The sequence below is a fragment of the Notolepis coatsorum genome (assembly GCF_963971535.1).
Source record: "Notolepis coatsorum genome assembly, chromosome: 3".
Taxonomy (NCBI): Eukaryota; Metazoa; Chordata; class Actinopteri; order Aulopiformes; family Paralepididae; genus Notolepis; species Notolepis coatsorum.
The window spans coordinates 77,618,806-77,743,107 of record NC_140167.1 but is presented as its reverse complement, the minus strand read 5'-3'; the positions used below and the strand labels follow the sequence as shown (position 1 = coordinate 77,743,107).

The window sequence follows — 124,302 nt, the reverse complement described above, 5'->3', positions numbered from 1 at the left end:
GGGCGGGGGGCACACTGTATAAACAAGTAACACTGTACATTGAGGGGGGGGGGGAGGAGACACTGTACAAACAAACACAATTGTACATTGAACTATTGACAAAACCATACTAGGTAAATGACTGTACATTGGAGGGGGTTGGGTTAGGATATTTACAGGGGCCAGTGTTGAATTGCAGTCTCCCGTAGGTGTCCCTTGAGAGAGGTTTTGAAAGTGGGTAGTGATCCACATTCCTTTACAGCTTTGGGTAGGGCGTTCCACATTGATGTGGCATAATTGCGAAACGTGTTTAGTCCCTTATTTGAGCCGAATCTGGGTTTAACATGATTTGTGGAGCTCCCTCTGGTGTTGTGATCGTGGTATTCACTGACCTTTGGGAAGTATTTTGACATGTACATGGGTACCTTGGTCGTGTAGTGTATCTTGTAGACCAGGCCCATTGCAAGTTGTTGTACTCTGTCGTCTACTCTAAGCCATCCTAGGTTGTCGAAGTGGGCAGGAGTGAGGTGGGTTCTAGGAGTAAGGTCAAGCAGTAGTCTGACCAGTTTGTTTTGAGATGTTTGTAATTTTGTTTTTAGCGCCTTTGAGGTGCTTTGGTACCATGAGGTGCAAGCATAGTCGTAGTACCCCTGAATGAGTGCTCCTGCCAGAGTCTTCAGGGTGTTCTTGTTTACCAGAGAGGAGATCCGGTACAAGAATCGAGTTCGTTGGTTGACTTTTTTTATTACATTGGATGCCATTTTGTCACAGGAGAGATTAGCCTCTAGGATGGAACCCAGGTAGGTAATTTCATCTTTCCTTGTGACAATATTGTCACCCACTGTAACTGAGAAGCCGTCGGTCTTGCTGAGTTTGTTATTTGAACCGAAGAGAATGGACTCTGTTTTGCCCATGTGTAATGATAGTTTGTTATCAGCGAGCCATATGCAGATTCTGCCTAGTTCCGAGCTGAGGGTTTTTTCAACCTGTAACTTGTTCTTGTCAGAGACCAGCAGGGCTGAGTCGTCCGCAAACAGGAACAAGTTGCAGTCACAAGCTGACGACATGTCATTTGCATAAATTAGGAACAGTAGCGGTCCTAGTATGCTTCCTTGTGGAACACCACAGCTCACTGTGAGGGGGGGGGATAGGGTACCGTTTACCTCCACCATCTGTTCCCTCCCCTCAAGGTAGGATTGCATCCAGCTCACTGATAGACTATCAAAACCAATTGCTTTTAGCTTGTCAATCAGAATGGAGTGATTGGCCGTGTCAAAGGCCTTTTGTAGGTCCAGCATGACCATGCCGCAGTATTTGCCTGCGTCCACCTCTTGTTTGATGTGGTCATTCAAATAGAGAAGGCATGTGTCAGTGGAGTGGGATGTTCTGAAGCCAGATTGGAATTCGTAGATTAGATTTTTTTCCGCTAGGTACTTTTCGACCTGTTCGTAGACTATTTTTTCCATGACTTTCGAGATGGAGGTGAGAATAGAAACAGGGCGGTAGTTGCCTGGGTCTAATTTGCTGCCCTTTTTGTGCAGAGGGGTCACCCTCGCAATTTTGAAGTCCTTGGGGACGTGTCCCTGTTTTATGGAGAGGTTTATTATGTGTGTGATGATTGGTGTGATGGCGGCTGCTGAGTCTCTGAGGAATTTGGAGGGGATGTTGTCATGGCCAGTGGCCTTGTTAGGTTGGAGGGCGCTCAGTTTATTGAGTACCTCATCAGTACGACTCATGCAAGCATAGTCGTAGTAATGCCCGGGCCAATGCCTAAATACGCCACTGCACGCACGCACGAACACACACGCACATTCTGCGGGCCTCTGACAGCTGTTCCCAGGCTTTATTTCAACATCCATTGATTAGTGAGACTTATATGCAGATATATATTTTCACCAGCAGATGGAGGCAAACAATATGACACAACGTGAGACTGTTGTGCTCATAGATATGGTTGTGCTCACGTTGACGCAGTGTGTCTAACTGTCCGCCAGGGGCGCAGTACCCTGCTGTCACGCCATAATATAGTGCGGTAACGATTTAAATTCCGGTTTAGCGACACTGCCCCAATGCCTTCACAATGAAGGTGCGGATAGTTACGCAATTGTTTTATCTTCACATGTGTACCCAACCCCCCCCACCCAACCTCCAATGTACAGTTTCTACGTCAAATGTATATACTCCCTTTTCTTGACTCCTTCTGTATCACAAACAGTACTGTATTTGCAAATCTGGTATGTCATAAATGTATAGATGTAGCAGTACTGACTATCTGTATGTCATGTATGTCATATATGTCTATATGAATTGAAAATGGGGGACCCTGATGGAAACAAGACAAACGTCTTTCTCAGGTCTGCATCCCCTTAACAATTGTATGTATTGAGCCGTACTGTATTGTACCCATTCTGCAATCTGTTAAATAAAGTTTTCATTCATTCATTCATTCATCAACATAATCAATAATATAAATTTTTGGGTTTTGTAAGTATACCAAACCCTTCCCTCCATCCCACCTACCCAACCTCCTCCAATGTACAGTTTCTTCGTCATATATGTACTCTCTTTTTTAGACTCTTTGTATCACAAAGAGTACTGTCTGTATTTGTAAATCTGGTATGTCATAAATGTATAGATGTAGCAGTACTGTCTATCTGTATGTCATATCATATATGTTATGATGAATTGAAAATGGGGGACCCTGATGTAAACAAGACGAAAGTCTTTCTCTGGTCTGCATCCCCTTAATTATTGTGTGTATTGAGCTGTACTGTACTGTATTGTACCCCATTCTGCAATCTGTTAATTAACCTGCCTGTTTTCATTACCGTCGGGTTGATTGATTGATTGATTGACAATTTTATTAATACTACAATATTCAATTAATTAATTATTAATACAATTTTCAATCAATCAATCAAACCGACGGTGATGAAAACAGGCATAAACGTTGTGCCTTTATTTTGAAGGCGCTTGACAGGAAGTGGTTGACAGGAAGTGGTTGAGTTATTGTTTTTCTCGTGACTTGACTGATCCTACAGCTTGTCATCACAACACCATGGTGGGGGAGTAACAGTCAGCAGGAACATCTCCCCCAGACATTCTACACCCTGCATGGATTTCGTGATGATGAAGAAGAAGAAGTTCAAGTTCAAGGTGGACTTCGAGCTGGACGAGTTGTCTTCTGTCCCCTTCGTCAACGGAGTCCTGTTCTGTAAAGTCCGCCTGCTGGACGGAGGCTTTTCAGAGGAGTCCTCTCGGTAAGAGACCATCCTCCTCATCATCCTCCTCACCACTCTGCTGCTTCATGATCATCTAACAACAAAGACTGCTTCTGATATATTAGTTATATACAGCTACAGACTGACTATACAGCTACAGATTGGCTCTAATCAGCTCATCAGAATACAGCGAATTATTGATGAATTGAAAAGTCTTTTTCTTGTCTGCATCCCCTTAACAATTGTTGTATTGAGCCGTACTGTACCCATTCTGCAATCTGTTAATAAAGTTTTCAATCAATCAATCAATCAATCAATCAATCAATCAATCAATCAATCAATCAATACACACTGGCTCTATACAGCTACAGACCTATTCTATACAGCTACACACTGGATACAGCTATACACTGGTTCTATACATCTACATACTGGTTATATACAGCTACACACTGGTTCTACACAGCTACACACTGGTTCTATACAGCTACACACTGGTTCTACACAGCTACATACTGGTTCTACACAGCTATATACTGGTTCTATACAGCTACAGACTGACCATACACAGCTACAGACCTATTCTATACAGCTACACACTGGATACAGCTACACACTGGTTCTATACAGCTACACACTGGTTCTACACAGCTACACACTGGTTCTATACAGCTACAGACCTATTCTAAACAGCTACACACTGGTTCTATACAGCTACACACTGGTTCTACACAGCTACACACTGGTTCTACACAGCTACACACTGGTTCTACACAGCTACATACTGGTTCTATACAGCTACAGACTGGTTAACAGCTACAGACTGGTTAACAGCTACAGACTGGTTCTATACAGCTACAGACTGGTTAACAGCTACAGACTGGTTAAAAGCTACAGACTGGTTCTATACAGCTACAGACTGGTTCTATACAGCTACAGACTGGTTAACAGCTACAGACCTATTCTATACAGCTACAGACTGGTTCTACACAGCTACACACTGGTTCTACACAGCTACAGACTGGTTCTATACAGCTACAGACTGGTTAACAGCTACAGACTGGTTAACAGCTACAGACTGGTTCTATACAGCTACAGACTGGTTAACAGCTACAGACTGGTTAACAGCTACAGACTGGTCCTATACAGCTACAGACTGGTTAACAGACTGGTTCTATACAGCTACAGACTGGTTAACACAGTGGTTCCCAAAGTCGGGGTCGCGACCCAAAGGTGGGCCGCGAGCAGCCACGGGAGGGCTGCGAGATGATTTAAAAAAAAAAAAAATCCATTTTTTGTCAGGCCACTGAACTTAGAAGCAGGCCAGGACAGTGTTTCTAGTTGTATTCTAAAATGCTATTCTATTGTATTCTAAAATGTGACTATATGGTTTTATATTAACTTAATAAATAAACAAAAACGAAAAATCTACTTATTTCAACGAACATTTCAAACTAAATAACAGATTATGCACATAAAACGCTGAAAACAACCGAAACAACAATAGTATTTTAATGAGGCTATTATTATTATCATTATTATTTTGCAACAAGTTAGCCCTCTCATAAATAGCACATATAAATGAATAACTAACTTGAACTAACTTAATAGGATTGAAGTGATATTTGGCTTAAAGAATCGGTCGCCTGGCAAAAAAGAAAAGAAAAAAAAAGCCTGACGATGTGCATTGGGCCGCGGCTCTCTGACGCCTTATTTTCTGGGTCCCGGCCTGAAAAGTTTGGGAACCCCTGGGTTAACAGACTGGTTCTATACAGCTACAGACTGTTTCTATACAGCTACAGACTGGTTCTATACAGCTACAGACTGGTTCGCTACAGACTGGTTCTATACAGCTACAGACTGGTTCTATACAGCTACAGACTGGTTCTATACAGCTACAGACTGTTTCTATACAGCTACAGACTGGTTCTATACAGCTACAGACTGGTTCTATACAGCTACAGACTGGTTAACAGCTACAGACTGGTTCTATACAGCTACAGACTGGTTCTATACAGCTACAGACCGGCTCTATACAGCTACAGACTGACTATAAACAGCAAAACCCGCCTCAAGACCCATCTCTTCTCCATCTCTTCTCCACCGTCTTCTCTTTAAAAAAAAATTTAATATGTTTTTGTAGATTTTTATTGGTTTTTACTACCGGGCAGTCCGGTAGAGAGAGAGAGGAAGAATGGGAGATAGACGGGGGAAGACATTCGGCAAAGGTCGCCGGGTCCGGGAGTCGAACCCGGGACAGCCGTGTTGCACTGCAGCGCAGTTACATGGTGCGCCACTCGGACGCCCTCCACCGTCTTCTCTAACCCTAACCCCCTCCATTCTCGAAGTCAACTTCCTGCCTGTTGTTGCTACGCAACTGCAGCGTGGGGGGAAACTGCCCCGCCTGGTACATTGTGTACGGTTCATTTAGTGCAGAAACGGATTGTTAAAGCGGCAAATTAAAGACAATCAAGCGGAAATTTCTTCAGTCCTTCACAATGCCAACGAGCTGCTGTGTTACACGTTGTACTAATGACAAAAACAGAAATCCAAATCGCAAGTTTTATACCATCACGGAGGGAAAAGTGGCTGTGGCTAACTTTCGGCTAACTCGCTCTGCTGTTGTGGTTGTGGTAGCTACATGCTAAGCTAACGTTAATCACATCATATCGAACCGATAGGAGCTTATCTTATCTAATCTTACGTGGATGTTTGATCGGGTAGTGGCACACGTGGTACCACCACGTAAGATTAGATAAGATAAACTCCTATCGGTTCGATATGATGTGATTAACGTTAGCTTAGCATGTAGCTACCACGACCACAACACCAGAGCTAGTTAGCCGAACGTTAGCCGCCAGCCACTTTTAACTCTGTGATGGTATAAAACTTGCGATTTGGATTTCTGTGTTTGTTTTGTTATTAGTACAAAACGTAACATAGCAGCTTCAATTTGGGTATTCGAGAGTTGGCCATGTCTGTATGTGTTTTGTATGGACATTATGTCAAGTCAATCAGGGGGAGCTTCTTTTAATCATATCTCGCCTTAGAATCACCAGAAAGGCTTTCGAAATAGTGAAATGCCATGTTGGCCTCAATATTTTCAAAACAAATCGTATGAAAATGTTATGAAATGAACAAGAATGTGATAAAACATGTAATAAAAACGTACCTCAATACATGCATTTGATACTAGAAATCCGTATGGTCCCCCTATACCAAGATGGCGGCGGTCTCGTGACATCAGAGTGTCTTCGAGAATGTGTTTGTGTCTGTCTGTCTGAGCTGAACAGAAAGGCCTGTCTGTCTGTCTGTCTGTCTGTCTGTCTGTCTGTCTATCTGTCTGAGCTGAACAGAAAGGCCTGTCTGTCTGTCTGAGCTGAACAGAAAGGCCTGTCTGTCTGTCTGTCTGTCTGTCTGTCTGTCTGTCTGTCTGAGCTGAACAGAAAGACAGACAGACAGGCCAGACAGACTGTCTGTCTGAGCTGAACAGAAAGGCCTGTCTGTCTGTCTGAGCTGAACAGAAAGGCCTGTCTGTCTGTCTGAGCTGAACAGAAAGGTCTGTCTGTCTGAGCTGAACAGCTGTCTGTCATTCTGTCTGAGCTGAACAGAAAGGTCTGTCTGTCTGAGCTGAACAGCTGTCTGTCATTCTGTCTGAGCTGAACAGAAAGGTCTGTCTGTCTGAGCTGAACAGCTGTCTGTCATTCTGTCTGAGCTGAACAGAAACGAAAGGCCTGTCTGTCTAGATGTATTTCTGTCTCAGCTCAACCTCTACTGTCTTTAACTATGAATGAACACAACACACTAACTTACCATCTTTAGATAATAAAGTACTCAACCTCTACTGTCTTTAACTATGAATGAACACAACACTCTAACTTAACTTACCATCTTTAGATAATAACGTTTGACTAAACAGAGATATATGGTTCTTGCTTTGAGGTACTTGTGTTGTTTTTCATGGTAATATCAGACTATGAACTGTCATTTTCAAATATAACATGTAATTTGTGAGAAATGTGACCTAATATTTGCTTTTTATTGTTAATGTTATGTGTCTGATAGTATTACTATGTCAGTAATAATTGATAAGTATAATAATGTTATGTGTGTGTGATAGTATTACTATTAGGGGTGTAAAGGTACACATATCCGTACCAAACCGTTTCAGTGTGTACCGTACCGTACCGAACGGCTGTGTACCGAACGAATACAACGGTATGTTAACCACTAACGAGTAACGAGGTCCCGGGGCTGTTTTTTTCACAATTATTATTTTATTTAAAACATTTTTACAAGTCGATTAATAATTTCAATATAGAATATTCGTTGACAGCCCTACAAGTACAATTAGTTACTGCACACTACATCACCCCTCAGTGGAACATGGAAAGCCAAACTTCCCCCACTGTACCGTAAACCCGTACCGAACCTTGACTTAAAAACCGAGGTACGTACCGTACCGTGGTTTTTGTGTACCGTTACACCCCTAATTACTATGTTAGTAATACTTGTAGATGAGTAGTATAATGTGTGTTTGTGATAGTATTACTATGTTAGTAATACGTGTAGATGAGTAGTATAGTAATGTAGTACTATATTAAAGGTGTTTATGTTTGGTTTCCAGGGAGACGGTCCGGGCTAACCGTGTCCGGTGGAGGAAGCGCTTCTCATTCCCCTGCAAGATGAGCGCCAGCGCCGGGACGGGTGTTCTGGACCCCTGCGTTTGTCGGGTCTCAGTCAGAAAGGTACAGTGTGGGTCTGGTCTCAGTCAGAAAGGTACAGTGTGGGCAGTCTGATGGCGTAGCGGAGATTGCGCTCATCACCAATGCAAGAGGCTGCGGTCTCGACTCCCGGAGTCAGCATTGCCCTGCGGCTTGGCCCGGTCGTCATACTAACTCGTTTGGCTGAATTAGGGGGAGGGAAGTCGTGGGTGGTAATCTGGCGTTGTGGACAGCGACGCCTACAGGTCAGGTCTGGGTGCCTGCTCAGCGAAAGGCAGGAAATGGTGAAGGCAGCGTGACCTCCCACGCGTTACGCTTCACCAATGAGAGTCCTCGCTGCCAGGTGAGAAGAGAGCCACTGGCTGTCTCCACATGTGTCGGAGGAAGCATGTGGTGGACTTCAGGGTTCCCTTGTACCGACCAGTAGGAGGAACATGCACACAACAACCAGGTAGGGGAGGGGGGGAAATTGGCATAACGACAAAATTGGGATGGGGAGAAAAAATTTGAAAATCATGCGGAGAAAAAGAGGATAAAAAAAAAAAAAGGTACAGTGTGGGTCTGGTCTCAGTCAGAAAGGTACAGTGTGGGTCTGGTCTCAGTCAGAAAGGTACAGTGTGGGTCTGGTCTCAGTCAGAAAGGTACAGTGTGTCGGGTCTCAGTCAGAAAGGTACAGTGTGGGTCTGGTCTCAGTCAGAAAGGTACAGTGTGGGTCTGGTCTCAGTCTGAAAGGTACAGTGTGGGTCTGGTCTCAGTCAGAAAGGTACAGTGTGGGTCTGGTCTCAGTCAGAAAGGTACAGTGTGGGTCTGGTCTCAGTCAGAAAGGTACAGTGTGGGTCTGGTCTCAGTCTGAAAGGTACAGTGTGGGTCTGGTCTCAGTCAGAAAGGTACAGTGTGGGTCTGGTCTCAGTTAGAAAGGTACAGTGTGGGTCTGGTCTCAGTCAGAAAGGTACAGTGTGGGCAGTCTGATGGCGTAGCGGAGATTGCGCTCATCACCAATGCAAGAGGCTGCGGTCTCGACTCCCGGAGTCAGCATTGCCCTGCGGCTTGGCCCGGTCGTCATACTAACTCGTTTGGCTGAATTAGGGGGAGGGAAGTCGTGGGTGGTAATCTGGCGTTGTGGACAGCGACGCCTACAGGTCAGGTCTGGGTGCCTGCTCAGCGAAAGGCAGGAAATGGTGAAGGCAGCGTGACCTCCCACGCGTTACGCTTCACCAATGAGAGTCCTCGCTGCCAGGTGAGAAGAGAGCCACTGGCTGTCTCCACATGTGTCGGAGGAAGCATGTGGTGGACTTCAGGGTTCCCTTGTACCGACCAGTAGGAGGAACATGCACACAACAACCAGGTAGGGGAGGGGGGGAAATTGGCATAACGACAAAATTGGGATGGGGAGAAAAAATTTGAAATCATGCGGAGAAAAAGAGGATAAAAAAAAAAAGGTACAGTGTGGGTCTGGTCTCAGTCAGAAAGGTACAGTGTGGGTCTGGTCTCAGTCAGAAAGGTACAGTGTGGGTCTGGTCTCAGTCAGAAAGGTACAGTGTGTCGGGTCTCAGTCAGAAAGGTACAGTGTGGGTCTGGTCTCAGTCAGAAAGGTACAGTGTGGGTCTGGTCTCAGTCTGAAAGGTACAGTGTGGGTCTGGTCTCAGTCAGAAAGGTACAGTGTGGGTCTGGTCTCAGTCAGAAAGGTACAGTGTGGGTCTGGTCTCAGTCAGAAAGGTACAGTGTGGGTCTGGTCTCAGTCTGAAAGGTACAGTGTGGGTCTGGTCTCAGTCAGAAAGGTACAGTGTGGGTCTGGTCTCAGTTAGAAAGGTACAGTGTGGGTCTGGTCTCAGTCAGAAAGGTACAGTGTGGGTCTGGTCTCAGTCTGAAAGGTACAGTGTGTGGGTCTGGTCTCAGTCTGAAAGGTACAGTGTGGGTCTGGTCTCAGTCTGAAAGGTACAGTGTGGGTCTGGTCTCAGTCTGAAAGGTACAGTGTGGGTCTGGTCTCAGTCTGAAAGGTACAGTGTGGGTCTGGTCTCAGTCTGAAAGGTACAGTGTGGGTTTTTCAGTGACTGATAGTGATACTTAGAGAGTAGGGCGGTTGATATAATATAATGATATAATACTGATCATCTTTTTTATTTACAATTTAAAGATGCTATAGATAGAGGCTTCTGCCCGGGGACCAGAATGAGGTTACCCCTTAGATCCGCTACCTCCAGGTCACTCCCTAGCCAAGAGTGTAGCACCTGAAAGGCTCCCCACCTGGGGTTACAGGTAGGTCAACGGCGGATCAGGAATGGGAAGGCGGAGGAACCAAGAACCTGCTGCCTTGCAGTGCCATTGGTTTGGCAAAGGCTAGAGATGGTGTCTCGACAGAAAATACTGGATTGGTAGTTCTGGGGGCCTGCCGACTCCTATCAGCCCCCTTTTGGAAATCATGAGTACAACCCAAACAAAAACCGCTACTGGTAAACGGAGAAATGTCTGCCCTAATCAAGACATTTGTTCTACCCGGTGGATTGAGTGTGAGAGAGCAGGCACCTTTGTACCATCAACAAGTGACTGCTCTACCTTCTGGAAAGTGGGAACCTGGAATGTGAGGAGCCTGCGAACACCTGGAAAATTGGCGAATGTCCTACAAGAGATGGATACCATGGGGATAGATATATTGGAGAAGAATACTTTAGATACACCCTACCAACTACATCCTACCAACTGGACAATCATTTAGAATCATATCTTCGGGTGGAAAACAACATAGAAAAGGTGTAGCTTTTGCTTTGACTGAGAAAGCAGCAAAAAGCGTGGAAAGTTATCAAACGATATCGGAACGTATTATCACCTTGAGAATGAAAGCAACACCAGCAAGTGTATGCATCACACAAGCATATGCACCAACTGGAGAAGCTGAGGATGATGAAATAGACAACTTTTATGAAAATATTGAGAGAGCGATGAAAGACCAAAAGAAATGGGGACATGTGGAAATAGTCATGGGCGATTTCAACGCCAAATTAGGTGAAGAAAAAGTTTATTGTGTTGTCGGACCTTTTGGTCTGGGTATAAGAAACGATAGAGGAGATAGACTAGTGGATTTCTGCAGGAAGAACCAATTGTGGGTCACCAACACTTGGTTTGAACAACGTAAATCTGCAAGACACACATGGAGATCTCCTGATGGAAACACTAGAAACCAAATTGATTACATTATGATAAACCACAGATACAAGAATGGAATAACAAACTCTAAGGCACGCCCATCTGCAGACTGTGATTCAGATCATATTCCAGTAGTGATGAAAATGAAGATCAAACTGAAAACCATCAAGAAAAAGAAAACGACACACAAAAGATGGGATGTAAAGAGTCTGAAAGGAGAAACCATGAAGAGACGATACAGAAACGAAGTGAACAAAACATTAGAAAATAGAGAGTTAGCAGATATTGAAGATCTAGACAAGAAGCACAACCCTCTCATGTACAACTAGATCCAACAACTAACAAGGAAGAGGAAAAAAACAACCCAAGGTGTCAGAGACAAAGAAGGAGAACTGCTCCTTGACGAGAAGGAAAGAATCAATAGATGGGCAGAGTATGTGGAAACACTATACAAAGACCAGAACAGAACATCAGACACAGGAATTAGTCTAGAAGAGATAGAAAAAGTCCAGATCACGAAAAAAGAAGTTGAAGAGGCTGTAAAGTCACTGGCCACGGACAGATCGCCCGGCGAGGATGAGATCCCTGCTGAACTGATTAAGAACTCTGGTGACAGATGCATCGAGCTCCTTGTGAAACTGGTAAACAACATCTATAACTCAGGAAATATTCCAAATGATTTCCTAAAATCAATGTTCATTCCGATCCCAAAGACCGGAAGAGCCACAGAATGCAACAATTACAGGACTATCAGTTTGATATCTCATGCATCAAAAGTACTCCTGAAAATCATCAAGAACAGAATAGAACACATAATTGAACATCAGCTCTCGGATAGCCAAATGGGTTTTCGCAAAGGAAAAGGAACAAGAGATGCAATCTGCCAACTCAGAATCATTGGTGAAAAATCGATAGACCAACAGAAGAAGCTTTATATTTGCTTCATCGATTTCACGAAGGCCTTCGACAGAGTTGAATATACAACATTGATGAGAACAATGGAAGAATTCAAAATACCAGTTTCTGACCGAAGAATAATTGCCAACTTATACTGGAGGCAGAAGGCTAATGTTATAATAGGAAAGGAGAAATCAAGAGACTTCCCGGTGGAGAAGGGTGTAAGACAAGGATGCATCTTGTCCCCTGTACTCTTTAATATGTACAGTGAATCACTGATGAAAAAAGGTCTGAGAGGAGGGAAAGGAGTAAAACTTGGCGAAGAGAACATCACTAGAGTTGTTCCGATACCGATACCAGTATCGGAAATGCTGCCTAAAATGCTGGTATCGGCGAGTACCCTCTAATTCTGTGCTCCGATACCATATGACGTAATTTATCAATAACACTGCGGTCTGCTGAGTAAGCATTATAAAACAAGCGTGTTTTAACCGACCATGAATTAAAGTGTCAATGCCATTTGTCATTTTAACAGCAGATACTTTCCAGATACTTTGCCATCGTCGCGACAGAGCGCTGTTGACGGGGAGCTCTGATGCGTTCGCTTGGTGGTGTTATTAGCATTGAACAGCTAACCGAAAGCTAGCGTTAACTAACGTTAAAGTTTTTGCTTTAACGTTACCTTGGCTAAAGTTGGGGCTATTCATAATCCAGCAATAATGGCTGCAGACATGCAAGCAAAGTACAGCAAGTTAGCAAAGGAGTATTCCAAGTTAAATCACATTTTAACCAGTAACGTTACAGTCTTTCCATCTGCCGGTAGCTCATGCTAGCTAACCTAGCTCACGTTAGCGTCGTCACTGATCGACCACCTCGCGCACACAATTAATGACATGTTCCGGACAGCCATATCGGTGACAATGTTTAGCTTTTAGTGCCAAATGATAAGAGTCTGAGGCAGAGTCTCAAAAGAGAATGTTGAATATTTATTGTGCAAAAATCACAACAGCCTCTGCTACTAGCTAACCTAAACGGAGCAGCCTGGAAGCAAGTGCAGCAATGAATAATGTCCGTGTGGAACTAATGTGCCAACAACCTTTCCGTGGGTGAACTCATTGAGATAGTTTTCAATTACTGATACTAATACTAATCTATACAATCAACTGTTGTTGAATAAATACCATTACTTTATAGTTATTACTAAAAAAAACAGTATATATAAAACAGTAGCTGTATACATTTAATTTTTTTTTTAATAATTTATATAATGAATAATTTTTTTTTAATGTATGCACTGGTATCGGATCAGTATCAGTACCCAAAGCTTAGGTATCGGAATCGGATCGGGAAGGAAAAAATGGTATTGGAACATCTCTGAAGGAGTACATGTACCTTGGAAGCTGGATCAGTGAAGGTGGAAGAGCTAACATGGACATTAAGAGAAGAACCGGAATTGCAAAGGGCGCATTCTGGAACCATAAAGAATTATTGAGAAGAAACATGAGTTGGAAAACGAAGACCAGGATTTTGGAAACTTATGTTATGTCAGTCTTTTCATACGGAGCAGAAGCATGGACGCTGAATGAAGAGGCAAAGAGGATGATAGACTCTTTTGAAATGTGAACGCTGAGGAAGATGCTGAAGATAACATGGAAGGATAAGATCAAGAATGAGGAGGTCCTGAGAAGAGCGGATATGCAAGGAGGACAGCTGCTGGAGAGGTTGAAAAAGAGAAAGATGGAGTTGTGCGGGCATGTTCTGAGAGGATCCAGCGGGGAGATGTTCAAGAAGGTGGTGATGGGGAAGGTGGATGGAAAGAGAGGAAGTGGAAGACCAAGAAGAGGCTGGGTAGACGACATCTGTGATTGGAGCGGAGTGAGAGGCAGAGTCACGGAGTTGGATAGAAGAAGTGGGGACAGAATGGGTTGGAGAGTGATAGGCAACCTTCGGAACGAAGAAGCCACCTAATGATGATGATAGATAACATTTTTACGTAGAGTAATCTTTTCTTCTTCTTTATTTTTTTTTAAATACATTGACAGCTTTTAAAACGGAATAAAAGTATTGCTTCCCCCCCCCCCCCAAAAATATTGATTAATGAATTTATCATAAAAGAAATGTTGGCGGGGGGCGGCTGGGTGGCGCAGCAGAGATTGCGCTCGTCACCAATGCAATAGACTCCGGTCTCGAATCCGGGTGTCAGCATTGCCTCTGGCTTGGGCCGGCCATCATACTGGCTCAATTGGCAGAGTCAGCGGGTGGAAGTCGATGGGTGGTAATCTGGACGTTGTGGACAGCGACTCCTACAGGTCGGTTGGGGGACGCCTGCACAGCAGAGACAGGAAATGGCGGGGGTAGTGTGAGCCTCCCACGCGTTACACCTCGCCAATGAGAGTCCGTGCTGGCAGGTGAAAAGATGTGACAGGCTGCCTCCTCGTGTACCGGAGGGGACACGTGATGCAAGGCTTCTATCCTCCCTACAACCGACCAGTGGGGGGCATATGCGAGCAACGTTCAAGACAGGGGAGGGGAGAAAAGGTGGATACAAAAAAATTATAATAAAAAAATATATATGTTGGCGGGTCCAAAATGAAGGTTGTTGTTTACATGTTGTGTGCATGCATCCCCTCCATACTTCTGGAAAGCCTGCAGGAATGCTTTCACGTTCTATTCATTTTCTATTTCATTTTCTATTTAAGCCTGTTTAGTTTATGAAGAACAAATGTAGGCTTCATACTGCGTCGGTTGAACTGACACTGGATTTATAGATATATTGCTAGAATTAGGTTGTTGATGTAACTGGTTGCCATTTGTTTGAACAACGATGTTCCCTACGACAAATTCATTCAATAGAATTTCGCTGGTGAAATTGATCTTGGCTTTCACTGACTACGCTGTTGTTGTTTATTCATGAATGATTACTTCATTCACCAGTCTCTACCTGAACCCAACTTCATTCACCAGTCTCTACCTGAACCTAACTTCATTCACCAGTCTCTACCTGAACCCAACTTCATTCACCAGTCTCTACCTGAACCCAACTTCATTCACCAGTTTCTACCTGAACCCAACTTCATTCACCAGTCTCTACCTGAACCTAACTTCATTCTCCAGTCTCTACCTGAAAAGATTGTGTTCATTGATGATTCAGGAATAATCATATTGTTGTGTCCAAGACCAGTCCTATTTAAGAAGGCGAATCATATGTAGCTTGAGCTTCATATTAAAACAAGTGGTTTGTTAAGCTACATGTTCATATCAAGTGGTTTGTTAAGCTACATGTTCATATCAAGTGGTTTGTTAAGCTACATGTTCATATCAAGTGGTTTGTTAAGATACATGTTCATATCAAGTGGTTTGTTAAGCTACATGTTCATATGAAGTGGCTTGTTAAGCTACATGTTCATATCAAGTGGTTTGTTAAAGGAACACTCCCCACCGCTGCTCCCCACCGCATGTATATATTCCCTCCCCGCCGTATGTATATTTCTCTCCCACCCACCCACCCCCTCCTAATGTACAGTCCCCTCCCCATCATATGTATATACTCTGTCAGGATCTAGGGGTAACAGTACTGTATATTTGAATACCGTTTATGTCACAAATGTATCAGTACTAAATACCTATATGTCCCTATGCCATAAATGTCATGTATGTTGTGTATGTCATAAATGTCTATATGAATTGAAAATGGGGGAACCTGATGGAAACAAGACAAACGTCTTTCTCAGGTCTGCATCCCCTTAACAATTGTATGTATTGAGCCGTACTGTATTGTACCCATTCTGCAATCTGTTAAATAAAGTTTTCATTCATTCATTCACTCCAACATTTTGGGAAATTAGCTTATTTGCCATCTACCCTGGAGTTAGACAAGAAGATACATAGGCCTACCCTTTTATTCTCTGTGCATGCAGTAGGAGTAGGAAGACGTTGGGAACTAGCCTAATGGAGGAACCTACTTATAGTGACTGACGCTAAGCTAGGCTAACTGGTGTGTGTCTTCCTACTCCTACTGCATGCACAGATAAGAAAAAGGTATGTATCTTCTTGTCTAACTCCAGGGTAGATGGCAAATAAGCTAATTTCCCAAAATGTTGGAGTGTTCCTTTAAGCTACATGTTCATATCAAGTGGTTTGTTAAGCTACATGTTCATATCAAGTGGTTTGTTAAGCTACATGTTCATATCAAGTGGTTTGTTAAGCTACATGTTCATATCAAGTGGTTTGTTAAGCTACATGTTCATATCAAGTGGTTTGTTAAGCTACATGTTCATATCAAGTGGTTTGTTAAGCTACATGTTCATATGAAGTGGCTTGTTGTTAAGCTACTAGGGGTGTAACGATTCGACCTCACAACGATTAGATTCGATTACGATTCTTCAGGCAACGATTCAATGCATCATGAAATCTCTTCATTTGACCACGATTTGATTAGATTAGATACATTTTCATCAGTTAATTCCCCAACAAATCTTGAATAGACAAATGTGGCTGGGGGAACTGATTCACTCAGCATGAATGGACTATAGGTCAATAAAAACAATACAACACATTTTTTCTTTTTTTAAATATCTTTATTTTTATTTTTTATTTCGATTCTAATCGATTCTAACATTTTCAAATCGATGCAGTAGAATCGTCACATTAGAATCGATGCATCGTTACACCCCTGTAAGCTACATGTTCATATCAAGTGGTTTGTTAAGCTACATGTTCATATCAAGTGGTTTGTTAAGATACATGTTCATATCAAGTGGTTTGTTAAGCTACATGTTCATATCAAGTGGTTTGTTAAGCTACATGTTCATATCAAGGTAACAATAGATAAAGGCAGCAATGGTAGGCAGTTACAGAATAACTATTAAATCTTTTTTCCCCATAATATTATATACCTTAATGTAGATAAAAGATCAAACCTAAAATCATTATATTCTGAAATGGTAATAGATCAATTAGAAATAATCAACATGCATCAAAGTATATTCACTAGAAATAACCATGTTGCACAGCAGTTATTTGGAACCTGATGCTCAGCGGATAAACACTTTTTCCAAAAACATACAGTGGCAGACAATGGTGGGGCTCAAAGTAGTATACAATTAGAGAATACATTAATTACATGTAAATGTACAAGTACACGTAAATACATATATGCAGGCAAAATTATAAATAAAAAAAATACAATAATTATTGTAAAGTTGACCGCTGCCCACAGCGCCCACGAGGGGTTCTGGAAGTTGAAAAGTAGTTAACTAGTTGGTCAAACCCCTATTTTTCTTTGGTCTAAATCTAGGATTTAAATGAAGGATAATTCGAAGCCATATTCTCTCTTCCAGGACTCTTAAGGACTGTCTTTAACTGTCTTTATCGGTCTTTAACTGTCTTTAACTGTCTTTTCCAGGAGCTGAAAGGAGGGAAAGCTTATGCAAAGGTAATGTGTTTCCTGCTCTGTCTCTAGTCTGTTATACTGTAGTTATTATCTCCTCTAGTCTCTAGTCTGTTATCCTGTATAGTCAGTATCTCCTCTAGTCTCTAGTCCAAGGGTGGCCAACCCGCGGCTCGCGAGCCGCATGTGGCTCTTTGCCCGTCCGTCCGTCCGTCCGTTGGCTATTCCATCCATAAAAAAAAAAATAATTTCATAATTTTTTTCTTTTTATGTCACTCATTCCATAAGGACGTAGAATAAACATTTACAGATTTCTTTTTTAAATGGTCCATTTGCATGTTCTTGGTATCTGAATCTAGGGACATCTATGGATCTCAGGGAATGTATTCCCAGTGTCAGAAATAGTGTGTCTGTTACTAGGCTTGAGTAAATTGTAATGAACCAAAGGAGAATATCAATTATATTAAATTTTTTTTTTATCTTTGACTGTGAATAATAACACCATGCTAAAATTTACCAGACCTGAAAAATCTAAGCAAATGAATAAAGGGAAGATGATTAAACAGGTTTTGTAGATGCAGTACTGAATTCTGCCATCTTTTTTATAATGTAAATTTCTCCACCATTTTTCATCATATTGCAACACTGTTTTTTGCTAGACGTTCACAGAAAGGTAGAGAAACTAACTGCGTTCTGTTTTATGGCTAACGTTCAGGGTTGTGGGAGATAATCCCAAAAAATAAGAGAAATAAAAAAGTAAATCCAGAAGTCAGATGATTTGCAGGGGTTGGCGTGAGCTGGGTAGGGTAGTTATTCGAAAGCCCAGTCTCTTCCTTCAAAAGCCTACACTCACTTTTGGCTGCTCCACTTCCTCCTGTCAATATGCGCCGGTTTCCGACTCAATGCCCTGAGATTTCTATAATCTTATATTTCACTAATAATAGTTAAAATCATTGGTAAACAAATGTAATGCTGAAAAGATACACTTTTACTGTATATTTCGGGCATAAGAGGTTAACCCTGTGAGGCCCAAATTAAAAAGACATTAGCAACTTCAGAGGCCAGAGGGTGGGACATATAAACACATTTACTATCCAATAGCATTGTGAGGCTGAACAACAGGACCAATTGACTATACAGTACATGTGCTTAAAAAAATGTAAATAAACATTTACAGACTTTTTTTGGCTAAACATGATTTTGTAATTTTGCAACCGTGGGTCTCACAGGGCACTTTTAACCCTGTGAGGCCCAAATAAAAAAGACATTAGCAACTTCAGAGGGTGAGACCTATAAACACATGAAGGGTGCCGTGACTGATTTTTTTTTGGAGAAACGCTGGTATATGGTGTGGCTCTTTGTGGTACCACAGTCATTTTTGTGGCTCTTAATCTCTGACTGGTTGGCCACCCTCTGGTCTGTTATACTGTAGTTAGTAACTCCTCTAGTCCAGGGCCCTCATTCACCAACGTGACTTACGCACAGATATGTGCTTAAGCTGTGCGTACGACCATTTCTAAGCAAAGAGTGGGATTCATCAATTTCAACTTGAACTTGACTTCGTGCTTATATTTACGCACAGCTCGGAGCATGCGTAGCTGACGCCCAGTGGTAGAACATCGTTACTACGGCATAAGCGCTCCTCAGTTCTGCATTAGTTTCAAGGCGGAAATAAGCTTCCGTGCATTAGTGTTCAACTTCTGTATGACCCGTAATTCATTATAGTTCATTGTAAAATAGCGACAGTAGTGTAATTATAACGGGCTCACACGCGAACAAGAGGTTGGCCTGCTTGTTTGGCATGGGGGGGCAGACGCAAAACACCAACCTCCAAACGCGATTAAATATTGTTTCAAATAAAAAGCGAATTATTTTGTGTGTCATGTTTCCAAATAAGATTGGTCACGAAATGCTTTCTACTTCAATTTGTTGGTTAGAATAGATGACCTCCGTTGAAACTTCACTGAGACTAACAGTCTATTTGTGAGCTCCCGCACAGATGTGATGATAATAATAATAACAATAATAATAATAGCTTCATTTTATATAGCGCCTTTCAAGAGACCCAAGGTCGCTTTACATAGATAGGGGGGGGGGGGGAATAACAAAGTAACAAACATAGTGGACAGACACACAACATATAAATATGATGATGGAATTCATTCAAGATCCTCTCCACCCTCGGGTCTTTGCCACCGGCACGGTCCATCGTGATATTGGAGATGGATCGAGCAATAGACTGTTACTGTAGCTGTCAAAGCTCCATCACAAATGCAGTTATGTGAATAGAAAGGGATTCCACTCAGTCAATGTTGCGATGCGCATTTGCCTGATACATGTTGTTGCTGCATGCCGGGAGGAAGGCGATGCTGAATGTTTTCAATTCATTAAATAAAACGGATACTTTTTGCAAGGGTTTACTGACTGTCATACAAATAATCAACCAACTACATACTGTAACATTTCAGTGCACGTTCTTATTTACATTGTGACAACAGCCTTGTGAGTTCCCGCAGTGACCCGCACACAGACATGATGGAATTCAAGTTCAAGTTTGTATTGATCACATATAGGCAGGCTACACATGGCGTATAGGCTACATCATTGGCAGTGAGATTCATTGTTCTTGTATATGCTCTCGTATTATTGTTTATATAGGCTACCCAATACTGACATCAAAATAGATTGTATGCTTCTAGAAATCATATGCAGCAGGTAGAAAATTGACGGAAAATCCGTCGCGATTTGGAATAAAATTGAGGAGAACTTTAATCCCTGGGTATTAATCAAACAAAACGGAAAAAGGCAGTCATATTCCAGCACGGTCTTTATTAGTGTTTGCGCTGCCCAGGCAGCAATGGTTAATAGATATCATATCCGACATCACCGTACGTGTACACGTCTGTCAGCCTGTCTCATAACACGCTTCCCTCGGTTTAGTCCATTCTTCCACATTTCATGGGGGTGTCCATTACCGTATTTGGTTAATCGGGCGGTTTTGGTATGCAAATACGTGAAAGTGTGCACGAGCCTCGGCGCAGGGCCAAGGTGATATTTATCATGACAGGTGTGCGTAGAACCTGCGTACGCACGTGTGGTAAATCCCGTTTATTTTGTGCGTGCACTCATTCTAAATTCTGTGCTTACGTGTGGAAATAGAACATTTTCTACGTCAAGTTGATGAATGAGGGCCCAGGGGCGTAACTAAGGGGAGGGGACACATGGGATATGTACCCTGCATGTTTTCACAATGCAGTTATTGTCCCCTGCACGATAATAAATGGTGACGCGACGTGATTGGACCACACGGAAAACGGCTGCTTGTCCATCTCTGAGCCATTGTCATGCAAAGTCAAGTAGCCAGGTGAGCACCCGGCGCTAAGTACTACCGACCACAGCTGTCTTTGCATAACAACAACAGCCCAGTCTTCAGGTGTGCTCAAATAGGCTACATAACACTCCTCCCCTCAGAGTTTGGTGTGAAACTGTGAACGAGTGACTGAGATTGCCATGAAATGCAACAGCATTGCTTGGTGTCTGTGAAATATCTGTCTGTCTGTCTGTCTGTATTTAAAAGCCTCTATGCTGTTGTTTTATACATTGTAGATAATAAATAGCGCGATATCTCTCTCTCTCTCTCTCTCTCTCTCTCTCTCTCTCTCTTTCTCTCTCTCTCTCTCTCTCTCTCTCTCTCTCTCTCTCTCTCTCTCACTACGCAGTATGCACGTTCCGAGACTCGCGTGGCATTATGACTTGTCATAAGTGAATTGTATATAGAAACAACTCACCAAAATTGACTTGCACAACTGATTAAAAAAAATCTACGAAAGGGGGGGACCCACCCCCGCGACCATACAACTATACGTAGCACCCCTCCGCCACTGACCACGCCCCCAAATGTGTCCCCTCCACCACTGACAACTAAATTACGCCCTTGCTCTAGTCTTTTATACTGTAGTTAGTAACTCCTCTAGTCTCTAGTCTGTTTGTTATACTGTAGTTAGTAACGTTAGGTTATGACTATAACCAAGTTCTGTTAGTATAGCGACGCTCGGCGTCACTCTCTGCACTGTCCTCGCACACGTGCACACGCACTGAATAAAGACCACAATGTACCTTTAATCCCAATATTTGTCTGACCACACCCCTATCAGCTTACCCATATAAGCAGGGGTGGGGCCACCCACTCGCCTCCTTCCCAAGCTTTCACCACAAGGCGAGATCAAGGGCTGCAGCGGCGTCGGACGCCGAGCGTCGCTATATTAACAGAACTTGGTTATAGTCATAACCTAACGTTCTGTATCGTATAGCTCTCGCTCGGCGTCACTCTCTGCACAAGGGAGGCCGAGCGAGAGCCATCGGCCGACAAATACACCCCGCTGAAAGCCCCCCACAACCATCAGAACAGGGAGGGCCGAGCCCCCCTGACCCACCCTAATGGAGGGCACCCCCCCTATTGGGGGCTTCACGGGAGGGCGACGGACCCGACCGTGCGAAGAGGCACTCAAGCAACTCAACGCACAGGGTGAGCAGCCGTGGCTTGACCCCACGACTACACACACGCACAACCCGCATGCCACCCGGGAACGAACGGAGGAAACAACCTCGTTACTGCCCCCAGAATCACGGGGTCAAGGGCAAACCCAACCCTGTGGCAAGGCCGTAGCAGCGGAGCGCGAAGGAAGACCCAGACCCACCAAAGGGACTGGACCCCCTGGAACGGGGGCTCGGAGAAGTCCATGATGCCAGCATCAAGACCCCACCAGGTGGGCACTTAGTGACCCCGCCCCCCACATCGCCAGCGTATTCGGACAAAGGCCCCTCAGCCGAGCGGGCCCTGTCCCCCCAATAGTACACCGCCTGGCACACTGACCCTGCAGAACAGGCAGTAAGCATGGCCGTAAGCACACAAAAAAGGTTAACCAACGGAAGCAGGCAGCGCACCGGGGAAAAAAACAGGCAACAGGCTATTAACCCTAGCCTGGAGACTGCGGACGAGACAGGCGCCAGAGGGGACAGCTGAACACAGCCGCCCCGGCGGAAGGAGCGTAAGCTGGCGGTGTTGCATGACCAAGCCTCCATTTTAAAAAACCCCACCCAGAGGGGTTGAGGCAGAGAAGGCTGACACGATTGGCAGACGTCATGAACGTGCAGGGGCACCCTCAAACGGTGAACCCGGGAGTTGACACTGCTCCAACACACCAGGGAATCAACCACCTTGGTGTTACCCAATGCGGTGGTTGTTCCTATAACCCCTCAAGAAAAAACTCCAAAACACACCTGCGGGTATACACCGGCTATACCGCAGTACAAGTGTTTCAGTTTTTCAAAAAAGGGTTAACCCAGGCCTACGGGTCGACGAAACATTACTTCGGACCGGGCCCGGCGATACGGGAAGCACAGGGTCACCAGAGGAGGTCAAAGACCACCCCAACAGGCCCCTCTTCGCCATGCGTGAGAGAGGAGCGAAAAAGAATGGAGAACCAGCCCCTAAGCACACCGTACTTGGTATTCCCAGGCGGTCTCCCAACCAAGTACTAACCAGGACCAACCTGTGTAGCGGCCGAGATCTGACGAGATCGAGCGTGTACAGGTTGGCATGGCCGTAAGCCATTACGACAGTGCTGAGTAAAAAACGTACCCAACCAGGGTCTCCATAGTGCTTAACCCTGTGACACCCGGACCAACCTGGCATTTTCCCCCCTGAAAAAAGCCCAAGTCCCTCAGGCTACCAGAACAGCAGATCTGCATCCCCGGTGGACAACGGGTTCAACTGATCCGGACCAGCGTGACCAGAACCAGTCCCGTGCCCTAACCACGCCGACATGCCTACTCCAGGAGAAGGGGCAGATATGCGTGTTGATCTTAAACATGAAAAGAAGGCGCCACCCAGACGTTCGGGCGAACCGCGCCCGGTGGCCCACCCCCAGGGCGTGAGACCCCTCTACATATGTTCAGATCCATTCCGTCATCATCCCCCAGACATGAACGAGAATCCGTCGATGACAAAAAACCAGGTCGTTGGATTTGGTCGTCGGAAGAGGAAAAACCTCCATCCCAGTTGCTTTATAAAAACGCCGTTTTAACCTCAAGCAACCAAGGCGTGCCAGTCAGTCGCCTGTTTACAGAACACCCCGAGCTAGCACTATACGTGCGTCGGGACACACCCACATCAATGAACAGGCTATTTAGACATTGAATCCCCAAGGCGCCATGGGGAACGACAAGAGGGGTGTGACACTTCCTAACTCCAACTCTTTTTAGTAGAAAAGAAGGAAGCACCAACAGTATGTATCCCAGTCTACACAGCCGGGGGTAAAATTTTTTCACATTTTTACATCCCACCACCCTCCCATAGGAAGGAGACGGGAATCCCCAGAGAGACTTCCCACGCGAGCTGTACAGATTGAAAAGAATATATTGCACCTTGAGCCATGTAAAAAATTGGATTTAGGGCTCTCCGGGGAGGAGGCACTGAACCCATACACACTCAATAATCGAATTGAATCGAATACATACACAATAGAGTAGGACTCCTTCTAGAGGGTCCACTCACCTTGACAATCTGAGGAGGAGGCTCTGTACTCTGAAGGAGGCTCCCTCACATGGAAGGAGGAGTCCCGACTCACAGAAGGCCTGAATAGGAGCTTGGTGAGGAGGAGCCCTGACCACCCCCCGAAACAGATCCATCACATGGACCTGAACAGCACACGGAAGTCCTACCAACAGAGACGCGCACGGTGACGTACTCTATGGCGGGGGAATTTCTGCGGTGCACACGCCCAATATTCCAGGCCGTGGGACCATGAAACTCCCTCCCCCCCCCCCCCTCACCCCGTAACGTGCAGGACCGCAACGTGACAGGAACCTTGAAGGACAGGGGGTGTACCCCTGACCAACAGAAAAAAGGGGGAGAGGAAAGGTTACCAGTTCACCCCTTTACGACCCCACACCCATGATACGATGTAATGACAAAAAGAGAGTATGACACAGTCATAGTCAGCTCTATGAAGCGTCTGACAGCTTCACACAGCGCATGAGCTAACCTGCTATCTGATTTTTACTAAGGAAAAAACACAGAATAGAGAGGGCTCTCTAAGAGCCCCGGTCCAAACTTACACATGTGCTTCTGTGGCCAGTCCAACCCAGTTGTAGGTCACATGACACACACAACCCATCATCACCTACAAAAAATGGCAAAAACACTCTACAGAGGAACGCCGTTTTTCATAATGAGAGAATACATAATTCTCTATTAGTATCGGCCACAGGCCTTGCTAAGCACACACGAAAGCGACCAAACAATCTTTTCTTTTAGGAAAATAAAGTTTCTCCAGCAGTCTTAGCACAACCTCAGCAATCAAGCTAAGGGTTACATCGCATCCCTACCACACAAAGACACAATGTAGTGCAACAACATGTCTGATAGGAGGATGAAGAAGTCCCCAGGGAACCGGGGGGAAACACAATCCTCCTACTTTACCCTTAATACGGCCAGTTAAAACAGGAAAACCTGTTAATATGTGAACACACTGTTCATTGTCATTACAGGCTGAGAAAAGAATATTCTTTACTCATTTGTCACTAAGCATAGCTTTATAGGTTAGTTAACCCCCTTAGTTGTGAGTACACGGTACATATAAACACACATGATGTTTCTCAACACAACAAACCAGATCATTTTCACATCTGAAACAACAACCCGATTTGCACGGAGAAGCTAAATACCTAGTGACAAGACAATTCACACACAACTCGCGTCGTATCCTAAATGTAGTGCAGTAACACTCGTTTTGGAAAACATCGTTATTTACAAAACATTTAGAAGGGAAAGCCAGAAGAAGTGTACAAGGTCTGGTCAGACCTGGCCTACCCGGAGCGTAGATCAACGAAGTGCAGTCTCAAGACACTGTAGAAAACACAGCCGTCCTGTGTTGTTCGATCTGGGCAGCGTCACCGCTCCAACCCGTCGCTACGGTCCCCTTTGTTGACGCAGGCTTTGCCGTCCTGGCCCAGGGCAGGTTCGACGAACATCCTCTGTCAAAGATGACGTCGTAGTCAAGAGTGTTTAAAACATGTTGTAATCAAAGCACGTTCAACAGAGTAGCATTAAGCTAACGGGCGCTCCAACCGTCGGTCGCTACTGCCCCTGCCCGTGAGACGCCGAGCGAACGCCGCACGCGACCAGAGGGGAGCTCGCGGCGGCGCGCGAGGAGCCGGAGCTACCCCGCGCTGGGCCTTGGCCGATAGCAGCAAGCTAACATTTCCTAGTGATCACAGCAGGCTAGCGCCGCAGCTAACAGCTGACTGGCTAACAGTAGGCCCAACCTATGTAGGCCACGCAGTGATCACAGCAGGCTAACGCCGCAGCTAACAGCTGACTGGCTAACCGCAAGCTAAGCAGCTATCACCTGAACTTGTACACAATGATATAACACTCACCCAGACAGGCCGCCGTTCTGAAACCCTCCTCACTTTTTAAGAGAAAAGAGAAACAAGATGTTAACACAGTTTTACAACGGTGATTTTACCAACACCCGACGGAGCCAGCACAATACCCAACTGGCCTGTGTAGCTGACTTGAACACAGATCTTCCGCTATCGAACATCTATGCCCATATCTCCTCGTGAGGGAATACTCTCATTTGGATATGAAAGATGGGGCCTTAACACGGTGACAGAGATATCCACTCGTCCAGAAAACACAGGGATCACCAGTGTTAATGGTCGTGGCCCACTAGTTAAAACTATAATGGGCTTCAGACCAAGGTCTTCTGTCGCCTAAGAGGCTGAACAAAGGACCCTAGCCTGGGGCCGGTTTTCATAAACATTGTCAATTAGCCCCCATAGCACTAACAGACAAGTGGAGCCTGCCAGCAAAACATAACTCACCAAACCTGGAACCCACCGCTTCTCACAACAGCGGCGCGTCCTACAGCCCGGTTGTGTCTTTACCGCAACCAGCACACAGCAAGGACTGCAGTTGGAAAAGTATGTAGCGGCGCGAACTCCCAATACGAAAACCGGTGGAGGATTTTTAGAATGATCATCATCTTCCAGACACTCCAGTACGAAGACAATATCGCCGTATTTTCTCGAAAATAGTGAGAGAGAAAATAAAGATATGATGTCAACGTATCCTTGCTTTCCAACTCTTCTCCTACCATCACACCACTTCAAGTGTGGGGATCTACCGAGGCACTTCCTTGTGGTGAAAGCGAGAAGGAGGCGAGTGGGTGGCCCCACCCCTGCTTATATGGGTAAGCTGATAGGGGTGTGGTCAGACAAATATTGGGATTAAAGGTACATTGTGGTCTTTATTCAGTGCGTGTGCACGTGTGCGAGGACAGTGCAGAGAGTGACGCCGAGCGAGAGCTATACGATACAGAACTCCTCTAGTCTCTAGTCTGTCATAATGTATAGTTAGTATCTCTAGTCTCTAATAATGTAGTTAGTAATTAATCTAGTCTCTAGTCTGTTATTCTGTAGTACATATCTCCTCTAGTCTGTTATACTGTAGTTAGTAATTCCTCTAGTCTCTACTGTAGTTCATATTTAATCTAGTCTCTAGTCTGTTATACTGTAGTTAGTAACTCCTCTAGTCTATAATACTGTAGTTAGTAACTCCTCTAGTCTGGTATACTGTAGTTAGTAACTCCTCTAGTCTGTTATACTGTAGTTAGTAACTCCTCTAGTCTCTAATACTGTAGTTAGTAACTCCTCTAGTCTTATTCTGTAGTAAATATTTACTATTGTCTCTAGTCTGTTATACTGTAGATAGTAACTTCTCTAGTCTGTTATACTGTAGTTAGTAACTCCTCTAGTCTCTAATACTGTAGTTAGTAACTCCTCTAGTCTGTTATACTGTAGTTAGTAATTCCTCTAGTCTCTAGTCTGTTATACTGTAGTTCATAATTCCTCTCTAATACTGTAGTTTGTAATTCCTCTAGTCTCTAGTCTGTTATACTGTAGTTCGTAACTCCTCTAGTTTCTAGTCTGTTATACTGTAGTTAGTAATTCCGCTAGTCTCTAGTCTGTTATACTGTAGGTCGTAATTCCTCTAGTCTCGTCTGTTATACTGTAGTTCATAATTCCTCTCTAATACTGTAGTTCGTAATTCCTCTAGTCTCTAGTCTGTTATACTGTAGTTCGTAACTCCTCTAGTTTCTAGTCTGTTATACTGTAGTTAGTAATTCCGCTAGTCTCTAGTCTGTTATACTGTAGGTCGTAATTCCTCTAGTCTCGTCTGTTATACTGTAGTTAGTAACTCCTCTAGTCTGTCATACTGTAGTTAGTAACTCCTCTAGTCTCTAGTCTGTTATACTGTAGTTAGTAACTCATCTAGTAACTCATTGATCTATGCGCTCCATTTCCAGGTTGTATAATACTATATACGTCCAAATAATGTTGTTTATCGAGTTATGGCAACGGATCGATTATCCAGTGTGTCCAGATGGAGTCCCGCGAGCGATAGCGAGTGGCGGACGGAATAGGGGTGACACCAAGCGCTTCCGGCCCACTTCCGGTTTGGCAACTCGCCGATCGGCCACCAGGTGGCGGTATTGAAGCGCTGGAGAGTTGAGTGGAGATCTACAGCACCAGTCCTGACTCCGTGGGTGAAATGTGAATACCATGACGAAAATTTGAAATATTGATCTCGATGACGGCGTAATCCATCATTGGCAGATTAAGCATGGCGAGGAATGACGTCTTAATCCGTCAATGGCGGAGAATGGGTTAAAGGTAGGATAACAATAACCAACATATTGTCTTCCCACTTGGACCAATCATTTATTTAACGTCTGCCTGCCCTGTATATGCAGTCTAATGAGTCTATGGCACATTATCCATAATAGCAGACCTCGGTTCAACTAACTAGTCTACCTTAACCCTTTATCAATTTTGGGGTATAAAAAATCTGTACTGAAATGACAAGGCATCTCTGCATTTATTAGGTAGTTTATTAGGTATTAGAATTAGGTAGGGCCTAATTCGTGTGCGAGTTCTCTCTCTCTTGGATAAAATAACAAACTCAGCAAGGCCACTCTGTTACACTGGGTGACAATATTGTCACAAGGAAAGATGAAATTACCTACTTGGGTTCCATCCTGTGACAAAATGGCAACCAATGTAATAAAAAAAGTCAACCAACGAACAAGATTCTTGTACCGGATCGCCTCACTGGTAAACAAGAATACCTTGAAGACTAACAGGAGCACTCATTCAAGGGTACTACGACTATGCTTGTACCTCATGGTACCAAAGCACCTCAACGGCCCTAAAAACAAGACTACAAACATCTCAAAACAAACTGGTCAGACTACTGCTTGACCTTACCCCTGCCCATTTTGACAACCTAGGATCGCTTAGAGTAGACAACAGAGTACAGCAACTTGCAATGGGCCTGATCTACAAGATACACTACTACACCACTAAGATACCCATGTACATGTCGAAATACTTCCCAAAGGTCAGTGAATTCCAGGACCACAACACCAGAGGGAGTTCCACAAATCATGTTCAACCCAGATTCGGCTCAAACAAGGGACTAAACACGTTTCACAATTATGCCACAACAATGTGGAACGCCCTACCTACAGCCGTAAAATAATGTAAATCCCTACCCTCCTTAAAAACCGCTCTCAAATAGCACCTAGGGGTGGCTGCAATTAAAAACTGGCCGCTGTAAATATCCAACCCCCCCCCACCCAACCCCCTCCAATGTACAGTTTCTTCCCCTTCGAATGTAGTATATATTTCTGTTTCTTATGATCTATGTCTCTTATACAGTACTGTATACTTGTATGTCATAAGTGTCATGATGAATTGAAAATGGGGGACCCTGATGTAAACAAGACGAAAGCATTTCTCTGGTCTGCATCCCCTTAACAATTGTTTGTATTGAGCCGTACTGTATTGTACCACAAAAGAGCCACAAAAATTACTGTGGTACCACAAAGAGCCACACCATATACCAGCGTTTCTCAACCTTTTTTTTCAGTCACGGCACCCTTCATGTGTTTATAGGTCTCACCCTCTGGCCTCTGAAGTTGCTAATGTCTTTTTTATTTGGGCCTCACAGGGTTAAAAGTACCCTGTGAGACCCACGGTTGCAAAATTACAAAATCACTTTTAGCCATTTAAAAAAATTATGTTTATTTAATTTTTTTTAAAGGGGAACTATTTTACTATTTCTTTCACTATTTGGGCACTTTACACAATTCCTGTGAGTCTATGGAACACCTAGGTTTTTTTCAAAAAAAAAAAAATTCATTGTTTTGTATTTCTAATCAAGTACTCAAAAAACGCATTTTTCTACCTCAAGATCTTAAGCCGTTTTGAGGCTGGGCTCCAACCACTGTGTGGCCTGGTGCCAACTGCCACATCAACTGCCACGTTATTGCCATAAAACAGAACGCAGTTAGTTTCTCTACCTTTCTGTGAACGTCTTGCAAAAAACGGTGTTGCAATATGATGAAAAATGTTGGAGAAATTTACATTATAAAAAAGATGGCAGAATTCAGTACTGTATCTACAAAACCTTCTGTTTAATCATCTTCCCTTTATTCATTTGCTTAGATTTTTCAGGTCTGGTAAATTTTAGCATGGTGTTATTCACAGTATTCACATTTTTTTTTCACTATCTATCTTTGTGAAAGTGGCTTCTCAGCTCTGGTCCAGCGTTGAAGACAGCAGAGGAACAGATTGGACATTGAGCACAACCTCAGAGTTGCTTTGTATACCATTACCCCAGACTTTGAGACTCTTGTCAGGAGCAAACAACATCCTCAGTTATCCCATTAGTTCCCTGGGATGTTAAGCTAAGAAGTCTGCTAAGAAGCCTATTATGATGAATTGAAAATGGGGGACCCTGATGTAAACAAGACGAAAGTCTTTCTCTGGTCTGCATCCCCTTAACAATTGTATGTATTGAGCTGTACTGTACTGTACCCATTCTGCAATCTGTTAATAAACTTTTCAATCAATCAATCAATCAAGCATAATTATTTATTATTATTATTATTTTATTTCATTGGGTTTTTAGCCTTAGTTGCACTTTTGTTGCAACCCCAGTTATCCCATTAGTTCCCCCAAACGTAGGTCTGTTATGTTAAGCTATCAAATCTGCTAAGAAGCATATATTATTTATTATTATTTTATTTATTTTATATTGGGTTTTTAGCCCTAGTTGCACTTTTGTTGCACTTTTTTCTGTTTATTTCATGTTTTTAACAGTGCATGAAAGATTGTGTATTACTGCACATTTTTTTTTGGGAAATAAATCATAGTGGTTCAAAAATTTGGGTCGCAACTTAATGACTAAGGAAAATGTTGGGTCCCGAGGCTAGACCAGTTGAGAACCACTGCTTTAGAGCAATGGTTTCTGATTTCTTGGCGTTCTTTCCTCCCTCGGTTGGTTCTGGCAGGATGTGTTTACAGAAGCAGCTGTGCCTTATTTGGACAGAACCAGCACTCTGCACTGTTCTGATCAGCTGTTTGTATATTTTGGTTCACCGTTTTTTACAGTCTATCTAAAGAGTGATTGTTGCATTGGATAGTGGAGGCCATATCTTTAGTCTACTCTTATTCAGAGAGAGATCCTCCAGAAGGTCTTAGAACACACTCACACTAACCTCACACTAGAGGTGACTCAACACCCTGCATGGGCTCTATTGAAAGTTGTAGTCTGGACATGGTCGTCTCCTTATACCTTTGTTAAGTATTATAGTCTGGACATGGTCGTCTCCTTATACCTTTGTTAAGTATTATAGTCTGGACATGGTCATTTCCTTATACCTTTGTTAAGTATTATAGTCTGGACATGGTCATCTCCTTATACCTTTGTTAAGTATTATAGTCTGGACATGGTCATCTCCTTATACCTTTGTTAAGTATTATAGTCTGGGCGGCTATGTGGTGCAGTGGGCAAGGCGCTCACCACCAATGCAGGAGACGCTGGGCTCGAGCCCAGCTCTCCGCATTGCTATCGGCTTGGCTGGTCGTTCATACTAATACAATTGGCAGTATTAGGGGGTGGGAAGCTGATGGGTGGGGATCGGACGTTGTGGACAGCGACTCCTACAGGTCGGTTGGTGCGCCTGCGCAGCAGAATCAGGAAGCGACGGGGGCGGCGTGCCCTCCAAAAGCAGACCCCCGACCAGGGTTTCCGTTAGCCGGTAATTACCGGTATTTGACCGGCAAAATCTGTTGAAGTCCGACATATTTAATCTCTCCGGTCATAATGTCCGGTGAAAATAATTCCCTCTAAGCACAATTTGATTATTTGAATTGTATTAAAATAGGCTAAAATTAAATAGCCTATGCGATGAACGAAACAATCATTACATTTGTTTCATCGTTGCTTCACCAAGCAGGTCTAAAAATAATGACAACGACGTTGTCAGCGAGAGCTTAGTGCTGGGTTTGTGAGTGCATGTGCAGCTGCAGAGCCACAGAACCCACCAGCAGTGCCGGCACAGTGCAGTACTCCAATTCAGCCATTGGCAATTCAGCTGTTGGGTGGGGGGCGCTGCTGAGCGGTCCCCAGATAGGGCCTGAAAACAGCTGCATCTCTGGCTCTGCAGCGGCATACTCTCGCAAATAAGTCGTTGGGAGGTGGAGATTCATCACGCAAACCCACGATAATGTTGCCGTCTCTCTCTGCCAAATTTCTCAGTTCTTCGCTTGATATAATTAATACAAATGTCCAATATAACGGAATTCGTTAGCTCATAAAAATGTGATTATAACAGACTGTTGTTTATTAATGTCGGGCCGACTGCCCACAGACCCCTATTGATTTAAAGTCAGCAGCAGCACGGAGTCTCGGGACTTATTTTATTTGGAATATAATGACATGTAATGAAAGTAGCCTAGTTTTAAGTTAAAATATTATAAATCTACATGCCTTGAGGATGTCATTCTTTATATAGCCTGCATATCAATTGCTCAATAAACTCTGACCGGAATTTCTCTCATTTGACCGGTAGATTGAAATCTACCGGACACTGAGGCCGGCAAAAATCTTTTCTAACGGAAACCCTGCCCCCGACGCTGAGAGATCGCGCTGTGCAGGTGAAAAGATGCGACTGCTGCTTCCTCGAGTACCGGAGGGGACACGTGATGTAAGGCTTAGTCCACATTGCAGCCGGCCTGTGGGAGGCATGGCCTAACAGCGTTCGAGACAGGGGAGGGTAGAATTGGACGATACGAAATTGGGATGGGAGAAAAATAGAAAATGGGAGAAAAAGTAGATACAAAAAAAGTATTATAGTCTGGACATGGTCGTCTCCTTATACCTTTGTTAAATATTATAATCAGTTAGAACTCTTGGTGGTCATCAGTTAGAACTCTGGGTGGTCATCAGTTAGAGGGTTAGGGTTAGGTTAACTCTGGGTTGTAGTTCAACCCCAACATGTTCCTTCTCTCCAGCTGGGCTTTGCTGACCTAAATCTAGCCGAGTTTGCCGGCTCGGGGAACACCACCCGCAGATGTCTTCTTGAGGGCTACGACACCAAGAACACCAGGCAGGACAACTCTATACTGAAGGTACTGTAACTAAGTTTCAAGTTCAAGTTTCAAGTTTTGTTTTATTTGTCACATATAAGGTACATGGACATTATAGTAAAGTGCTTGGTTCTGTATGAGCCTCCTGGGATTGTGCTTCATACTGTAAAGGAGTAAAATACCAAACACTGCAAAATATACAATATACAAAAATATTCTAAATTCTAAATGCAAAAATTAGGTAGAAGAGGTAGTGCAAATGTGTAAGACTAAGTAGATAGTAGACATACCCTGCACATTTGGTGACGATTGGCCTAAGAGCCTATTTATGTGCTGAGCCACGTCTTTTTAAATGTATTGGTTAATATCTTTAAAATATATATATATATTAACATGCCTTTTGCAACATTTGATGAGCTTCATCCAATAATGATCCACAGCAAATTTGGTAGCAATCTGACTATCGGAGATGTCAAAATTGTGTTTTACATAAAATCCAATGTGGCAGACTTTATGGGTCCTTGGGGCAAATTTGTGAGTATAGATGGATGTCTGTACCAAGTTTTGTGTAAATCGGACTCGCGGTGTAGGAGTTCTGACCTTTCAAAGTTCATACGTTTTACCGTTGATCATAGCGCCCCTTTAGGCCAATTGGGTTCATATTTGTTGGAGAGCATTTATATTTAAATTCACGTAAATCTGCACTTCGTACTTGAAACCCCAAAAATATGATGATATGCTTAAAAGTGTTTACAGTGTTTAAAGTGAATGTTTAAAGTGAGTTTGTGCACATGTATGTTGTGTGCAATAAATGTAGAATGGATGAATTATGTTAGTGTAAGTGGAGAAATCTTCCATTCACTTAGGTATGTACTTTTAGGCAAATCTTCTGCTTAAATCATAAGCTCATTTAAGGGCATCTCCTACCACTGCTACGCGGATGACATCCAAATATATTTCTCCTTCAAGCCTGAAAATTTGGAAACATTTAATATCCTGCACGAGTGCCTGTCTGCCATCGAAAATTGGATGGGTAGAAATTTCCTGCAGCTAAATGCGGCAAAAACAGAGGTACTGATTGTAGTGTCCGAAAACATTGCCTCGAGAGTAGCCTCGCACATGGGTTCCCTTATTTAAGAAACCTCTGGGTCATTTTCAAACAGGCCATAAATCTGGACAAACATGTCAAAACTCTGACTCGCAATTGTTTCTTCCACCTAATAAACATTCCAAAACTCCGGTCCATCATATCTCACAATGAACTAGAAATGGCTGTACACGCCTTTATTTCATCCAGGCTTGATTACTGCAACTCACTCTTCATCTATCTAAACAAAAAATCCATTGACCAACTTCAATTGATCAACAGTTGGTCCAAAACGCTGCTGCTCACTAGCAGTGTTGGGCAAGTTACTTTTAAAAAGTAACTAGTTACAGTTACTAGTTAGTTCTTCCAAAAAGTAACTAAATTACTTACTCAGTTACAAATTATAAAAGTAACTAAAATCTGTGATCGGATTCATATTTCCCATCCGCTGGCCTGAGACCCACCAAAAAGCCCCACCGAACCCTCCAGCGGTTCAAGAGCGCCATCTGGTGGCCGATCGGCGCAATCACCCAACAGGAAGCCACTTGGACGATGTGCTATTCACCCACACCACTTCCGGGCACTCGGTACATGTCCCGGGACTCGAGCTCGTCACAACACACAGCGATCCGTTGCCAATAACTCGATAAACAACATGATTTGGACGTATATACCATTATACAACCTGGAAATGGACCGGGTATTCAAACATCCCATAATAGGAAAATGTATACTCCACGCTCATCGCCCAACGGCGCGAGGAAGATACGGTAAGATTCAGCGTTATTTTTCAATGTCTCCTATACTAACTGATCTGATGAACATATGTCCCACATTAGATGAATGGTATAATGTTGCCCACGGAATTATAAACGCCCCCTCACCCATCCGGTCAACATCAGATGCCGTGTAGTAACTTCTAGAACCATGTCTAGTTGGAATTTTTGCCATCAAACTGTATTTCATCATCAATATAATGCATTTGGGGCTATAGATCACGTTCTGGAGAAAGCTGCAGAAAGAGATGAAAACATACTTATACATTAGACCATACTTTAGTATGAATATGTGAATGAAAAAGTTTAACGTTGCTTCACCCTGAACAATACATATAGGACATTGAATGGGCCCTAATAATGGCAATTTAGCAATAGAATTTAAAAAGTTATAGCCCTGCAAAGAAGGGGAATTTCTCCATAGACAAATAGAGCTGGCAACCTACTGTATATCATGAATTTAGCCTTAGGCAATCAAAGTGTTAATGTTGCTGTGGGACAAAGTGAGACTAGCCTCCAATCAAATGCCATGTATGTAGATATTATAATTACTATGTTTATATGTATTGCCCCTCAACAGGCCACAACTGGGCAACATTAAATTATGCTTGTTAACACTATGGCGTCCATTCACGAGTATATACATGTTTCAATTCCATGCGTTGTGGTCCAGAGCCACGAGTATACTCGTGACGAGTTGTTATTGTTTTATTCCATATTTATAACGCTTATTAGGTCCCCGATCCACTAGCAGGATCTTTCCACATATTTGATTTTCGAAACATGCAGTACCGGCCAGATCCGCTTAGGGACGCCATCGCTCCACTGCAGTATCATTGAGGGGATTTAAAAAAAAAAAATGCTTTTACAGTCCTGTGGGCGGATCATAGAGCCTTGATTCCAAACGAAGCCCCTCCATCTTTGATCAGCTTGCCGAATGTTTTTTCCAGCGTGGAATAATGGGATTTATGATTAGCCAATGTGCATATCGATCTACCAGAATCCGATGACTGGTGAGGAAATGCTGCCGGCGATCACATGGCCTGACGGTAGGATAATATTACCCCAAATTACAGCTGGATTGGACATTGAAAACAAACGTGATAGACTACTGACATTGGCTACCGGAACGCACACTCTATTGCTAATCAATAATACTGATCGGCGTTCCCGCTGCCCCCATTTGATCCATAGATGCTCTGTAATAGTCCGGATGCTACGCAGTTTGTTTTATTTCATTCGTATATATACAGCAGAAATGGCGTTTGATATAATGGCGCCAACGTTTAGCCTTTTTTGCAGCCTCCTGCAGAAAAGCCTAGACGAAAAGCGCGATATACCTTATATTCACGACGCTATAAAATGACAACCAACCGATGGATTTTTATTTTCTTTAAGCCATTATGAAGGCACGGTTTATGCACTCAAGTGACAATGAGAATGGACAGATAGCAATACTATAAATGATATATAAAGCTCTTAGAAAGTACATCGGTTTGTTTACAATCCTCTGTCCTCTGAGGCCTAAATTGCAGCGGGGCTCCGGTCGCTATAGTGTTAAGCACTATACCAAAAATAAATAACAAATATATACTGATTGATTGAACATTTTAATGAACAGATTGCAGAATGGGTACAGTACAGTACGGCTCAATACACACAATTGTTAAGGGGATGCAGACCAGAGAAACCCTTTCGTCTTGTTTACATCAGGGTCCCCCATTTTCAATTCATGACATTTATGACATACACAACATACAGATATAAGAATCTAATCTAATCATCTAAACTAATCTAATCATGACATTTAAGACATGCATGACATACAGATATATATATATATATATATCTCTGAGCACCAGACTGTGCTATTAAACCAGGAAGTGCAGCACTATGTTGATAAGGCTGTCAGCAGTAGAGCCACTACTGCAGTGCCCTGCAACACAACAAGAGTGAACAAAAACCCTCATGGCTGTCGTTGACTGCTCGCTTGTGTTGTTCGTTTGATTAGTTTTGGATTATTTGGGCTCGCCAAACAAACTATCAAAATGTACACTACACGGACCCGCGGTCTCACGCTGACTGAGTCGCTTGTGTTGTCGCACTGTGTGTCAGACTCTGGATGCTTTAGACACCCGCCCACCTCTACCTCTGATTGGCTTACCATGACATTTTACTCAACCTCAGCCAATCGCGCACTGCCCACTAAAGAAGGAAGAACAGTATGTCTCTCGGCGCAGAGATCTGTCTGATGAAAGAAACAGGTTCAATCATAGTAACGCGCCGCATTTTTTGCCAGTAACGGTAACAGCGTTATTGTGAGGATTCGCCTGTTCCCTGAGCTTTTCCCTGTCTACTCTCTTCACCAGCCCCCACCCTTGTGAGAACTTTTGCCTGCCTCCTACTCTTCACCAGCCCCCACCCTTGGACATTCTGTTCCTCTACCCTCACGCACCTGTTGGGAGTTTGCAATCTGCTGGAGAGTACTTAGGTTGCAGACTCCCCTCCAGTCCTTGTCGGGTCGTTCTGTGTTCTGGACTCTGTGTTCGTTCTGTATCTGTATCTGTGTTCACTCTGTGTTCATGGAGTCCTGTACGTTACCATCACCTGCCGCGTCTCCGGCGTGAGACGACGTGCCAGCCATCACCACCTGTCGCCGTTTGCCTGGAGTGGGACACCGTCTTCGCTCTCTAATTCTCTACGGGAGGTTTTCCAGTGTTCCCACTCCAGACGTCAAGCCGGCGCGTCATCGCTCCCTATTTTCCACGGGAGGATGGCATCTCTTCGCCCCGGTCCCCTGGGACCCCTTTGTTCTGCGCTGCCCGTCTGCAGCACCCGAGGAGGAGGAAGAGGATCTCCGTGCCAGGCCTCCGCCGTCGGGCCCCTGTCCCCGTGCCAGGCCTCCGCCGTCGGGCCCCTGTCCCCGTGCCAGGCCTCCGCTGTCGGGCCCCTGTCCCCGTGCCAGGCCTCCGCCGTCGGGCCCCTGTTCCCGTGCCAGGCCTCCGCCGTCGGAACCCTGTCCTCATCCCTGTAAGCAGCTCTGGCCCTCGCCCTGTCCAAGGCCTTAACCCTGTTCTCTGTCCCTGTCTCCAGCCCGCCTCTCCGGGCCTCTGTCCCTGTCCCCCTCTCCAGTGCCCCTGGTCCTGGCCCTGACACTTTGCCCTGGTCCTTAGCCCTGGCCCTTAGCCTTAGTCCCTTAGCCTGTTCGCCTCTTTTTTTTTTTTATTATTAACTTTGGCCATTCCCCTGGCTCTTTTATACGTTTATCGCATTTATTCTGGTCAAGGATGACCGACAGAAACAGGCTGAAAGGGTTGAGATGGGGGGGAAGACACTCTGGGAAAGGCACGGCTGCAGTATTTGTATTTGTATTTATTGGTTTAAAATACAGAGACAGTGCATATTAAGGAACATTTGACTGTAAATATGCCAGTTTAGCCAAGTTGGCTAATTTTCAACTGTAGTCTCTGGGGCAGGTGACATGAGCACAACAATAATTAAAACATAGTACAATAATTAAAACACAGTAGGAATCAATATAGGTTACAATACATACAAATAAATACATTAAAATACAACCCCTCAGTTAAAAAAAATAGTACAATAATTAAAACACAGTAGGAATCAGTATAGGTTACAATTAGTGCTGTCAGGCGATTAAAATTTTTAATCTAATTAATTACAGGTTTTGTAATTAATTAATCTAATTAATCGCATTTTAATCGCATATTTATATTTCATATTCATATAAATATTTAAAATTCAAGGACATTACATTATTGTAGCAGGTGACTGATCAATTAAATACACCAAGAAGAATGCTTTAGAAATCAATTTTATTAAATAAATAAAATGAAAACATACCTCTCAATAAGGTAACATTTGTTGCTGATACAGCTAACAGTTTACACTAAGCTACAGTATCCTCAAATCAGGGTCTACTGCAGGGTCTACTGCAGGATCTAGTGCAGGGTCTACTACAGGGTCTACTGTATGCATGACATCTATTCCTCAGCTTGTTTACATTGTCTGAGTGTAAGGCTGCCCTCTTCTTTTGGACTATGTGACCTGCAAGTGAAGAATGCTTTAGAAATCAATTCTATTAAATTGAATAAATAAATAAATAAAATGAATGAAAACATACCTCTCAATAAGGTAACATTTGTTGCCGATACAGCCAATAACAGTTTACACTAAGCTACAGTATCCTCAAAAATCAGGGTCTAGTGCAGGGTTTACTACAGGGTCTACTGTATGCATGACATCTATTCCTTGAGCCAATTGCTAAGACAAACAAGCTTCAGCTTGTTTACATTGTCTGTGTGTAAGGCTGCCCTCTTCTTTTGGACTATGTGACCTGCAAGTGAAGAATGCTTTAGAAATCAATTTTATTAAATTGAATAAAATAAAATGAATGAAAACATACCTCTCAATAAGGTAACATTTGTTGCTGATACAGCCAATAACAGTTTACACTAAGCTACAGTATCCTCAAAAATCAAAACAGCCCACAGCAAGCTAGTGTCTGGGGGCATGACTACAGGGTCTAGTACAGTGTCTACTACAGTGTCTGGGGGCATGACTACAGGGTCTAGTACAGTGTCTACTACAGTGTCTGGGGGCATGACTACAGGGTCTAGTACAGTGTCTACTACAGTGTCTGGGGGCATGACTACAGTGTCGGGGGTCTTTATCCATGGAATAATCAAAGTATACAAAGCATAATCCGTGCCTGGGAAGGCGGGCTGTCGTCGGCAGAATAATCCGGTATACAGGTCCACTCGCTCGTCGGCTCTGGGGCTCCTCGGGTGCAGCTTCACGTGGGGTCAACCACCCTGGATAAGCAGCCAGTTCTCTGCCCGAAACGATGGGGTACTGACTACGGTAGTATTCTCACCGCACGAAGCACTATATATTAACAGACTATTATTAGCTTAATAGACTACGTCCAACTCGACGATATAGTGCCAAATATGACTATTCAAATATTAATATACTGACTACAGGGTCTAGTACAGTGTCTACTACAGTGTCTGGGGGCATGACTACAGGGTCTACTACAGTGTCTGGGGGCATGACTACAGGGTCTAGTACAGTGTCTGGGGGCATGACTACAGGGTCTAGTACAGTGTCTGGGGGCATGACTACAGGGTCTAGGGGCATGACTACAGGGTCTAGTACAGTGTCTACTACAGTGTCTGGGGGCATGACTACAGGGTCTAGTACAGTGTCTACTACAGTGTCTGGGGGCATGACTACAGGGTCTAGTACAGTGTCTACTACAGTGTCTGGGGGCATGACTACAGGGTCTAGTACAGTGTCTACTACAGTGTCTGGGGGCATGACTACAGGGTCTAGTACAGTGTCTGGGGGCATGACTACAGGGTCTACTACAGTGTCTGGGGGCATGACTACAGGGTCTAGTACAGTGTCTGGGGGCATGACTACAGGGTCTAGTACAGTGTCTGGGGGCATGACTACAGGGTCTAGTACAGTGTCTGGGGGCATGACTACAGGGTCTAGTACAGTGTCTGGGGGCATGACTACAGGGTCTAGTACAGTGTCTGGGGGCATGACTACAGGGTCTACTACAGTGTCTGGGGGCATGACTACAGTGTCTACTACAGTGTCTGGGGGCATGACTACAGTGTCTACTACAGTGTCTGGGGGCATGACTACAGTGTCTACTACAGTGTCTGGGGGCATGACTACAGGGTCTAGTACAGTGTCTGGGGGCATGGTCTACTACAGTGTCTGGGGGCATGACTACAGGGTCTGGGGGCATGACTACAGGGTCTAGTACAGTGTCTGGGGGCATGGTCTACTACAGTGTCTGGGGGCATGACTACAGGGTCTACTACAGTGTCTGGGGGCATGACTACAGGGTCTAGTACAGTGTCTGGGGGCATGGTCTACTACAGTGTCTGGGGGCATGACTACAGGGTCTGGGGGCATGACTACAGGGTCTAGTACAGTGTCTGGGGGCATGACTACAGGGTCTAGTACAGTGTCTGGGGGCATGGTCTACTACAGTGTCTGGGGGCATGACTACAGGGTCTACTACAGTGTCTGGGGGCATGACTACAGGGTCTACTACAGTGTCTGGGGGCATGACTACAGGGTCTACTACAGTTTCTGGGGGCATGACTACAGGGTCTACTACAGGGTCTGGGGCATGACTGCAGGGTCTAGTGCAGGGTCTAGTGCAGGGTCTACTGTATGCATGACAAATCTATTCCTTGAGCCAATTGCTAAGACAAACAAGCTTGTTTACATTGTCTGAGAGTAAGGCTGCCCTCTTCTTTTGGACTATGTGACCTGCAAGTGAAAATAGCCTCTCACATGGCACAGAGGTAGCAGGAGTAGCCAGATATTTGCGAGCAAGAGGAGACAGCTGTCCATAGGCTTTTGCGTGAGCTGCCCACCACTCCAGTGGACAGTCATTCATTCCGATGCTGGGCTCAGCTTTGTAGAGGTCTAATTGTCCTGACAGTACCCTGACTTCATCTGAATCAGAGTCTGAAGACAGCAGGAGGAGGGTCCTCTTCGCTGGTGGCTCGTCCTCTGTGGCTTGTGGAGCAGCTTTGTCTGCTTCTGGTCCTGGCAGCATCTCTTTAAGCCAGGTCCACACCTAATAAGAGGGACAATTAATTAGTTGCATAGGACTTTTCATGACAGCCTAAGGACTTAACACTGGTCTTCTCATTCACACACACACCTCATCCCTCTCGTCCTTTGGTACGCTCTTCAAGTCCTTGAATCGCGGGTCGAGGGCTGTAGCCAGCTTCAGCCATCTGTTGTTGAGGGTCGCTTTGCGTGCGTCCAGGTCCTTCGTGAAGCTGGCCTTGAACTTTACCATGTAGCCCGGATCCTCCTCGTTGAGGTCCATGATGCGGTTTAGGTGGCAGAGTGCGGGGAGCACCACAGAGCATGAGACGTAGGTTTCCCCTCCAAGGAGCTCAGTCACATACCTGCAGTGAAACAAGAGAGCGAGAGAGAAAGAGGTGAAGGTGTGTGTATGAGAGGGAGATAGGTGTGTGTATGGGGGAGAGAGGGGGGGTGAGGTGTGTGTATGGGAGAGAGATAGGTGTGTGTATGGGGGAGAGAGGGGGGGGGGTGAGGTGTGTGTATGGGAGAGAGAGGGGTGAGGTGTGTGTATGGGGGAGAGAGGGGGGGGTGAGGTGTGTGTATGGGAGAGAGATATGTGTGTGTATGGGGGAGAGAGGGGGGGGTGAGGTGTGTGTATGGGAGAGATAGGTGTGTGTATGGGGGAGAGAGGGGGGGGGTGAGGTGTGTGTATGGGAGAGAGATAGGTGTGTGTATGGGGGAGAGAGGGGGGGTGAGGTGTGTGTATGGGAGAGATAGGTGTGTGTATGGGGGAGAGAGGGGGGGGTGAGGTGTGTGTATGGGAGAGAGATAGGTGTGTGTATGGGGGAGATTGGGGGGTGAGGTGTGTGTATGGGAGAGAGAGAGTGGGGTGTGAGGTGTGTGTATGGGGGAGAGAGAGAGAGGAGGGGGGTGTATGGGGGGAGAGAGAGAGGGAGAGACACTTACCTGCAGGGCTCAAGTACAAGCTCCAGCTTCTTCAGTTTGTCACACTCTGTGGGGGTCAGCATGGACAGCTTGTGGTTCTGTTGGGCCAAAGTGGCAGTCACAGCCTCCTGGTTCCTCAGGTACCGTGAGATCATGGCCAGTGTCGAATTCCACCTTCCAATTCAATAAAATAACTATTAGTCCCACTGGGGGTTGTTAATGCAGCATGATGCAATTGTACAGAATACAAAGAAATAAACACACACACACACTAAATTTACCCTAAGCATACAACAGGTAGTTAAACAGTCTCACCTTGTGGATACATCTTGTATCATGGGCTCTTTTGCTTGTCCGAGGGCAGTCTGCTGCTGCTGCAGTTCTTCTGTACTGGCAGGGCTGTGCTTGAAGTGGCCTACAATCTTGCGGCACTTTGCCAGGGTGGTGTCAAGGCTTCTGTCCTCAAGGGAGACTGTGATGGTTCTTTGCAGCACGTGTGCAGCACATGGCATGTGCTGGAACGGCATATAGCGCGCTGCTGCTATCATATTACGGGCGGAATCAGTCCCAATAGATGTGACTTTATCTTTTATATTCCACTCCTCTATTACGGTGTTGAACTGTTCAGCACACGCATCGGCGAAATGGCGGCCCACAGTTTTGGTCACCGTTAATGCAAATGATTGCAGTTTCCACTCAGTATCGATCAAGTGCACTGTGACACCCAAATAATTATGATTGCCCACCGACGTCCAGTGATCACCCGTTAGGGCCATTGGGCCAGCCCGTGCCAACACTTCTTCCCTCGCCTCCCTCTCTGTGTCATACATGTTGTGGATCCTTTTCATCACTGTAGCTCTCGAGGGTAGCTTGTAATTTGGGTCAGACGACGCTATTCGAAATGACTCCGCTAAACCCTTATCTTCCACTATAGCTATTGGCCTACAATATTTTGCTATCCACTTCGCGACGCTGTTGGTTAGTTTGTCTGTGGTGGATTTACTCAACCGTTTGCCTAACGGTAATTCTCCAAGAGTGGTTTGACGAAGCGTGCGAGTTGCTCTGGAGCTAACGTTAGCTACACTGGAGCTGCTCGAACAACTTGCCTGGACATGTTTAGCGTTCATGTGATACGTTAGACTAGAGCAGCTTCGGTGATACGCAAATTCTTTTTGACATAAGCTACATATTACAATGGTCTTGTTTACTGTCCCATCTATATTCTTTTTGAAATTGAACTTGCCGTTCATAGGTCCCAGGAGTATCGCCTCGGGTGATGCTGACATCTTGTTCCAGCTGAGCTAATTCCTTTGTGTGTTTGTTTTGTTTGATAGACGACGCATGTGTGAAGTGACGATCAAGTAGGCTACGGGTCATTCAATGGGCCAAGTTTAATACGCCCAACTCAAGCGTGGATTTCAAAATAAAAGCGCACCGATTTGCCACTTGTCTAAAGTAAATATAGGTCGGCTGTAATTAATTTTGCGTCAATTTTCATAACGCGATAATTTGCTGTGTAATTAATTAATCTAATTAACGCGATAAACTGACAGCCCTAGTTACAATACACTAAAATACATACATTAAAATACAACCCCTCAGTTAAAATGGTCGCACACTTGACCATCTCTCAACCATGATTTTAAGTTAGTTTTAAATGAGATGTAACTTTGATACTCCCTGAGCCGTGTTGGCAGACAGTTCCAGGTGTGGGCTGCTCTCACGGAAAAGGCTGTCTGACTAAAAGCAGACCTCCTGTTTGGGACTACACAGTCCCCTCTGACTACAGACCTGGTATATCTATCAGCAGATGCTTTCTGTTTTATGAAAGTACAGAGGGGGGGAGGAGCCAAGCCATGTAGGATTTTATAGGTAAGGCAGGCATCTTTGAATTTGACAAGATTGTCCCAGCTCAGTAGGTTCTGGTTTGCTATGCTATAACAATGGTGGTGGCTGTTTGTTTTCCTGTCCAGAACTTTCACAGCCTGATGGTAAACTACCTGTACAGATCGTAATGTTGTACAGGAGGCTTGTGTCCAGCTAGTCAGACAGTATGTTAAGTGTGACATAATAATGGCATTAAAATACAGTGCTGCTGCTTTTGTTGACAGAGAGTTTCTGATGTGACGGAAGTTTGATAAGTGAAACTTATCCGGGATTCGAACTCGCTAAACCCCAGATCCGTGACGAGCACGGTTGTCCCCGGCGCTGAAATAGCGCTCGCGGTACGTGGTGAGCTACTGGAGCTCCCCGGCCTGTTCGCCTCTTAAAGGCACAGTGCCGCATTTTCCATATTTCCTTGACTCTAGTGTTTTTGTGTTTTCCCTTAAAGGGACTGTGCCGCTTTTTGTTCTATAATAAATATTTGCCCTGTTTTGGCTTACTCTCATACCTGTCTTGTGTTGTGCGATTGGGGTCGGTTACAAACCATAACAGTTATTAAGATTGGAAGAGTAATCCGTTAGATTACTCGTTACTGAAAAAACGAACGCTGTTAGTAACGCTGTTACTTATAATGCCGTTATTCCCATCACTGCTCACTAGGTCCAAAAAATCATGCCACATCACCCCCATCCCTGCTTCCCTGCACTGGCTCCCGGTAAACTCCAGGATAAATTTCAAGGTCCTGGGCCCTCATTTATCAATAATGCGTAGAAAGTGTTCTATTTTCATTTCTAAGCTCGACATTTAGAATGTCTCTATGCACAGAAAAATCTGGATTTATCAACCGTGCGTGCACAGGTCGTACGCACACTCTGTGTTGATAAATACCAATGTTCTTACTGTCTATGCTCATGCATGATTGTAAGCATTTGCATACAGAACCGCCCCTAATTAACCATATATGGTAATGAAACACCACCATGAAATGTGAAATAATTGACTAAGCGAACTATGAGAAGCTTCACTGAGAGCGAGATTGACCAGGGAGGTCTAACCAACAAATTGAACGTATACAGCATTTTCCGTTGGGAACAATCTTATTAGGAAACATGACACACAGAATAATAGTATTTAGCTTTTTATTTGAAACAATATTTAATCGCGTTTGGCGGTGGGTGTTCTGCGTCTGCCCCCCTGTGCCAAAGAAGCAGGCCAACTGCGCTCTAAATGGCTCTTGTGCGGCGCGTGAGCCCGTTATAATTGCGCTCCTGTTGGGTCGTTCAGAGTCATTAACTACGACTACGGCTTCAGTGGATAACCCGCTCACCTGCATTTAAGTGATATTTTAACCTGTTAAGCCTGTAGGTCCCCCAATTGGGGGACCCTGCTTTTCTTTATCATAAATCGATCAATAGAGACCGTATTAGATCCCCAATTATTATATCATGGGTATCATTGGAAACCCACACTCATTGGCTACAACCCTGTCCAATTTTTTTCGAGATCGCCAAATGATTGACGGAGCTAGAGCCCCCGGAGGTCGGGGGTGGTAATGTGTACTTTGGCGCACGCCTCACATATCGGCATGTAACCTGAAAGGGCAATTGACAGGCAACAAATAGGGCTATAATTCTATATATATATTGTATTAAAAGAAATGCACACCCGAGCCGCTAGAGGTCAGCAAAATGGCGCGTCACGAATCGTCCTCATGAGGGCCCACATGTGGGCCCTTGGATGTTAAGAGTTTTGTTTAATTTTTATATTTTTTTTAGCCAAGAGTAAAGACCATAACCCTATCAAAACAGCAGTCAAAGTGTATATTTTCATTTTTACCGATGTTTTGTAAGATTTACAGAAAATAAGAATTTATCGGAAAAATGCAAATTATATCTCTTATCGTAAAACCGTGAGGAAATTACTAAATCCGGATTTAACCCTGCCATTGGAAAGAAGAGCCTTTTCCATATCCATAGAAGTATGATTTGGCCATAATAAGGTCAAGTTCAAGGTCAAATATGAATTTATAATTAAAATCGATTATCATTTATTACTGTATCTACAAATCCTTCTGTTTAATCATCTTCCCTTTATTCATTTGCTTAGATTTTCTTTACACTTGATTTCAAGAAGGTGCTGAATGAGCTCAGTGAGCGAGCTCGGTTTGCTCACAATTGTATGGTGTTATTCACCGGCACAGATGCAAAAATAAATCGTAATTTATATTCTCCCTTTTTTCATTACAATTTACTCAAGCCTAGTAACATACACAATATTCCGGACACTGGAAATACATACCCCAGATCCCTAGATGTTCCTAGATACCAAGAACATGCAAATTGGCCTTGTAGAAGTGGAGCAATCTTCCATTTACTTAGGCATGTACCTTTAGGCGAGATTTCTGAAAATAGAGCTACAGCTTTACAGATACCCCAGTAATAACATTACAATTGAATTTAATAAAATTAGGCCTGAATGGGTAACGCTCACCAATAAGCCACCTGTCTTCAACAGCGTCTCCATGGACACGAAGGCCCACAGAACTGTTCTGTACTATCAGCAGATTATCTGTACATTGACAGAGTAGAATCTCTTTCTATTCACATAACTGAATTCGTTGATTGATGGAGCTTTGACAGCTATACATGGGTACACATTATATTGCTCCGATGGGAAATGCCAGAGCGATCTCCAATATCACGCTGAGAAGAATCCCAGGGTGGAGAGGACTTGAATGTGCACGTGATGGCATTCATGCGCGTTGTTTCATGCTCCAATTTGTGTCCCGGGTAGCAGACTCTACTCTCTCTGCAAATAGACTGCCATATCCGTGACTATTACGTTACCATTGACTGAAGGAATGCTTGTTGTCTTGTCAATGTAACATAATAAGGAGACGGTAGCCAAAGTAACCAACAAAAGATATTTAATTAATATTTACCATGGTTTTGTAATCAGAAGTAACAGAAAATAATGACAAACAAAACACAGAACGGTACAAACAGGATCAGCATCTCACACAGGGAAGAACAGGACAGTTATACACAAGGGGATGACGAGACAAGACACACCTGGGTTGATTACAAATGGATACACCTGGGAGGAAAACGATAAGGACTACGAGACCAGAACAGGGAACTACAACTAGACATAACACATCACACACTGGGAACACCTGATCAGGGTACAGACAACACCCACACGTAACACCCCCACACCCAAATTTATGTACATACCCCAAAGTACAATGGGGAATGAACATAAAAAACAATTCTTCAACTTATAAAAGAAAAACTAGGAGTTACTTTTATCCATACAACATGTAGTCCACGTAGGTGCTTGCTGGGCTCTGATGCACCATGTTGTGTGAACTTGTTCCCATGTCATATACATAGTAGGGCTGACCTTCAAAGCTTTTTTTGGCAATCGAAGCTTCGGGGCCAACATTTTTTTTTCTTTTTTTTTTATCTTATGTTGTGGGACTTGTACAGCACTTTGGTAAACTTTGTTGTTTTTAAATGTGCTCTATAAATAAAGTGGATTGGATTAATGAATTAAGTAGCCCCTTTCGTGACTGTGACGCAGCCAACAAGGTTTCACTCGGCTGTGTGATTTAATTCAAGGTGGATCGCTGTTGTCGTTTGAACAACTTCAGATTTCATGGGAACTACCAATCCCCCAAATCAAGAATGTTTAAGATGAATGAAGTAAGATTTTGATTATTTGAAATATGGCCTGTGTAGACTAAACTATGCACAGAATTATGTCAGTCTACAAGGTCCGGATTCTACATGGTCCGGCAATGTAGACCTTGTAGACTCCACTACAGACCAATATCAGTGAATGTTCATGCATTTTTAAGAAGGGCTACTTCCACAAAAAAACAAAGAACTCACAAACATCTCAGTAGCACCTTATCTAAATGTTCTATTTCATATATGGAGATTCATATTTATTTATGTATTGCATGCATTTCTACATTTTATTTCCTATTTTGTTTATTCATCCCAGTATCTTTCTTTCTTATGTGTCGAATTCTACAAGGCATGTAGGTGTATATGTGTTTGAGGATGATATCCTTCAAACAGGCAATAGTGATGATATAATTTGGGCAGTGCTGAGCTGGGTTACTTTCCTCCAGTGTATTTGTCCCCCGGCCCCACCCAATGGCCCCATGCACGCGCGCTTCGATTTTTTTTTTAATGTTCGAAGCTTGTGCCATCGAACAAAGCTTTGAAGTATTTAAGACAGCCCTAATACATAGCACCGCTACCAAAACAACATATATATTCTTTTAATAACATGTCAAGAGGCTCACTAGCCTCTGTTAGCCAACCATAGGTCAGTGAAGAGGATTCAGGATTCAGATAAAGTAAACTATAATAATAATAATAATAGAGCTAGAAATGAACTAGAACTAGAAATGGTCTAGCCGGGTCTGGTTGTGGCACACAAGCTAAACCACGATGACACCGACAACAGTCCCAGCTGGCCCGGGTCAGGCCTGGCCAGGGTGTGAAAGGTGGCCAAGACGATGATCAAGCCACTCAAGCTCCCCAGTCTCCCCTCCACCCCTGCCCCGGATGGAACAACAACATCGTCCCTCAGCTCTCCCATCTCTCCTGAAAAACACCCGCCCTACTCCCCTACTCTGCATCTGATTCGCAGACTGTGGGTGAGGGGGGAAAACGCTGACGGGATGCTGAATGTGATTGGACCAGACCCGTACACAGACACAGACAGACAGTGTGGCAGTGCAGCCGGACATGCAGAGCACTGCTTGCAGTCAGAGGAGATAGCGAGGATGCATTTGCCTTCCACTTTACTTGATATCACTCCGGAATCACGTTTCAACCAAGTCACTAACATAACGTTGCTGTCATGAGCCTGCGCTATGGTAGCCTACAAGTGATAAAATAAATAAAACTTCCAACTCTCGCGCAACGACTCGGCAAACAGTTGTGCGCGGGCCGCATTAACACAAAACTTTGATGTCAAGTAGGGGGCCGCAAAATATTATCCCTCGGGCCGTAATTGGCCCGCAGGCCGCGAGTTTGAGACCCCTGCCCTAGAGACTTCCCCTCCCCCGGCATGAAAACACCCTGTCGAACCTTCCTGTCATACCACCCTCCAGCCTTGTCCTGCGCGACCCCAAGACCTCTCCGTGCCAGGTCACCTGCTCTCTGAAGCCTCCCTCTGACATATCCCAAAAGGTTACTAGGCCTCCTCTCTTCCACCAACACAGCTCTCTCAAAAAGACACGACAGGCTGGGAACACTGCTGTGATCAGCGACAGGCTCCTCGCGAGCAAAAGAAAACTCACCAGTGCTACTGGCGGACCCATTTGACATTAGCTGAGGCGATGACAACAAGAATGTCCACCACAACAGGCTCTGCTGGAACACAAATGACATCTGGCTTTATCAACACCTTTCCTCCTGCCAGATCGTTCCCGAGGATTAACGAACGCTTTGACCCTTTGAACCTCCCTTAGGGTACACCTCTCCTCTACCAGGACGCACCCTTCCCTCTGGGGCAGGTTCCCTCTTCTAGGCCAAGGTCTCCTATTATAGGGGGAGGTCCCCTCTTCCAGGGCGCAGCTCTAGGCAAGGTCCCTTTCCACTTAGGCCTTACCATCCAGACTTCTCTGGACCGAAAAACCATAGCCCTCTGCTTCCCGGGATTTTCTTTTCAAAAACACAGATCACAGAGGCACAACTCGCCTACTAACTCACTCGGTTTCAGCTTATTGTGGCCTGACTGTACATTGAGCCAGACGCGGCGTCCATCACCATGGTCTTACTGCCATATGCGATCCGACCGACCAGTGACGCAGTCGATAGCGATCCTAGACCCCGTAGTGGTTGTTGGCCACCCAGGTAAGAACCGACGGTCTGATCCCCACCCCACTTTGTTTTGGGTATGGAAACTTTGACCGTTTTCACCAGCCTTGCCTGTAGCAGAGGTGCCTTTGCCCCCTCTGCTAGGTGTGGACTGTCGCCCATGCACCATATGTTGCCCACACTTACGTGCGACACACATACTGACTAGACGGTGCCACCCCTCCCTAACCCCATCGATAGGGAAACGGCTGTCTACTCCAATCACCACCGGTCCCGATACCAGATCAGATTCTAAATTAATAGTATGTAGCGGAACTTTCATGACATGCATACCAAAAGATCTGACCATTATCCCAGCATCTACTTTAGACCTGTTATCGAAGGGCAGCACACTCCTACGGATAACTGACTGAGACGCAGCAGTGTCCCTCAATATAGTCACAGGAATCTTCCTACCACCCTTGGAAAAGGATACCAACCCTTTACTGATGAATGGTAAATAGGTTTTCATACCTTTACCCATAGAAGTGGGTGTCACAACCAACGTAATCTGTGACATCTGCGTAGTAGGACGATTATCATTGTGAAGGATATGCCCCTTTTTCCCACAGTGAAAACACTCACGGACGTCTCTCCTTATCCCTCGCTCACCACCATCGCCTACATCAGGGGTTCCCAAACTTTTCAGGCCGGGACCCAGAAAATAAGGTGTCAGAGAGCCGCGGCCCAATGCACATCGTCAGGCTTTTTTTATTTATTTTTTTGCCAGGCGACCGATTCTTTAAGCCAAATATCACTTCAAGTTAAGTTAGTTCAAGTTAGTTATTCATTTATATGTGCTATTTATGAGAGGGCTAACTTGTTGCAAAATAATAATGATAATAATAATAGCCTCATTAAAATACTATTGTTGCTTCGGTTGTTTTCAGCGTTTTATGTGCATAATCTGTTATTTAGTTTGAAATGTTCATTGAAATAAGTAGATTTTTCGTTTTTGTTTATTTATTAAGTTAATATAAAACCATATAGTCACATTTTAGTATACAATAGAATAGAATTTTAGAATACAACTAGAAACACTGTCCTGGCCTGCTTCTAAGTTCAGTGGCCTGACAAAATGTTTTTTTTTTTTTTTTTTTTTATCATCTCGCGGCCCTCCCGTGGCTGCTCGCGGCCCACCTTTGGGTCGCGACCCCGACTTTGGGAACCACTGGCCTACATCACCGCTGTCAGAGGCTACGAGTTTGTCACCAAAACTCCATTTTGGCCCGCTCAATGTATTGCGCACGTGGTAACTAGGCTTGTCAAAAAGCACTTTGTGAGTTAATACAAACTCATCTGCGAGACCTGCAGCCACCGAGCACGTAGTCACCTTCCATAAGCATAAGCAACTTCCATAAGCAAATTTTCATAAGCAAATTCCAGGTAGGTCTGTGCATTGTTCTTCCTAAACGCACGAAACATTTGCCTATATGCTTCCGGCACCAGCTCGTACGCCCTGAGGATAGCAGCCTTCACCACGGCGTAATCCTGGGTGTTTTGACAAAGTGGCGCGTAAACGTGCTGTGCCTTCCCAGTGAGCACACTTTGGAGAAGTAACGTCCAGTGATCATTAGGCCAATGCAGAGTCGTTGCCACATTTTTAAACATAGAAAAATACTTATCAACATCCTTTTCTAAAAATTGGGGTACCAAACGCAAGTGTCTAGTAACATCGAACCTATCTTCGTGTTGCTCTGCCCGTACGCCTAACCCCCCAACTCTTCTAAGTTCAAGCTCATGCGCGCACACATGCTCTGCCTCTGCGCGTTCACGTTCACGCTCCTCAGCCTGCCGAGCGCACCCATGCTCTGCCTCGGCGCGTTCACGTTCACGCTCCTCAGCCTGCCGAGCGCACCCATGCTCTGCCTCTGCGCGTTCAGGTTCACGCTCCTCAGCCTGCCGAGCGCACCCATGCTCTGCCTCGGCACGTTCACGCTCCTCAGCCTGCCGAGCGCACTGATAGTTTTTAGTTCATTGATGTAGTAAATATTTGTTGTCAATATCCTATGTATCTGTGCACCTATTGTCTGATGCACGCTGTAGCCAGGGCGTCTCTCAGTCTGTGACCTGATGACCCCGTTGCTGCATCCATCCTGTGGCTCCCTCCTCACACACACGCATGCGCGCCTCACACACACACACATCCTCCTCTTCCGACGCGCACACGCACACACACTCACGTACACACACGTGCACACATCTCCCCCACCCAGCTGTCGCGCCCATGATTTGTTGGGATGTTGTTCGAAAGTAGCGATCTCTCCCGGCCTACATCTGGAACCCATTAAGCACACACACAGACTAGCACACACACACCACACACACACACATACATACACACACAAATACATACACACACCCCTCCCCTTCTCTCCCCATCCAAGAGGGTATATATGTCATGTAATGTGGATATTCTTTCTTCTGATGCTGGTGCGAGGAGCTGAGCCCGTGCGGGCTGCAGGAGAGTTCTCTTCTCTGTGTGACCAACAAATAAAAGCTCCGTTTGAAATACTCTGTCGTTCCGCGAATCTTTTGGTTGACTGGTCCATGACCATATCAATTCAGAACTCACAAGGGACAGGTTATCCCTTTCAGCACCCATGCTCTGCCTTGGCGCGTTCACGTTCACGCTCCTCAGCCTGCCGAGCGCACCCATGCTCTGCCTCGGCGCGTTCACGTTCACGCTCCTCAGCCTGCCTCTGCACGCACACACACTGCCTCTGCGCGCACACGCTCTGTGTCTGCATGTTTCAACTGCTCAAACTTAAACTCCAGCTCCATTTTTCTGAGCTGATTAGCAGAAACAGGGTCACCTGTGACTTCCACATCCTCCAAAGGTTCACCAACAGAACACTCGAGGACGTCCTTGATGGTTAAAGCCTCAACCAACGCAAATGTTTGCTGCTGTTTCTTCATACTCTGGATAATTTTGACACCATAGTGATCTGCTATCGCCGACAACTCCTCTTTAGTGCATACATTCAACTGGGCAACTGTTGGCTTGGCCACAAAATCATTCAATTTAAAGGCATGTTTGTTCTAGTAATGTTGCACAACTTGATCGAACGAGGAAGATGATACCTCTACTAGTGACTACGACCAAAACAAATAATATGTATACAAAAAACAATAAAGACGGCTTCACCCTAAACGTCTGTACAGCCTGTTCTTAATGACTGGCCACCACTCCACTACTGCAGTGTTTAGGATCGTCTCAACCCCAATCGCTAAACACTACAACTATACACTACCTAAATAACAAAGAGCATGGGTATGACTTTCTTAAGCATCCACACTTAAAATATTCGCAAACAATTAACAAGTGCTGTGTGTTAAACTACAAATCAAAAGCCCATCCCTTAAACGTTTCCATCCCTCACTAAGAACCCCCCTATATAACTAACGCTGACACACGCCAGCCTAGGAGGAGCCTGACAGGGTTTTCCTAACACCCCGACCAGCATAGACGGTGTGCCTACCAGGCGAAGGAAGGGACCATAGAAAATGGCCCAGCTGCCCTAGCTGGTTGGAAACGCTCCCTATTGGAGATTTATTTAACAAGATGGTATAAAACATGGGCCACACACACAACACTGTCAACCATATTCCAAAGTGTGGATTATGCTCAGCGGTAAACACCAAATTTCTGCTCAAATTTGTTTGGCATGAGCCCCCATATTACGTTACCATTGACTGAAGGAAGGCTTGTTGTCTTGTCAATGTAACATAATAAGGAGACGGTAGCCAAAGTAACCAACAAAAGATATTTAATTAATAGTTACCATGGTTTTGTAATCAGAAAGTAATATAAAATAATGACAAACAAAACACAGAACTGTACAGACAGGATCAGCATCTCACGCAGGGAAGAACAGGACAGTTATACAGGAGGGGATGACGACAAGGCACACCTGGGTTGATTACAAATGGATACACCTGGGAGGGAAACGATAGGAACTACAGACCAGGACAGGGAACTACAACTAGACATAACACATCCATACCTGTCAACCCTCCCGTTTTTCCCGGGAATCTCCCGCATTTCACTCTTCTTTCCCAAAATGGCTGCAATTCCCCTCGGTGACGACAGGTGGCAGCAGTGTAGATTATAACGTTAGCACAGGAAGTCAGACTGGAAGAAGGTTGCGACCCGAAGAAGAAGACGGACCGGATAAAGAAGTGATCAAGTCACCAAAGCTTAAAATGTCTATGCTTTGTGCAAAAGCCAACGTGGCCTTCAGTTTTTGTGACGATTTCAACCGGAGCGTAGCAGACATGTTCCCTGACTCTGCCATTGCTCAGAGGTACTCGGCGGGGAAAACGAAAGCCACCCACCTCATCAAAGGTAAGATGGCTTTGTTAATGCTAGCCACAGACTAGCTAGCAGCTAATGTTACTAATGAATAGACAACATACTGGCTGCTGTGAAAAGGATCTATAGACTGTTTTGCAAATATAAAGGACAATCAAATCTAATCACTGGACTCTTTTGCTCAACGGGTGCCATAGCTGTGGACACTGGGGTTTGATGACGACGCTACAAGCTTATGTAAAGCTCAGCCTTTTTCATTGTTGTGCGACGAATCGAACAACAGAAAAAACGACAAAGTACAACGAAAAGACGTTTGGCATCCAACCAGAATGCAAATGTAACAGTAAAGTGCAATAGTAATATACAATGTACTGGGTATAAAATATATAAATGAGTACTACTGAGTAATAGTCCTAATTAGATGTATGTACAGATCACTTTAAACAAAATGTCACTTTAAAGGAAGGATGTATTGTATAATTTAGAATGATACATTAAGAGTTAAAAGTGTATATCGTATAGTAGTGTACATAGGAACCAGTTTCTCAGGAACTTAGCATGTCTTTTTTTACCATGCATATCTTGTGTCTTACCTATTCTTTTTTTCTATGCCTATTTTTATTTTTAAGCATTACATCACGCGCAGGAGTGGGTTGTGAGAATTAGACCATGCCTAGGGGTGGTCGTTAGACCCCCCTAGGCATGGTCTAATTCTCACAACCCACGACTGCATGTGGTGTAATGGCTTTTATACAACTGGCGCAGTCATCCAACCTTATTGCTATACAATAAACACACATTAATTGAAGATTTATTGAAAAAACCATCCGCCAGAAAAAGTAGTTCCCAAAAAAAAAAGGAGAAGTTGCCTCCATGTGGAAGCAGCTCGGAAGTGCATCCAACTGTTCTCAGTAAGACATCCAACAAACTAAGACATCCAACTGTCTCTCAACTAAGACATCCAACAAACTAAGACATCCAACTGTCTTTCAACTAGGCATCCAACAAACTAAGACATCCAACTGTCTTTCACCTAGACATCCAACAAACTAAGACATCCAACTGTCTTTCAACTAGGCATCCAACAAACTAAGACATCCAACTGTCTTTCAACTAGACATCCAACAAACTAAGACATCCAACTGTCTTTCAACTAGACATCCAACAAACTAACACATCCAACTTGTCTTTTCTTTTTTAACCTACTTTCTATAGAACTTCATTCTTAGATGCTTCTATAGAAAGTAGGTAAAACAACAAAAGAATTGTTTCCTTTGCCCTATAGCGGGGGGGGGGGGGGGGGTTCTTTTCCCTATAAGAGATTTAATTTTTTTAACCTACTTTCTATAGAAGCAGCTGGGAGGTGCACTGTTTTAAGTGAGCGTGGATTATTGAATTGATTGATTGATTGATTGATTGCTAATTTTATTACTGTCCGCCTTGTTTCCAACTGGTTAAGTTTAGGCACTCTTTCGAAGTCGCTCTCTTTCGAAGTTGGTTAAGGTTAGAGTTTGGAATCAGGGCTGGTGGTCTATCGCCCTGCTCTAAAGACAAACTCTAACCTTAACCAACTTCGAAAGAGAGCGACTTCGAAAGAGTGCCTAAACTTAACCAGTTGGAAACAAGGCGGACAGTAATAAAATTAGCAATCAATCAATCAATCAATTCAATAGTCCACGCTCCCTTAAAACAGCGCACCTCCCAGCTGCTTCTATAGAAAGTAGGTAGAAAAAATATTTTATTCTTTTTTGCAATTAATCAATTAATCAATCAATTTGCACAATTTTTATTTTGTTCCACAATGACTCATGACCCATCAATTACATCATCCAACATTGTTTAAGAAACTAAGACATTCGCCGTGACAGAATCGTTTTTCATTTAGTCTTTATGACCCTATCACCATATCCTTTTGTAATGTTTACTGTCCGGCGTGTCCGCCATCTTGCTTTCATTCCTAAAACCACAAACGGCGGAGTGATAGGAATGCGGTTGTGGGCGGGTCCTGGGACCAAGAGTGTGGTATTATTACAAATACCCATGTGTAAATTGACTGTTTCAGCCAATCAGAATTGAGAAATTTGCATGCCGTTGTATAATGCACAATCAATTTCACTTGCATTTCACTGTATGCCCTGGTATGTATGTGACAAATAAACCTCTTGATTCTTCTTGAGTTGTAGTATTAATATGTACAGTGATGAAGGTATAAAGACACTATGGTAATACATTGATTGATTGAAAACTTTATTAACAGAATGGGTACAATACAGTATGGCTCAATACACACAATTGTTAAGACCAGAGAAGGACTTCTTGTTTACATCACGGTCCCCCATTTTCAATTCATCATAACATTTATGTATGTTGTAAAAGATTTCAATAAATATGAACATGTTAATGCTATACTACTACATAAAGTGAATTTATACTGAATTTGTCTTACACTTCCATTAATTTAATGCAGGGATGTTTACAGCATTTCACTTTCAACCAGGTATCTGATTAATTTAATGTAGCAACTAGTAGTTCATCCAGTCCTTGTTGATTGATTGATTGATTGAAAACTTTATTAACAGATTGTAGAATGGGGACAATACAGTACGGCTCAATACACACAATTGTTAAGGGGATGCAGACCAGAGAAATACTTTTGTCTTGTTTACATCAGGGTCCCCCATTTTCAATTTATGACAGATACAATACAGATATATATCATGATATATACCAGGGGTCAGCAACCTTTTTGACATGAAGTGCCAGTTTGAAATATAGTTGTAACTAGTGTGCCATATCAACAATATTCCATGCATCGTAAATTTTTTTCTCATCAGGTATTTTTAATTATAATTTTTACATTATTACATCATTATTGTTATTGTTATTATTAACAATATTATTATGATGGTTGTATCAACCCTAAATCTGAGTTGGGGGGGAATGCAATGCAGACAAACAGCTGCATACAGTGCGACCATTTCACTCACATTTGCCCATTCATTTTTGGACACATCCAAAATGCCACGTGGGCTGCATCCACCATCGGTGTATATATTTTCAGCATTACGTTTGTGTGTACGGTGTGTACTGTACATGTGCTGTACTGTACGTTAAACAAGACGAAAGTCTCTCTGGTCTGCATCACCTTAACAATTGTATGTATTGAGCTGTACTGTACTGTACCCATTCTGCAATCTGTTAATAAAGTTTTCAATCAATCAATCAATGCTGTGTTGTAGCTCCACCTACAGGCCTAATGGAGAACACCACAATGTGTGAATGAATGGGTGAATGTGAGGTATAACATGTAAAGAAGTTTCAATTGATCGCAAGACTACACTGTAAAAAATCCCTAATAAGTTACCAGAACTTAAAAAGATTGAGTTCAGTTACTGTGCATTAAGGTTTTCAGTTTTCAATCCATAATAAGTTAACAGAAACATAAGTACACAACCACATTATTTCAACCTAATAAAACTATGTTTATTGTCATTGTTTTAAGAACACAAGTTGACTTGGTAATACTCACATTTTGAGTAAAAAGAAATGGCGTTGCCCTCTCCCTTTTAACATGTGCAATGTTAAAATGAAATAGAAAAATAAAGAATACAATTTGTTGATTAATCCCACTGGTCACAATGGTGACCGTAATAATGTTTTTGTTATAAGGCTCTGAAAATGTTACTGAATGATGTATCAATGTATTTCCAGCTAAATTGAAATAATAATGGGTCTCAATTAAATATGTGTAGTGTCACATGACCAGAACACAGCTCAGAACACAGAACACAGCTTAGAACACAGAACACAGCTCAGAACACAGAACACAGTGCAGTTGTCGCAAGGTTTAACTGAGGCTAACGTTAACATGATGGCACACACACACACAAAGCACACCCTCCTCCAATCCCTCCACCGGAGCAAGGCCAGAGAGAGAGAGAGATGTTCAAGTTAACATGCAGCCCCATGTGTAGGAAAATAAACAGCTGCCTACCTGTAGCTATCAGTGAGATCCCTGGCCCTGTTTTGCTTTACTGAGCTCTGTTATCTGGGGGCTGTAGTTGGTCACTTTAAGCTGCACACCGGAGCATCTTTTAATCCAGCTGTTTGCTGTTCTCTGATATTTTCTGACATTTCGTTGATGCGTCGCTCGACACTTCGAGCTGACATGGGGATATTATCCTTGATTTGATTGTCTCTTTGTTTGGCAAGCCTTCAAACAAAACATCTGAGCTACAGAGAAAAGCCTCCTTGATATACTCGCCATCAGTGAATGGCTTTCCACATTTCACAATGCAATGAGCAATGCGATAGCTTGCTTCAGTTGCATGGTTTTTAACAGTCGTGAACACTTTGAGGGTGCTGGCTTGCTTTCCATACCTGGCCACGGCACGTTTAATCGATTCTGCCTTATCCGCCTGATCTTTGAAACTTTTTTGATGCTTCGTCTCAAAATGGCGTTTCACACCTGACGTTCTGCAAACTACATTTTCTAAACATAAAGTACACACAGCACGGTCCTTCTGACACACAAACCCGTAGTTGTCTGTCCATGAGGGCTGGAATGCCCGAATTTCCTTTGCTTTAACTTTCTTAGGGGGGGTTGCCATCATGAAAGACGGCACATACAGAATGCAACTGTGATTACCTGGGAACTGCGCGCGGGTGCGGGAGGCCAGCTGACTGCTGACAGCTAAGCACCATGGGAACAGCTGTATAGCTGTCATAGGGGTGTGCAAAACAGTCGACTTACAAAAAAGAACCTGTGGGAGGATTTCAACAAGATAAATGCGACAACAGTGCAAAATATTTCACTATAATATTTCAAAGCAAAGTAAAAAAAAGATTTTTTTTTTTTAAATGCTGCCCCCTGTGCCAATGAAAATGCTCCCGCGGATCGGCTTCCGGTATGAGAGCGGAAGAGTAGCATGCATGCGGTGAGGCTCCTGGTCAAAAGAGCGAAAAACTGAGAAATAAGGACCCGAAAAGTGACAAAGTGATCAAAAATCAAGATGCAAACGAGAAGGAAGGAGGAGAAAACAAATATGAAGGAAAGAGAAATGGAGAACTCACAGGAAGAGGAGAGTTCGATGGAGCAGAACCCCCGAGGCGAGACCGAGAAGGAGCAGGCGGAGGAAGGGGGAGTCTCGGCTGAGACGGACAAGGAAATGCCAGGATGGGCCGTGCTCATGCAGGCCGGGATATTGGCGACCATAAAATGGAACTCGGACACGATGCAGGCGACCATGAAACTGAACTCGGACACGATAAGAAATGATATTGGGAAGTTACGGGAGGAATTGAGGAAGGAACAGGAGGACTTCAGAGGTGAAATGAATACAGAAATCAAAAGGGTGGATGAGAAGATGGCGGAACAGGACAGAAATGTAACAGAGGTACAGACTAGAACGGCGCAAATGGAGGAATGGAACACAGAGATACACGAGGTGTTAACGTGTGCGATTCAAAAACAAGAACAGATGGAGACAAAGATATCGGACATGGAGGGGAGGTCACGGAGAAATAACATCAGAATATGGGGATTGAAAGAAGGAGTCGAAGGGGAATCGGTGATCCAATATGTGGAAGAGCTTATCAAGGAACAACTGAAGGAGACAGGACTGGAAAAAATGGAGATACAGAGGGCCCCCTGTTGGCTCCGAGACCGAAACCGGACAGACCTCCGAGGGCGGTGATTATTAACTTTCTGAGATTCGAGATTAAGGAATTGATACTCAGAACCGCGTGGACCAAGAAGATAGAAATCAAGGGGAAAGTCTTACAAGATTACTCGACAGCGGTGGCAATAACACGCAGGTCCTACACGGGACTGAAGAGAATTCTGAAAGAAAACGGAATGAAATTCCAATCACCCATGACCTCGCTAAGGATTCACTGGAAGGAAGGGACGGTGACATACGCGACGGCGGCGGAGGAGATGAGGCGACGGGGGATGCAGATGGCGGAGGACGGAGAGGGAAGGAGACAGGAGGGCCAGACGCGGAGCCTGCAGCAGAGATTGGAGGGGGCACGCAGATGGACCAGAGTGGGAGATCGAGGCCCGGGAGAGGAGGGAGGAGAGAGGAGAAGGCCGAGGTGAGAAGTGACAGACAGAAGGCGGAGACGGACAAGGAGGCCAGAGACGGAGAAGGAGAGGAGGCGGGAGGAGACGAACGGATGAGTACACGCACAAGAGATTGAAAAACTATCCAAATAGAGACAAAATATAGAAACTGAAATAACATATACATAAACACACATTCCCAGGTAGAGGCAGGATATAGGAACGAACATAACGTATACATGGACACATAATACACAGGCTGACGGAGGAAATAAATGGAAATATAATTAGGTATGATAGACGGAACACAGAACATAGTGAAACAAGTACATAGACACACGCTGAGAGTAACACAGTTGGAAGGGATTAAGGGGATAAATGGACATCACATAGAAAATAGAGAGGAGGAAAATAAAATAAAAAGGGGTACACAGAAGACACCACACACGGGTTTGGGAGGAAAGAGGGACATTGGAACATATGAGCCACATTGAGAGGGACCTAGGAAATGGAGGTCTTTGATCAGAATGAAGGACAGAGCGCTTTTGACCAGGAGCACGACAGCAATAAAAACAGTAAGAAAGCTGGACAAATATGACGAGCGGTTGGGGGTAAAGGTTTCAAACCCCCAAGCCGTCAGGAGGAGGCCTCTCACTAGGAGAGCAATTACTCCTCACCCACCAGCAGGGGACAGGGGGGGACACAGGGACCCCCCGAACGCCTTGGGAGCACTTTATGTAAAGTTTATGTTTTTTATTTATGTTAATCATTATATGTATTCGGTGAAGAGAGCGGAGGCTACAACCGGAGGGGGGAATGAATGTGACATGGGGGGGACTGACAGACGAAAGAAGAAGAAATATGACAATGGTTAAAGGTATAAAAATGATGTCGTTAAACGTTAATGGAATGAATAATGTGATAAAGAGGGGCAAAGTGATGTTGAAATGTAAAAAAAGTGAGATGGAAGTGATTTTTCTGCAGGAGACACATTTGGTAGCACAGGATCATGAGAAACTGAAGAGGTTCGGATATGAAAATGCATACTATAGTTCCTTTAAACGGAACCTGAGGAGAGGAGTAATCACGTTAATCAAAAACACAGTCAAATTTGAATTGATCAAGGAAGTAAGAGGAGGAGGGAAGGTTTGTTCTGGTGAAGGGAAAAATGGAGGGTCAAATGATTACGTTAGTGAATGTTTATGCACCCCCAGAGAGTGAGAGGGATTTATATGAGACCATTTTTGATATGATAGTGATGGAACTAGAAGGGATATTGATATGCGCGGGAGATTTTAATGTAGTACTGAATCACGACCTAGACACCACGAGTACTAGAAAAGGACGGGCACCAATCAGTAGATATATGAATATTCAGATGACGGAAATGGGAATTACAGATGTTTGGAGGGGGATGCACGCCATGGACAGGGAATACACACATTACTCACACCCGCACGTGACATATGCGAGAATAGACTACTTTTTGATGACGACGGGGGACAGTTACAGGGTACGGGAGAGCAGAATAGGAGTAGCGGACATATCGGATCACAGTGCCATATATCTGACAGTAGATCTAGAAGGGAGACGGAGGAACACGATCTGGAGACTAAATGTAGGAATATTAAATAACAAGGGGGTGGTGAGTCAGATCAAGGAGGAGATAGCCAGGTATAAGGAAGAAAATGACAACGGGGCGGTAGATCCGAACATTCTATGGGACACACTGAAGGTGGTGATAAGGGGGAAATTGATGGAGAAGACAGCAATGCTGAAGAAGGCCAGAACGGAGACATATCACAATCTGATAGGGAAGCTGAAGAAGCTAGAGGGGAGACACCAGATATCAAAAGAACAGGAAACGCTCGGAGAAATCAAAGAAGTAAAGGCCAGGATAAATAGGGAATTATTGACGGAAATAGAAAAGAAAGCGAGGTTCATGAAACAAACGTACTATGAAGGGGGACCAAAAGCGACCAGACTGTTGGCTAGGAGAATTAGGACGCAACAGAAGTTGAACACGATACACACAATAAGGGATACAAAGACTAATGAAATATTGAGAGACCCAGCTGAAATAGAGAGGACATTTAGAGAATACTATGAGAAACTATACACACAGCCAAAAGCAGCGGGAGAAGAGGAAATAGAAGCATATGTGGAGAAGCTAGAGTTACCATCGATAGGGAAAGAACAAAATGAAGAATTAAATAAAATAATTACGGAACAAGAACTGGAAGAGGCAATTAGTAGAGCTAAAAACAACAAATCTCCGGGGAGCGACGGATTCCCATCGGAATTCTACAAGACATTTAGAACGGAATTAGCACCCATGTTAGGGGCGGCGTTCAGACACACGATGGAAGAGGGAAAAATGCCCCCCTCGTGGAAGGAAGCCATAATCACCACGATACCGAAGGAAGGGAAGGATAGAGAATTATGTAGTAGTTTCAGACCTGTGTCCATATTCAACGTGGATTACAAGATGTCTACATCGATAATATCAAAGAGATTTGAGACGTTTATGCCAGACATTATAGATGAAGATCAAACTGGATTTATTAAAGGGAGACAGACACAGGACAACGTGAGAAAGACATTACACATAGTAGAGGAGATACAAAAACAAGGTGGTAGCGCGGTACTGATTAGCCTAGATGCAGAAAAAGCATTCGACAGTGTGAGCTGGACATTTTTATATAAAACATTGATGAGGTTCGGACTGAACGGGAGGGCGATGAAGATGATCAAGGCGCTATATCAAGAACCGACAGCGAGGGTTAAGGTGAATGGCAGCTTGACGGATAGAATCAGATTAGAGAGGGCTACCAGACAGGGATGTTGTCTCTCACCGACGCTCTTTGCCGTTTTCATAGAACCACTGGCACAACTGATCAGACAGACCGAGGACATTAAGGGAGTAAGGATAAAGGGAACGGAATATAAACTAGGCCTATTTGCGGACGACGTGATAGTATACATGAGGCAACCAGACAAGAGCTTCCCGGCACTGATGGATCTACTGAAGGAATATGGCCACTACTCAGGATACAAACTAAACGTGACAAAGACACAGACCTTAGCATGGAACTATACCCCAACGACGGAAATTAGGGAACAGTACGGGATAAGATGGGACATGGACAAGATTAAATACTTAGGGGTGAACATCACGAGAGGGGTGGAGAAACTGTTTGAGGCGAACTATACACAGATAAATCAGAACATCAAGAGAGACTTAGAGAGATGGACAGTAATGCCCTTGGACTTCAATTCAAGAATAGAGGTCATTAAAATGAACATACTATCAAGGTTACTGTACCTATTCCAGTCACGACTCACTACCGATACAAATACCACAGAATCAATTCAGGGAGTGGGACAGACTGATATCGAGGTTCATATGGGCGGGGAGAAGACCACGGGTCAGATATAAAACACTACAACTACCAAAGGAAGAGGGAGGGATGGCAGTACCCAGCCTACAAGATTATTACTATGCAGCACAACTGAGAGCAGTGACGTGCTGGTGTAACGACAGATATGAGGCAAGATGGAAAGACATTGAAAAAGAAGGGGAGGGATACAAGGTACAAGCTCTGGTGGGAGATAGGGAACTATTTAAAGAAAAAGAGGGACTATTAGATCCAATCACCAAATGCACCTTGACCATATGGAACAGAGTAGTAAAAACACACAAATTGGAGAAGCAGTCAGGGGTTCTGAGATGGGTAGCACATGACAAGAGATTCAAACCAGGGAGGTTAGACCATGGATTCAGAAGGTGGGAGAGGGGGGGGGGGGGGCAACAGCGATATGCAAAATGATAGAGAAGGGGGAAATGCAGACACTACAAAAATTAAAGGAGAAATTTGGACTAGAAAACAGGGACAACTTCAGATATCTACAGGTTAGAGACTACTACAACAAAGAAATAAGGGGGGCCAAAGACGAAGAACAGAATGGAATAATAAAGATGATAGTATGGGCATACGAAGGGGGGCAAGGAAGAGTAATATCAGCAATATACCGGGCTATAATGAACAGCAAGGGACACACGACCGATTACATAAGGGAGAAATGGGAGAGAGAGCTAGAGATAGAAATAACAGGGAAGGAATGGGGGAACATATGCGAGGTGCAACATTCAACAACAGGATCGCGGATATGGAAAGAGTTTGGATGGAAAAACATAATCAGATTCTTTATAACCCCAGAGCTGAAGGGAAAATATGCACCAACACAAAGAGCATGCTGGAGGATGTGTGGGAAGGAGGGGGCAAATCACACGCACATATTCTGGGGATGTCAGAAGCTAAAGGGGTATTGGGAGGAGATAGGGGAGGCAATGATCAGAATATTAGGATACTACAAACAGGACTGGTGCTTTACTTAGGAGACCTGACACACGAGGGAATACAAGGGGGGGACAAATATTTAATAAAGATAATGTTGATAGCGGCCAGAAAAGCAATAACGAGACTGTGGTACAAGGAAGACCCACCGACAATAGCACAATGGGTAGGAATAGTGGAAGAGATACAGGATATGGAGAGGATAACACACATGCTGAGGTTACAGGAAGAGAAATTTGGAGAAAGATGGGGTAAGTGGAAGGATTACAAGGGGAACGAAAACGACATCACAGAGGAAGAACCAAATACACCACAAGAGGGCGAAGGGTAAAGGAGGAAAGAGGTTCAAAGAGGGTCTCTGAACCCATGTCACACACTTAATGTTTTCTAATTTTATTTTGGTTTAAGGTATGACAACTGTTTTATGTTTTTTATTTGCTTCAGTATTTTTCGTCTTTTGGGTATTACATTTTTTCTTTACTATTTATGTCTGTTTAATAGTGTTGTTGAGGTTGTTGTATATGTCATGTTGTTTGTCTATAAATGTTTAATAAAAAAATTAAAGTTTAAAAAAAATTAAATAAAATGCTCCCGCGTGCCTAGGGTTGCCGACCCCTGATATATACAGTACTGTTACATTTGTGACATACATGATATGCAAATATACAGTACTGTTAAACAGAGATCCTAACAGAAAATATATAAGGAGGAGAGGGAGGCAGGCGGGGGGGGGGGCGAAATCTCCAGTTTTTTCAAATCCCAATGTTGACAGCTATGAACACATCACACACTGGGAACACCTGATCAGGGTACAGACACCCCCCCACACGTAACACCCCCACACACACACACATACACTAAAATACCACACACAACCACATACACCAAAAGACATAGGCGGCGGGTATATAAGGCCAGACTAGGCTATGCCTACCCAAAATATGCTGTGAATTTTTAAATGTATATATACCGTAAATCCTCAAATATAAGACTGGTCTTCTATTTACCTCAGCTGCAAAGAGCACCAGGCCTTTTTTAGAGATAGGCTTATATAAGAGGCAGGCCTTAATTTCTAAAAATGACACTCATGGACATAATCCCTTCATTTTCAGACTTTTATTGCATTATTATTATTATAATTTTTATTTTTTAATACGTACATTGTCTACATTTATTTAGACTAGCATTGGTATTTAAATATTGAGTGCAGTTGAGTAATTGTGGGATTAACGTAATTCACACACTGAAGTTGGAACTGTCTATACTAGGTTGTGGGGTCCGGGGACGGTTTAGCGTGTGGTACCTTCTCGACTTCCTCAGTTGAATCGAGTTGTTTACATGCAGTAGCTTTAGCTACTAACGTTATCATAGCATCATGGTCTGTAATGTGTCAACTGGACAACGCCAGCCTCGTCTGCCAATGCCATATAGATAGCGAACGTTAACGTTTGCAAACAAAGTCAACGTCATCCAGCTGACACCACAGATCTACCATATTATGACAACGTTAGCTAGCGGCTAGCGCTAAAGCTAACCAGAGGGAAACGTTAATGTACGGTAGTCAGTGTAGCGGGAGGCAGCACTTGATTTCCATTGGCAAGAGTTTATCTCATTCTATATCACGGCACGAACAAAATAAATCAACACCCCCCCCCCCCCATTATAAGAGGCCCCTCCTTTATCGGAGGTCCCTCCTCTATTTGAGGATTTACGGTAATATATGTGTGCAGGCTGCTGGCTATTGTGTGTGTCTTGTGCTGCAGCCCGCTGGCCGAGGTGTCAACGATGAAGGTGTCAATCGGTGGCAGCGTTTAACATTCCAGGTACAGGCAGTAACCAATCACGCATAGGCTCAGGTTAAATAATGTAGCCAATCACATCATTCACATGATCATCCTGATCCCGCAGGCAGAGTAAAGCAAACATCTGCGTTCCGAATTTCAGCCCGCCGATAGCTTTGTAGCGAACACCAGCGCACTATTTTGAGTCAAATTTCAAAAAGCAAAATGGATATACGGTATTTTTCCAAGGCATATAAACAAAGTAATTTAGAAGCTGCACCGGGCTGCCCCTGGGCATAACTACGGATCACCTGAGGCTGTATGTTGTTTTATCTTGGCAAACAAGGGCTTGCTCTAAGAGGACATGATGAGAGTCCGAGTTCATCAAATCGTGGAAACTTTTTAGAGCTACTGTATGTACATTGTTTTCAAAGCATGATGAGATCTAAATTACGAAAAACGTTCCCTTCATTGCTGTCAGCACTGCAACTTGTGATTCAAGTTGTGAACGGTCTTTCTCAGCAATGAGGCACATTACATCCAAAACTGGCTAAGAACAACAATGCGCCAGTCTGCTTCACATTGAAAGTGATCTCACAGACAAAGTTAAAGCAGAAAAGATTATTGATGCCAAGACGAAACATCGCATTTTGCTGCATTAAGGGGAGACACTACAGGTGGATAGGGTAAAATAATTAACTAATAGATATCACAATGAAACTTCCCCAGTTGATTACTTATATTAAGACAATACTGTTTTGTATTACAAGTTTTCTGAAATTGTATGTTTAAATATGCAAATGAGGCATTATCTACTTAAATATGCACTAATTTGCATATAATTCCAGGACAGAAATCTGAACATTGGATAAAGCCATTTTCAAAATTATAGTTTCATTTTGTTGACATATTAGAGCCAAAGGTTATTACAGAGGGGATTTTGGATATCTCTTTTTATCACTCCATAAATCAGAAAATACTCCATTCAGTAAATTTTTATGGTAAAATTCCATATTTCGCCATGTTTTTAGGAATGAAATGTGATATAAATCAGGGTATGAATGCGATATCAACAAACCCTTCTGTAAATACCTTTAGAACATAGATATGAATATATGATATGAATATGTGGGGCGGCGTGGCTCAGGGGTAGAGCGGGTCGTCCAATGATCGAAGGGTTGGTGGTTTGAATCCCACTCAAGCCCATGTCCATCCCACTGCCGTTGTGTCCTTGGGAAAGACACTTAACCTACTTGCCTCGTATGAATGTGTATGCATGTGAATGAATGTTGGTGGTGGTCGGAGGGGCCGTAGGCGATGATTATTCGCCACGCTTCCGTGAGTCTGCCTCAGGGCAGCTCTGGCTGCAATTGTAGCTTACCACCACCGGGATGACTGTGTATGAACAAATAATGGACTCTGTGAAGCGCTCTGGGTCAGTGAAGAGCGCTATATAAATCCAAGTCATTATTATTATTATTATTATTATGAATAGAACGTTAGGTTATGACTATAACCAAGTTCTGTTAGTATAGCGACGCTCGGCGTCACTCTCTGCACTGTCCTCGCACACGTGCACACGCACTGAATAAAGACCACAATGTACCTTTAATCCCAATATTTGTCTGACCACACCCCTATCAGCTTACCCATATAAGCAGGGGTGGGGCCACCCACTCGCCTCCTTCCCAAGCTTTCACCACAAGGCGAGATCAAGGGCTGCAGCGGCGTCGGACGCCGAGCGTCGCTATACTAACAGAACTTGGTTATAGTCATAACCTAACGTTCTGTATCGTATAGCTCTCGCTCGGCGTCACTCTCTGCACAAGGGAGGCCGAGCGAGAGCCATCGGCCGACAAATACACCCCGCTGAAAGCCCCCCACAACCATCAGAACAGGGAGGGCCGAGCCCCCCCGACCCACCCTAATGGAGGGCACCCCCCCTATTGGGGGCTTCACGGGAGGGCGACGGACCCGACCGTGCGAAGAGGCACTCAAGCAACTCAACGCACAGGGTGAGCAGCCGTGGCTTGACCCCACGACTACACACACGCACAACCCGCATGCCACCCGGAAACGAACGGAGGAAACAACCTCGTTACTGCCCCCAGAATCACGGGGTCAAGGGCAAACCCAACCCCGTGGCAAGGCCGTAGCAGCGGAGCGCGAAGGAAGACCCAGACCCACCAAAGGGACTGGACCCCCTGGAACGGGGGCCCGGAGAAGTCCATGATGCCAGCATCAAGACCCCACCAGGTGGGCACTTAGTGACCCCGCCCCCCACATCGCCAGCGTATTCGGACAAAGGCCCCTCAGCCGAGCGGGCCCTGTCCCCCCAATAGTACACTGACCCTGCAGAACAGGCAGTAAGCATGGCCGTAAGCACACAAAAAAGGTTAACCAACGGAAGCAGGCAGCGCACCGGGGAAAAAACCAGGCAACAGGCTATTAACCCTAGCCTGGAGACTGCGGACGAGACAGGCGCCAGAGGGGACAGCTGAACACAGCCGCCCCCGCGGGAGGAGCGTAAGCTGGCGGTGTTGCATGACCAAGCCTCCATTTAAAAAAAACCCACCCAGAGGGGTTGAGGCAGAGAAGGCTGACACGATTGGCAGACGTCATGAACGTGCAGGGGCACCCTCAAACGGTGAACCGGGGAGTTGACACTGCTCCAACACACCAGGGAATCAACCACCTTGGTGTTACCCAATGCGGTGGTTGTTCCTATAACCCCTCAAGAAAAAACTCCAAAACACACCTGCGGGTATACACCGGCTATACCGCAGTACAAGTGTTTCAGTTTTTCAAAAAAGGGTTAACCCAGGCCTACGGGTCGACGAAACATTACTTCGGACCGGGCCCGGTGATACGGGAAGCACAGGGTCACCAGAGGAGGTCAAAGACCACCCCAACAGGCCCCTCTTCGCCATGCGTAAGAGAGGAGCGAAAAAGAATGGAGAACCAGCCCCTAAGCACACCGTACTTGGTATTCCCAGGCGGTCTCCCAACCAAGTACTAACCAGGACCAACCTGTGTAGCGGCCGAGATCTGACGAGATCGAGCGTGTACAGGTTGGCATGGCCGGAAGCCATTACGACAGTGCTGAGTAAAAAACGTACCCAACCAGGGTCTCCATAGTGCTTAACCCTGTGACACCCGGACCAACCTGGCATTTTCCCCCCTGAAAAAAGCCCAAGTCCCTCAGGGTACCAGAACAGCAGATCTGCATCCCCGGCGGACAACGGGTTCAACTGATCCGGACCAGCGTGACCAGAACCAGTCCCGTGCCCTAACCACGCCGACATGCCTACTCCAGGAGAAGGGGCAGATATGCGTGTTGATCTTAAACACGAATAGGAGCTTGGTGAGGAGGAGCCCTGACCACCCCCCGAAACAGATCCATCACATGGACCTGAACAGCACACGGAAGTCCTACCAACAGAGACGCGCACGGTGACGTACTCTATGGCGGGGGGATTTCTGCGGTGCACACGCCCAATATTCCAGGCCATGGGACCATGAAACTCCCCCCCCTCACCCCGTAACGTGCGGGACCGCAACGTGACAGGAACCTTGAAGGACAGGGGGTGTACTCCTGACCAACAGAAAAAAGGGGGAGAGGAAATGTTACCAGTTCACCCCTTTACGACCCCACACCCATAAAAAGAGAGTATGACACAGTCATAGTCAGCTCTATGAAGCGTCTGACAGCTTCACACAGCGCATGAGCTAACCTGCTATCTGATTTTTACTAAGGAAAAAACACAGAATAGAGAGGGCTCTCTAAGAGCCCCGGTCCAAACTTACACATGTGCTTCTGTGGCCAGTCCAACCCAGTTGTAGGTCACATGACACACACAACTCATCATCACCTACAAAAAATGGCAAAAACACTCTACAGAGGAACGCCGTTTTTCATAATGAGAGAATACATAATTCTCGATTAGTATCGGCCACAGGCCTTGCTAAGCACACACGAAAGCGACCAAACAATCTTTTCTTTTAGGAAAATAAAGTTTCTCCAGCAGTCTTAGCACAACCTCAGCAATCAAGCTAAGGGTTACATCGCATCCCTACCACACAAAGACACAATGTAGTGCAACAACATGTCTGATAGGAGGATGAAGAAGTCCCCAGGGAACCGGGGGGAAACACAATCCTCCTACTTTACCCTTAATACGGCCAGTTAAAACAGGAAAACCTGTTAATATGTGAACACACTGTTCATTGTCATTACAGGCTGAGAAAAGAATATTCTTTACTCATTTGTCACTAAGCATAGCTTTATAGGTTAGTTAACCCCCTTAGTTGTGAGTACACGGTACATATAAACACACATGATGTTTCTCAACACAACAAACCAGATCATTTTCACATCTGAAACAACAACCCGATTTGCACGGAGAAGCTAAATACCTAGTGACAAGACAATTCACACACAACTCGCGTCGTATCCTAAATGTAGTGCAGTAACACTCGTTTTGGAAAACATCGTTATTTACAAAACATTTAGAAGGGAAAGCCAGAAGAAGTGTACAAGGTCTGGTCAGACCTGGCCTACCCGGAGCGTAGATCAACGAAGTGCAGTCTCAAGACACCGTAGAAAACACAGCCGTCCTGTGTTGTTCGATCTGGGCAGCGTCGCCGCTCCAACCCGTCGCTACGGTCCCCTTTGTTGACGCAGGCTTTGCCGTCCTGGCCCAGGGCAGGTTCGACGAACATCCTCTGTCAAAGATGACGTCGTAGTCAAGAGTGTTTAAAACATGTTATAATCAAAGCACGTTCAACAGAGTAGCATTAAGCTAACGGCTGCTCCAACCGTCGGTCGCTACTGCCCCTGCCCGCGAGACGCCGAGCGAACGGCGCACGCGACCAGAGGGGAGCTCGCGGCGGCGCGCGAGGAGCCGGAGCTACCCCGCGCTGGGCCTTGGCCGATAGCAGCAAGCTAACGTTTCCTAGTGATCACAGCAGGCTAGCGCCGCAGCTAACAGCTGACTGGCTAACAGTAGGCCCAACCTATGTAGGCCACGCAGTGATCACAGCAGGCTAACGCTGCAGCTAACAGCTGACTGGCTAACCGCAAGCTAAGCAGCTATCACCTGAACTTGTACACAATGATATAACACTCACCCAGACAGGCCGCCGTTCTGAAACCCTCCTCACTTTTTAAGAGAAAAGAGAAACAAGATGTTAACACAGTTTTACAACGGTGATTTTACCAACACCCGACGGAGCCAGCACAATACCCAACTGGCCTGTGTAGCTGACTTGAACACAGATCTTCCGCTATCGAACATCTATGCCCATATCTCCTCGTGAGGGAATACTCTCATTTGGATATGAAAGATGGGGCCTTAACACGGTGACGGAGAGATATCCACTCGTCCAGAAAACACAGGGATCACCAGTGTTAATGGTCGTGGCCCACTAGTTAAAACTACAATGGGCTTCAGACCAAGGTCTTCTGTCGCCTAAGAGGCTGAACAAAGGACCCTAGCCTGGGGCCGGTTTTCATAAACATTGTCAATTAGCCCCCATAGCACTAACAGACAAGTGGAGCCTGCCAGCAAAACATAACTCACCAAACCTGGAACCCACCGCTTCTCACAACAGCGGCGCGTCCTACAGCCCGGCTGTGTCTTTACCGCAACCAGCACACAGCAAGGACTGCAGTTGGAAAAGTATGTAGCGGCGCGAACTCCCAATACGAAAACCGGTGGAGGATTTTTAGAATGATCATCATCTTCCAGACACTCCAGTACGAAGACAATATCGCCGTATTTTCTCGAAAATAGTGAGAGAGAAAATAAAGATATGATGTCAACGTATCCTTGCTTTCCAACTCTTCTCCTACCATCACATCACTTCAAGTGTGGGGATCTACCGAGGCACTTCCTTGTGGTGAAAGCGAGAAGGAGGCGAGTGGGTGGCCCCACCCCTGCTTATATGGGTAAGCTGATAGGGGTGTGGTCAGACAAATATTGGGATTAAAGGTACATTGTGGTCTTTATTCAGTGTGTGTGCACGTGTGCGAGGACAGTGCAGAGAGTGACGCCGAGCGAGAGCTATACGATACAGAACTGGAAGGTTTGGTGTATGTGAGTGCTACTGCAGTGGAGATTTTTGGCTCAGAGTATGAGGAAAAACTCTTAAAACTAATTTTTGGGAAAACGCCTTCAAAGTTCTGTATTGTAAAATGCCATACTTTTTTTTTTAAATAGATATTTACAAACACAAAACCTAATCAAACCATTAGTAATAGACAACCTAAACACATGCCTGATAACTGAATAATAATAATAATGATGTTATTGAACTGAACAGAACTACACACAGGCTACAAACAGTGTAGTACAGTGTAGTACCCCCTAATAGGCAAAAAATATTTGAATAGATATCACTATGAAACTTTCCCAGTTTGTTATGTACATATAAACTAAGAAAAAATATATTGCAAGTTTTCTGAAATTTATGTTTATATATGCAAATGAGGCACTTCCCCATTAAATATGTGGACATTTATGGATGCAATAAGGCAAAATGAAGTAAAATAAACAACTAAATGTGTGTTATTGACGTTTTATTGTCACTAGTTTCATAGAAGACATGTTTAGGAAGCAAAATATAACAATCTCAAAATCAACAAAAAAAGTATATTTGCCTATTCACCTGCAGTGTCTCGCCTTAAGGTAAGACAATGGTTAATCTATTATTGGATGCCTTCATTTGAACACTTAATTTGCACTATATATTAACACTTTGATCGCCAGGCTTATGTACATCATTATACCATCCTCTGCCAGCTCTATTTGTCTATGGAGAAGTGCCCCTTCTTTGCAGGGCTATAACTTTTTAAATTGTATTGCTAAATTGACATTACTATGGCCCATTCAACATCAAGTATCTATTGTTCAGGGTGTAGCAACGTTATACTTTTTCATTCACATATTCATACTAAAATACGGTCTAAAGTATAAGTATGTTTTTATCGTTTTCTGCAGCTTTCTGCAGAACGTGATTTATAGCCCTAAATGCATTATATTGATGATTGTATACAGTTTGATAGCGATCGGCGCGAGATAAAAAATTTCAAATGGACGTGCTTCTAGAAGTTACTACTTATCATCTGATGTTGACCGGATGGGGGGGGGGGGGTCGTTTATAATTCCGTGGCCAACGTTAGATGATTCATCTAGTGTGGGTGATATGATCATTAGAGCAGTTTGTATCAAACACGTTAAAAAAAAACGCTGAAACTCACCGTAGCTTCCTCGTAGCGTTGGGCGATGAGCGTGGAGCAAAAATATTCCTATTATGGGATGTTGAAATATGCGATCCATCTCCAGGTTGTATAATAGTATATACGTCCAAATCATGTTGTTTATCGAGTTATTGGTAACGGATTGCTATCCATTGTGTCTAGCTCGAGTCCCGGGACTATTAGCGAGTGATCGGACCGAATTGGAATGAGCACCAGCTTCTGTTTCCGGTTTGGGCGATCCGCAGATCGGCCACCAGATGGAGCTCTTGAACCGTTGGAGAGTTGAGAGGGGATCAACAGTAGATCTCAAGTCTCCGGGGGAGAAATATGATTGCGATCACAGATTTTTGAAATATTGATCTCAATGACGTGTTGCGGCGTCATTGGCAGAATTAGCATGGCGGGGAATGACGAGTTTAGGCGTCCTTGGCGGGGAAAGTGTTAAATGAGTGGGGCTCGCCTCGCATAGCCTAGTGGGTGTGTGTATTGACAAAAAAGGAAAAAATGTGAGCGCTCCACGCGATATAGCCTACCCTAATGTCCAGTTCACGCGCCGCCTATGCACACACACACACACACACACACACACACACACAAACATACACCAAAAGACCACACACACCATTAACACCAAAACACCCGCCACAACCACACACACACACACACACACATCAACCCCCCCCCCCCCACACACACACACCAACCCCCCCCCCCCCACACACACACACACAAACACATACACCAAAAGACCACACACACACCAACCCCCCCCCCCCCCCCACACACACACACACCAAACCCCCCCCCCCCCCACACACACTTCTAGTTCAAACTACTGTTAATGAATGAAGACCTGAAGCTCATTCAAGCTTTTCTTTCTTTCTTTCTTTCTTTCTTTCTTTCTTTCTTTCTTTCTTTCTTTCTTTCTTTCTTTCTTTCTTTCTTTCTTTCTTTCTTTCTTTCTTTCTTTCTTTCTTTCTTTCTTTCTTTCCCCCTCCCTTCCTCTCTCCCCCCCTCTCTCTGTCTCTCTGTCTCTCTCTTTCCTTCCCCTCTCTGTCTCTCTCTTTCCTTCCCCTCTCTCTCCTCCCACTCTCTCTCCCCCTCTCTCTCTCTGTCTCTCTCTCTCTCTCTCTCTCTCTCTCTCTCTCTCTCTCTCTCTCTCTCTCTCAGGTGATCATCAGTACCCAGCTGATGTCGGGGGATCCCTGCTTTAAAACGTGAGTGTTACCATCGTCTTGGGCCCCCAACATTAAGCTAGCGTGAAGCTGGAGACGCTCTAACCCTAACGCTCTCCCAGTGAAACTCCTCGCTCTCCCAGTGAAACTCCTCGCTCTCCCAGTGAAACTCCTCGCTCTCCCAGTGAAACGCCTCGCTCTCCCAGTGAAACTCCTCACTCTCCCAGTGAAACGCCTCGCTCTCCCAGTGAAACGCCTCGCTCTCCCAATGAAACTCCTCACTCTCCCAGTGAAACGCCTCGCTCTCCCAGTGAAATGTCCAACGTTGATAACAATATCACAAGACATTAGTGTTTCAAGTTTCAAGTTCAAGTTTGTTTATTATTTGTCAAAACAAAATATAGAATACTTTATAATGAAATGCTTGTTTCTGTATGAGACCATGAGAGTGTGCTACATACAGTAAAAAGAAAGTAATTAATTTTTTTTAAGTCATTAACCCTTTATCTGCCGGAGCTTATATCCATCCTTGTAGCCTCTCTGCCAGCACTATTTGTCTATGGAGATGTTCACCTTCTTTGCAGGGCTATAACTTTTTAAATTGTATTGCTAAATTGACATTACTATGGCCCATTCAACATCAATTATCTATCGTTCAGGATGTAGGAACGTTTTACTTTTTCATTCACACATTCATACTAAAATACCGTCCAGAGTATAAATATGTTTTTATCGTTTTCTGCTGTATTTCATAGAACGTGAGATATAGCCATAATGCATATATTAGATGATCAAATGCAGTTTGATACCGATCAACGTTATATAAAAAATTTCACATGTACATGATCCTAAACGTCATGACTGGTCATCTGCTGGTGACCGGAGGGGGGGGGGGTCGTTTATAATGCATTGACCGATGTTAAATGATTCATGTAGTATGGGTGATATATAGATCAGAGCAGTTTGTATGGATAATAATAATCAAAAACGCTGAAACTCACGGCAGCTTCCTCGTAGCGATGGGGGATGATACTGGAGCAAAAAGATCGCTATTATGGGATGTTGATCTAGGTGATCCAGTTCCGGTTTGTATAATACTAATATACGTCCAATCATGTTGTTTATTGAGTTATGGCAACGGATCGATATGCACGGTGTCTGGATAGAGTCCCGCGAGCGATAGCGAGTGGCCGGACGGAATAGGGTGCGGACCAAGCATTTCCGGCCACTTCCGGTTTTGGCAACTTGCCGATCGGCCACCAGGTGGCGGTATTGAAGCGTTGGAGAGTTGAGCGGAGATCTACAGTACCAGCCAAGACTCCGTGGGTGAAATGTGAATACCGTGACAGAAATTTGAAATATTGATCTCAAAGACGCTGTAAAACATCATTGGCAGATTACGCATGGCGAGGAATGACGTGGTAACACGTCATTGGCGGGAGATGGGTTAAGAAGTAAGTAACAAAAAAAAAAGTTAAGTCAATATACATAGTATTAGTGTTTTATACATCTTTATGTAATGGTATGTTTAGGCATTTACAAAAAAGATTGTCAGAGGAGTCTACCTCTCCTCAGTCCCCTCTCCCCCTCCCCCACTAATCTCTTGTCACATACACCACCCCCACCCCTTCTCACCCCCTTCTCACACAACAACAGATCAGCGCACCAATAGATTAGCGCAATTTGTCCTCCGGAGACAGGCGCACGTTCGTTCTCTTGCGTACGGTACGCCTTACCACTTTTACCGCTTCTCGGTCTCAGAAAACCAACTCAAGTAAGATGTCGTTCTTTTCAGAACACACAAACGGTCAATAATTTTCAGCATCAGTGGTGATTTGTCCCGTCATTGAGAGGCGAAACCGGAGGTGGCCATTTTAGCTTTCAACCGATGTGTTGGTTGAGGGACAATAACACAGCGTGACGCCGACAGACGGCTGTAAAATGTGTGCACGGTTAAGCGCGAAACACTAACATTTATCATTTAAACTCCAGACCCTAACATTTATCCTTTAAACTCCAGACCCTAACATATATCCTTTAAACTCCAGACCCTAACATTAAATGTTAGGATACATTTTATCCTTTAACATCCTCTGTTCATCCATGTTCCTATAGGGTCTACTCAAATGTTTTATTTTGATGGTAAATGTTATTAAATAATATATTGACTTGGTCTCTTGTTCCTCTCCTCCTTGCTATCTTTCCTGAGTAGTCGGCTGAAACTTGTTCTTTCTGTAGATTTTTCATGTTAAAGTGATTAGTCATATTCTATAGATGTTTAATGCTGTTAAGGTGATTAGTCATATTCTATAGATGTTGTAATGTTAAAGTGATTAGTCATATTCTATATATGTTTAATGCTGTTAAGGTGATTAGTCATATTCTATAGATTTTTCATGTTAAAGTGATTAGTCATATTCTATAGATGTTTAATGCTGTTAAGGTGATTAGTCATATTCTATAGATGTTGTAATGTTAAAGTGATTAGTCATATTCTATATATGTTTAATGCTGTTAAGGTGATTAGTCATATTCTATAGATTTTTCATGTTAAAGTGATTAGTCATATTCTATAGATGTTTAATGCTGTTAAAGTGATTAGTCATATTCTATATATTTTTTATCTAAAAGTGATTAGTCATATTCTATAGATTTTAAGGTTAGTGATTAGTCATATTATATAGATTTTTAACGTTAGTGATTTGTCATATTCTATAGATTTTAATGTTAAAGTGATTAGTCATATTCTCTAGATCTTTAATGTTAAAGTGCTTCGTCATATTCTATAGATTTGTAATGTTAAAGTGATTAGTCATATTCTATAGATTTTAATGTTAAAGTGATTTGTCATATTCTATATAGTTTTTTTTATGTTCAAGTGATTAGTCATATTCTATAGATTTGAATGTTAAAGTGATTAGTCATATTCTATAGATTTTAATGTTAAAGTGATTTGTCATATTCTATATCGTTTTTTTTATGTTCAAGTGATTAGTCATATTCTATAGATTTTAATGTTAAAGTGATTAGTCATATTCTATAGATTTTAATGTTAAAGTGATTTCATAAAGAATTAAAGTGGCTCTGGTTCACTGTTTACTGTTGGGTTTTGTGAGTTCTGTTTCCATGGTAAAACTCCTAATATCCCAATATTCATAATACTCATGTATACAGACATATTGGTAGTTGGGATATGAAGATACATATTAACCTCAGTGTCCTCTCCTGCTAGCCCCTCCTCCATATTGGTAGTTGGGATATGAAGATACATATTATTAACACCACAGTGTCCTCTCCTGCTAGCCCCTCCTCCATATTGGTAGTTGGGATATGAAGATACATATTAACACCTCAGTGTCCTCTCCTGCTAGCCCCTCCTCCACAGCCACCGTCATAGGCCTCCAGGGAGACACAGAACACCTCCTAGAGGAGACGAGAGGAGACACACAGAGACCCTGTCTGGGTAAGACTGTCTGTCTGTCTGTCTGTCTGTCTGTCTGTCTGTCTGTCTGTCTGTCTGTCTGTCTGTCTGTCTGTCTGTCTGTCTGTCTGTCTGTCTGTCTGTCTGTCTCTCTGTCTCTCTGTCTCTCTGTCTCTCTGTCTCTCTGTCTCTCTCTCTCTCTCTCTCTCTCTCTCTCTCTCTCTCTCTCTCTCTCTCTCTCTCTCTCTCTCTCTCTCTCTCTCTCTCTCTCTCTCTCTCTTCTCTTCTTTCATCTCATTTAGCTCTGCTGCCATCTGCCCCCCTGGGGCTACACTCACTGCTAAAAATACATGTGTGTTGTTTTCAGAAAACATGTAGTGTTTCAATATTTCATAACAGTAACAACATGTCTCCTCAAGAGTTCTTCTGCTCTGAAAACATCCGGGGGGATGACAGTATGGATGAGATATGTGAGTATGGATGAGATGGGTGACAGTATGGATGAGATAGGTGAGAGTATGGATGAGATGGGTGACGATTAGGGTGACCAAACGTCCCGATTTGTGTGGGACAGTCCCGCAATTTAGCCCTCTGTCCCGCATGCCGCAACAGAATAAAAATGTCCCACATTTCAATAAACAATTTAAAATATATGAATCATTATTGTTTTTGTCCTCTCATTAATCCCCAACCATGCACTAATGCGCCGCAAGTACTGTACGTTACATAGCCTAGTATTTTTTTTTTATCCTCTCTTTCTCCGATTTTTCTCTGTTTTCTCCCCGTCCCAATTTTGTCGTTGTGCCAATTCCCCCCCTTCCCTACCTGTTTGTTGTGCGCATGTTCTCCAACTGGTCGGTACAAGGGAAACCTGAAGTCCTCCGCATGCTTCCTCCGATACGCGTGGCGACAGCCAGTGCCTCTTTTTTCACCTGGCAGCGAGGACTCTCATTGGTGAAGTGTAACGCGTGGGAGGTCACGCTGCTTTCATCAAGTCCTGCCTCCGCTGAGCAAGAGCCCAGACCTGACCTGTAGGCGTCGCTGTCCACAACGCCAGATCCCCACCCGTGACTTCCCTCCCCCTAACCCAGCCAAACGGGTTAGTATAGCGGGAGTCGAGACCGCAGCCTCTTGCATTGGTGACGAGCGCAATCTCCGCTACGCCACCTGACCGCTTACATAGCCTAGTCTAACCAGCGCATAGCACCTGTCGCGAGCTGTTTATGTTATGCCTAGGCCTACCAGTGCCATTCTATTTCATCGCATCTGATGCGTCTAATAATCACAGGACGACCAAACTCTTCCCACTCGCCGTGCGCTATTGGATTCCCGAGCTTGGACTAATGAAACGGCAGACGCAATCCACAGCCAGATCACGAGCAGGCTTCGTCAAAATGGTCTGGGCTTAGACCGCATATCTGCATATGCGGCGGATAATGCTAGTGTTAATGTATGTATATGTGTACAGAAAGCTTCACGACGACCACCACAGCATTGTGAAGGCAAACTGTCTGGCCCACATTATTCACAACTGCGCGCATCATGCAGGCGAGGTTGAATGTCGACATTGATGTAACTGAAGAGTGAGATCCAAGTCAAAGTGAATTTCTCTCTAACATCATGTCAAGATTTTTATAAATATGCTCTTGGTCAGAAGGCTCTACTTGAAGCTGCATGGTTCAGTAATAAATATAGATTCCTCAAACACTAACTACCTGTACGCAGGGCCGCCTCAGGGGGTGTGCGAGCAGTGCGGTCGCACAGGGCCTCGCGGGAAGGGGGGCCTCGCAAAATAAAAATAATTTTTTTTTTTTTTTTTTTTTTTTTTTTTGAGGTCCCCCTTCCCGCGAGGCCCTTTTTCATCACAGACCTAAAATCTAGTTTTGCTTATATGCTTATATATTTCACATTAGACACGTTTGTAGAATGTGTCTGACTTGTTCCTGGGTCTGCAGTCCTGCAGACATACTCACTATTGGAGCTCAGCCTCTGGGGTTCTGCAGCAGACATACTATTGGTTTCAACGAAGGGAGTGGTTTTACTTACATCATGTGTAGTACGCCGGCGTGAGTCAGCTGCGTTTGACTATTTCGCGCGTGCAGCTTTTGACTATTATGCTTAGTTATGCCAGCCAAGACGAAGAAAGAGGTCGGTCATTATCAGTCGGTCGGTCACCAAGGAACGTTGACGAAAGGCCTCTCGCTAGCGGGACAAATGGCCGGAGCCTTGTCATGGTATAGCCATGATGATGTCGGCTAGTAGCTAGCTTAGCTAAAGGCTAACTAGCGTTAGCTAACCTATTCAGAGGAGCGAGGCGAGGCGAGTGGATGTCTTTTCAAAAGAAGGAGAAGAGAACTTGTGAGCAGATAAATCTGTTAGGCAGCAATACGCCGAAAGGTGTCCAGTCTGCCGGAAAGTACTCGAAGAAGAAGAAGAAGAAATTACACCGTGGGCCAAGAAAGTCTCCTTCCAACTTTACCATTGGCGCCGCGTTGATACTGCGTTATGGTGAGTCAACCTATGATTATATTCCCGCCGTGGACCTGACCTATCTCTCTTTCTCTCTCTCTGGAGCCAAACTGGTCGACTAGCTAATATAGTACTACTAGTAGCTAACGGTGTGTGCCTGGTGAGAGCACCTGGCTGTATGTAGCCGCATAGCTTGCAGAACGCAGAAGCAAGCTATGCGGCTACATACAGCCAGGTGCCTGATTGAGCTAACTGTTAGCCAGTTAGCTGTTTAGCGTCAGCTGGGAACGTTCGTTTGATGCTATCAGTTAGCCTTGAGAATAGCAGGCCCTGGCACTCTGACTACGACATCATCTTTGACAGAAGATGTAGTCGGGCCTGCACCATGACAAGGCTCTGGCCATAGCTTATTTGTCCCGACAGCGAGAGGCCTTTCGTCAACGTGGAGACCTGTGTTGCGGCCTTTCGCCCTGCGTTCCTTTTGCAGGTAAGATTAATGAAAATGTCATGACATTACCCCACTCTTCCTTCCTTCCCCTCCCGAATGTTTTGTTAATAACGATGTTTTTTTCCAGGCAAAACATATGCTACTTCACAACATTTGGAGATACGACATGTGCTGTGTGTGAATGGTCGTTTGTGTAGCTTGGGTAGCGTTGGGCCGTTGGCCAAAGCTGTGTGTGGCCTGGTGTCACAGTACCTGGCTAGCCTATTTAGCTGATGTCGGCCATTGGCTCCTTGCTGCTTTGGTTTCTCTGGTATAGACCCTCTTCTTGTTGGATTTAAGTGTTGATCTTTGTCCTTTTGGATCTCTCATACATGCTCTAGTCTCTCTCTAACACACACACACATGACAAACACACATGTTCTCTCTCTCTCTCTCTCTCTTTCTAACACACACAGTCTGACCATGGTGGCGCTGCTCCGACCGGCTGCCTCTCTGTTCGCTCCGTCGAGACTGTGTTTACTTTTGTTAATATTTATAGTTTTTAGAGTTTTGTTCGTACCAACTGTTGGTGCATTTAATGTATATGACCGTCAGTCACTCATAGACATTGGATTACGGGAAACTTACCAACTGGATTACTCACTGGATCAGCTTTCCGAACCGCATCAATGGCCTGAAGAAATTCTCCGGAGATCAGGACCAGATCCTTTGTTCCTAGACCCCAGGAACAGAGGAACCAGACGGCGAGGGAAGAGGGCTGGGATCCGTAACAGGCTGAGATCCAGACGCCACCGCACACCACTGCCCAGTATATTACTAGCCAATGTACAATCAATTGACAATAAACTGGATGACATCCGAGCAAGGATTCAATATCAAAGAGACGTTAGGGACTGCAACGTCCTCTGCTTCACCGAGACGTGGTTGACGCCGGACGTCCCAGACCACGCAATTCAACCGGCTGATCACTTCTTTATTCACCGCAAGGACAGATCAGCAGAGTCCGGTAAACAACGTGGAGGAGGTATTGCCTTCATGTTTAACAAAAATTGGAGTGACCCAACTAACGTGAAGGAATTATCCAACCACTGCTCCCCAGAACTGGAATATATAACCATCAAGTGTCGTCCTTTCTTCCTCCCGAGGGAGTTAACGGCGATCGTCCTGGTCGGAGTGTATATTCCACCGCAAGCCAGCAACAAGGTTGCGCTCTCCAGACTACACGACGAGGTAAATAGAATCCAAGAGGCGAATGTTAACGCCGCCATTTTAGTTCTGGGAGATTTCAATAGCGCCAATCTGAGAAAGGTATTGCCTGACTTCTATCAGCATGTGACTTGCAACACCAGAGGCGGTAACATCCTAGATCACTGTTACACGCAATTTAAAGGTGGCTACAAGGCTCATTCTGATAGTGGCTTCGGTAAGTCAGATCACGCATCAATTTTTCTTTCACCAAAGTACAGACAGAGAATTAAAAGTACTCCCGTAGTCTCGCGAGAGGTGCAGAAATGGGATGTGACGTCAGAGGATACGATCCGGTCAGTGTTTCACAACACAGACTGGAATGTGTTCCGCGACACAGATAACATTAATGCCTACACGGAGACAGTGCTGGACTATGTTTGTACTAGGGTGAAAGAAACAATCCCCACTACCAAAATGAAAGTTTACCCAAATCAAAAACCCTGGGTAGACAAATCCGTCCGTGAAGCTCTGAGAGAGCGCACCAAAGCATACAACGACGGCCTAGAGGCAGGCAACATGAATGACCACAAGGTGGCGCGATACAACGTAAGGAGGACTGTGTCAGAGGCCAAACGACGCTACAGGGATCAAATTGAACTCCAGTTTGAACAAGCTGACTCTAGAGCTATGTGGCAGGGGCTCAAAACGATGACAGACTACAAAGGCGCCTCCCTCAAACTGAACAGTGACATCTCCTTAGCAAATGACCTCAATACCTTCTATGCGAGGTTTGATGCTGGTAATAACAACACCAGCTCACAAGCCTCGGCAATGGGGGGGGGGGGGTCGGCTGCTGATGGAGGCGCAGTGTTCAGGGTAACAGAGCATGAGGTGAGGCGGACCTTTAAAAAAGTGAATATCAGGAAGGCAGCAGGTCCAGACGGCATCCCCGGCCGCGTCCTAAAAGTCTGTGCCGACCAACTGGCCCCAGTATTCACTGACATATTTAACCTGTCCTTAGAACAGGCTGTCATCCCCACCTGCCTGAAGAAGTCCACTATTATCCCTGTACCCAAAAAATCCAAGCCTGCTTGCCTCAACGACTACCGCCCTGTAGCTCCCACCTCCATAGCCATGAAGTGCTTCGAGAAGCTAGTAAAGGGCTACATCTGCTCCTCCCTCCCCATCAACATGGACCCCCTGCAATTTGCATACCGCCCCAACAGGTCCACGGAGGACGCCATATCCCATGTGCTGCACACAGCAGCATCACACCTGGACAAGAGGCAGGGGAACTATGTGAGAATGCTATTCATCGACTACAGCTCGGCATTCAATACCATAGTCCCCTCCATACTCATAGCCAAGCTCAGGGACCTGGGCTTGGGCTATGACCTCTGCCAGTGGGTCTTGGACTTCCTGACTGGCAGACCCCAGGTGGTGAGAGCAGGCAACTGCACCTCCTCATCCATCACCCTCAACATAGGGGCCCCCCAGGGCTGTGTTCTGAGTCCCCTCCTCTACTCCCTGTACACACACGACTGTGTGGCTCAGCGGAGTAGCAATACAATCGTCAAATTTGCTGACGACACAGTGGTGGTGGGCCTGATCTCTGCCAACGACGAGAGGGCCTACCTGGAAGAGGTCAAGGTCCTGGCGGGATGGTGCCAGGAAAACAGCCTCTCCCTGAACGTCAGCAAAACAAAGGAGATGATTGTGGACTTCAGGAGGTCGGGGGTCAAGGACTACAGCCCCCTCAGCATCGACGGGGCACCGGTTGAGAGAGTCAACAGCTTTAAGTACCTCGGAGCCTACATATCCGAGGACTTGACATGGACCACACACATTAACAGTGTTGTGAAGAAGGCACGACAACGCCTCTACTTCCTCAGGCGCCTAAGGAAGTTCCAAGTCAGCCAGAAGATCCTTAAGAACTTCTACTCATGTACAATAGAGAGCATCTTGACCGGCAACATCACCTCCTGGTTTGGGAATAGCACTGCACAAGACCAAAGCAGACTACAAAGAGTGACACGTTCAGCCGAACGCACAATTGGAGGGGGGCTCCCCACCCTCCAGAACATTTACTACAAGCGTTGCAAGGGCAAGGCTAAGAGAATCATTAAAGACTCAGTCACCCGAACAACTGCCTCTTTGAACTGCTGCGGTCAGGCAAGCGATACAGGAGTCTCAAGGCGAGCACAGAAAGACTCAGAAGAAGCTTCTATCCCCAGGCCATCAGGCTGCTAAACGAACAATGAATGAACACTACACAACAACAACCACCAAACGCACATAGCACACACATCCACACGCACACACTCACTTTAAACAAACACACTGTAGCACCCACTCCACACACTTATAGCACACACCCACTTTAAACAAACACACTGTAGCACCCACTCCCCACACTTTATATTTATGGATGAAGGATTGCACTACAACTCGTACACCTTACTGTAAATTGTACCTAAAATTGTACCTCATCCCATTTCTGCTTTGCATGCATAGATAGTACTGTACATTAGTACACTGCATAGTATTGTGTATTGTATATTATATGGTAACTCAGAACATTGTACATATGTCTATACCGAACACTGTGACCTCATTTTCTTCTTCTAAATTCATGCTATATTATGTTATTATGTTATTTGATACTATCTTGTCTAGCACAGTCTCTGGAGCGTAACAGTAAGAAGCATTTTGTATGAAAGTATTCTGTACTTCTGTATGACAACTATTAAAGAACTTGAACTTGAACTTGAGTATGGATGAGATATGCGAGTATGGATGAGATGGGTGACAGTATGGATGAGATGAGATCTGCCGGTGCCACATTTCGGTACTGTAAAAAAAATATATAAGAAAACGGCCAACGCTCGCTGCAATATTATATATTATATACTCTATATATTAACAAATTTTTCTAAATAAATAATAATGATAATAAATTATTAGAAGTTTGGTTTATTTTTTTTATATATTATATACTACTGAGGTAAGTAGATAAAGTTTTTAGAGACTCAAGTACCGAAAAAAGGTACCGTTGGGTACCGGTATCGATTCACAGGTACCGGTATCGGTTCAAATGTGAAAGATACCCAACCCTACATATGACACAATAAATAAGAATAAATAAATGGTAAATGGTGCATTTATATAACAGCGTTTGTCCAAAGCGCTTTACAATCTGTTCCTCACATTCACCCATTCACTCACACATTCACACACCGACGGCAGAGGCAACTATGCAAGGTGCCAACCTGCTCATCGGGAGCAGTTAGGGGTTAAGTGTAAGTAAGTAAGTAAAACTTTATTTCTATAGCAGCCTTCCAGCACGAATGCACAGTTTAAAAACAAAAAGAACAGGGCCCTCATTTATCAATGCTGCGTAAACTGTGCGTACGATCATTTCTAAGCAAAGTGTGGGATTTATCAATATGAACGTGTGCTTGAGATTGTGCATATATCTACGCACAGCTCTGACCGTGCATACATGGCACCAAGCGGTAGAATAGGAAGACTGCAACAGAAGGAATCATGCATTAGAGTTCCAACACCGATGTGTTCGGTATGACTCATAATTAATTGTAGTTAATTGTAAAATAGAGACATCAGTGTAATTATTGTCAAACCCAATAAATAGCATTTATAATAGGTCTTTCCGAATGAAAGCAGCATGGTTTATCTTGCGTTATCGGAAGACTTGTCACGGATATGGCAGTCTATTTGCAGAGAGAATATACTGTAAGTAGAGTCCGCTACCCGAGACACAAATTGGAACATGAAATAACGCGCATGAATGCCATCCCTGTGCACATTCAAGTCCTCTCCACCCTGGGATTCTTCTCAGCGTGAGATTGGAGATTGCTCTGGCATTTCCCAACATCATTGGAGCAATAGAATGTGTACCCACGTAGCTGTCAAAGCTCCATCAATCAACGAATTCATGTGAATAGAAAGAGATTCTACGCGGTCAATGTACAGATCATCTGTAATGCAGATTTGGCTGATACGTTCTGCTGATAGTGCAGCACAGTTCTGTGTGCCTTCGTCTCCATGGAGATACTGCATCAGTCAACAACCTTGGCTCCCGGCGCACAAATATTTAAAATCATACGATTAAATATTGTGTAAAAGAAAAAGCTAAATACTATTATTTTGTGTGTCATGTTTCCAAATATGATTCGAAATGCTTTCTACCTTCAATTTATTGGTTAGATGACCTCCATGATCAATCTCGCTCTCAGTGAAGTTTCTCATAAGTTCACATAGCCATTATTCCACATTCCACAAACAGGCATGTTCCCATGGGGGTGTTAATTACCATATGGTTGATTAGGGGAGGTTCTGTATGCAAATTAGTGCTGTCAGGCGATTAAAAAAATTCATCGAATTAATTACAGGATTTGTATCGCATAACCATTTTAGGCCTGATATTTTATATTCTATAATCATATTTCAAATTGCATGTGTCCGGATGGCAGAATTCAGTACTGTATCTACAAAACCTTCTGTTTAATCATCTTCCCTTTATTCATTTGCTTAGATTTTTCAGGTCTGGTCAATTTTAGCATGGTGTTATTCAGTCAAAAAATAAATAATTGAATTGATATTCTCATTTGGTTCATTACAATTTACTCAAGCCTAGTAACATACACAGTATTTCTGACACTGGGAATACATTCCCTGAGATCCATAGATGTCCCTAGAATCAGATACCAAGAACATGCAAATGGACCATTTAAAAAAAAAAGTTTGTAAATGTTTATTCTACGTTATTATGGAATGAATGAGATTACAAAAAAAGAAAGAATTCTTTCCCCCATTAAAAAAAGAAAAAAATATTTGTTTTAATTAATTTTGAGTTAATTTTCATAACGCGATAATTTGCTGTGTAATTAATTAATCTAATTAACGCGATAAACTGACAGCCCTAATGCAAATACTTAGAATCATGCACGAGCATAGACGGTAAGAACAATTGGTATTTATCAACACGGAGTGTGATACGACCTGTGCATGCACACTTGATAAATCCTGATTATTCTGTGCGTAGAGACATTCTAAATTCCGTGCGTAGGAATGAAAATAGAACACTTTTTACGCATTATTGATAAATGAGGGCCCAGGTCAATTCATAAAAACATACAATATAAAGACAGGCACGGACACAATCAGAAGAACTAGATCACCAGTTCACGTGTGTACGTGGCCAAACACGAACCTGAACAAGTGGGTTTTCAGCTGCCCCTTGAAAGAGTCCACAGAGGATGGGGGATCTCATTCCAGAGCCTTGGGGCCACCGCTTCAAAAGCTCAGTCCCCCTTAGGGGGCTTTCTCACTCACCATTCGGGGTCGAATCAGAGCCGGATCGCACCCAAAAAGGGTGTGTCCGTCCTACTGAGAACGCTCCCCCGTCCCCCGGGACGCTGATTCGCTCCAAACCTGGACCGCTGAAATAGGTGGTTCCGGGTGCGCGCCAGTGGGAGCGGGGGGCGTGGTGTGCGAGCTTGTACCAAAACACGGGAGAGGCTTCTGTATCAACTTGCTGACACACACAACTTCGTTACTGTAATGCTTTCATGCTTGCTTGAATTTTGGGCAGATAAAAACATACAGCAACAACTGGACAATACCCACAAAAACGATAATTATGGGCAATTTGCGAGTTCAGACCTCAACCAAACAAGCATGTGGAGCCTCACGGCTCAATGGATGAAAACATGAAGCCACGTTACAAGCACAAGACTTCCCTGGCTCGCATTAGGCCTGGCAATTTCTTTGCCATTGCTATGTCTACTATACATTGGTTTCTTGTTCGAATGCATTTATTTCTATTAGACCAGTGGTGCCCAACCAGTCGGCCGTGATCGACCGGTAGATCAATGACATGCAATATAATTGCAGCGAGCAATGGGCTAATGTTAGCTGCTAACTAGTAATAAATAGGCTAAGCTAACTAGCGTTAGCGTAAGCTAACTAGCGTTAGCTTAGCGTTAACCCTGGAAACCGCTCAAAAGCGGACTCCACGAGCGGACTTTTCGTGAGAAAAGGGGGGTGGGTTATATTGACAAGGCTTGACAACAGAGGTTAAAATATAACTTCATATTTATTGGTTATTCGTTTCTTTATATCAGCATCCAGTTTCCATCGCCGTGTGTTCAACTCTTCCTGTGTTGACATTAGAGCGTGACATCATCTCTACGGCAAGCTTACACACTCAAAACGCAAACCGTAAACAATACCCAGAGCGCACCAAGACTGCAGTGTGTACACAAACCAGAGGGGGGAGAGGGAGGGGGGAAGTTCGCACCCAAGGACGGAACGAGGACGGAGTGGAGCTGATTCGACCCCGAATGGCAGTGAGAAAGCCCCCTAAGGGTTAGTCTTTAGCCTAGTTCGGGGCACCACCAGGAGGCCCTGATCAGAGGACCTCAAGGACCGGCTGGTCTTATGGGGGTGGATAAGGTCCAAGATGTAAGCCGGGGCTTGACTGTGGATGGCTCTGTCAGTGAAAACTAAGACCTTGAACTGGATCATGAACTGGACAGGAAGTGTTTTGCTCAAGGACACTCACTTTGACACGCTGCCCGGGAGGAGCGGGAATCGAACCGTGAACCTCCGGAGTCCACTGCCAGGCCTGTTTCCACTGCCAGGCCTGTTTCTACTGCCAGGCCTGTTTCAACTGCCAGGCCTGTTTCTACTGCCAGGTTCAACTGCCAGGCCTGTTTCTACTGCCAGGTTCAACTGCCAGGCCTGTTTCAACTGCCAGGTTCAACTGCCAGGCCTGTTTCAACTGCCAGGCCTGTTTCAACTGCCAGGCCTGTTTCTACTGTCAGGCCTGTTTCTACTGCCAGGCCTGTTTCAACTGCCAGGCCTGTTTCAACTGCCAGGCCTGTTTCTACTGCCAGGCCTGTTTCTACTGTCAGGCCTGTTTCTACTGCCAGGCCTGTTTCTACTGCCAGGCCTGTTTCTACTGCCAGGCCTGTTTCTACTGCCAGGCCTGTTTCTACTGCCAGGCCTGTTTCAACTGCCAGGCCTGTTTCAACTGCCAGGCCTGTTTCTACTGCCAGGCCTGTTTCAACTGCCAGGCCTGTTTCAACTGCCAGGCTAGCGTCTTCTGTCTTCCTTGTTTCTCACTCTAATCTAACCTGTCTGTCTGTGACCTGTCTCACTCTAGTCTAACCTGTCTGTTTGTGACCTGTCTCACTCTAGTCTAACCTGTCTGTCTGTGACCTGTCTCACTCTAGTCTAACCTGTCTCACTCTCCAGACACCAGAGAAGGAAGGTGTTCAGGAACAGAGGAGCCAGGAGGCTGTGGTCATTCTAGAACCTCCAGCTACGCCAGTCAACAGTCTAAACTGTCAGGTACCTGTCTGTCCAGGCACGATGGAAAAAAATATATATATATATATATATATATATTTTTTATGACAGTATTTATATATTTGTATATACTGTAACTGTATAACTAACACTGTATATTATAAGTTTATCCTGCGCAAAGCACTTCACCATTTTAATATTGTGTGTATTGAGCTGTACTGTATTGTAGCCATTCTCCAATCTGTTAAATAAAGTTTTCATTCATTCATTACACTACTGTATGTACACAATCATACGTGTAAAACCGAGTAGATTTTCGAGTGATGACAGACTGTCACAGACTGATTGAATGACAGGTGAAACAACTAATTGTATTCACCTCCCGTCTCCCGCCCTTCCCACGCGCCACGAACCACTGAGCTACTGTGATACAGTGCTTGCGCAGTCAGTCGATTTTAGCTAGTAGTCAGACTTTGCTAGCACAGAATGTCTCACTTGCAGAAAAGAAAAATATCAGATTTATTTTCTAAACGTCCCGCCGGTCCCAGTGACAGTCCCACTAAATCTGATAAACGTCAGAGAGAGACAGAGACGACAGGTTCAGCCTCAGCATCAGGTATTGAAGAGTTAACTGAGTCTGTTCCCCTATACCCCCCCTCGGGCGCCAAGGGCTTCCACTGAGGGGTGATGCAAATAGGGATGGGGTGTTATGGCAGCTCATGATGGAAAGAGTGCGCACCGAGTCTGATCCCGAGTTGAAGAATTGGCTCCAAAAGAGAGACAACTGGATGTCCAACAACATCCAAAACGAAATCTTACAGCTGTTTGCCCATGATATTCAGCGACAAATTAGAGGCAAAGCATCCAAAAGCCCATTCTTTGGCTTGAGCGCTGACGGAACCACTGATGTCACTCACTGGAAAAGAACAATTCTCGTGTAATATACAGTTCGCCGATGACAACTTGGAAGCTCAGAACTTCTTTTGGGGTTTTTACAATGCCCGGCCCAGACACAACAGTTGAGACGCTGTTTTTTTGTATAAAATACTTTTACGCCTCGACCTGCCCATGGAGAGGCTGATAGGATACTGTTTTGACGGGGCCAGCAACAGGCTAGACCAGGGGTTCCCAAACTTTTCAGGCCGCGACCAAAAAAAAACGGTGTCAGAGAGCCGCGACCCCCACTATTATAGGAGGTAAGAAAAATAAAACATTTTAAATGGAAATGTATGGTTGAAACATGCAAACGTTCAAACGCACACACACTAATAAGCATTGGAGGCTTTTAACCAGGGCCGGACTGGGGAAATCATTCAGGCCAGGAAATATAGCCCCAGTCAGGCCACTTTTTAAGCAGGGGGTCTGGGGGTCCCCCACCAGGAATTCTTTTGTTATTTGTACCCTTTAAATGCCAGTGTTTGTGATGGCATCACAAATTATTGTTAAAAAACAGGCTAGCATATGTATGATTAGCAACAACACAGATTTTTATGGATTTTCTTTTTTTTGTAATTGATAAATACAATATTTTATTCAACTTCAGCCCTGATCATAACACCACATATTCATTTTATAATTCTAACCCTTTAAATGCCAGTGTGTGTGATGGCATATATTTGCAATATATCAAATGCAAAGTACATTTTTCTGGGGGGGATTATTACAGGCTAGCAGTGTCAATGATTAGCAGTTTTTCGTAAGGATCCCGCCTCCACCAATCAAGTTCAAGTTCAAGTTCAAGTTCTTTAATAGTTGTCATACAGAAGTACAGAATACTTTCATACAAAATGCTTCTTACTGTTACGCTCCAGAGACTGTGCTAGACAAGATAGTATCAAATAACATAATAACATAATATAGCATGAATTTAGAAGAAGAAAATGAGGTCACAGTGTTCGGTATAGACATATGTACAATGTTCTGAGTTACCATATAATATACAATACACAATACTATGCAGTGTACTAATGTACAGTACTATCTAGTGCAAAGCAGAAATGGGATGAGGTACAATTTTAGGTACAATTTACAGTAAGGTGTACGAGTTGTAGTGCAATCCTTCATCCATAAATATAAAGTGTGGGGAGTGGGTGCTACAGTGTGTTTGTTTAAAGTGGGTGTGTGCTATAAAGTGTGTGGAGTGGGTGCTACAGTGTGTTTGTTTAAAGTGGGTGTGTGCGTGTGGATGTGTGTGCTATGTGCGTTTGGTGGTTGTTGTTGTGTAGTGTTCATTCATTGTTCGTTTAGCAGCCTGATGGCCTGGGGATAGAAGCTACTTCTGAGTCTTTCTGTGCTCGCCTTGAGACTCCTGTATCGCTTGCCTGACCGCAGCAGTTCGAAGAGGCAGTTGTTCGGGTGACTGGAGTCTTTAATGATTCTCTTAGCCTTGCCCTTGCAACGCTTGTAGTAAATGTTCTGGAGGGTGGGGAGCCCCCCTCCAATTGTGCGTTCGGCTGAACGTGTCACTCTTTGTAGTCTGCTTTGGTCTTTTGCAGTGCTATTCCCAAACCAGGAGGTGATGTTGCCGGTCAAGATGCTCTCTATTGTACATGAGTAGAAGTTCTTAAGGATCTTTTGGCTGACTTGGAACTTCCTTAGGCGCCTGAGGAAGTAGAGGCGTTGTCGTGCCTTCTTCACCACACTGTTAATGTGTGTGGTCCATGTCAAGTCCTCGGATATGTAGGCTCCGAGGTACTTGAAGCTGTTGACTCTCTCAACCGGTGCCCCGTCGATGCTGAGGGGGCTGTAGTCCTTGACCCCCGACCTCCTGAAGTCCACAATCATCTCCTTTGTTTTGCTGACGTTCAGGGAGAGGCTGTTTTCCTGGCACCATCCCGCCAGGACCTTGACCTCTTCCAGCCAATCACATGCGGCTCCCTTTGTGTGTGTGTGAGAGCAAGAGAGAGAGAGAGAGATAGTTCTCCAACTTGTGTGAGTTGCAGTGATCTCCTGGTTGTTCCCCACCTAGGTTATCTAACTATTGCGCTGGTGCAACTAGAAACACTGGCCTGGCCTGCTTCTAAGTTCAGTGGCCTGACATTTTTTTTTTATCATCTGGCGACCCCCCAGCACCCCCTACCGATTTAAAGTTCCAACGTGGCTGTGTCTGTCTGTCTGCCTGTCTGTCTAAACTGTCAGGTACCTGTCTGTCTGTCTGTCTGTCTGTCTACGTACCTGTCTGTCTGTCTGTATGTATGTAGGTAGGGGAGGAGTCTATGGCTGAACATGCTCCTCCTCTTAGCAGCTCCTCATAGAGGAGATGGGAGGTTCTCCAGGAGCATCCAGCTTCTTTCTCATGTTAGTGTCTCTTGAGTTGATGTTACCCCCAGCATACCATGATGAAGAAGAGGAAGCTGGCTACTACAGACTGGTAAAAAGAGGATGCTGGCTACTACAGACTGGTAAAAAGAGGACGCTGGCTACTACAGACTGGTAAAAAGAGGATGCTGGCTACTACAGACTGGTAAAAAGAGGACGCTGGCTACTACAGACTGGTAAAAAGAGGATGCTGGCTACTACAGACTGGTAAAAAGAGGATGCTGGCTACTACAGACTGGTAAAAAGAGGATGCTGGCTACTACAGACTGGTAAAAAGAGGATGCTGGCTACTACAGACTGGTAAAAAGAGGATGCTGGCTACTACAGACTGGTAAAAAGAGGATGCTGGCTACTACAGACTGGTAAAAAGAGGACGCTGGCTACTACAGACTGGTAAAAAGAGGATGCTGGCTACTACAGACTGGTAAAAAGAGGATGCTGGCTACTACAGACTGGTAAAAAGAGGATGCTGGCTACTACAGACTGGTAAAAAGAGGATGCTGGCTACTACAGACTGGTAAAAAGAGGACGCTGGCTACTACAGACTGGCTACTACAGACTGGTAAAAAGAGGACGCTGGCTACTACAGACTGGTAAAAAGAGGATGCTGGCTACTACAGACTGGTAAAACGACTGCAGCAGCCTATCTGTAGAGGCTCTGTGGTGTCAGTTGTCAGACCAGACAGCCTGCTCTATGCCTTCCTGTAGAGGCCTCTGTGTTGTCAGTTGTCATACCAGTCCAGTTTATTGTTCAAGTCTCCCAGGAACTTGTAGCAGTCCACCACCAGCTCCGTCCCTCAGATAGTGATGAGTAGGGGCCTCGTCTTGCTCCTCTGGCTGATGTTGAGGTAGTTGTTGTCGCACCAGGGCTCAGTACTCGTCCTCACTGTCTGTGATGTAACTGACGATGGAGGAGTCATCAGAGAACGTCTGCAGGTGTCATGTACCTGCATTGTAGTAGAAGTCAGAGGTGTAGAAGGTGAACAGGAAGGGTGACGGCACAGTTCCTTGGGACACCGGTGTTGCTCACCAGCACATCCGACCAGCTGCCCTGCAGTCTAACATATTCTCTCTCTCTCTCTCTCTCTCTCTCTCTCTCTCTCTCTCTCTCTCTCTCTCTCTCTCTCTCTCTCTCTCTCTCTCTCTCTCTCTCTCTCTCTCTCTCTCTCTCTCTCTCTCTCTCTCTCTCTCTCTCTCTCTCTCTCTCTCTCTCTCTCTCTCTCTCTCTCTCTCTCTCTCTCTCTCTCTCTCTCTCTCTCTCTCTCTCTCTCTCGGTTTAACCTCCTCTCTTCCTATAGGCTACAGCAGTGGTCACTCTCGCTCCTCCAGCCTATCAGAGTTCAGTCACAGGAGGAACCTGTCAGTGGGCAGCACCTCTACGGGCATCGGCAGCCTGCCTGAGCCTAGCGATGACCCCCGACCCTGCCCCGACCCCCGACCCTGTCCCGCCCTGCCAGAGAGCCCCCTACCCCCCTCCACCCCCGTCAGCACCGCTTCGTCCTGTGAAAGACTCAACAGGTACAACACACACACACACACACACACACACACACACACACACACACACACACACACACACATACACACACACATAGTTGTGCCTTAACACTTTGAGTGCTAGCCACGATAAATCTCGTTATTTCATGCCATGCGTTGAGTGCCAGCCACGAGAAATCTCGTTTTTAATCGTTATTTCTTTTATTAGCGATTTCCATTAATTTCTCATCAATCTAGCCTCACGTTACCACTGGGACTCTCTCTGAGCTCGAACAGGGAAAATACCGCCCCCTATCGTCTCTCCGGATGGTATTGCACCCATTGGATTGGACTGAATGAAATGGATGGGGGGAAAAAACTCCGGAATCCACATTTTACTTATCAGGCATGTAACCGGAGACGATCGGATTCATTGCCGACCCTCATAACAGCGTGGAATATGTGTTTCCAGTACCCAGCGTTGGATCAATAAACGCGATCGATATTTGGAATGGCGATCAGGAATTGGAATCATCTTTTTGGAGAACATCTGATCTGAGGTAAGGAATCTATTTTACCAGTCTTGGGATAATCAGAGTTTTTTTCACCTATATCTCAGCGTGTCCCATGTGTGTGTGTGTGTGTGTGTGTGCTGATCAGGAAATGGATAATCGATTTTTCAGCCCGCTTCTCTAGCGTGCATAAGTACACATATACTATCGATAATCTAGCGTTTATTTGAAAACGATTCATAAATAGGCCGAAAAATTACAACAGGTTTTGTGTATTCCACTAAAGGGCAGTTCCTGCAGAATCTATTTTTTTTTCTGGAAGTTTAAAAAAACAAGCGTTTTTCAAAATGGTATAAAACGGAAATGTACCGATTAAAAAAAAACAAAACAATCCGTTTTGACAATGTTGACTGCAAACAAGTCATTGATAAGCGACCAATATAACGGTTTTGGCTTCTACAGTAATAGTATAAGTAGTAGTAGCAGTAGTGGTAGTAGTAGCGGTGGTGGTAGTAGTAGAAGTAGTAGTAGTAGAAGCAGTAGTAATAGTAGAAGTAGTGGTAGTAGTAGCAGTAGTAATAGTAATTGTACAAGTAGTGGTAGTAGTAGTAGTAGTAGTAGTGGTGGTGGTGGTAGTAGTGGTGGTGGTAGTATGGCGGCACAGTAGTATGGCGGCACGGTGGTGTAGTGGTTAACACTGTCGCCTCACAGCTAGAAGGTCCTGAGTTCGATTCCTGCTTGGGGACCAGGTTGCTGTGTTGCCAGTTACCCAGGTGGGGTATCTCCAGTGTTGGGCAAGTTACTTTTAAAAAGTAACTAGTTACAGTTACTAGTTACTTCTTCCAAAAAGTAACTAAATTACTTACTCAGTTACAAATGATAAAAGTAACTACCGGTAGTTACTTCAGAAAGTAACTATTGCGTTACTTTCAAGTAATTCTTTTACATAAACAACATACACAAATCTAAACTATTTTAATGTTGCTGTGGGACAAAGTGAGACTAGCCTCCAATCAAATGCCATGTATATGTAGATAATTTAATTACTATGTTTATATAGTGGATCATACAAATACAAACACAATAGATGTTTTGGAACTTTTGATATGTATTGCCCCTCAACAGGCCACAACTGGGCAACATTAAATTATGCTTGTTAAGCACTATACCAAAAATAAATAACAAATATACTGATTGATTGAACATTTTAATGAACAGATTGCAGAATGGGTACAGTACAGTACAGCTCAATACACACAATTGTTAAGGGGATGCAGACCAGAGAAAGACTTTCGTCTTGTTTACATCAGGGTCCCCCATTTTCAATTTATGACATACACAACATACAGATATAAGAATAATCTAATCATCTAAACTAATCTAATCATGACATTTAAGACATGCATGACATACAGATATATATATATCTGAGCACCTGAAGACTGTGCTATTAAACCAGGAAGTGCAGGCTGTGTTGATAAGGCTGTCAGCACTGGCAGTAGAGCATCCACTACTGTAGTGCCCTGCGCTGCAACACAACTAACACAACGTTGGATTCGTTTTGGATTATTTGGGCTCGCCAAACAAACTATCAAAACGTACACGGACCCGCGGTCTCTCGTTGACTGTGACTCGCTTGTGTTGTCGCTGTGTGTCAGACTCTGCATGCTTTCGAACACCCGCCCACCTCTACCTCTGATTGGCTTACCATGACATTTTACTCAACCTCAGCCAATCGTCAGCATGTATGCGCTTGTCTCGTGCACTGCCCACTAACCAAGGAAGAACAGTATTGCCTCTCGGCGCAGAGATCTGTCTGATGAAAAAAATTGCTTCAATCATAGTAACGCGCTGCATTTTTTGGCAGTAACGGTAACGGCGTTATTAAAATTGGAAGAGTAATCCGTTAGATTACTCGTTACTGAAAAAACTAACGCCATTATTTATAACGCCGTTATTCCCATCACTGGGTATCTCCCAGGCCTTTCTGTGTGGAGTTTACATGTTCTCCCCGTGCTCGCAAGGGTTTCCCCTCCCGATAAGATAAACCCAATGAAAAAACATGCACAACAGATCGCTAACGCTGTCGCGTCCCTGACGAAGATGGACAGGAGCACTTGGATTGGTCCCCGGGCGTGGCACACGCTGCAGCCCTTGTCTGCTCCTGGCTGCCCTTGGGGGGAAGGACGATGGGATGGCAAGTGCAGAGAACATTCATCAGCGACTCAGTGCATGTGTCTGTGTATGTTCCTGTGTGTTAAAAGAATTCTGCATGATAAATAAAGACGAATAGTAATAGTAGAAGTAATAGTAGTAGTAGTGGTAGTAGTAGTAATAGTAGTAGTAGCAGCAGTGGTGGTAGAAGCAGTAGTAGTAGAAGTACTGGTAGTAGCAGTGGTGGTAGTAATAGTAGTAGTAGTAGTAGTAGTAGTAGTAGTAGTAGTAGTAGTAGTAGTAGTAGTAGTATTAATAGTAGCAGTGGTGGTGATAGTAGTAGTAGCAGTGGTGGTAATAGTAGTAGTAGCAGTGGTGGTAATAGTAGTAGTAGCAGTGGTGGTAATAGTAGTAGTAGCAGTGGTGGTGATAGTAGTAGTAGCAGTGGTGGTAATAGTAGTAGTAGCAGTGGTGGTAATAGTAGTAGTAGCAGTGGTGGTAGTAGTAGTAGTAGCAGTGGTGGTAATAGTAGTAGTGGTAGTAGTAGCAGTGGTGGTAATAGTAGTAGTAGCAGTGGTGGTAATAGTAGTAGTAGTAGTAGTAGTAGTAGCAGTGGTGGTAATAGTAGTAGTAGTAGCAGTGGTGGTGATAGTAGTAGTAGTAGCAGTGGTGGTAATAGTAGTAGTAGTAGTAGTAGTAGCAGTGGTGGTGATAGTAGTAGTAGCAGTGGTGGTGATAGTAGTAGTAGCAGTGGTGGTAATAGTAGTAGTAGCAGTGGTGGTGATAGTAGTAGTAGCAGTGGTGGTAATAGTAGTAGTAGCAGTGGTGGTGATAGTAGTAGTAGTAGTAGTAGTTGTATCAGTGGTGGTGATAGTAGTTGTAGCAGTGGTGGTGATAGTAGTAGTAGCAGTGGTGGTAATAGTAGTAGTAGCAGTGGTGGTAATAGTAGTAGTAGCAGTGGTGGTGATAGTAGTAGTAGCAGTGGTGGTAATAGTAGTAGTAGCAGTGGTGGTGATAGTAGCAGTGGTAGTAGTAGTAGTAGTAGCAGTGGTGGTGGTAATAGTAGTAGTAGTAGCAGTGGTGGTAGTAGTAGTAGCAGTGGTGGTGGTAATAGTAGTAGTAGTAGCAGTGGTGGTAGTAGTAGTAGTAGTAGCAGTGGTGGTGATAGTAGTAGTAGCAGTGGTGGTAATAGTAGTAGTAACAGGACTCTATGTGCTAAATCCACAAAGAATGGATTGCATGGAGCAAGTTGCACCCTTACTTACAATGCATTATGAATTGAAAATGGGGGACCCTGATGTAAACGAGACGAAAGTCTTTAACAATTGTGTGTATTGAGCCGTACTGTATTGTAGTTCAAGTTCAAGTTCAAGTTCTTTAATAGTTGTCATACAGAAGTACAGAATACTTTCATACAAAATGCTTCTTACTGTTACGCTCCAGAGACTGTGCTAGACAAGATAGTATCAAATAACATAATAACATAATATAGCATGAATTTAGAAGAAGAAAATGAGGTCACAGTTGTTCGGTATAGACATATGTACAATGTTCTGAGTTACCATATAATATACAATACACAACTATGCAGTGTACTAGTGTACAGTACTATCTAGTGCAAAGCAGAAATGGGATGAGGTACAATTTTAGGTACAATTTACAGTAAGGTGTACGAGTTGTAGTGCAATCCTTCATCCATAAATATAAAGTGTGGGGAGTGGGTGCTACAGTGTGTTTGTTTAAAGTGGGTGTGTGCTATAAAGTGTGTGTAGTGGGTGCTACAGTGTGTTTGTTTAAAGTGAGTGTGTGCGTGTGGATGTGTGTGCTATGTGTGTTTGGTGGTTGTTGTTGTGTAGTGTTCATTCATTGTTCGTTTAGCAGCCTGATGGCCTGGGGATAGAAGCTACTTCTGAGTCTTTCTGTGCTCGCCTTGAGACTCCTGTACCGCTTGCCTGACGGCAGCAGTTCAAAGAGGCAGTTGTTCGGGTGGCTCGAGTCCTTAATAATTCTCTTAGCCTTCCCCTTGCAACGCTTGTAGTAAATGTTCTGGAGGGTGGGGAGCCCCCCTCCGGTTGTGCGTTCGGCTGAACGTGTCACTCTTTGTAGTCTGCTTTGGTCTTTTGCAGTGCTATTCCCAAACCAGGAGGTGATGTTGCCGGTCAAGATGCTCTCTATTGTACATGAGTAGAAGTTCTTAAGGATCTTCTGGCTGACTTGGAACTTCCTTAGGCGCCTGAGGAAGTAGAGGCGTTGTCGTGCCTTCTTCACCACACTGTTAATGTGTATGGTCCATTTCAAGTCCTCGGATATGTGGGCTCCGAGGTACTTGAAGCTGTTGACTCTCTCAACCGGTGCCCCGTCGATGCTGAGGGGGCTGTAGTCCTTGACCCCCGACCTCCTGAAGTCCACAATCATCTCCTTTGTTTTGCTGACGTTCAGGGAGAGGCTGTTTTCCTGGCACCATCCCGCCAGGACCTTGACCTCTTCCAGGTAGGCCCTCTCGTCGTTGGCAGAGATCAGGCCCACCACCACTGTGTCGTCAGCAAATTTGACGATTGTATTGCTACTCCGCTGAGCCACACAGTCGTGTGTGTACATTCTGCAATCTGTTAATACAATTTTCATTCAATCAATCACCGTGCAGATTGATCGATTGAATGAAAGTTTTTATTAACAGATTGCAGAATGGGTACAATACAGTACGGCTCAATACACACAAGTGTTACACATTGAGTGCCACGGACGCGTTTTGTCGTTAGTTCATGCCGACCTTTGAGTGCCCCCGACGCTATATAGCGTTTGTTTGTCTTTTTTTTTTTATTGGCGATTTGAATTCATATTTCATCAATCGAGCCTCGGGTTAGTGCTGCATAGTCTCTCTGAGCTCAATTGGGAAGATACCGCCCCCTATCGTCTCTCCCTGTGGTACTACACCCCATTACTTTACACTGATGCAGGGGGGGTGGCCAGTTTCCTCATTTTACTTTTCCGTCAAGGCCAACTGAAGGATCGATTGTGCTTGCCGGCCCGGAAAACGCGTGGATTATGTATTTACAGGACCCAACACTGTAATCAATAAGCGTGATCGATATTTGGAATGGCGATCAGAAATTGGAATAATCTTTTTGGATAACATCTGATCTCAGGTAAGGAATTTATTTGACCAGTCTTAGGATAATCAGAGCTGTTTTGACCTATATATCAGCGTTTGCCCTATGCGTGTGTGTGTGTGGCTGTGATCGCTGATGAGGAAATGAGAGAATCGATTTTTCAGCCTGCCTCTATAGCGTGCATAAGTACACATATACTATCGATAATCTAATGTTTATTTGAAAACAATTCATAAATAGGCCGAAAAATGACAGTTTTTGTGTACGCTCGAATATTCCATTAAATGCCTTTTATCACGGAATCTATATATTTTCCTGAAAAACGAGGGCTTTTCAAAATGCTATAAAACGAAAATGAACCGATTAAAAAAAACAATCCGTTTCGACTGTTGACTGCAAACAAGTCATTGATAAGCGACAGGCAGATTAGACACATACTTGGTGAGGTGAGGTGGTTAACCCTGGTAATGGTGAGGTCTGGTTAACCCTGGCAATGGTGAGGTGGTTAACCCTGGTAATGGTGAGGTCTGGTTAACCCTGGTAATGGAGAGGTGAGGTTAAATTAGAACAGTCTAAAAATGCATTAAACAACAGCTTTATTATGACATCAGGTTATTGGATGATCTATCAGATATCTCACAGCCCCCTTTTTCTCTACCCATTCTGCAATCTGTTAATACAGTTTTCAAAGTTTTCAATCTCTCCTCTCTTCCCCTCCCCCTCTCTCTCTCACAGTCACACACACACATACACACACACACACACACACACACACACACACACACACACACACACACACACACAGAGCAGAAGCAGAAGAGCTCATTACTTATTAGCAGCTTTGTTTGACAGTGATTAGTTTAGCTAAAAGTCAGACCGAAGCAAGCGAACATTACAAACTCCACCGCAAGCTGCTGCCTGTTGCGGCTTCTGTTTGCTGCAGCCAGGCTGCTCGCAGTCACTCGTTTACATTTGCTTCCTGGTATCACCACAAAATCCCGGAGCGCATCACGGAATTGGATCAACCTACAACAACCTATATATCAAAATGTAGCTTAGAACTTGTCGTTTTTAGCTAGCTATGTTGTGAATACATATCTGAAAAAAATCCTGTCATAACATTGAAGTAAAGTGGTTCTTACCTTGTATTTCAGTCAATATTCATTGTCTGCTTTCTCAACACACTTGTGGATGTCGGGATGGGTCTTGGCAAGAAAGATTCACTCCAATCCAGTAGTTTATCCATTAGTGCAGTTTGCTATTGGAAGATATTTGACCACACCAGGTTTTGCAAACAGCACTAAAAAGTGAAATCCCGCTGAATGGACGCTATGCGGGTCTGTCACTGTTTTAATGATCTCATAACTTATTATTATTAAAACGGACATTGATCAAATAATACAAAACTTTAAAACAAAACACATACACATATATTTTAATGTTGAAATGTAAAATGTATTGTCATATATTTGGCACAGAGTGGATTTTATATTTGTACCTCTGTGTTATTTTGTAGAATTCTTCCTAGAGTCCACACTCTGTCACTTGACCTAACACCCTACACATAATTTAAGAGAGAGATTATGCGTTCACAACGCTATCATTGAAGTGGGTGCTGGCATTTAACCATGTTTCCCATGTTAATGGCTGGCACTCAAACTGTTAAGGGGATGCAGACAAGAGAAAGACTTTCGTCTTGTTTACATCAGGGTCCCCCATTTTCAATTCATAATGCATTGTAAGTAAGGGTGCAACTTGCTCCGTGCAATCCATTCTTTGTGGATTTAGCCCTATGTGTTCGTCACCTAGTGAAGCAGGACTTTATGTCTAAAACTAACCTTCTTACCCTCGTACTGTCTTCTACTATGCACAAAACACTGCAGCACTCAAGTTTCAGCACTGTTGTTACTCAGCTGATAGAGTTGTATGTTCCTGCTGACTTGTTGTACAAAACTTGTACTGTAAGTCGCTTTGGATGAAAGCGTTCAGCTAAATGTAAAGGTTTGTGTCTGTCCTCTAGACACCTGGTGAAGCAGGATGTGTCTGTCCTCTAGACACCTGGTGAAGCAGGATGTGTCAACAAATTTAACTTATACAGCATTTCCCGTTGTGAACAATCTTATTTGGAAACATGACACACAGAATAATAGTATTTAGCGTTTTATTTTAAACAATATTTAATCGTATGATTAGGCCTATAGATATTTTTTGAGAATAAATAAATCCAATGAAGTTGTCAATTTCACAGACAACTCCGCCGAGGAGGAGGGAGCGTGTAGACTTCGGCGCCAAGGATGTTGACTGACCCAGTCCTGCTACAGAACCAGCACATTGACAGAAATAAATGACAAGCTGACCCGACATTAAGCACTGTAACAAGTCGCTGAAGCACACTGTATGTGCAACCCAATGGAGAATACAAACTCGTAACCACTATTTTGCGCTTGCGTTTGCCATATACGATATACATATACTGCAAAATAAATGCCTTTTTTTCGTTGAGGTTTTTTCAAGTTAGATTAAGACCTTGCAGGGTAGACTTACTTAAAACTGCTGTCTGATCCTCTTGACTGAATTGCTGCTTTCAGCAGGCCAACTCTGCGCTCTACAATGCCTATTCTCAAAGACACTCTGATGTCACGAGACCGCCGCCATCTTGATATGAGGGTAACAAACTGATTTCTACCATCAAATACATGCGTTGAGCTCTGTTTTTATTACATGTTTTATCACATTCTTGTTCATTTCATAACATTTGCATACGATTTGTTTTAAAAATATTGAGGCCAACATGGCATTTCACTATTTCGAAAGCCTTTCTGGTGATTCTAAGGCGAGATATGAGTCAAATAAGCTCCCCCTGATTCTGGTGTTGTGGTAGTGGTAGCTACATGCTGAGCTAACGTTGGTTACATCATATATATCGAGCCGATAGGAGCTTATCTTATCTAATCTTACGTGGTGGTATCACGTGTGCCACTACCCGATCAAACATCCACGTGGGATTGGATGGGATAAGCTCCTATCGGTTCGATATGATGTGGTTGACGTTAGCTCAGCATGTAGCTATTTGTCTAGGTTAACGTAGCTAAAGTTAGCTGCCAGCCACTTTTTCCTCTGTGATGGTATAAAACTTGCGATTTGGATTTCTGTTTTTGTCATTAGTACAACGCGTAACACAGCAGCTCTTTGGCATTGTGAAGGACTGAAGAAAATTCCGCTTGATTGTCTTTAATTTGCCGCTTTAACGATCCGTTTCTCCACTTATTAAGCTTACACAATGTACCAGGCTGGACAGTTCCCCCCCACGCTGCAGTTGCGTAGCAACAACAGACAGGAAGTTGACTTCGAGAATTGTGCGCGCGTGAGCCTGTGGTTTTGGTCAGAGTCATTATGGCTTCAGTGGATAATCCCGATCTGCATTTAAGTAATGTTTTAATTACAGACATTTTATTTAGCTCCATCTATGGAGCAAAACAGAAAGAAGCATTTTATATAAAAGTATTCTGTATTTTTGTATGACAACTAATAAAGAAACTTGAAACTTGAACTTGAGATACCCCAGTAATAACATTACAATTGACTTAAATACAATTAGGCCTGAATGAGTCGTGTTCCTCCCGGCCACCGGCAACGACCGTGTTCCTCCCGGCCACCGGCAACGACATTATCAGCCAAATGTGCATCGCAGATTACCTGTACATTGACCGAGTGGAATCCTGTTCACATAACTGGATTTGTTTATTGATGGAGCTTTGAAAGCTACATGGGTACAGTCTATTGCTCCGATGATGCTGGGTAACCTGGCGTAAAATCCTCTCTTGGCCTCGGCCTAATGTTATTATTGATATATGGATATTGTATTGGGGGTTGGGGAAATTACGACATCCAACATGCGTTTTGTTCCACACTCCAATTTGGGTCCCAAATTGCGGTACAATTCAAGGAGAATGTGTCTCGGGTAGCGGACTCTACTTAATATTATTATGTTCTCTCTGCAAATCTGCCCTATATCTCTGAAAACATCTGAGCGCACACCGCGAGAAGTATTCCTATAATAAGGCTGAATTAATTCGGAAATACCTCTTCCAAATGTTATTTAGGGTTTGACAATAATTACACTAATGTCGCTATTTTACAATTAACTATAATGAATTACGGGTCATACAGAACACGTCAATTTCTTTTTTATCTACTTTTTCTCCCATTTTCTATTTTTCTCCCATCCCAATTTCGTATCGTCCAATTCTACCCTCCCCTGTCTCGAACGCTGTTAGGCCATGCCTCCCACAAGCCGGCTGCAATGTGGACTAAGCCTTACATCACGTGTCCCCTCCGGATCTCTCAGCGTCGGGGGTCTGCGTTTGGAGGGCACGCCGCCCCCGTCGCTTCCTGATTCTGCTGCGCAGGCGCACCAACCGACCTGTAGGAGTCGCTGTCCACAACGTCCGATCCCCACCCATCAGCTTCCCACCCCCTAATACTGCCAATTGTATTAGTATGAACGACCAGCCAAGCTGATAGCAATGCGGAGAGCTGGGCTCGAACCCAGAGAACACGTCAGTGTTGAAACTAATGCATGAAACTGATGTGAGCGTATTCCGTCTGTCTGCAGTCTTCATATTCTACCACTTGGTGACATGTACGCATGGTCTGAACTGTGCGTAGATATACGCACAATCTCAAGCACATGTTCATTTTGATAAATCCAACACTTTGCTTATAAATGATCGTACGCACGGTTTACGCACATATCTGTGCGTACGCACCATTGATAAATGAGGGCCCTGGTGAAGCAGGACTCTCTGTGTTTGTCCTCTAGACACCTGGTGAAGCAGGACTCTATGGAGTCTCAGCTGAAGAGGATGGATGATACTCGAGTCGACGCAGACGATATAGTGGAGAAAATCCTGCAGAGTCAAGACTTTACTGCTAATCTACTGGACTCTAGTGCAGAGGGTAAGGCACATACATACACACACACACATGTTCTCGTTTGTGAGAAGTGACTTTGTAGAGACGAGGTCTGTGCTGGACACTTGATATTTTACTATTCTGTGTGTGTGTATATGTGTGTGTGTATATGTGTGTGTGTGTGTATATATATGTCTGTGTATATATGTGTGTGTGTGTGTGTGTGCGTGTGCGTGCGTGCGTGCGTGCGTGTGTGTGTGTAGAGGAAGGTCTCAGGTTGTTCGTGGGTCCAGGAGGCAGCACGGCGCTGGGTGGACACCAGCCTCCTAACAGGTCAGTCTGCAGCTGAATACTCTGTGTTTCCTCTAAGGTCGCTTTCACACAGGGGCTGTTTGGTCCGGACTATCGGACCAGAAGTCGATAGTCCGGTTTTTCGGGTTTGTGTGAATGCGCAGTCGAACTCGGTCCGTGGACCAAACACGCGAACTCGGTCCTCCAAAAAACATAGGTCTCGGTTCGCCTTCATCGGACCAAACGCGGACCAAACGTATCTATCTATCTATCTATCTATCTATCTATCTATCTATCTATCTATCTATCTATCTATCTATCTATCTATCTATCTATCTATCTATCTATCTATCTATCTATCTATCTATCTATCTAACTGTGCATCTTGGGTAAAAACACGGCTTATTATTACCATGGCGCGCGGCATTACAAGCACACTGTGTAAACATGTCTCGTGGACAGACTTGGGTGATCCGCTGATCTGGAGTCAGACATGGCTCGCAGTCCACACACACAGACACACACACACGCGTGCGCGCGCACACACAGGCTCGTAGCCACACACACACATTTCCACTCTCTATCAATGCCACGCCTCTGCTACTATCACTGCTACGCAGTTTGTGTATTTCCGCATTTCACTTCCTGAAGGGGAGGGATTTCCACTCTCCATTGTGTCCAATAGACGAGCGCCCTTTTCGACCGCGTGACATTGTTCATAAAGTTTGGTGCACCTGACAAATTTACTGTGTGAATGCAGATGAACCAAATGATGAATGCAACAATGTTGCAACTTCACTACCAGAACCGCACCGAGTCCACCAAAACTATATGTGAAAGCACCCTAAGACGTTCTACCCAGACTAGACCTGTTTAGACCAAGACTAGCCCAGTTTAGACCTAGACTAGCCCTGTTTAGACCAAGACTAGCCCAGTTTAGACCAAGACTAGACCAGTTTAGACCAAGACTAGCCCAGTTTAGACCTAGACTAGACCAGTTTAGACCAAGACTAGCCCAGTTTAGACCTAGACTAGACCAGTTTAGACCTAGAATAGACCAGACTAGACCAGTTTAGACCAAGACTAGACCAGTTTAGACCTAGACTAGACCAGTTTAGACCAAGACTAGACCAGTTTAGACCAAGACTAGACCTGTTTAGACCAAGACTAGACCTGTTTAGACCAAGACTAGACCAGTTTAGACCAAGACTAGACCTAGAATAGACCAGACTAGACCAGTTTAGACAGAGACTAGACCAGTTTAGACGAAGACTAGACCAGTTTAGACCAAGACTAGACCAGTTTAGACCCAGACTAGACCAGTTTAGACCAAGACTAGACCAGTTTATACCCAGACTAGACCAGTTTATACCCAGACTAGACCAGTTTATACCCAGACTAGACCAGTTTAGATCCAGACTAGACCAGTTTCGACCAAGACTAGACCAGTTTAGACCACGACTAGACCAGTTTAGACCCAGACTAGACCAGACTAGACCTAGACTAGACCAGTTTAGACTTAGACTAGACCGGTTTAGACCTAGACTAGACCGTTTTAGACCAAGACCAGACATAGACTAGACCGTTTAAGACCAAGACTAGACCAGTTTAGACCAAGACTAGACCAGACTAGACTGGTTTAGACCTAGACTAGTATTATTTGTTAGAAGAACAGTAGTTGTATTATTTGTTAGTAGAACAGTAGTGGTATTATTTTATTGAACAGTAGTGGTATTATTTTATAGAACAGTAGTGGTCTTATTTCTTAGAACTAGTGGTATTACTTATTTGAAGAACAGTAGTGGTATTATTTTATAGAACAGTACAGTAGTGGTATTATTTCTTAGAATAACAGTAGTGGTATTGTTTTATAGAACATTAGTGGTATTATTTCTTAGAGGAAGTGGTATTATTTATTAGAAGAACAGTAGTGGTATTATTTTATAGAACATTAGCGGTGTTATTTCTTAGAGAAAGTGGTATTATTTGTGTGCATGTTAATATGTTATCACGTTTTCTGACACGGAAGTGTTTATTTGTGATTTCTGTCCATGGCAGGGTCGGAGGCGGGGCCTATGAACAGGTGGTGATTAAACGTTAGTCCCGTCCCCATAGAGACAGAGAACCAACCAGAACCCTGGGTTCCAGCTCCTCTCCCATCACACCCAGCTGGCCTGGGCAGGACGGACACTGCAACACTGCGCCCTGCGGGTCACAGTAGACAACATTACACTGCAAATAATCTCCATAACAACTAATATCATCATGTATTAAGTCTTACAAATCTATTTTTAACACTTTGGGTGCCGGGAAACGCTTAAACACGTCATTCCCGGCCATGCTCAAGTTGCCGAAGACGCTTTACAGCGTCTTTGATATCAATATTTCAAAAATCTGGGATCGGATTCATATGTCCCCTCCGCTGGCCTGAGATCCACCAGGAGGACCCACTGAGCTCTCTGGCGGTTCAGGAGCGCCATCTGGTGGCCGATCGGCGCAATCGCTTAACAGGAAGTGCCGTAGAGGTTGTGCTGGACGGCCGTATTACTTCCGGGCACTCGGTACATGTCCCGGGACTCTGGCTCGTCACACTACATAGCGATCGATTGCCAATAACTCGATAAACAACATGATTTGGACGTATATACCATTATACAAGCTGGAGATGGACCGGGTAAATCTACATCCCATAATGATAAAATGTCTACTCTACGATGATCGCCCAACGGCGCGCGGAGACTGAGGTGAGTTTTAGCGTGTAAAGTTACCGTCTTCGATACTAACTGCTATTATCAACATTTGACCCACATTAGATGATTGGTATAACGCTGCCCACGGAATTATAAACGCCCCCTAGCCCATCCGGTCAACATCAGATGACGTGTAGTAACTTCTAAAAGTACGTCTAGTTGGAATTTTTTATATCGCGCTGATTGCCATAAAACTGTATTGCATCATCAATATAATGTATTTGGGGCTATAGATCACGTTCTGGAGAAAGCTGCAGAAAGAGATGAAAACATACTTATACATTAGACCATACTTTACTATGAATATGTGAATGAAAAAGTTTAACGTTGCTACACAATGAACAATACATATAGGACTTTGAATGGGCCCTAATAATGGCAATGTAGCAATAGAATTTAAAAAGTTATAGCCCTGCAAAGAAGGGGACTTTCTCTATAGACAAATAGAGCCGGCAACCTACGGTTGATAATGAATTTAACCCATGGCAGCCAAAGTGTTAATAAAGCATCAGTTAATAGAGTGAGATGATTGAATTAGTTTCATTGCAACTTGATTCTTGTGATGATGTTTCTCAAAACCAGATCTCTTCACTGGTTGAAATAAAATCTTTGTTTTTATGAAATCAAAAGATAAACAAATAAATAAATAATAATAATAAGCTCTATTTACTGAAACCAGTGATATTCTCGCTCCCCACTTCTTAATTTGTTTCAAGAATTATTTTAAGACTCAATACAGGAGAATAGTGTTTGTCTGGTCTGTGGCTGTGTCTGAACTACCTGCGGAGTACTAAATATTACATGCTAGTATTACTAATACTACCTGCTAAATATATATTACTAAATATTACATGCTAGTATTACTAATACTACCTGCTAAATATATAGTACTAAATATTACATGCTAGTATTACTAATACTACCTGCTAAATATATATTACTAAATATTACATGCTAGTATTACTAATACTACCTGCTAAATATATAGTACTAAATATTACATGCTAGTATTACTAATACTACCTGCTAAATATATAGTACTAAATATTACATGCTAGTATTACTAATACTACCTGCTAAATATATAGTACTAAATATTACATGCTAGTATTACTAATACTACCCTAGTATTACTAATACTACCTGCTAAATATATAGTACTAAATATAACCTGCTAAATATATAGTACTAAATATGACCTGCTAAATATATAGTACTAAATATGACCTGTTAAATATATAGTATAAAATATTACCTGTTAAATATATTGTACTAAATATTTCCTGCTAAATATATAGTACTAAATATTACTTGCTAAATATATAGTACATATTTCCTGCTAAATATATAGTACTAAATTTGACCTGCTAAATATATAGTATATAATTTCCTGCTAAATATATAGTACTCAATTTTACCTGCTAAATATATAGTACTAAATATTACCTGCTAAATATATAGTATTAAATCTGACCTGTTAAATATATAGTATAAAATATTACATGTTAAATATATTGTACTAAATATTTCCTGCTAAATATATAGTACTAAATATGACTTGCTAAATATATAGTACATATTTCCTGCTAAATATATAGTACTAAACTTTACCTGCTAAATATATAGTACTAATACTACCTGCTAAATATATAGTACTAAATATTACCTGCTAAATATATAGTATTAAATATACTAAATATTTCCTGCTAAATATATAGTATTACATATTACCTGTTAAATATATAGTACTAAATATTACCTGCTAAATATATAGTACATATTACCTGCTAAATATATAGTACTAAATACTACCTGCTAAATATATCATACTAAATATTACCTGCTAAATATATAGTATTAAATATTGCCTGTTAAATATATAGTACTAAATATTACCTGCTAAATATAAAGTACTAAATATTTCCTGCTAAATATATAGTATTACATATTACCTGTTAAATATATAGTACTAAATACTACCTGCTAAATACATAGGCCTAAATACTACCTGCTAAATATATAGTACTAAAGTAAATACTACCTGCTAAATATATAGTACTAAATATTACCTGCTAAATATATAGTACTAAATATAACCTGCTAAATATAGTACTAAATATTACCTGCTAAATATATAGTACTAAATATTACCTGCTAAATATATAGTACTGATGTGGTGACTTCCTTCAGTTTATGGTGTTTAAGACACATTGTAGTCAGATGTGTTGACTTCCTTTAGTTTATGTGGTGTTTAAGACACATTGTAGTCAGATGTGTTGACTTCCTTTAGTTTATGTGGTGTTTAAGACACATTGTAGATGTGTTGACTTCCTTTAGTTTATGTGGTGTTTAAGACATTGTAATCAGATGTGTTGACTTCCTTTAGTTTATGTGGTGTTTAAGACACATTGTAGATGTGTTGACTTCCTTTAGTTTATGTGGTGTTTAAGACACATTGTAGATGTGTTGACTTCCTTTAGTTTATGTGGTGTTTAAGACACATTGTAGTCAGATGTGTTGACTTCCTTTAGTTTATGTGGTGTTTAAAACACATTTTCAGATACACTGGAAGCCAACGGTGGTGGTGAATCAGTCGAAAATGACTTAAAATTCAGTAACGGTGAAAGATTATGAAAACAGAAGGTGACATGATATTTGTTTTAGAATCCATGTCAAAAGACTGGTGTGGTTAAGGTCAAGGTTAAGGTAAGGGTTAGGGTTAAGGTATGGCTGCACAGCATTCAGACACAGCGACAGGAAACACAAAGTCTGACCTTTAAAGGGGCAGTTCACCCAACATTTTTATAAAAACATATTTCCCCCCCTTACCCAGAGGGCTATCTACCCAGAGGGCTATCTACCCAGAGGGCTATCTACCCAGAGGGCTATTTACCAAGAGGGCTGTCTATCAGCCAGATCATTTTGATTATCTTAGTTATGGAGATGTCTGCTGTAGCGATATCGGCTGTAGATATACCTGCTGTAAATATACCTGCTGTAGAGATACCTGCTGTAGATATATCTGCTGTAAATATACCTGCTGTAGAGATACCTGCTGTAGAGATACCTGCTGTAGAGATACCTGCTGTAGGGATGTCTGCTGTAGAGATATCTGCTGTAGAGATGTCTGCTGTAGAGATACCTGCTGTAGAGATACCTGCTGTAAATATACCTGCTGTAGAGATACCTGCTGTAGATATACTTGCTGTAGAGATGTCTGCTGTAGAGATATCTGCTGTAGAGATGTCTGCTGTAGAGATGTCTGCTGTAGAGATACCTGCTGTAGAGATACCTGCTGTAAATATACCTGCTGTAGATATATCTGCTGTAAATATACTTGCTGTAGAGATGTCTGCTGTAGAGATACCTGCTGTAGAGATATCTGCTGTAGAGATACCTGCTGTAGAGATATCTGCTGTAGAGATACCTGCTGTAGAGATACCTGCTGTAGAGATATCTACTGTAGAGATATCTGCTGTAGAGATGTCTGCTGTAGAGATACCTGCTGTAAATATACCTGCTGTAGAGATGTCTGCTGTAGAGATACCTGCTGTAAATATACCTGCTGTAGAGATACCTGCTGTAAATATACCTGCTGTAGAGATGTCTGCTGTAGAGATGTCTGCTGTAGAGATACCTGCTGTAGATATACCTGCTTTAGAGATACCTGCTGTAGAGATGTCTGCTGTAGAGATACCTGCTGTAGAGATATCTGTTGTAGAGATACCTGCTGTAGAGATACCTGCTGTAGATATACCTGCTGTAGAGATACCTGCTGTAGAGATATCTGCTGTAGAGATATCTGCTGTAGAGATACCTGCTGTAGAGATACCTGCTGTAGAGATACCTGCTGTAAATATATCTGCTGTAGAGATACCTGCTGTAGAGATATCTGCTGTAGAGATACCTGCTGTAGAGATATCTGCTGTAGAGATATCTACTGTAGAGATACCTGCTGTAGAGATACCTGCTGTAGAGATACCTGCTGTAAATATACCTGCTGTAGAGATACCTGCTGTAGAGATATCTGCTGTAGAGATACCTGCTGTAGAGATACCTGCTGTAGATATACCTGCTGTAGAGATACCTGCTGTAGAGATATCTACTGTATAGATACCTGCTGTAGAGATACCTGCTGTAGAGATATCTGTTGTAGAGATACCTGCTGTAGAGATGTCTGCTGTAGAGATATCTGTTGTAGAGATACCTGCTGTAGAGATACCTGCTGTATAGATGTCTGCTGTAGAGATACCTGCTGTAGAGATACCTGCTGTAGAGATACCTGCTGTAGAGATATCTGCTGTAGAGATATCTACTGTAGATATACCTGCTGTAGAGATACCTGCTGTAGAGATACCTGCTGTAGAGATGTCTGCTGTAGAGATACCTGCTGTAGAGATATCTGCTGTCACTCCAACACAACGGCACTCTGTTTATGGCTTAAAGTACCAAAAAAAACACATTTGAGAATCTTAAAAGCAACGTCTCTCTCCAGAAGTCATGACCCGGTTACTCAGGATAATACTGACGTTGTTGTGAGCAGGTTCCCGTAGGAACTACACCGTCATAATGACGTTACATGTGATGTTCTGCTTCTTAATACATTCCCCTGTAGACGCCCGTTCTTTGTTTTTACAATGATCATTATTATTGTTGTTATTTTTTCTTTCTGTGGCTTGTGTTTGATGCTAACAGCTGTAACCTGGTCTCACCAGGCAGTAGTCTGTCTGTCTGTCTGTCTGTCTGTCTGTCTGTCTGTCTGTCTGTCTGTCTGTCTGTCTGTCTGTCTGTCTGTCTGTCTGTCTGTCTGTCTGTCTGTCTGTCTGTCTGTCTGTCTGTCTGTCTGTCTGTCTGTCTGTCTGTCTGTCTGTCTGTCTGTCTGTCTGTCTGTCTGTCTGTCTGTCTGTCTGTCTGTCTGTCTGTCTGTCTGTCTGTCTGTCTGTCTGTCTGTCTGTCTGTCTGTCTGTCTGTCTGTCTGTCTGTCTGTCTGTCTGTCTGTCTGTCTGTCTGTCTGTCTGTCTGTCTGTCTGTCTGTCTGTCTGTCTGTCTGTCTGTCTGTCTGTCTGTCTGTCTGTCTGTCTGTCTGTCTGTCTGTCTGTCTGTCTGTCTGTCTGTCTGTCTGTCTGTCTGTCTGTCTGTCTGTCTGTCTGTCTGTCTGTCTGTCTGTCTGTCTGTCTGTCTGTCTGTCTGTCTGTCTGTCTGTCTGTCTGTCTGTCTGTCTGTCTGTCTGTCTGTCTGTCTGTCTGTCTGTCTGTCTGTCTGTCTGTCTGTCTGTCTGTCTGTCTGTCTGTCTGTCTGTCTGTCTGTCTGTCTGTCTGTCTGTCTGTCTGTCTGTCTGTCTGTCTGTCTGTCTGTCTGTCTGTCTGTCTGTCTGTCTGTCTGTCTGTCTGTCTGTCTGTCTGTCTGTCTGTCTGTCTGTCTGTCTGTCTGTCTGTCTGTCTGTCTGTCTGTCTGTCTGTCTGTCTGTCTGTCTGTCTGTCTGTCTGTCTGTCTGTCTGTCTGTCTGTCTGTCTGTCTGTCTGTCTGTCTGTCTGTCTGTCTGTCTGTCTGTCTGTCTGTCTGTCTGTCTGTCTGTCTGTCTGTCTGTCTGTCTGTCTGTCTGTCTGTCTGTCTGTCTGTCTGTCTGTCTGTCTGTCTGTCTGTCTGTCTGTCTGTCTGTCTGTCTGTCTGTCTGTCTGTCTGTCTGTCTGTCTGTCTGTCTGTCTGTCTGTCTGTCTGTCTGTCTGTCTGTCTGTCTGTCTGTCTGTCTGTCTGTCTGTCTGTCTGTCTGTCTGTCTGTCTGTCTGTCTGTCTGTCTGTCTGTCTGTCTGTCTGTCTGTCTGTCTGTCTGTCTGTCTGTCTGTCTGTCTGTCTGTCTGTCTGTCTGTCTGTCTGTCTGTCTGTCTGTCTGTCTGTCTGTCTGTCTGTCTGTCTGTCTGTCTGTCTGTCTGTCTGTCTGTCTGTCTGTCTGTCTGTCTGTCTGTCTGTCTGTCTGTCTGTCTGTCTGTCTGTCTGTCTGTCTGTCTGTCTGTCTGTCTGTCTGTCTGTCTGTCTGTCTGTCTGTCTGTCTGTCTGTCTGTCTGTCTGTCTGTCTGTCTGTCTGTCTGTCTGTCTGTCTGTCTGTCTGTCTGTCTGTCTGTCTGTCTGTCTGTCTGTCTGTCTGTCTGTCTGTCTGTCTGTCTGTCTGTCTGTCTGTCTGTCTGTCTGTCTGTCTGTCTGTCTGTCTGTCTGTCTGTCTGTCTGTCTGTCTGTCTGTCTGTCTGTCTGTCTGTCTGTGTGCGCGTGCGCACGTTTTAATGTAGACTTTAGGGAAAGGAGGGGGTTGACTGCTCCCTTGATACATACAGTATGAACATGGACCACTAACGAGACATAAAGGGTTAATAACTGGGAGAGAAAGGGTTAATAACAGTCTGTCATTAATATCTGCTCTTCTGATGTGAAATAACGTGCTATGGGTTCATATTGTTTTGTTCAGCCTGCACTCTGTGTTGAATCATATATGTAGGATATCAGTTTATCTTCTCATGTTCTGAAGTATAAATAAACGATACAGCAATATTATTATGTGTAATATGTTTGTCAAATGTACTTTTTTAGCTAATGTTGCCATTTTCAAATGATCAGTAAAGGAACTACTTTTCACTTGAGGTGTAGTTTGACCAACTGTCAACTTCTCACAGAATGTTTAGAATCCTTCCACCAGCAAGGCAGCAGGTAACCATGGTAACCACTCCCCAACATTCCATGCAGGGCAAAGATACACGGCTCACTCAAACCTGCAACAAACTGACCGGATCTGCTTTTATTTGTCAAAGGTCATACATCTGTAAAGACACAAATGCCAAAACAAACATGTACCTTTGAGTCAGAACTGTGTTTTATTGAAATATACAGCAGTAGTTTGTTTATAATTCAGAAGTATGATATTTAGACTGTTCTCAAAATGAATGGAAGTGAATGAGGAGCCTGACACCTGGGAAGAATGGTGGTGTTGACAGCAGATGACAGCAGTGGTCACTTGTTTACTAGATGACTGTTAAGACTGATGAAACTTGACATGTTCTACTAAAGTGAAATAAGTATTGAAATCTTTATCAAGACACTGTTGAACATTATTTGCTGCCAAACCTGGGAATTCCACGACCACCGTTTAGCTGTTAATTTCTTCCTGTTGTTTGACCTCTGAAGCAGGTGTGTAACAAACATGGCGCTTCTTCTCTTGTCAGCTTCTCTTCTCTCTGTGAAGCTGTGTTGAAGCTGTAAAACGTGTCTTCCTGTGACGTTGTTCTCCTTTGTTCTGAGTCCAGTGTTCCCTGTTGTTTTCACCAACATGGCGTCCTTTACAAGTGGATTGTATGCTTCAAACGTATATGATGCACTGTTCAATAAAATATATACATTTCAAAACCTTGTTCTCTCATGTCTGTACTAGAGTAGAAAATACACAAAACTACCACGACCAGTACTACTGCTACTACTACTACTACTGCTACTACTGCTAATACTACTGCTGCTACTACTACTACAACTAGTGCTAATACTGCTACTATTACTACTACTACTACTGCTACTATTACTACTGCTGCTACTACTACTATTTCTACTGCTGCTACTATTACTACTTCTGCTACTATTACTACTGCTGCTACTACTACTATTTCTACTGCTGCTACTACTATTACTACTTCTGCTACTATTTCTACTGCTGCTACTACTATTACTACTGCTGCTACCACTAATACTACTGCTACCACTAATACTACTGCTACTACTAATACTACTGCTACTATTTCTACTGCTGCTACTACTATTTCTACTGCTACCACTAATACTACTGCTACCACTAATACTACTGCTACTACTACCACTACTACTACTACTACTACTACTACTACTACTACTACTACTACTACTACTACTACTACTACTACTACTACTACTGCTACTATTACTACTACTGATATAGTACTATTACTATTGCTACTACTACTGTGATTACTACTGTTGCTATTGCTACTACTGTTGCTATTGCTACTACTGTTGTTCCTGCTATTATGTCTAATGCTACTACTACTAGTACTACTGCTGCTTCTACTACTATTACTGCTACTAGTACTGCCACTACTACTGCTACTGTAATATCTCGGATATTAACAGACAATGGAGAAGTTGGTTCTTTAAAACTTCAGATTATCCCCTCTGTTGCAGAGTTTAAAACCTTGATCTCCACCTGGGTCCTGGTTTCGAACCCTGGCGGGAGGCCTTTCTGTGTGGATTGTTCATGTTTCATGTTCTCCCTGTGTGTTTGCGTGGGTTTCCTCCAGGGACTCCGGTCTCCTCCCACACCATAAAGACATGCATGTTAGGCAGGGACTACAGACAACTAGCTCATTATCTAACTGGTACATTTACATTGATGTGGAAACTGAAAGTGTTGATTGATGTGCATTGTCCCTGGGTAATAAATAAAGAATTAAACTTAAATCTTTGTCAATCAAGTTGTACATGTTTTAATTGATTTATGCTTACTTAATTGTATTTGTTATCTGTCTTAATTGTTATGATTGTATATGCTGTGTGTGCTGAGTTCAAGTAAATAATAAAAATTTGAAGTTTGAAATGAAATTCAAGTAACTTTTTACAAGGTTATTTACGATGAAACGTACGAGAATATTTGAGAATGAGGTCCATTGTTAGTATATGTAGTGTTCTGTACATAAAAAAAAAGTGCACATCAATATTATAAATGTGCCAATCTTACCCAAGCTAATTCAACTACCCCTGAGCCAGCTGCTTAAATAGCCATTAAAAATAGACAACAGCATGCAAACAATTCAAGGTATATAAACATGAATACAAAATAATAAAATTAAAGCTATCCTTGTTAGTCAGTGACTGAGAATAGTACGTACTAACTGTAGATTATTCTAGTTTGTAGTGTACTTGTTTAATTACAGAAGTGTCTTAGGGCATACATGTAATTTAACGTCAATGTACCAGTACATAATGTATATAAATGTATCAGTACATAATGTATATAAATGTGTGTTACATCATACCCGAGCCGCGAGCTGATGGCGTTGGCTACTGTGGATCCTAATAAACAATAAACAACAAAGTGGATATTTTAGTAACTATTTTAATGTTTCACAAGCTTTTATTCCTTCATGTCTGGGCTCAATAAAAAAACTGTTAAAGCTCACAAAACGAGTCATAGTACATCAGATAGAAAATATACTGTGTGGTTTTACAAAATATTGCTTGATAAATTACCATTTTATTAGCACTATACATCTACATTCAGTTCACCGTGTAACAAGTTACATGCTTTGATTCAAGACAGACAGTTAATAATCTAGGATGGTTCACTGTGTACATGCTGTGATTCAAGACAGACAGTTAATAATCTAGGATAGCAACTCTTATTCGTGCCCATTTCAAAAACAGAACCATAAATACAAATTTCAGCAATACTGTCTCAGACAACTATTCTGACCTGCTACTACCAACCACAATTAACGAGTGAACAAAATAAATGTCTAAAAGTGACTACACGTTCTACCTCACTTGTGTTTAACGAGTAACATTCAACCAAATGTTACAATTTTGGCTTTCAAGTCCATGGTACAGTTCTTTGATCATTTCAAATGAGAGGGGGGGGGGCTTTTATAAACCAAAAGCAACTCCATGTTTATCATTCTTATTACTGTGAAGAAAACAGGAAATAATTAATATTACTCTGATGAGAACAGGACACAGGTAATGTATTACATGCATATGAATATCCCCAGAATATTCCAGACACTCAGGTAATCCGTTTTGTAGTTGGCTCATAATAATCATATTTATTCACTTAATATCATATCCAGTTTACAGTCCGTAGGGTAAGCTCATATCATATCCAGTTTACAGTCAGTAGGGTAAGCTCATATCATATCCAGTTTACAGTCAGTCAGGTAAACTCATATCCAGTTTACAGTCAGAAAGGTAAGCTCATATCATATCCAGTTTACAGTCAGTAGGGTAAGCTCATATCATATCCAGTTTACAGTCAGTAGGGTAAACTCATATCATATCCAGTTTACAGTCAGTAAGGTAAGCTCATATCATATCCAGTTTACAGTCAGTATAGGGTAAGCTCATCATATCCAGTTTACAGTCAGTAGGGTAAGCTCTATATATATAGCCAGGATGTTAGCTAGCATCTGGAATATTAATGTGCACTGAAACACATGTATTGTTGTCTTTTGTTGAAAGACGAAAGTCTTTCTCTGGTCTGCATCCCCTTGCATTGTGTGTATTGAGCCGTACTGTATTGTACCCATTCTGCAATCTGTTAATAAAGTTTTCAATCAATCAATCAATAGTTGCTTCCATCTGAGCTCCTTCTTCTTCTGTTATCCTGCTGGACATGAGATGAGAAACCAGTTAATAATTTGCTTCATTAGTTATGCTCAGTTTGATTGTTTCATTAATTTGTTAGTTCAGTTAGAATCTGTAAAATAGTGGGAAACTACGACCTCTAGTTTTTTTTTAATAATTATTACAACAACACATTGTTGGGTAGAGCTTCCCGAGTCCCTCACCATGGTACCACCCTCCTCACCAAATCACCCACATCAACGCACGCCATGATAGTGAATCTCACTGAAGTTCAAGTTCAACTTTATTGTCATTTTTATTTTTAGAATGTTTATCCCTGGTTGTATTTTTAGAATGTATATCCCTGGTTGTGTTTTTAGAATGTATATCCCTGGTTGTGTTTTTAGAATGTATATCCCTGGTTGTATTTTTAGTTGTTTTAAATCTTTTTATTTTTCATAAGGTTTCACATTCAGATCAGACAGATCTACAGAATGTTCAGTGTCACTCTCATGAACAATTTTCCTTGTGCTCCCCACTCAATCTATTCTCCCATCTCTCACTCACACTTACACACACTAGGACATACACACACGTACACACGCGCATACAGGCATACACACACGCACACTTGCCCACGTACAGGCACACACACACACAAATAAACAAATAAAATGTCTATTTTTAGAATATATATCCCTGGTTGTATTTTTATCTTTATCTTTATTTTTATTGTTATTTGTGATTTCTGACTACCTAAATGTTTATTGTGAGTGATCTGTAGTGTAATTTCCCTTGGGATCATTAAAGTACTTCTATTCTATTCTATTCCAAAAATACAATGAAATACTTGAAATGAAATAACCTTTTACCCTAACCATGAAGGGGGTTGGGACCGGTGTCATGGAGTGTGGTCGCACATTCAAACTGCCCCCCTAACTTTTACAAACTAACACTTTTAATGCCCTTACTAGTCTTTTTTCTCTCTTTCTTTTAATTGATGATTTCAACAGTATAATCTTTTTATGTCAAACATGGCAAGCAAACAGGGGCGCTCCAGTAGCACACCACATAGCGCGCTGAGTCGCGAAGCGGTCGTCCCGGGTTCATTTCCCAGTCCCGGCGACCATTTGCCGCATGTCTTCCCTACCTCTCCTCCCGTTCTCCCTCTCTCCCTCTATCGGTCCTGCGTGGCCAGAAAAAGATGAAAATGCTATAAATAAAAGTAAAAAAAAAACATGGCAAGCAAACAGACAAATAAGCGCGGTGCTGCGTCCGCGGTAGCCGACAAGGTACAACCTCGGCCACTAAGCACGCCCGAAACAAGCTGCTATCAAGCTATCCCTCACAGAGCTCTTCACAGAGGTCTTCGAGAAGTACTTTGGACTTATCGCCTTGCAGTAACAGCTGAGATAGGAGCGGCCATTCATCCCTTGGATGGGAATGTGGAGGTGCTCCACACAGAAACCATGGGCAATGCCGGAGAGATTGTCTCACTCGCGGGAGATGCTAGCCAGCAGGTCCAACGGTTACAACACATCGAGCAGAACCTAGCTACCAAGATTTAAGCTAGGCTCGCCAGGGTTCAATCTCGTGAAAGACGGAATAACATGGGAATTGTCGGTATACCAGAGGACACTGAAGGAACCCATCCATCAAGCTTATTTCCTGATATGCTACAAGAAATCCTGGGTAAAGAACTGTTGGCTGGCCCTCTGGAATATGACAATCCCACCGCACTAATATGGCAAAACCGCAAAAAAGTCAGAAACCGAGAGCTATAAGAGGCGCGGAGGGACCCAGAAGCTACCGACGATGTTTGCTAACAACATGGTTGTCGAACTCACACACAACAGAGGAAGGGGACAGATCGGACTGCAGCTCACAATCACAATGCAAATGTACGTTTACAGATGAACTTCAAAATTCCAAATGTACCGTCCCGGTCGGAAAACAAATGGGAGGCAAAGCTTGCACATACGTGTCTGTGTCAGAGATCTTAAAGTGCACATGGACACAGAAGATTTTTTTTTAAAGCTGTGCAAGGTGAGAAAGAATTCTGTCTGCAAAGTTGACAGAATTCTTTGTTAGACCCGGGAAAACAGAGGACGCTGTAAATGCATTTGCATTTCATACTGTGAAACATCACAACAGCTACAGATCCTACAGATGCAGGCTACAAGCCAACTATATTTCAATTACAATGGTTCATGGTTGAAGGATAACAGTGAGTTCTTCCATTCATGACCATCGGACTGTTCAATTGAGCTAGGTGAACCACATGTATATGGCCAGGAAACTGTATTGCATTAAGCTAGCTGGGCTATGTTCATCCCAAAGACGTATTTTAAGCTATCGGGCTGTGTTGGGCTGGGCTGTTGAGCTTGCCCATTGGCCTAGTGTTTTTGATGTGCAAGCTAGAATGGCTAACATGTTTTAGGTTGGTTAATAGTGGATGGCCCTAACATGTTTTAGGTTGTTAACTCATTGGGCGCCACCCTCTTTCCCCATCTGTACTCAATGGCGCCAGCATTATTGACCATTTTAGCGATGTTTGCAGATCCATCGTGTGTTCTGTATTATAGCTATGGAGACAATAGTATGCGTAATTTGACAGGCATTGTTCATAGTCCATCACTGACTAATCAGTTTTTTTGACTAATCAATTTCTACATACTGTAGTTTGTGCACTATTACACGCTAAACATCTCCCCTTTCCAAAATAATCCAGTCTTTTTTCATAGATCGCGAGATATGATGTGTTATATGCAATATGCCCAAACCATTCTGGTTGATCGCCTGAAACCCCAAATATTTCCAAATCAAAGGTATATACCATGTACATATGTGTCTTCACAAAATCATCAAGGGGGGGGGGGGGGTCGTTTTAACTAGAAACTGCGATCGTGTTTGTCGAGCATGTTTTACGTCCGGTAAAACACGACACTGATCCATGTTCAGAACCATGTTTTATCTGACTTACCTCAGTCAGAAAATACTCCAAAATTAATAAATCCCAGTCGATCCCATGGAGATCGCAATTACTTGTGTATATTGGGCATGGCTATCATACGGGAAATAATAGTTCAGATGCACCAAATCTTCCACCGATTGCTATGTTGTGATCCACTCCTAGGCGAAAACAGCCGGTGGTAAACTCAGTACTGGGGACAAGTGATATCCCCAGTTCAAAAGGTAGGCGATACTGCCATCTGGTGAGATTCGATCGTCATTGCAATTCCAACGTAGGCAGATGAGCCAGGGAGACCTAGGGAGCTCCGGCTGAGTGTTTAGAACCGGATCAAAGGAAAAAGATCAAAGGATCTAAAAACGAGATATTATGTTTTTGGCGCTCAAGCGTTGGCAGCGAAACACGAGATATTGCGGTTTTGCCGCCCAATGAGTTAATAGTGGACGGCCCTTGGGTGGATAACAATTATTGATTCACTAGGCAGTGTCTCGACAGCGCTCCGCTGTAGACACGCAACATGCAACAAATTACCATATTAATAAATGAGTAGTTTGATTATGTCTTATATTAATGTGTTGCACTACAGTGGATCTGCGGGTCTGTATTCATGTGTTGACATAGGGGCTGCTGGTGTTGGTCGGGGGCTAGACCCACCCCTCCCGTTCCACCAGCCGCTCATGTGTTTGCATTACGGCAGATCTGCGGGTCTCAACGACTACAGGCCAGTCGCTCTGAAGTCACACGTCATGAAGACGTTTGAGAGACTGGTCCTGCAACACCTCAAGCCCCTGGTGCGTGACTCCCTCGACCCCCTGCAGTTTGCATACCAGGCAAACATCGGGGTGGAGGATGCCATCATCTACATGCTCCACAGAGCGTACACGCACCTGGAGAAGCCGCGCAGCTCAGTGAGGATTATGTTCTTTGATTTCTCCTGCGCCTTCAACACCATCCAGCCGTCACTGCTAGCGGAGAAGCTCTCCGCGATGCAGCTGGAGCACGGCTTGGTGGCCTGGATCAAGGACTACCTCACTGAGAGGCCGCAGTACGTCAGACTAAAGGACAGTCAGTCTGACGTACTGGTGAGCAACACCGGCGCCCCCCAAGGAACTGTGCTGTCACCCTTCCTCTTCACCCTCTACACCTCAGACTTCTGCCGCAACTCAAGCGGGTGCCACCTGCAGAAGTTCTCAGACGACTCCTCCATCGTAAGCTACATCACCGACGATGATGAGGAGGAGTACAGAGCCCTGGTGGAGAGCTTCGTGGGGTGGAGCGACAGCAACCACCTCCAACTCAACACCAGTAAGACCAAGGAGCTGGTGGTGGACTTCCGGAGGGGCAAGAAGAGGCCCCCCCCGATTCCCATCACCATCCGAGGGGTGGAGGTGGAGATGGTGGACTCATAAGTTCCTTGGGGTACACCTGAACAATAAACTGGACTGGTCGGATAACACAGAGGCCCTCTACAGGAAGGGACAGAGCAGGCTGTTCTTCCTGAGGAGACTCAGGTCCTTCAATGTGTGCAACAGACTGCTGCAGTCATTTTACCAGTCTGTAGTGGCCAGCATCCTCTTCTATGCTGTGGCATGCTGGGGAGGCTACATCAACTCAAGGGACACCAACAAGCTCAACAAGCTGGTGAGGAAGGCTAGCTCCGTGGTGGGAGTCGAGCTACCTAGACTAGAGGTGATGGCAGAGAGTGGGATGATAAGGAAGCTGGCTGCCATCATGGAGAACCCCTACCACCCCCTCTACGGCTAGTCAAGATGAGAAGCTCGTTCAGCCACAGACTCATTCCCCCCCGACACTCAACTAACCGCCTCGGACAGTCCTTCATACCAGCGGCCATCAGGCTCCACAACAGTGGGCAGCGACTAGCAGCCTCCAGGCTCCACAACAGGGGGCAGCCACTGCTACCAGACATTGACCTGGGACTTATAGGAACCCAAGGAGGACAACCTACACTACCTTAGGCATACTGCACCTTATGTGGATACTGTGATACTGTGATACTGTGAATAATGTATATTTCAGTGGATACTGTGATACTGTGAATAAGGTATACTCAGTAGATAGTAAATTATAACACTACCTTATGCATACTGCACCTTACTTATGTGACACTGTGAATATTTTTTTTCAGCTAGTTCGATAGTAAATTATATTGACCAAATTGACCTAATTGTTTACACTGCCTGTGTTGTTTTTACTACCTGTACCCCCCCCCCTTCCCCCATGCTGCTATGATGCCTGAATTTCCCCAAGGGGATCAATAAAGGAATATCTTATCTTATCTTATGTGTTTACATTACAGTAAATATGCAGGTCTATATTAATGTGTTGACATTACAGTAAATTGGCAGGTCTATATTAATGTGTTTACATTACAGTAAATCTGCAGGTCTATATTCATGTGTTTACATTACAGTAAATGTGCAGGTCCATATTCATGTGTTTACATTACAGTAAATCTGCAGGTCTATATTCATGTGTTGACATTACAGTAAATCTGCAGGTCTATATTCATGTGTATGTGGGAAGGAAAACATTTAAATAAATAAAATTAAGATACAAATATTTTTTATTAAATTAAATTATTTATTAAAATTAAAATTAACATACTA

At 43.7% G+C, this 124,302-nt stretch overlaps 1 protein-coding gene across 1 annotated transcript; it reads left to right on the top strand.

The window, feature by feature from the left end:
• The first annotated feature begins 3,049 nt into the window (after window positions 1-3,049).
• On the top strand, window positions 3,050-109,361 carry LOC311225418 (EEIG family member 2-like). The gene is made up of 11 exons (XM_084310691.1): window positions 3,050-3,239; window positions 7,828-7,948; window positions 17,367-17,396; window positions 32,784-32,900; window positions 74,970-75,016; window positions 78,346-78,437; window positions 89,782-89,877; window positions 94,452-94,671; window positions 105,228-105,364; window positions 105,583-105,652; window positions 107,669-109,361. Exons 1-11 carry the CDS (start codon window positions 3,094-3,096, stop codon window positions 107,709-107,711), a joined length of 1,119 nt encoding a protein of 372 aa, XP_084166817.1. The 5' UTR covers window positions 3,050-3,093; the 3' UTR covers window positions 107,712-109,361.
• Window positions 109,362-124,302: the final 14,941 nt, after the last annotated feature.

What these genes read in the sequence shown, in the direction of transcription:
- LOC311225418 (XM_084310691.1), top strand. Translation starts at nt 3,094, where the DNA reads ATGGATTTCGTGATGATGAAGAAGAAGAAGTTCAAGTTCAAGGTGGAC. An exon ending in TTTTCAGAGGAGTCCTCTCG is followed by an intron (nt 3,240 to 7,827) that starts GTAAGAGACCAT and finishes TTTGGTTTCCAG; the next exon opens with GGAGACGGTCCGGGCTAACC. An exon ending in GAGGGAAAGCTTATGCAAAG is followed by an intron (nt 17,397 to 32,783) that starts GTAATGTGTTTC and finishes CCTTCTCTCCAG; the next exon opens with CTGGGCTTTGCTGACCTAAA.